Consider the following 138,600-nt stretch of genomic DNA (forward strand, 5'->3'; position numbering starts at 1 on the left):
GAATGTTATATTGCAAAACATGACATGATAAAGAAGAAAATCAACTTTCAAATCAGAAAATAACATTGCAAATACTTATTTGGTAGCATTCATCAGTAACTCCTAATAAATGTGTGTTGTTTGAAATACAATTTAAAAATTAACAGCTGTTTCATTAAAAAGTATTATTCACATGGCCAAAATGTAAACAACTCTGTGGAGGGATCTTTAAAAGCTTCTGGGACAGAGTCCTAAGGGATTTTGCTTAGTTTTTCTTTTGATAACTCGTCTACAGACCAAGACCTTTCTTTGGACACCTCTACCAAGTTTCTACGCCCGGCCGTTCTCTCAAATTAGTGGGGACAAAGTTTCCAATTAAATATTTAGATTCCCCCATGTTAATCTTATGGGAAAAACTCCAACTTTGATGGCCTGTGGGGCAAAGCCCGAGTATTTTTATTACAGGAATTGGTGAAAGGGGGCGTCTACACAAAAAATACTTTATTTTGACACGTCGTTTGTAAAAATCTGTCCATTATTAACGGAGTAGTGTTTCGTAGAAATCGCCTTCACGTATTATACACTAGTGCACCTGTTGCTCGAATTGGAGCAATTGCAAACCATTACAGGCGTTATTTCAAAACGAATAACAGTCATAATTTATGATGACTTAAAAGAGTCAACTCAAAGATAATGTAATCAATCACTCCACTCTAGTTATCGAAACTGAAAACAAACTCACTCTGATAGCTAAACGCTCTTGTGAGATCATGTGTTTACCATAAACAGCTGTAATTTACTCAAATGATTCTTCTGTTTAAGTAAACTTTTATTTTCTTCATAAGAAATACATTGGGATTTTGATGGCCTGAGAAGCAAAGCCCGAGGACTTTTATTACAGGAATTGGTAAAAGGGGGCTTCTACACAAAAAATACTTAATTTTGACACATCGTTAGTAAAAATCCTTCCATTATTATTAACGGAGGAGTAGTGTTTCGTAGAAATCGCCTTCACGTATTATATATAAGGATGGAAGTTGTATGTACACTGCTAAGCACTTCAATTTACCTACATCTTAAAGTAGCAAACATAGATAAGATAACGTTTTTAATTAAACTACAATCAGAAGTTATGCATGATTTATTTCTTCATCATAAATACTGGCCACAATTATTTTACTGTAGGTGTAAGGTAGAATAAAGAAAATGACATTTTCAAAACAAATTTTATTCCAACAATATTACTCTGGTTCAAGTACTTTCCTATTTGGATACAATCTTAAAATAAATACGGTAATCAAAGATTTGGGAAATCACAGATAAAATTAAAAACACAAGAAAATATACAAATTTACTTACATCTATAATTTATAACAAAGTAAAACAGGTAAAACTATCAGTTTAATTTGATACTGAATGTTTTAAAACAGTTATGTTGAAGAAACATTAAGAATATTAAAAATGTTATCCAATTCCACACTGTATGGATAGGTAAGAAAAGGAATGATAAAAAATTGGAAAATGTTATAAAGGTCTTAGTAACTTAAATACTGTATTAATACTGAACTCAATATTTAACATTAAAAAAACAGATATATTTTAATTTTTACAAATCTATGGTCATCATCTTGTTGAGCAATGGATATAAATTGAATTACAAAGGTTTTTTCAAATGAACTCTATCCCCTCATATTTTAGGTTAGCAACTTTCGTCTCTGGAAGAAGGATTTTTCCATCAATGTGGAAAACAGTCACGTAAGATGCACTAAAACACAAAATTTCAATAAACGTTAGTTGGGTCTGTTTTTGAACGCACTCACTAGAGGCTAACATACAACAAACATATAGATTACGGTAAGTCAGGGGTCTACAACCTTTTTTACTCAAAGGCAGCATCATCCATTTTTGAGGTAAAATGGTCCACACCGTTGGCATTTCAGTGCATAAATGTAGCCCACTCCAAATAACCCTCAACGAGGTAGTTTTCTATTTAAGAGATCAGTAGCAGGGGTGTCATGGTGCCGGGTCACCCCGGAATGCCGTTCCTGCACTGGTTTTGGACAGAAGTGGAAATTTAATAAAAACACTTATAAAAATTTAATTATTTAACTTCTTGATCAGCATCAACGTACGTGTTATTAAATTACTTGAAAGCACAAAAAATATGTCAAATAACATTTTTAATAATGCATTTACACTTATACTGTTTACTCATAAGACGGTAAATACATATAAAAGATGGCAAGTGGTGATTGATTTTGATAGGACACTCCAATGATTATAAGACCCAGGGTCGTGATCTCTCTCTATCTCTAAGCTGATTCTTTGTCTTAATCTCTTTCGCTCAGTCAGCTGACCTGGCCGCGCACTCACGATAGTAGTGCGCGGCCAAGTCAAATATTCCCAGACTGAATTTTAAACAAAGGCATTGCACTTCTTAAAGGGTTTGTATTAATTGTCATAACCCAGTAATGAGAATTTCATTTGTCTCCATTGAGCATAGATGAGCCAGAAAATATGCTCTGTTTGACATTTCTGGAATTACCTTTAGTTTTTAACTATATCCATTTATATTGGTTACATGGAATGACCTTTGGATTGTCTGAATTAACTAATTATTTGATAAAGGTTTAAATTACCTGGTTACTGTAAAAACGATTCTTGGTAGTTTACAACGACTACAGCTGTTTTGTGCAGTAAAAACAGAGCATATCTTAATATTCAAATGTCTTACTAATTATCTCACATTCAAACCTGAAGAATTACTTTATTTTTGACAGCAGAAAACAGCTGGGGTGGTTGTAAAATACCAAGGAACATTTTGACAGTGACTAGCAGGGTGTCTATTTTATTTCCATTATAAAATTATAGACTAACTAATGAACCTGTGCGGCTCAATGCCCCGCAAAATAATATATGAATTTAGAAAATAAATTCATCGTATTATATATTGACTCGACAACAAAAATTAAACAGTAATAATGAAGCCTTGGAAGGGAAGCAGTCCAGCAATTTTCTAGCTGTATGTGTATTATATTTAGTAAATTAATAAGTGTTCAAGTTCAAGTATGTTATAGGCAGCGAGCAATGTTATAGGGTAGTTATGTTTTTAAAGATTTTTAAAATACATTTAACAAAACATTTTATCATACCTATCAAACCAATAGGCCTATGTATATGTAGCATATTTTGAGGGTCATAAAAATGATGCTTGAAGAAAACACACTTTTAAAAATAAACACTAAAAACAATATTTTTATCACAAAAGCACTTCCATGAATACTACGATTTTAGCCTTAAAGTTACCTTCAGGAAGATTACCCGGTCAGGGTTTTCAGTAACAAATATGCGTATCCTATTAAAAGATTTAGCCTTAGGCCTACTTAAAACAACATATAGATTTATATAGAACAACATATACACACATATTTATATAGAACAACAATATAGTTGCTCATGACTGAAATTGGCCTGGGTAAGAACGGCGCTGCAAATGCCAAAGGTAACAGAAATTCGCATCTTTCTATTTTAAAAGGTAAGTTTGTTTCAGACGGGTAAATTTTTATCCTCGAAATCAAAATAAGTCCCCACTCACTTGTTCCAGTTAAGACTTTACATTCTATTAAGTTGTTAACCATTCTGATCACATGAAGCCTTGTGCCATTAATAAGGCCCTTTTTGATGTATTAGTATTCCTCATCAATAAAACCACTGCCCCCTTTTATTAGTCTAATCTGTGTTTTGGCAATCCACTGACCTCTATATTTAAAAACTCAGTTGGATTTTCTAGATGGGTGTCTCCGCCTTCGTCTATTTTCAAGGACCCACTCTTCTTCCCCTTCGCATACTGGCAATTAACCCTTAGAGTGCCAGGCGAGAAATAAAAGTAACGCTCAAAAAATGCCGATGATTTTTCCCGAAGGTCGCGCTAAAAATGCCGAGCGCGATCTGGCGATTTTTAGGTTAAAATTTCGTAAAAATAGAATTTTTGATATTTCGACCAACGAAAATTGATGTATCGCATCTAGTAACTTTCGACTCAATGTTAATATATGGGTTAAAAGAATCCGAGTATCCATTCGGTTGTTATGACAACTGTTCGATCATTACGAAACGTCCGGTCAGCCGGACATTGGCACTTTTGGCTCGTTCTAAAAACGTCCGGTCGGCCGGACGTCGGCACTTTTGGCTCGTTTTAAAAACGTCCGGTTCCCCGGACGTTGGCACTCAAAGGGGTTAATTACCTAACTTTTCAAGTTCATGTAGTAATTCATTAATATTGTTAGTTTATAAAGAAAATTAGATAAAAGTTACTTGGCTTGGTGCTTTCATAACTGCAAACTCAAAATACACCCACAAGTAAAATATAATAAAGATATTGGTTACCCTAAAAAAACTATGTTTGTGTAATAACATTATTCACATGAAGTAGATGATTTGTTTGATTTGTCGATCAGCTGTTTAGTTTCAAATGAATTAATAATGTCAAAGATTTGCGATTTAAATAAATAAATTATTATAGCAAAGTTTTCTAAATCATGGTAACTTACTCTCCACTAAATTTTACTATTCCCAGCATTAAAAAAAAGTAGTAAGATCCATTATGGGTAAATTTTAAGGTACACACAATCCTTGATTGAAATGTAGTAGGTATACATTAAGAGTCATTACAGTCATACACAGCAATTATTATGTAGTAGACTTTGACTATTTTCAAGTAACAAACATATGTTTCTGTAAATAAAAATTATCTCCTATGTTATCCTTATGGAGAAATACGAAACTTTAAAGGGCTCCAGGGCCCCAATCTCTCATTATTTCCCTAAAAAGAAAGTTTCCTACACAACTTGACGTTACCCTCTTTCCAATGACACCAAAAACATGTCAATCGGTTCAGTAGTTTCGGAGGAGTAATTGTCACAAAAAACCTGCTTGCATATTAAATAAGTATAGATTCCAGACTTTTCAAGACTAATTCCAGATTTTTCGAGACTAGTTTTTCCAACAATTAGTGGGTGTTGATACCAAAATGTATCGATTCTTGATTCTGGACACCAATACCAATTTTATACAAATTTTTATAGCTTAACCAAATTTTCTAAATAATACTACACCAACCCCTGTCTTTTTCTTAAAGTAGTATTATGATAATGTGGTGTTTTCAAGTAAAGAAATTATGCAGCAATAACAAAATTCTAAATTCCAAATTTGTTTTTTTTAAATCATGATATCTTCCGCGTACCGTACGTTTAGACATCATCATTGACGACAGCGGTTACAGAAACGTGATCGTCGTCGTCCGCGATCACAGCAAAATCATGAACATTTCCCGCGGCCTTGTAGACATCAATGACATCATCGTCGTCTCCCGCGGTCTCAGAAACGTCATCGTCATCTCCCGCGATCACGGCAAAATCATGAACATTTCCCGCAGCTGTTTAGACATCACCGTCATCTCCCGCGGTCACGGAAAAGTCATCGTCATCTCTCGCGGTCACGGAAACATCATCGTCATCTCCCGCGGTCACGAAAACGTCATTGTCGTCGTCTGCGATCGCGATAAAATCATGAACATTTCCTGTGGCCGAGCAGTTATCATCGTCGTCTCCCGCGGTCACGGAAACGTCATCGTCGTCCTCCGCGATCGTGGCAAAATCATGAGAACGTTTCCCTCGCCTGTGTAAAAATCAACGTCATCTCCCGCGGTCACGGAAATGTCATCGTCATCTCCCGCGGCCACGGAAACGTTATCGTCGTCTCTCGTGGTCAAACGTTATCGTCACCCCCGGCGGTCACGGAAAGGTCATCGTCGTCTCCCGCGGTTTCGGAAAATGTCATCGTCGTCGTCCACTATCGTGGCAAAATTGTGAACATTTCCTGAGGCCATGTATACATCATCATCATTGGCTTTCGCGGTTACGTAAACGCAAGACGACGATCGCGGCAAAATCACAAAAATTCCCGACTTTGAAATCAAATTGAAGACTAAATCCCGACTTTTCAAGACCATTTTGAAATTCAAAACTAATTCCCGACTTTCCCGATTTTCCCGACTACTAGACACCCTGGACCAGGTAATTCAAACCTATAATAGTTTATTTATTCTGGTGCCAACCGCTGATTATTCTGACTTTTTCTATTCAGACAAGGGCTAAACACTTATTTGATATTTTAGATTTATTACCTCTTCCCCCTATGCTCCTCAGACTTCAGTGCCACAATGATCGTGTCATCTGTACCAGGAAGGAACTTGAAGCTGGAGAAACCATGCGTCGGGATGATTTCTCCGATGTAAGTAACCTGACAAAATGAAAAAATCACAACTTATTAACTATGGAATTCTACATATTGTAGGCCTATAATCCAGATTCTCACTTACTCATACAACTTTGGAATTGGACCCCCAATTGATTCAAAGCGATGAGGTTTTGTGATTGGTGATCCAGAAGATTTAAGTCTGAATATGAGTTCTAAAGTATAAAACACAGCTTAAGCATTCAAACAAACTGGTCTCCAAAAGTTAATCGATTTGAAAAACAATTTTAAACAGTCATTTATCATTTGCAGATAATACAGGGTGGGGCAGGGAAGTATCCCTAATTTTGAAGGTACATTAAAAGACAACCAAAAATGTTAGAACCAAACTGTTTACTGAGATTAAAAGGTTACATCTGGGAGTTTATTTTAAGATAACTTTACTTGGTTTTAAACCGCATATTCTGCAAGTGGTGTCCCTAATCTTAAATGCATTGCTATATTCTGGTTCTGGAGCTCATAATAACTTTGTGAAGCATTTGTTGTGGAATGCGGCAAAATTCAAGGTGAATTGCATCCTTCAAGGCATCTAGGGTCTTCCCTTGAACTACCCTAGTCTTAGCATCACTCCAATAGAGCACATTCTGCTTATTTACCGCTCCAGAAATATGGAAGTGTGCCTTGTCACTAAACCAAACCCGAGCAGCATGAGGTAGTCCCGCAATTTAAGATTTCACATGCCTACATTTGTTTTACCAGTCCCGTTGTGTGAGTTCATGAGCAACTACCCTCTTGTATAGATGGAGGTGTAGGTCCCGATGGAGAATACAAGGCACAGTACGATTAGACAACGCCAGCTCGGATGCATGCTTACAAGCAGAACTTTGATGAGACTGCAAAATCGATCTTCTGACAAGGTCAATGTTTTCAGGACTCCGGACTGTTCTTTGAGCTCCAAATATCCTTCGCAATACACCACCACATACACGAAAGTAATTCACCCACACCAAATTGTAACAGCTTTGCGACAGGCCACCCGATAACAAGTTCGCAGCCAACGGTAGCTGCATAGCAACAATAGACAGATTTTTGAATAAAATACATCTCGAGTGCAGAAGCACATTGCTCACTCGAACAAGCCATGTCTACTACTGAAAGTTATATTCTTATAAATTCCCAAAACAAAAGGTTCATTTGAGCTTAACCCCATTCCTCCACCACACCCCCACTACTCACAGTGCCATCTTAAAAGTAGGGATATTTCCCTGCCCCACCCTGTATAACATCGGTGAGCTATTTATTAGACCTGCACTCTGGTGAAATGCTGATCTGTGCTGAGTAGAATGTTGGTGCTCATTCTCTCATCCGCCTCGTCGTTGAAACGCTCTTTACTGAGTCTTCGAGGCAAGAAAAACCACCGTTGGTGCACATCACTCCACACCCCAGCCTCGTGGATGATGTAACCTGAAGCAAGGAAAGTTTTCTGAACAGTCATTTAACTTATAGCCTATAATATAAACAAAATTACAGTTTTGTCTGTACATTGCACAGAATAATGAAGTTTTATAGTAATTTTTATGTTACGTCATAGCCAATAAAGCTGAAACAAGTCTTAGTCTGTCTATTTGTCATTTTGTTTGAGAAGCCAAATTGCCAATTTACGCAGCCTCCTGTATTTACCGGATTAGTGAGAATGTCTTTTTGGCTATTAAAACATGGCCTAACCACTTTTGTAAATAAATTATAAAATATTCTATAATGCACGTTTTTGTGTTTTGCATCACATTTTCTCCTAATGTTTACTATAAACAGCATTTATCAAATAGGCAACCAATCAACTGTTTAGAGAATAGGCTTACATCAATTATGAAATAACGAACAGTTGTTTGAATAAAGCTTCTTTTTTAAACTGTTAACGATTGATTGATTGATTCTGTAGGGGCGGACCTTGTCCTGTTGCACGTCAGCCAATGATGGGCTTTTTGCGCTCCCCACATGGTACTTCAGAGTCCGTCAAACCTGAGTTGCTTAATGAATTCCAGCATCCTGTCAATGAGCTCCTCCTGAGGAAGGTGTCTGCCCCTTGTCATTGCACCAAGAGTACTGTCCCTTGCCTCATTCAGAGCTGTGCAGTCGTAGAGTAGGTGATCAGCAGTCTCCTCTGATTGCCCACATTTCCTACACGCAGTGTCACCATTGTGGATCCTCAAGCGATGCAGGTGTAATTTCAGAAAGCCATGTCCAGTGACCATTCCTGTGATCTGTCTGAGTTGCCTCCTGTCCAAGCGTAGGGCATTGGAGGCGACCGTCTGGGAAGGGGAGAAGAGGGTGAGCTTACTTACCCTATGGTGCTGAAGCCTAACCCATCTTTTCCTGTGTTCCTCCTGAGCCCATGCCATGACTGAGTGACATGCATGCCCACGAGAGATTCCACAGAAAGGCTGTGGTCCCACGAAGTCTGAGGCTGACGCGACATTTGCTAGCCTGTCAGCCACCTCATTCCCTTCTATCCCTGAGTGCCCAGGAACCCAACAGAGTGTTACCTTGTTGCGCCTGCCCAGGTCACATACCGCAGAAAGGCAGTCCCAGACCACCTTAGAATTGAATTCATAGGAGTCAAGCGCTTTGAGCGCAGCCTGGCTGTCTGTAAAAATGGAAATGTTGATGTCCCTGAAGCCTAGCCTCAGGTTTTCCCTAGCACATACCATAATCGCAGTCATTTCGGCCTGGAACACAGTTGGGTGAGTGCCCATAGGAAGACAAATGTCCACCCCGTTCTGCACTTCATGAATTCCAGCCCCAGTCCCACTTCTTACCTTTGAACCATCAGTATACCATTCAAGGTCGCCTTGTGGAAGAGGATTCCCACCGGACATCCACTCATCCCTGGACGGAAGGAGGACAGTGAATGGTCTGGCAAAGAAGAATCGAGTCGGCATGTGATCCGAGGGCATGTCCATTACCTCCCCTCTTACCTGCTGAGTGATCCGAGAGTGACCTCGGGATCCTCCAACATCCAACCAAAGGTTTTCACACTGGAGTCTGTTGGCAGTCCTCCTCGCAGTGACCTTGACATGCAGGTCAATCGGAGTGAGGTTGAGAAGGCAGTCCAGTGAGGCTCCCGGACAGCTGCTCATTGCGCCCGTGATGATGAGACAGGCGAGTCTTTGGATGGCAGCCAGATCTCTCACCGCCGACACTGAGTCCATCTTGGGCCACCACACGAGTGAGCCGTATGTCATGGAGGGCCTTACCACGGAGACAAATAGCCAGTGCATGAGCACCGGCTTGAGCCCCCAGGTTCCTCCCACCATCCGTCTGCAGGCCATGAGTGACCACTTACCTCGATCAATGACCTTTTGGAGTTGTGGCCCCCATTGCAGCTTTCGGTCCAATACCACCCCCAGGTGCTTTACCTGATTCTGCATTTCAAGCACTGTGTCTTGTAGTCTCAGAGGTCCTATGCCATTTAGATCGCGCCTCCTCGTGAAGGGAATAACCGCCACTTTGGAGGGGTTGATAGAAAGGCCTACCTCTGTGCACCATTGTCCAACTGACCTCAAGGCTGTGTTCATGAGGTCGGAGACCGTGTTATTGAATTTACCCATAACTAGTATCACAATGTCGTCCGCGTATCCTTGAACGAATACACCACTATCACTGAGAGATCTAATTAAGTCGTCCACAACAAGGTTCCAGAGAAGAGGAGAAAGTACACCCCCCTGTGGACACCCTCGTGTGGTCCTGGCCTCCAGAACCTCATTGTGAAGAGAGAGTCTTACCTTCCTCCTCTTAAGTAAAGACTCTACCCACCTGCACACCACCTCATGGAATCCACGAGCTCTGGCAGCATTGATAACAGCCCGGGTTTCAGTGTTGTCAAAGGCGCCCTGGATGTCAAGGAACGCCCCAAGGGCAATCTCCTTGAACTCAAACGCCTTGTCGATTCTGCTTACCAGGTGATGTAGGGCAGAGTCACAGGATCTTCCTGGGGTATAGGCGTGCTGGTTTCTATGTAGGGGATTGACTCTGAGGACTGTGTCCCCCACATACCTCAGCACCAGTTTCTCTAGGGTCTTCAACAGGAATGAGGACAGAGAGATGGGACGGAAGGACTTGGGATCCGTGTAACTTGCCTTACCAGGTTTTGGGATGAAAACCACCCTTGAGATGCTCCAGGCCGGGGGAATGTGTCCCAGGGCCAAGCTGGCCCTGAAGAACTTACTCATTGCCGGAAGTAATATATCGATACCTTGCTGGAGACAGACAGGTCTTACCTCATCAGGTCCAGGTGATTTGTATGGGATGAGTGACCCTATGGCCCATCTCACACGACTGTGTGTCACAATGTGGCACGCAACCCTCCACCGAGTGTTGTTTGCCCTTGCAACAGCTTGTTCCTCATCCTCCGGCACCAATGGCTCGCTTGGGATGATGCAGCCAGGGAAGTGGGTGGCCGCCATGAGCTTTAGCACTTCCTTAGGTTCATACAGCATATCTTCCCCAGGCTCCTTGAGGGAGCCTAGCTTGGAGGAGTTGTCCTTTGTTAGGACAGTGTATATCCTAGATGTATCTCTAACACTTTCTAGCTTGCTACAGAAATGTTTCCAGGAGAGCCTTTTGGCCCTCCTTACAGCCATATTATATTGGGTTAGCAATCTATCTATCTATCTAACTGTTAACGATATAAACTGTTTAGTGTTTATAAATAGTAGTCAGATTTCGGTTAAAAAGGGCACAGTTAAAAGGAGTTTTAATGTACATGGAAGCAGTTCTGCCCTTGAAAACAACTTTGAATCATCCAATAGGCATTATGTCTGATGACCATGTAGGTTGTTAACACATTCACTACATGGTAACAAAGAGCTCTCATACAGAGGAGTGTCACGGCTGGTAGAAAATTTGTTGACATGTTTTTAAATTACCTTGTGTTATTGAAAAATATATCATTACCTGGGAACTCAACGCCCATGACACGACGCAATGTCTTGTACTGTTCCTCCCAGTTGATGTGGGATACTTGGCCGGAGATTGTGACGGTCTTGATCCACATAGGATTGTTGTTGACGAGTTCACCTCCACTGGTCGTCCACTCCTTGCCCATACTGCCCACGTACAGGCGGTGATCCTTCACTGTTGCCCACTCGCTTTTAAAGCCTACAATATGTACTCTCGATCACCATAGGAAGAGTATCATCTCTCAACAGATATACTTAAATAGTTTAAATGCCTTTCATTTAAATGGCGACCATACAAAGTAGGTATTTTAAGGCAAGTATGAATAGAAATGAGTGTAAAATGAGGGGCGCGATCGTGTAGTCTTGTTAGTGACTAGGGCCAACATGTTCCTTAGACACAGCTGTTAATTAATGGCCCATACTAATAGCAAATGGCAATTAGGGACCTACAGTTTATAGTGGAATCCGAACCGCATTTTTGCCTTGGTATTAACGAATTAGTGTAATTATCAGGATAGTACTGCGGATAGTCGTGGTACTCACTAGTGTGAATTAACCCACACCAGGGAGTATCGCATCCACAGTGCATGCCTATATATCCACAATTCGTGACCTCCTAGTAGCTGGATTACAGGACGTCGCCACCAGTTTTGTGTTTAGACCTAGGTGTTTTGTAGTGTTATGCTATGACTCAATGTTTTTTAAGAATCGACATGTTCGCAAAAACGAAGTGAACATGACAACGTCCACCTGAAGATGATCCCGTGATGATCGAAACCGGCCGCCTTTCAAGGCCACAAGAATCAGTTGACCGCAGGTAATTTCACCACTGCACATAATTTTTTTTACAATCAAAAGTAACAACAATGAGCCTTATCTTTGTCATATTGCTGATGTGTGTAACTCGTAAAATGCCTATTTTCATTTTATGGTTCAAATCAATGTCAGGGGGGGGGGGGGCAAATACCTCTTGGGCCCAAAGCGCATCACATACTAACCACGGGCTTGGAGGGAAACCCAGAAACTCCAGCCAAACTGAGATTTCAAACTTGATAAAGACTAATAACGTCTAGTAATTTTAAGCTTCTGAAAATAATATATACCTAGGCTATATATAATTAAGTAGCTTAAGCTAATATTTTAATAACTTGGTAACTAATAAATTAAATCTCACTTGTTAGCTGCGGAGAGCTACCTTCTGCCAATGAGTGTTGGTCCACTTACAGAACCAAGTGAGGGGGGCCCTAGACTAAGGTGTAATGTGATCCGGGCTGAGAGTCTCGTGGCACTGGGGCCTACATTTAGATATTCAAATTCATTTTCAGCAAATGTTGAAAAAACTTTTAACATCTTTGAATAAGTTAAGCTAGGTCTGTCAAAGGTTCAAATCGGGAAAAATGAATTGATCTATATTGCTGGCTGGACTTAAATAATTTACCGTCATTCCTACAATCATTCATATCATAGGCCTACCTAGCCTTATTTTCTTTGATTGGTTAAGAAGCAAATAACTTATATACACCTATATATATTAGTAGGCCAATATAAGTTAAGCCATTTATTATTATTAAATAAAGTGACGAGAAAAATAGGTCCTTAATAAGAATGTTCTCTAATTAGTAATAAATAATAATAATAATATAATAATAAATCTTTATTCCTCCACAAGTAATACAATAAAATTACAACGATCTAAGAAACAAATTATTTATAACTTACAATATATTCAAAACTTATTGTTAATTAATTAAAGAAAACCAGTTTGCTTTAACTTGCGAAGAAATGTACACACCCAGAAAGAAGATTAAAACTTCTGTGTGTGGGCAGGAGTCTCAATTAATACTTAACAACAAAATGTCTCTGAAAAGGGTAACAAAATGAATTATAAATTAAATTTACCTTTTAAAATTAAATTTGCACTCACCTTTAGTGGTCAAACCATTTCCATCCATCAGAAGTACCCAAGGAATTGCCGTATTAGTATCCAGGTTTATTTCATAAATTAATCCAGTACGATCATCAAATGAAATTAGCTTTCCATTAAAAACTAGTAGCTCTGATAATTCCATTCCTCTTCCACTGTGTCCAAAGGTTGACTTTAAAGTGACATGGTCTGTCCTATCCCAAATGATATCGACAAAATGAGTATTGGGATTCCAAATCAAATATCCTGTTTTTAAGTAACTTTCCCAAGTGTTTGATTCATCTTTGCTATTGGAATTTGTATCTAAATCGCTAATAATACCGATTCGATATTTCAGACCACTAGGCATGCTGACTGGAGGTGTTAAGGGGTATGTTGCATTGTAATATTCATCGCCTACTGCTAGATGTGTGATTTTCTCATATCTTTCTAATGGTGGGGCAATGTAACGTTGTCTATAAAGGTCACTATATGATACAAACTTTGGGGACCTTCTGGATGTTGTATACAATATAAACAAAATAATTAAACCTAATAAAGCTATGACAGTAACAAAGGTAGTTTGTATCCTTAATGTACTATTCCCAACCCTGTAAGTTGGGGGTGTCCGTAAAGCTTGCCTCCAGTCTCTTAATGACTTCATTTCCACGTCCAAATCACTGTATTTAACAGAAGGCATGTGTTTCTAGAAATTTAATTAGAGCTTGTTTGATATACCTAAACAATTCTTTTGACGTTTCATGTTGAATCATAGCAAGAGTGTTGTTTTTGTTAATGTAGCTAACCAAACATAACCTCACAAAAGAGATTCTATTAGATTGGATTTCACATAACTGCAAAACACAATTATATTGAACATTTAACTGAACTAATTTTCAGTTTAACACTTTTTTCTATTTATCACACATTCTTCCGATCGACAGAGAAAATAAAAATTGAACACTAAACTTTGTTTCTACATTTGACAACCTACGTGTAGGTTGTCTGCTACTGCTTGCTTGTCACTACAATCCAAAATCCAATCACAATCCAATCCGGTTTAGCTTCGCGGCTTCGCGTCAGATCAGATGGTATTGGTATGGTGGCTCTGCAGTGCTGGTTGGTAGATTGCTGCCATTGCTGGCCGCTTTTGAGTTGAGGGCTGACGATGACGTTGGCGTGTCTGATAGAGTAAAAGAGAAAAATATTTCTCCTAAGAAAAAACCTCTCATTGGAAGTTTGGAAGTACTATAAATGGTACTATATCTGACTGATACTTTATGTTTTACACCATGTATATAAAAGCTTTGACTATTAATACAACAATGGTAGTCTTCTGTATCCAATAGTCAATGATAAAAGATACCAAGATCCATAGTTTTTAACCCATGATTACTTCACTTGATAATCATATTAAAGAGATGTATATTTATCTATTTGATTCATTTGGATTTTATTCAATCCAACTGACAAACCTTTCGAAAGATAAAACCAAATACAAAAGGTGGCTAGACCAACAGTTCCAGTAGATACCACGTACTTAACTTGTTACTTTCAGCACATTAGCATGAACACAACTGACAACTGTATGAAAATAATAAGAAAAGATTCATTTAGTAATTTACGTAGGAAGGTATGGGGGTTTAGGGAGCAGGAGAATCTTTCGCGCCATTCTGGTCAAACCTCGCATGCGGGGTTGGTCCGGCAGATTAACCACACCTAAACTCCAACTCTCACTTGTTAGCTGCAGAGAGCTACCTTATGCCAACGGATAGTGGTCCACCTACAGAACCAAGTGAGGTGGGCCTAGACAAAGGTGTAATGCGATCCGTGCTGAGAGTCTCGTGGCACTGGGGGCCTAATATTCAGTGTCTTAACGGAGCCTTCTTTGAACCAGGGGGAACCCAGTCGTATTACCCTTACCTCTCTAATCGGGTCACTGTGGTGGTGGACCACCCGGTATTCGTGGAAACAACGTAGGTGATCTGACCCCAATGGAGGATGAAAGTTAACTGAAATCTGAAGATTACGACAAGCTCACGGACACCGGAAAGGAACGAAAAAATGACTTTCCAGGGGTGAATTTCGAAGACGGAGGATAGCGGATGTTTTAGCTAAAGGCGAAAAGGTGCTATCCTGAAATGAGAGGAGGCTAGCGTGGTCTGCCAAGCACCCAAACCCTGCTCCGTTCGAGGCCAGTTCCTCCGGGAACCAGGATGCTGGGAAAAAGCAGGGCGAGGGTTGCTCCCCCAAAGCAGACTCTAATAAGGCCTCCAGAAAGGTGGAAAGAGGGGGCGAGAGAACCTGACATATGAAGATGTCTGGGGCGAGAAAAAGAACACGAGGACGAGAGAGTTAGAGGGTGTTTCACAGAGAACACCGGCCCCCACCTATTTGGAGACCCTGTCTGTGGAGATATCAGCATTTGTTCCAACCTCAACGGTGGCAATGACCAAGAAGGGCTTGATCGAGGGCCTCAAGCAGAATGGCCTTGACACTGACCAATGGGTCGGGAGAAACTCAAACCCTGACACACATTTCCTGGCCATGATAATAGCAACATACAGTCAAAGAGAATGCTGCAGACACCTACCGGTGTGATAGCAGCAAATGCCTTTGGGCTGAATATGAAGACCCTGCGGGAGGTGGTTGGCTTCATCAGCGGCCACTGGGTATTCCGCGGACATTGTGCACAAGATGGGAATTTAAGTTAAAAGCTTCTTATGTGTAGGAAATGTGGTGAGGAGGATGAGACAGCCTTCCACGTGATATTTTTGCTTCCGCCCTACAAGGTCTGCATGTTGGATCCCTTGGCCTATTGACGGAAGATCAACGGGATGAACAGGTTACCATAGTCAAAAGGTTCTCATGGTTCATTAAGGACCTGGGATCTGACGGAGAATGAGGACCTGTTAATGAGGGTGCACATTAAGCTGTTCCAGCTGCGATGCAATCCCATGGTCACTTGTAAGCCTGGCCCTCTGATAAAAAACTAACCTTTTTGATTATTAAAAGAGAACGATTTTCAACATCTCTCAATCCGGTTACATTTGAGCGCACTCTTGTTTTTCTTCTTTCGGCGGACAAATTTTTAATTTGTGCGCTTTACTCTTTTGTTACAACATCTGAAGACAAATATTTGCTCAAAAATATTACTGTAATAAAATACATTTTTTGTTGAGAAGTCTACTAACCATATTCAACGGTCACATGAACATGGTGAAAACATGAACATTAATATAAACATGAACATTAATGTGTTGAAACAAACCCGTTTGTCGGAAGATTTTAAAAACTTGTTAAAATCACTGAATCTTTAATGTACTGTCTGGGTGCCGACTCGTGAGAACTCTTGTCTGGACAATGTTGCCACAGACCTTCCTCGTGAAGATTTTAAAGTAGGGGTGGTGAAACATGCCATAGGTGACCATGATGGCATTCAGTTTTATCCCTCTGTCCAAGAATAAAGATCCCTATATTGCTAGGACTTATCGACCGATTACTCTTGATAAAACATATCACTCTATAGTTACTCTCAGTTGATTGGAATATTCTACTTGCGGGTAATGCTAATGTTAATTTTAGTAATTTTTTAAGAACATTTATTTTGCTCTTTCAAGAATCTTTTCCTAAAAAAGTGTCTAAACCGAAGAATACAAAGCTCGGAATTTCAATATGTAAACATATATCATGTTATACACCATTTTAAAGGAATTTGATAGAAAAACATTTTGGCGAAAACAGAAATTCATTATCTTTTTCCGTTTCAAAATTGCGGCAGTCTTTTTTTGAAAAAATCAATATTTTTGAATACTCTGTGTTTCCTATACCAATGCACTTGGCCCTTCTCCGGTTGAATTTTTTATTTGTTATGGAATTAGCTTTACTCTGATATGCTACAAGTAAAAGTTTTTTGAAACGACAAAAATTTCAAAAAGAACTTATTTTTTAAATTATAAATGCACATTGTTCAATATTTTTTTAGAATTTTTGTCGTTTCAAAAATTGTTTACTTGTAGGAAATCAGAGTAAAGCTAATATATCATAACAAGTAGGAAAATTCAACCAAAGAAGGGCTAAGTCAAGGCCGCACTAGTGCGGCCTTAGTGCGGCCTTGGCTAAGTGCATTGGCATAGGAAACACAGAGTATTAAAAAATATTGATTTTTTTAAAAAAACTGCTGCCATTTTAAAATGGAAAAAGATAATTAATTTCTGTTTTCACCAAAATGTTTTTCTATTAAATACCGTTAAAATGGTGTATAATATAACGTTTACATTTGAAAATTCCTAGATTCAAACTGTGACCCTCAGTTTTTGGCACACTCTGTATCGGAAAAGGTTAAAAATATACGTTATTCCTTGGGATCGATTTAGTGGAAAATAATTTTTACCATGTCACGCATACTCTGTACAAAAATAAAAAATTAGTTTTAACGGCCGATAAAGTGACAATATTTTCGGATCAATTCACATTATCTTATCTTGGCAGAGTGATTCAATATAGTACCTTATCTTTGGGAGCTTAATCTAGAGGGCATGCTAGTTACTTCCATATATGGTCACGTTTGTTCTCATTGGTGGAAATTCCTTGTTGGGTGTGTAAGCTCGTGATTAAAGGCGGAGAAATTTCTTGGTTATTCATCCTTTACAGTGCCGGCATCAGGTAATTGGTGACTTCAATTTTCCTAATTCTTTTGCTTATTTTTAAAGCAATTTTCCTATTATTACGTAGATTTTGTTGAGTTCATTTGATTATCTAAGTTTTGCCAAATATTTTGTCCGTAGATGGGTATTATATGGCCAATACAACTTGTAACTTACTAACAATTTGGTTTTTATGGCTGGGCGTGTGTCTCCATTTTTAGCTAGTTACTCATTCCAACTTGTTATGATTTTAATGCTTTCCTAAAGCGACATTAGACAGGAATGGAATGAATTCGTAATGATTTTGTGTAAATTATTTTATTTTGACTTGGGTAACTTATTTATTATTGGTAACTTAAGTTAGCCTATTTTACTAGGCCTTATAACTACAGGCCCTCCAATTAATCATCAACATGTGCTGCAGGCCTATTCTAGCCTTATTTCTTTTGTCTACTTATTCTAACTTATTTTGTGAATTGTTGAGAGGATTTTGGTACAATCTAGGTTGTGCAGTTGTTTATGGCAAAATCAAACATTTTTAAGTAGACTTGTGTGAACCTGGCAATAACTCCAGCCATAAGTAGTTCGCGCGCCCTCAAAAATCTATTGCTGGCCGATTTGCGGCAAAATACGGCCGCGTAACATAATACCGATGATGTCACCAGATAGAGGACACTTTAACGGACACGACAGTATCAATATCATGTACCTGGGGGATAAGGAGGGGGGGGTAAAGTCAGCAATAAGTAGAGCGCGCGCCCGAAAAATCTATTGCTCGCCGATTTGCGGCAAAATACGGCCGCGTAACATAATACCGATGATGTCACCAGATAGAGGACACTTTAACGGACACGACAGTATCAATATCATGTACCTGGGGGATAAGGAAGGGGAGGCAAAGTCAGCAATAAGTAGAGCGCGTGCCCGAAAAATCTATTGCTCGCCGATTTGCGGCAAAATACGGCCGCGTAACATAATACCGATGATGTCACCAGATAGAGGACACTTTAACGGACACGACAGTATATATATCATGTACCTGGGGGATAAGGAAGGGGAGGTAAAGTCAGCAATAAGTAGAGCGCGCGCCCGAAAAATCTATTGCTCGCCGATTTGCGGCAAAATACGGCCGCGTAACATAATACCGATGATGTCACCAGATAGAGGACACTTTAACGGACACGACAGTATATATATCATGTACCTGGGGGATAAGGAAGGGGAGGTAAAGTCAGCAATAAGTAGAGCGCGCGCCCGAAAAATCTATTGCTCGCCGATTTGCGGCAAAATACGGCCGCGTAACATAATACCGATGATGTCACCAGATAGAGGACACTTTAACGGACACGACAGTATCAATATCATGTACCTGGGGGATAAGGAAGAGGAGGTAAAGTCAGCAATAAGTAGAGCGCGCGCCCGAAAAATCGATTGCTCGCCGATTTGCGGCAAAATACGGCCGCGTAACATAATACCGATGATGTCACCAGATAGAGGACACTTTAACGGACACGACAATATCAATATCATGTACCTGGGGGATAAGGAAGGGGGGTAAAGTCAGCAATAAGTAGAGCGCGCAACCGAAAAATCTATTGCTCGCCGATTTCCGGCAAAATACGGCCGCGTAACATAATACCGATGATGTCACCAGATAGAGGACACTTTAACGGACACTACAGTATCAATATCATGTACCTGGGGGATAAGGAAGGGGGGGTAAAGTCAGCAATAAGTAGAGCGCGCGCCCGAAAAATCTATTGCTCGCCGATTTGCGGCAAAAGACGGCCGCGTAACATAATACCGATGATGTCACCAGATAGAGGACACTTTAACGGACACGACAGTATCGATATCATGTACCTGGTGGATAAGGAAGGGGGTTAAGTCAGCAATAAGTAGAGCGCGCGCCCGAAAAATCTATTGCTGGCCGATTTGCGGCAAAATACGGCCGCGTAACATAATACCGATGATGTCACCAGATAGAGGACACTTTAACGGACACAACAGTATCAATATCATGTACCTGGGGGATAAGGAAGGGGGGTAAAGTCAGCAATAAGTAGAGCGCGCAACCGAAAAATCTATTGCTCGCCGATTTCCGGCAAAATACGGCCGCGTAACATAATACCGATGATGTCACCAGATAGAGGACACTTTAACGGACACTACAGTATCAATATCATGTACCTGGGGGATAAGGAAGGGGGGGTAAAGTCAGCAATAAGTAGAGCGCGCGCCCGAAAAATCTATTGCTCGCCGATTTGCGGCAAAAGACGGCCGCGTAACATAATACCGATTATGTCACTAGATAGAGGACACTTAAACGGACACGACAGTATCAATATCATGTACCTGGCGGATAAGAAAGAGGGGATAAAGTCAGCAATAAGTAGCGCGCGCGTTCTTATCCGCCAGGTACATGATATTGATACTGTCGTGTCCGTTAAAGTGTCCTCTATCTGGTGATATCATCGGTATTATGATACCCGGCCGTATTTGCTGCAAATCGGCCGGCAATATATTTTTGAGGGCGCGCGCACTACTTATTGCTGACTTTACCCCCCCCTTTCTTATCCCTCAGGTACATGATATTGATACTGAAGTGTCCGTTAAAGTGTCCTCTATCTGGTGACATCATTGGCATTATGTTACGCGGCCGTATTTATCCGCAAATCGGCGAGCAATAGATTTTTCGGGCGCGCGCTCTACTTATTGCTGATTTTACCTCCCCTTCCTTATCCCCCAGGTACATGATATATATACTGTCGTGTCCGTTAAAGTGTCCTCTATCTGGTGACATCATCGGTATTATGTTACGCGGCCGTATTTTGCCGCAAATCGGCCAGCAATAGATTTTTCGGGCGCGCGCTCTACTTATTGCTGACTTTACCTCCCCTTCCTTATCCCCCAGGTACATGATATTGATACTGTCGTGTCCGTTAAAGTGTCCTCTATATGGTGACATCATCGGTATTATGTTACGCGGCCGTATTTATCCGTAAATCGGCCAGCAATAGATTTTTTGGGCGCGCGCTCTACTTATTGCTGACTTTACCCCCCCTTCCTTATCCCTTAGGTACATGATATTGATACTGTCGTGTCCGTTAAAGTGTCCTCTATCTGGTGACATCATCGGTATTATGTTACGCGGCCGTATTTTGCCGCAAATCGGCGAGCAATAGATTTTTCGGGCGCGCGCTCTACTTATTGCTGACTTTACCTCCCCTTCCTTATCCCCCAGGTACATGATATTGATACTGTCGTGTCCGTTAAAGTGTCCTCTATCTGGTGACATCATCGGTATTATGTTACGCGGCCGTATTTTGCCGCAAATCGGCGAGCAATAGATTTTTCGGGCGCGCGCTCTACTTATTGCTGACTTTACCTCCTCTTCCTTATCCCCCAGGTACATGATATTGATACTGTCGTGTCCGTTAAAGTGTCCTCTATCTGGTGACATCATCGGTATTATGTTACGCGGCCGTATTTATCCGCAAATCGGCGAGCAATAGATTTTTCGGGCGCGCGCTCTACTTATTGCTGACTTTACCTCCCCTTCCTTATCCCCTAGGTACATGATATATATACTGTCGTGTCCGTTAAAGTGTCCTCTATCTGGTGACATCATCGGTATTATGTTACGCGGCCGTATTTTGCCGCAAATCGGCGAGCAATAGATTTTTCGGGCGCGCGCTCTACTTATTGCTGACTTTACCTCCTCTTCCTTATCCCCCAGGTACATGATATATATACTGTCGTGTCCGTTAAAGTGTCCTCTATCTGGTGACATCATCGGTATTATGTTACGCGGCCGTATTTTGCCGCAAATCGGCGAGCAATAGATTTTTCGGGCGCGCGCTCTACTTATTGCTGACTTTACCTCCCCTTCCTTATCCCCCAGGTACATGATATATATACTGTCGTGTCCGTTAAAGTGTCCTCTATCTGGTGACATCATCGGTATTATGTTACGCGGCCGTATTTTGCCGCAAATCGGCGAGCAATAGATTTTTCGGGCGCGCGCTCTACTTATTGCTGACTTTACCTCCCCTTCCTTATCCCCCAGGTACATGATATATATACTGTCGTGTCCGTTAAAGTGTCCTCTATCTGGTGACATCATCGGTATTATGTTACGCGGCCGTATTTTGCCGCAAATCGGCGAGCAATAGATTTTTCGGGGGCGCGCTCTACTTATTGCTGACTTTACCTCCTCTTCCTTATCCCCCAGGTACATGATATTGATACTGTCGTGTCCGTTAAAGTGTCCTCTATCTGGTGACATCATCGGTATTATGTTACGCGGCCGTATTTTGCCGCAAATCGGCGAGCAATAGAATTTTCGGGCGCGCGCTCTACTTATTGCTGACTTTACCTCCTCTTCCTTATCCCCCAGGTACATGATATTGATACTGTCGTGTCCGTTAAAGTGTCCTCTATCTGGTGACATAATCGGTATTATGTTACGCGGCCGTATTTTGCCGCAAATCGGCGAGCAATAGATTTTTCGGGCGCGCGCTCTACTTATTGCTGACTTTACCCCCCCTTCCTTATCCCCCAGGTACATGATATTGATACTGTCGTGTCCGTTAAAGTGTCCTCTATCTGGTGACATCATCGGTATGATGTTACGCGGCCGTATTTTGCCGCAAATCGGCCAGCAATAGATTTTTGAGGGCGCGCGAACTACTTATGGCTGGAGTTATTGCCAGGTTCACACCAATTTTAAGTAGGTAGACTTGGAGCACAATGGAATTTTTTTTTAAACACAAAAGGTACCCTCCTATAAAGGGTTACGGGTTTTAGTTCTTCCTTTTAATTGTTTTTTTGTTACTGTTGACACGTCTTACTCTTATTTCCAATACGTTATGTACCTAGGCCTATTTCTAAGGACGATTATCATTGTCCTGTCACATAACTTGGATAACTTGAGCAAGTTAAATTAGAAGCACTTGTAAAAAGCTAAACTTGTGTGAACCTGGCAATAACTAGTGCACGCGCCCGCTAAAATCTATTGCTGGCCGTTTTGAATTTAAAAAAATACAAGTCTTAGAATCAACTTTGGACAAAGGAGCTAACCGTTTACAAGAAGAATTCTAGTCAGAATCGTTAGCGTTATTTTCCCTTGCTCTCTTACCCCTCTTGGGTGCTCTCCAAAAGTGCTCCAACTTGTGAAAACAGCCTGGGTGCACTCCTGAGTTACATGCAGGGCACCAAAAATGACTCCTGGACTTTTTTTGTGAAGTGGAACACACAACACACATCCTGAGTTGTACTCCAGGCAATCTCGTCAAAACATGGGACGCAGAGGGTCCTGCATCTCCTCCAGGACCAACGTCTGGTATCTGAGCTCTTGGGTTAGGCACTGCAACATCACTTGATAAACTTTCAACGATGCTAACCATATAGTTGTATCGTGTCATAGGCTGGTCAGTATTTTTCAGGTACAAAATATAACTGTTTAGGAGAGCCATGTCCAAAAAATTTTCAAAGATCTTCTTCCAATATTTTTTTGTAGCTCTTGTACAGGTGCTGTGATATAGGCTATAGACTTATCTTTGCTGTCCACACCACCCATATGAAGGTTGTACTCATTTATTAGGGATGGTTTTATAGCCTCTATTCCACTTTTTTTACTTTTTACTACACGGTCATCTGCGGGGTATCCAGTTGTTATAAGGTAAACAGGCTTGCGTTTTTTCTTTTGTTTGTAGCCAACAAGCAGAACTCCTTGCTTTCTAAAATAGATTGATGTCTCAGGTTGTAATTTAGCATCTAAAACACTTTTGGAGAGTTCTTTTTAAGACCGCTTGTTGACGGTACCGGTAATGTAAGTTTCATGTTGAAGTAACTTTTTGGCAAGAGGTAATTTAGTGTAGTAATTATCTGTGTACAGATGATATCCTTTATTGAGTAAGTAGCATTTATTTAGTAGGTGTAAAACTACCTTTTCTGTAAATGCAATATCAGGATTTGTATTTTCAAGGAAGTCTTTACCACTGTACAGCTCAGAATGAAGTACGTACCCGGTGTCACTATCGCACACTTCAAATTTTTTTATACCGAAGCGGGCATGTCTTTTGTTAGGCATATATTTTATAAATGTACACCTATTCTTCATCCCTATCATAGACTCATCTAATGAAATGTTCTGGTTTGGAATAAAATGAACTTTAAAATATCCATTCATTAGCTCATAGAAATGTCGCACTTTGAACCATGGATCATGTCCGAGCTGTCCTTTTGGTATATACTGTAGAGAGCTAAGATGGAACATTGATCTCAGTGCCTGAAATCTTACTAGGCTCATATTATCAGGAAAAAAAGGTAATCTCTGAGATCTAACAGTTGACCAATAATTTTCAATGTTCTGTTTGTAATTCAGACCCATATTTATAAGAAGGGCCATAAAACGCTTCATTTCCTTGATAGAGGTTTCTTTCCACCTTCTTAGTCTACTGTTTGGCGTCAATGTACCTCCATTTATAGCTGATTCTATTTGTCTGCTTGCATAAGCATTTGTTTCCCTCACCATCATACCCCAGATAACATTAGTAAAGAAAAGATAGAAATATGTAATAGGGTTGCTATTCCGGGGAGGAAGATTTCGAGGACCTGGATTTCGTACCTGAAATTTTTCTGTGACGTCAAACATTTGTTCAGGTGGGTAAACCCTAACCCAGTGTACACCCGAGCTAATCCTAGGCCCTGGCAGAGTATAATTAGGTTGGTTCAAAGGGTTATTTACCTCAGGGATAGGAGGGTCATCTGGATCTGAGTGTTCTGGAGAACTTGGCAACGGCCTACGCAAGCCTACTTCATTAGGCCTAGGCCTAGGTCTTGGAAGATCAAAATCTGTAATAGATGTATCTGAGTTCTCATCTTCACTGTTTGGAAAGTATAATTCCCCACTCCCAGATGAAAAATCAGTCAAAGATATGTCAGAACCATACACATCTGAACCCACATCACTGTCATCAATTTCATTTTCATTTTCACTGAATACATAACTTTGTAGGTCAGATATTGGTTCAGCATCATTCAAACAGGCCCTAATTGCACTAGAATTACTTAGTTCACTCATTTTAAGTTAAAAACTCACCACAACTCACTAAAATATTCATTTTAAAGCATTCAAAGTAAAGGGTTAACAACAAAATGCGGCAGACTCGACGACGCAAGCGAACACAAACAATCATCTGAAATACAGGCTTGCCAACATTCCTTTTTTTCAACAAATGCAACTAAACATATGATGACTAGATTGCTCAGTGTTTGCTCTTTAATACTATATAAAATACATAGATATTAAACGTAAAATAACGGAGTAAATTGTGTTTTACATAACGCTTGCAAATGGGTCGCGATCGCGATCTTACCAGTAATCGCGTGACGTAATTGAGTCGCGATCGCGACTTATACCAGTTGGAGGGTTAACGGACACGACAGTATCAACATCATGTACCTGGGGAGTAAGTTAAGAGGGGTAAACTCAGCAATAAGTAGTGCGTGCGCCCGATAAAATCTATTGCCGGCCGTATTGCGGAAAAATACGTCCGCAAGCAATATTGACGATGATGCCAAAACATAGAGGACACTTCAACGGACACAAAAGTATCAACCTCATATACCTCGGGGGTAATATAGGGGGGGTTAAACCAGCAATAAGTTGTGCGCGCGCCCTTTAAAATCTATTGCTGGCCGTATTGCGGAAAAATACGTCCGCGAGCAATAATAACGACGATGCCAACAGATAGAGGACACTTCAACGGACACGACAGTATCAACATCATGTACCTGGGGAGTAATTTAGGGGGGGTAAAACCAGCAATAAGTTGTGCGCGCGCCCTTTCAAATCTATTGCTGGCCGTATTGGGGAAAAATACGTCCGCAAGCAATATTAACGATGATGTTAACAGATAGAGGACATTTCAACGGACACGACAGTATCAATATAATGTACCTGGTAAACATTTTTACCAGCAAGCACTTTTGAAAAAGTAATTTGAAGTGTTGAAGTGTTTGAGTTGTTAGTTTATGTTGCCTGCAGACTGTTTTTGTAAAATTAAAATCCTGAGAAAAACACTTCAAATTACTTTTTCAAAAATGCTTGCATTTTTTAAATAGGTAGAAATTTGAAGTTTTTTTTCAGGATTTTAATTTTACATAAACAGTCTGCAGACGACATAAACTAACAACTTGATACATTATAACCTAAACTTTAACTTACCTAATCTAACCTACCTTCAAAGGACTTAATGCAGTCACCAATTCACATAATGCATGACCTATCACCCTGACATGCCTTTTCTGTCATCAAAAGGAGTTTGCTTACACATTCTTGAGGTTTGGTTAGGTTAGGTTATGTTAGAATAGCACCATTTTATTGTGTAATTTCTAAACGACGAAATATAAATCAATAAATCATTAATAAGGATAAAATACTGGTAACAATAATACATTATTAACTTATTGGTCTTAGAAAGTGAAAAGTGTAACTTAATCAGGTGATTTTCATATTGCAGAATCAGAGTTAGCTAATTAAAGTTGTCACTTCCATTTGCTTGACTATGATTGAAAAGAATCAGCTAGTTGGTTTACTTAACCCATAGTTCATTCCACTTGTAAATGTCATCCATCCTACCTTATTTATTGTAATCTTACTAATATTATAAATGTGAAAGTTTGTGTGTTTGTTTGTTTGAAGTTCAATCACGCTTTAACTACTGGTCGGATTGGGCTGAAATTTGGTATGATTATAGCTCACATTCCCGATTAACATATAGACGTATTCGTATCTCAAAAATCCGTTCGGGCTCCACCCCAGTGGCTCTGGAGTTTCCCATGTTAATCTTATGAGTATTCATATTTAAAAGGGATTTTTGTCAGCTGTTAGTTTCAATTACACAAGTTATTCTATGATATTCAATATTATTAAAAGTTATAAGGTTCACCAACAGGGTGCAGCACTTATACATTTTTTTTCATCTATGACAACATAGCTAATTTGAAGCTGTGATGCACAATGAGAACTGTTAAAGTAGGATTGTTTACAGTTAAGCTTATGTTTTTAATTTACAACCGATGTTTTGATATTGTGCGAATATTCGATAATTTACTTTTTTATTGTTTGGGTGTAGTGGTAGAAAATTATTGCTATGGTATATGTGCTATACTATAGCTTCCGTAAATTAAAAGAACCAAATTATCTCAAACCGTGTCCTCCTCCATTGCAAACACAAAGCATTAGTATAACTGCAATAAGCATTTTGTACTTATACGCCAACCCCGTACGAAGGACGGGTATTCAGCTAGTGTTGTATATTATTACGGCGATATCTTGAGAAATATTCATCAGCTGTGAAAAATAATGGTATATTTGGATTCAGGAGGTAAAAAACTATAAAGTAAGATATCAAAATTAAAAATTCGTTTGGAGGCACCGATACGGAATAATTACCTTTATTTCTTTTAAACAGATAAACACCAAGGTAATTACAATTAAAGAAGGTGACCATGGTAACCATGGGATACCGGTATCACGAGAAACTAAGTAATTTAAGTTAGATATTTTACCTGAAAACAATGGTGTAAACATTTTCCTACTGTGACAAAAATTAGGCCTAGCCTATAGGTTCTAATCTTTTGAATTTTATTTAGTTTATTTTTTTGTCTGCTTGCCTCTGTATTGCCTTTACTTACTGTAGCCTAATTTGTAATTACTAACTAAGGAATAAGGATAGGCTAGATGGAGGAAAAGAAGAAGTAACCTAGGATAATATAAATGAAGCAGTTAAATAAAGAAATTTATAAGTGCGACTGATCATATATTATTGTAAACTAATCAGTTCCTATTTAGGCTTGTGAGGAAGGTAGGTCGGGCTCTATGCAGAGTTATGAAGTTGGGTCAAGTTTAAATTAGGAAAGTAAAGTTTAAAAAATGTTTGCATTTTTAAATTATTGTGTTTAAACCACTAGGAATTTCAAAAGTGCAAAAACATTTTGGAAGTACCGGTAACACAATTCAACAACTCGGTTCATTAGGCTATATTTAACTAACCTTGCCCGGCCTAATTTAACCTTCAATAAAAGGACTTAATACATTCATGAATCGGCATAATCAGTGGTGGATTACCCATTAGGCACAATAGGCAACTGCCTAGGGGCCGCAGACATAAAAATAAAAATAAAATTGTAAAAATAGTTTGAAAAAGCTTGTAAAACTAACAAATTTAAAGCCAGTTTCTTAAAATTTCCCCCGGACCCCCTGTCCCCCAGGTCCCCCGGTAGATCTTGCCATCTTGCCACCCGAGTTAAAAGTCTTAAATGACTTGAGTTAGGTAAGGTTAGATCAGTGTCAATGTGTAATGTTTCTATTTTACCAAAGAAGTTTGTCAATTTGTAATGTTTCTATTTTATCAAAGAAGTTTGGTCATAGATTAAACACATTGATTAATGATTGGCTAGTCTATGCTTTAGTTAAGAGTCCTTGGAGGCTGGCGGCCATCTTCGATAATTTCAAGTCAGCTGCTGAAGAGTTAATTGGGCCTATCACCTAAAAATGGTTTTTCAAACTTTCACCAAATTGATTAGGCTATAATTTAAATATCTAGTAAGCTATGAGATTAGAAATTTGTGTTCATGTTTTGATGAATTATTTCCAAGGGAGTACATGGAAGCCAATGGCCATCTTGAATTTGCCCACCATAAGAGCAATGTTAATTTAGTTATTTTGAAACAGCTGCTGAAAAATATTTTTTTCAATTACCAAAGTGATTGTAGTTTAAATATCTGGTAAACTATGAGAATATACATTTTTTAGCAGATTTTTAGTTGTTTTATTTTTAAGAACGTCTAGGCTCCAAGGACTCTTAAGTCTGCCAATACAGTACTTGATTATAAATGGGACATGTTACATGGTGAAAACCTAAGCATAAGCTATGCAGTGAAGTGAAGAGAAAACCAAACAAAATGTCTTCCTTCTTCAATCTTCCTAATCCAGTCCAGGAATGAAATCAAATAGGCTCTGTCCGACCAACAGATGTTTAAATGAATCTTAATTTTAATCAAATATTTCATATTGTTAAATTAACCTGTTTACCTGCAAGTGTGGGTTGCAAGTTACCTATATTTAGGCCTACTTTAAAATTAAATGCAATTATTGACGTGTTGGATAATGTTCCTGTAGGACAAAATATAAAAAAAATGAAATGACTGTAATTTGAGTAATTTTTGTCTCCGCAGAAAGATTTTTACACCATTTTTTCAGGAAACATTTGAGTTTCTAGTGATATTAATAACTAGCCTGCAGGTTCATCTTGTTATGAATAATAAAATAACCAAAACCAATTTTAAATCCCTTTAAATCTATGATCAACACTATTTATTCTACAGATAACAAACCAAAATGTGTGACGACGAAGTTGCTGCTCTTGTCATTGACAATGGATCCGGAATGTGCAAGGCCGGGTTCGCCGGAGACGATGCACCTCGTGCTGTCTTCCCCTCCATCGTGGGACGTCCTCGCCATCAGGGAGTCATGGTGGGGATGGGACAGAAGGACAGCTACGTCGGTGACGAGGCTCAGTCCAAGAGAGGTGCTTTTATGCAATAGTTTTACAATCCCTAAGATCATACTATTGTTTTATAAACCATTCTTTTACTTAAAGGGTTGTAGGCTATGTTATCCTTTCATTTTTCTACAATCTCATAAATATTTAAAAGCTAACAAGTAGCCTAACTTTTTTTATTAGTTCTATATGTGTTGGTCGTGTTGTCCAATGTCAAAATACTTACTTGCTTTCTTTTCGCAATTGATTAGTTTTGAACTAGAAGTGTAGTGCTTCAATAAGCTATACCTATATAACATTTAGGCTACCCATAGATAATAAAATCCAATATGAGTGACTTACAATGACGTTCATTTCTCAGGTATCCTTACCCTGAAGTACCCCATTGAGCACGGTATTGTCACCAACTGGGACGACATGGAGAAGATCTGGCATCACACATTCTACAACGAGTTGAGAGTTGCGCCTGAAGAACACCCTGTACTGTTGACCGAAGCCCCCCTCAACCCCAAGGCCAACAGAGAGAAGATGACACAGATCATGTTTGAAACCTTCAACACACCCGCCATGTACGTCGCCATCCAGGCCGTTCTCTCCCTGTACGCCTCTGGACGAACAACTGGTATTGTGTTGGACTCTGGTGACGGCGTCTCTCACACAGTCCCCATCTATGAAGGTACGGTAACACATCCAGACAGATACCCATTTGTTAATTTGTTCCACAAAACCATGCCAGTGAAATGTTGTTAAAGTAGGAAAGTAGTTTGAGTGGGCACGAGCGATTTTTCTTTGATTTTTTTTCTTCTAATGTCTACACAATAACATATATTTTTTGCAAGTATATTAGGTGTGGCAGGCCTATATCGAAAAGGTGTTGTTATCTAAAGAGTTTTTATTCTTAACCTCTACGTTTTCAGTTAAAACTTTTAAAAAACCTCAGAGGGTTATGTTGGATTTAACTTGCAGGCTATTTTTTCAATGATAAACTTATCATTACGAGTTCGTGCGTTTTACAGGATATGCGCTGCCACACGCCGTCCTCTGCTTATATTATTACAAGTATGTGTCTGTTGAAGGATACGCACTGCCACACGCCATCCTCCGTCTTGACCTGGCCGGCCGAGACCTCACAGACTACCTGATGAAGATTCTCACCGAGAGAGGATACAGCTTCACCACCACAGCAGAGAGAGAAATTGTCCGTGATATCAAGGAGAAGCTGTGTTACGTCGCGTTGGACTTTGAGCAGGAAATGGCAACGGCCGCCAGTTCCAGCTCTCTGGAGAAGAGTTACGAACTTCCTGACGGACAGGTGACTATTAATTATACCCAAGAAGTTTTTAGTAAGTTTTTACAAAAAATATTAAAAGAAAGGAAGCTATCCAAAAAACATAGATGCCGCTTTTATCAAAATGTAATCATCTTAAACAATGTGGTTCTTTTAGTGTAACATTTAAAGATTTTATGCGAGGAATGCAGTTCTAATTTTAATTTTGTCATAACCACTCAAAGATGCTGCTCTCTAGGAACTAAAGTTCTTTAATGAATGGGAGGAACTCACAGTTAGGCTATTTATATTTCAATGTAGGCTACTTGGATCTGTTTTTTGTCTTTAGGTATTTAGATTCATATCAACGTCAATTCCTGCTTACTTTATTATACCAGGCTGTGTACCTGTCATGGAAATCATTAAAGTCATGAAATGTTCACAGACCTGATATTTTTACTAGGGCGTGTCATGGAAGTCATAGAAAAGTAACAGATTTTCATCAGGTGTTTTAAAGTGCCCTTCCTCTCTCCTCAAAGTCACTTAAAAAGTATCATAAATTTAGTTTAATAAACTGGTAGGCACCCTGTATACTGTAACTTCCTGTTTTGGTCAAAGAACAACAGCAACTAGAAGTCAGTGTTTCTAAGTAGGGTTGGTTACACAATGTGTAAAAAGTATCATAAATTTAGTTTAATCAACTGGTAGGCACCCTGTATACTGTAACTTCCTGTTTTGGTCAAAGAACAACAGCCTTACTTTGATCTTGTACTTAAATTAACAACTTAAGAATATTTTATTAATCTAACCAAGTATTTGTTCAATCTTTCAGGTGATCACCATTGGAAATGAGCGATTCCGTTGCCCTGAAGCCATGTTCCAGCCTTCATTCCTGGGTATGGAAGCCGCTGGTATCCACGAGACCACCTACAACTCCATCATGAAATGTGACGTAGACATCCGTAAGGACCTGTACGCCAACACAGTCCTGTCTGGAGGTACCACCATGTACCCTGGTATTGCTGACAGGATGCAGAAGGAAATCACTGCCCTCGCTCCTTCCACCATGAAGATCAAGATCATCGCTCCCCCTGAGAGGAAATACTCCGTATGGATCGGAGGTAAGGTTCATTGGAGGTCCAGTCTCAAAAGTAGTTTCGTTAAAATTGTTTTATGTTTATCTAAGAATGCTACAAGATTTAGAAGTCCGGTAATAGGCTTTAAGAACAGGGTTTAAGGTTTTATTTAAGGTTTTTAAGTCATGCCTGAGTGATTTTCTCATCCGTTGAGAGTGCTTTAGTCTAAGCACATCAATTTGCATTTCCTCTCTGTGACATTGTCTCTGTGACAAAACCTCAAGTAGAACGATAATTTCCTTTTTGGATGTATGGAGTCGAGGAAACACGTGAACTTGACAGGTTTCTGTGGAATTGTTACATATCATTTAGTTAGGCCCTAGTCGTTTTTCTGTCTTAGTCTCTTATCATGTCTTTTGGGTTGATGATATTAGATTATCAACTTTCAAATATCTATCAGCAAGATGAATGATTTCTCACTTCAGTGGTTTGTCAACTTGTTTATCAGACCCACTTGAAAGTTATTGACTACCTAATGTTTATCAGCCCCACTTGTTATTGACTACCTAATGTTTATCAGCCTCACTTGTTATTGACTACCTAATATTTATCAGCCCGCTTAAAAACTATTGACTAATTTTTATCAGCCCCGCTTAAAAGTTATTGACCAACGTTGTCAGCGTCACTTACAGTTTACCAATGTTTTCAGTTCCTCTTGTGTTTTCTAATGTTTTTTTTTGTATTTTTCAGGTTCCATCCTCGCCTCCCTCTCCACCTTCCAACAGATGTGGATCTCCAAACAAGAGTACGACGAGTCTGGTCCCTCCATCGTCCACAGGAAGTGCTTCTAAATGTAACAACTCTACTAATGTAGCTCGGTCGCAACCAGTTTGTCATCGCTATCGAGTCAAAAAGTGTTTGAGATGGGCCACTAATATTTGTTCAATTTAGTATGCCCTTACTAAGTTTGTAACTTTTATAGGACTTGAAATATTTATTATATCAATATTTATCGTAATTCGGCGATGTGGCCTATGTAAAGATAATGAGGTTTTTTAAAAGACATTTTATAAGAAAATTGCAATTAGACATTCCACCAACAGTATTTATTTTTCATAACAATTTTATACTGCTTACGGCACAGTATTTTCTAGGGTAAGGCATATTTAAGGTATTTCCTCTCCTTTGTGCACATTCCTCCAGTATGCATTCCAAGGTTTATTGATGTTTATTAAGTATATTTTGGATTTGTGAACTGCATGCTTCTCCATCAATGTAGGTCTTGACAAGAATAAACACATTTCCATCAGATAGTGTTGTAATTGTATCCTAGTTGTTAGCCTTGTTGTATTTTGTTGGCTGATTCATTGTCATCAATCAGTTAAATAGTCTGGAAAATTGATTTACCTACAAATGTTGAGTGACAATCTCATTGAAGCGGTTCTTTGAATAAAAGTTGATTCAAGGGAGGGATTTAGTCATCACATGGCTTGACATGAGAGTGACACTTTATTCTAGAAAAATCAGTTTCGCTATTTTATGGATAGCGCTGCTGTCGCTGTAAACACTAGCACCACCTGGTACAGGCGAGTCCTATGTGAGCAACGCTGGTGTCAACAGCGGCAATAGCTCTGCTTTGCGAACGACAACAATAACGAGATTCAAAATAATTTGAAGTTTCAAAATACGCTCACAATGTGTCGCTCCTTGACCTACGATGGACGCTCCAATGCAGTAGAACCTTGATAACAATACCCTCGATAAAAAGTCACCCTTAATAACTAGTGTAATTTTCTAATCCCCTTGAATTTTATCTTACCCCTAATCACATGTTATTGTAAACCTGGATAAGAAGTGGACCTTGATAACAAGTCTTATTTAATAATCCCCATGAGAGTCTTGTTATCGAGGTTCCACTGTACATTAGTTTGCAATTGTTTTGCTCTTGTAGTGCCCCTCTTGTCGCTCAAGTAGGACCAGCCATAAGGGTTTTTTAATGAGTAACAAAATTGGTGTGTGAAACAATCTTTTCATGAGCATGGGTGTGTTCCTGTGTTGCCAGCACAGTGGTTAACATCTTCGACATGGGTGTGGGAGGGACAAATTTGATTCCAGCACATACAAGTTTTCACTAGGTACCAAACAAATACAAGTTTTCACACCTGGTGTAAACAAGAGTTCACCTTCACCATAATAGAGTCTTATAGGGTCTTGCTTATTAATATTACTGGAAACCGTATAGTCATTGGCATGTGGGGTGCATTATCTGTCCTGCTCTACCCTTTTGATTACAAAGAAATTTAAGACTTATTAACCAAAGGTTGGTATCTATATTCTAACGTCTGTAATATATATCGAAATCCAGCCAAGGATTTTCAATAATTTGGAATCGGGGACTTATGGGCACAGATTGACAACTAGTTTGAAAATTTAACATTGGCCTTATGGGTTGCTAAGTACCATAACTATGTTGGTTGAACAAAATAAAATAACAAGGTCAACAAGGAAAAATTAAGCAAAAGAGTTGTCAGATGTTTTTATAACAAGCTATCACAGTATACTAGCAAGTTACGAAACACAGTACCTACAAAGGGTTGTTCAAAGGATCAGTGTAACTATTGATCAAAGATTACACTGAAGATAACTGACTGGGACTGGGACGAGGGCGTCGTCCTGTAATCCTACTCCTATATTATAGGAGGTGAGGCCACGAATTGGATGCTATATACTCCCTGGTGTGTATAAACGTCCGCACTAATGAGTACTATGACATCCTGTAATAAGACCAATTTGTTAATACCAATGCAAGTACTGTGCAGTAATATTAATATTGTTACATGAACATAAACATGTTTAGTTCCGATCATTGAAGTATGTTGAGCAGGTCTGGCTTGGGATTTTTTCAAACAAGGTTTGAACAGATTGTAAAATAAATTCAGTTATAAAAAAATATAATATGGTCAGTGCAATTATGTATACATACTTATAACATTTTTTGGCACTATTGCATTTTCTCTAATACCTAAAATTCATGTTGAAAATGTCTTGTTTGTGTTTCTGTTTTATTATCCTGTTAAGAGGGATTCAACGCCCTTCAGAGTTGATTAATTTTCTCAGTGTTTAGATTGAGTTTTTTTTCTGTACTTCCAAACCTCTGTAGATAATTAATATTCAAGTACTTTTTTGATACGCTTGATCTATCAATCTGTTCTCAAGTATAGCTCACCATAGCTAATGCCATAGCTATACAAATGAATTTATCTATGCCATCACAATGTGATTTAAATGCGATATTTATTCAGTAAGTTTGTTTGAAAACGAATCTGTTGCTGCTTTATTTGTTGTCAAATGACAAGTTCAATTGATTCTCGATTGGCACTTAAACTCGATAGCCACAACAACCCCTCACCATAACAAGAGTTAGCTGTAGCCCAGATAGCAATTTTTTCCTGATTCAGTATTAAATCAAGGTTAAACTTTCAAAGATGCAAGCCTGAATTAATCTTAAAATATCAAGCCATCAAGCCTAATTCAGGGCTAATTCAAGGGTCCTACTGAACACTTGTGAAACCTGAATCAACCCTGAAAATTTTAGGTTGATTCAAGGTAAACGTTTCTGGCAGTAATGCATAATCAAGGCTGAATTGAGGTTGAATTAAGGTATAAGTATGTTTAAATTAAGGTAAAATCATGGTCAATTCAGGACTCATAACCTGAAAATTTAAGGTTAATTCAAGGTAAAGATTTTTGGCTGAAATCAAAATATATTGTTGAATTCGGGTTAAATAAAAGCATAATCATGATCAACTCAGTACATACAGTAACAAGTGATTGACTGACAAGGAATTTTGCTTGACTTACGGTCTTAAAGTAGTCCAATATTTTAATGTCCTAGTGGATAGCCTAGCTGTTTTGTCTTTGTGAACTCAAGAACTTTAATGATGCCTACTAAGCGCGGGGACAGCTATCTATTAGGATATCAAAATATTGGTTGCTTTATGGCAGCAAGTTAAGCCTTAAAATATTAAACGCAAGGTACATTACCTTAAGCTTTAATCTACGCAGAAAACTTTGGGTGGATACATAATTTGACCTTATAATCTATATTATAATACAGTTACCACTCACTCACTCATTGATCACTATTCCTCAAAAACTACCATGCATATGTACTCAGAACTTGGTGGCATGGAGGTTTCACTTAACCTCCATAATAGGTTTCACTTAATATGTACAAGAAGTAGCTTTGAGAGATTCCATCAGGGCTCTGGCTCACTGGCTTTAAAATTACAATGTTAACATATTTTTCTTTTGACAGAACTTTCGTTTAATTGTATTAGCTACCAAACCGCTGTTAGGAAAATTCTAAGCAAAACCAATGCAAAACAACTGTTTGTAGCAAAGAAAATTTTTCAATTCTGTTGTGAAGCCCAAGGGGAGGGGCAGCTAGAAACCTATAAATGATGCTATAACACTTTATTTAAATGTTGTATAGGATAACTGAGTTAGGTTAAAAATAATAAGCCTATTCTGCCAAGCTTGTGAGTGAAGGGTGAGAGCATTTAATTTTTAATAGGCCTCATCAAATTACATCAGACCCTGCTTTAGAAAAGACATCTCAGTGATCAACAAAAAGTTTAAAAGTTCAAAACAGTTCTTCAAACATAGCCAAAATATCACTATTTGTGGGGGTATAAATAAAATGTAGCAAGTGACATTGGTTATAGTAAATTTATTTTATGAAAATATAAAGTATAAAACAAACTTGAAAATTAGAACATGAGTTAAATTAAGTGACATTTTACTTATACATTATTTACTGTCGCATAACCTCAGCCTGATGTTCCTATTCTGTGCACCAATAACTCCTCTTTTCCTGCAACAAAAAAAATCATAAAGTATCGACTAAGGGAGTATGTTTTATCTAATTTTTTTTTAATTTTTTCTGTACATGTAATCTGCTTGAGTTAAAAATTTCAGCATGGTTTTCCAGTTCACTAAGTAATTTTTTACTTGAATTGTTTTGACTGTGATTAAAGCTGAAACTGTGAGCAAACATTTATTAATATAGTTATTTGTGTGACAAAACGGCACGGAGACGGCTGGACACTAAATCAAGTAAATAGGGGGCCCGGGATCGCTGAGCCCAGGGGCCCATGATGGCTCTCTCCGGCCCTGATTATCATTGACATTATCAATAGTCTAAAAAATTGGGGAGCGAGCAGGTCTAGTGGTTAGAGCGCGGTCATTCCGGTTCCTGGGGTCCAGGGTTAAAATCCCGCCAAATCACCAATGGATTTTAACTAAGTGATAATGCCGTAACCCCTAGGTCTAGCCTGAAGTAATGTGAAAAACAATCCCGGGCTCCAGCCTAGCGTAGGGTACGGGGACAAAAAGTCTAAAAAATTGTTGAAACACACAGCGAAATGTAGGTACATGTCAGCTACAGAGCTGCAAATTGTGTCATTCTGTTCACAAATGATACCAGCAAGTGGCGAGGAGCCTTGCTGCAGCGTACTTAAGCGAATTATGGATTTATACGCAGAAACTGGCTCTTACTTGAAAAACCACCCTTGTATGTTCCTTATACTAATAAACCAAATTAACATACCCGAGACTTGTTATTAGAATTCTAAAACCCGTTGTTGCAACAGTTTAAACGAGTAGGTAGTTTTATCGAATTGGCCAGGGTAGAGTACTCGTCTGTCCTACAGTTATTCTAAAAGTTAGGCAAAATTTGCAATAACATTTTAACAAAGGCGAGGATGATATTGCTCTCCTCCTGGGCGTCTGCAGGATCTTTTGAGCGCTTCTAGAGCTCTGAACCTTAGATTAAATTAAAATAATTAATCAGTCAAAACCGTGAATCCTTCTCAGCACCCCGGGGAAGAAATTTGAGCGTGGCTGGTACTAGGGGTAGGCTGCTCAGTAAATACAATCTTATTCGCCCCTCATAATTTACGTCACATGCTTTTTACACTTTGGATCTTAAAAAATATGTAAGTTAATGGGATATTTTAAGTAGGCTACCTATTGAGTTTTTCCATGCACGAAAACACTAAGAATGCTCTAGTTTTTAACCTTGGTGAACCCGTCATCGGCCACTGATGCCATGTCTTGTCATCACGGCCTGTGTCGAACTACAGGGAGTGTCGAACTATCGAGGTTCTACTGTAACAACAAAAGTAAACCTTATGAAATAAACAGTTCTATAACTAATATGCTCTACAAACCTTTTAGGTACTGGCCCTAAATTTGGCTTGTCACAGCCATGCATGGATGCAGTTTTTTTTTACTTTCAATTCAGTGGCTTCAGCCAACAGTCTCTTGGCTACAACTGAAACAGTTTAAGTGAAACGCCTCATAATAGATAACAATAACAACAGAATTTGTTATGCAAATCTATATAAAGCTCAAATACCACTGACTCATTCATTCACTCACTCATCACGAAATCTCAGAAACCATAAGACCTAGGAACCTGAATCTTGGCAGGCATCATCCTTTTGGGTAGTAGACGATCACTAAGAAAGGATTTTACCCTCCGACCTCTGGGCTCCGCCCCAGTGGCTCTGGAGTTTCCCATGTTAACCTTATGAGAAATGGAATTAATGAATCTTAACAGCTGTTTCAATTAAACAAGTTGGTTCTGTTCTATGATGTTTAATAGCATTAAAGTTACAAGGATTACCAACAGGGTGCAGCACTATTATTTCTTTTACATTTATGACAACAGCTAATTTGCAACCAAAAGGTGAGTGAGCGTAGCGAACGAACTTCAACCTGGAGGCGAGTTAGCGTAGCGAACAAGCTAACCTGAAGGCAAGTGAGCGCAGCGAACGAGCTCTAACCTAAAGGTGAGTGAGCGTAGCGAACAAGCTCCAATCTAAAGGTGAGTGAGCGTAGCGAACAAACTTCAACCAGGACGTGATTGGGCCATGCGAACGAGATCATCTTGAAAATTAAGAAGTTAAACGGGGCAAAGCCCGCGGGTTACAGCTAGTATTGGAAGAAAAATACAAAACAATCAGCTTTTAGAGAGAATATGCCATGTATTTGTATTTAACAAACTAGCTTTGACAATCTCACTTCTGTAGTAAAGTACAGAATAGACATAATTGGTCAGTGTGTGTTTTCAGGGGTGTACAGTGGGATTTACCAAATGAATCAAGTACAAAAAATTTAGTTTAGACTCGTTCAATGGTCTTGCCTCTCTGTTCAACCTGAAATTCTGGCTAAATTAAGCAAGATGGAAAAAGAAGTAAACCATAAGTCTGGCATAAATTTTTTTTTAAACAACTTTCTTCCAAGTGAATTTTTGTTTGACCAACAAATGAAAGTTTTAGTAAGTTTAACCTACTAACTTTCTTACTCTAAGGTTTTAATAATATTAAGTTATGATTTAGGCTATTAATATTTTTTGTTTTAAATTACAAATCATCAATAAAATTTAAAAACTATAGGCCTACAAATGGTAAGGTTTATTTAAAGCAGAAAATTTCAGAATTTTTCCAAAATTGTTAATACCGGTACCGTAAGTTAAATTGCAGCACACAGACCAAGTTATTCATAATAATATCTAAATTACAGTTCTAAATTCTGCAAATTTCGATGCAAAGCAAGATGGCAACTCATCTTGTAACGTTTGTTCAAACGGCAAGCCACTTGTTTTAAATCTGTGTTCGCTGAAGCTAATTAGTTAATTTGAAAAATAACACAGCAGCCTAGGTAACCTTGTTACAATAACTTTACAACTTACAGCATGGGCAATACACATCTTTAGTAACTTAAATAGGCACAAGTTACCAGGATATGATTTAAAGTTAACAGCTACATAAAACCAAAATGGCAGGTCTCCAGTCAAGTGACATTTTGTAGAAGGTTGTTTTAAATTAGTTCATTACGGTAGCCTACCTTTACTTAGTTTAATCAATGGGTATGGCGTACAAAACTTAAAATCTTTGAGAGATGCTAATCTTAACCCATCTAAACGTTTGCCGAAAAACCCTAGCATCAGGACATAGGACTAGGATAAGCCCTTAGACCTAGGCTACAGTACCAAGTCTATAACTTAAGACATAGGCCTAAGCTAAATTAAAATATTTTTCTATAGGCCTAGGTCTATTTATCCAATCCATCGAAAATCATTTCTTCATTCTTAAATTAAACTTCATAACTTCGGCCTATGATAACTTAAGACAATCTACGCTGATAAAAAACTGCATCATTAAGTTACATATTGGCTTGTGTGTTCATAATATTGTAGCCCACCGGATTTGGCAAAAATAAGTAACTAGGTCTTGAACAATTCCAGATACAATATTCCAACGGATCACAATACTTTCTAGGCCCACTATAAAACAATTCACCAGTCATGAGGCCTAGGGCAAGCACAGGCCTAGAATTATTCTGGATCCTAGTCCAAATTTGGCAGTTTATTGTTGTAAGATAATTTTCAGAGCATTTGTAACTTGAGGTTCTAATGTCAGTATGATTAGCATTCTAACACACATATCTTATCATAATGGAAAAAATATTATGAATACAATGAAAAGATTAGCTGACTCACCTTTATGTTTCGTTGGCTCACAAGCACTTTTGTTGCAGTTAGTCTTCTAAAATCGAACACTATGGAATTAACTATGAACAAAGAAATTTAAAATTGACAAAAACTAACTTCAATATGAATACTTTATGTCTAAAAACTCTGATATAGTAATAACGCGAGAAACAAACGTCGCAAAAAGACAAACTGACAAGACACACAAAGACAAAGACAAAGAGGTTAGGATTGTTTAGGGGTGGATCCTGGCGTCTGGCTGGCGTCGCTTGGTCGAACTGCATCATGGGAATTCGCGCTGTTGTTTTGTTGACTCTGTTTCAGGGCGGAATCTATGAACTCAAAAAGGGCAGTATTTTGTTGTCCTTGAATCCAGCCACAATGTTCCTAATATTTGCAACCTTGAATTGTGAATGCAAATTGTAGGGAAAAGTTTACCTTGAATCAAGGGTCCTTGCTATCTGGGAGTAGGTCCTTTTGGAGCGATCGATATGTGTAATCAAAAACTATAGTAGAGAGGACAAATAAGACGCAAATCTTCATTCACTTTTCAACCTTTTACCCATCATTCATCAAGCTTTGCCTTCGCACGATTAACGGGTTAACTTCACTATTAGGAACATTTTAACAATTGTTTAATTTGTTCACAGTAGCATACATTTTAAAGCTTTAAAATTACAGATACCCTCATAGCCTACTCTACCCCCTATCGAATCGACACTATTTTACATCCTTAGCAATATGGGAGTGCCCGTGCACAAATGCATTTTACCATAGATTTAAAGGAGTAGACCTTCTTTAATCTATGATGTCTACTCCATTAATCTATGATTTTACCTGCCGTTCAGGGGCACCTATATACTGCTTACTGTACAGTATAGCAAGTGAGTAAGGGAGTGTAAGTGTATGGTCAATTGTTAAATGAGAATGAGAAGTCTGCTCATGCTGTTCTCATGAACATTGTTATAGTTATAGTACATTGTGAAGATGTATACACGCAGTGGGAATTTCAAGTGGGAGGAGATTATCTCGGTAAGAGTGTTGTTGTCAGCACTGCACTGCAACCTGGCTTCGCTACTGCTATTGGCTATTTCTATTTGTGTATTACAAAGAACCAAGTGTTCCTATTCTACTGCTACTGTACTGTCTTTGCGTCTGCACAATCGGCAATCAGCTGTGTGTGTTACTTCGAAGCTGTGGGCGCTGTGGCTGTCACTTGGTAAGTGTGTGTTTACATCATTTTCACCCGGCGAAAGTAACTTATTTTGTTTAATTAGATTACATAATTTTCTTTAATAAATATTTTTTTTATGAATTAAGTACATGTTATTAATTTTGATGCAATGTGAGCAGAAATAGCCTCATAAAAATGAAAGTGCCTCACTGAAATAACGAGACCTTGGTAACAAGATTATTAATTCAGAATTCAGGTGAAGGTTAACTTGAGTTTGTATTTATTAAGTTATTCGGAGAAACGTTGCTCGATGACTTGGTAATAACGTTTATATTTTTTAACAGTATTTAGTTAATTTGAAATTAAAGCCTAATCACATTGTGGTGTTGTTTGAATGCATAGTGTATTACAATAACGTTACCGTATAGAGGTTGGGGAACCTTTGTGTAAGATAAACAATTGAGGGTGAAGTTACTCAAATCCTCAATGTGGGCCTAAACATTACATGGTGATTAAAACAAGTTCACTTTGTCACTTCGTTTAATTGGTCAAGCTGGGCTGTAAAACCCAGGAAAAACATTTGCTGTAGGCTACATAAAATTTACAAATTTTCGGACCTTTACTGTTATAACTTAACTAGTACTAGGTCTACTAATCTTATGTAATTAACATGATTACAACTTAACTCAACTTATGTATGTATTGACAAAGTTAATTGAACCCACAGTTTTAAGTTATGTCTTGATTCTAAACTAACCTACAGAGAAGCAAGATGTAGGCTACAGAGGATATCTAACTTATGCTTATGGGACAACCATGCACTTTAGCTCTTGGGGCAAAACGTACTTGAAATGAGCCAGGAATCGTCCAAACGGCGATGGCCACATAGTGTTGTTGTACAGTTGTTGTAGCGCACAAGGTCTTCCTGCAGCGTTAGTGCTCTACGTGATGGCGAGGTAGGGAAAAAGAGCGGGAGGGGATGACGAATAGAATTTGCTCTAGACACCAGCAACTGGTGCTAGACATCACTTAAGTGTACCTTTGAATGTATCCTCTGTTTCTTACCTCTCTGTGCTTAACCCAAAACAATCTAAAATAACATAAGCTTAATCCTGAACAGGATTTGTAGATAATTAGTTTTAAAATTTTAACCTAATAAAACAATTTGGTTGTCGTATAACGTAAAAGGTCCATGTTTTCAAAAAACAGTATGACTTGAGTTTAACTAAAGCCAGACAGGAACCTGAAGGAAAAAAATTTGGATATTAAGCTTATGTCAATCATTTTAGTTTATGTAAAATTCATACTGTATGAGTGTATGATTACGTAATTAAGACAAAATATTGTCATTAACAATAAAACCGACTGGTAGTATCAATATTTATTGCATTTGCTAGTTAGGCATGATGTGATTCGATAGGGTATACACAAAGTAGCCTAATTAAAAAAAAAAAACCTGAAAATATGTCATCCCAACCTAAGAAGCTCACCCTTAGTCTAAAAAATAATTAACTATCTTGGTTTGCCTTTTGAATCATTATCTAAAATCATTTTGACTCAACAGAATTTTGAATTACCCTAGGCCTACTCAAAATACAGTTTAGTTCTACAAATGGACTTGTAATTGACTTCTTTTTAACAAGTTTACATTTTAAGTTATCCTGTCATCTGTTGGCAGCTGAGGTCAGACTATAGAATGGGGGAGAAGAGATTGTCGAGGTGGTACTTCGGTGGACTGGCCTCAGCAGGTGCTGCTTGTTGTACCCATCCTCTCGATCTTCTTAAGGTAAATATTTTAAAATTTGAAGATCAATATAGTTAGAATTTATACGCTTGCAGAAAATTAGCTTGCATTAAATAGGCTTTTTTGACACTTTATCTTAGCCATCATTGAGACCTATAACATCCAAAGCTTTTCTCCAACTTTGGTTAAACATTTTATCCTTCAAGCATGACAAACTCTACTCCTGGACTTAGTTTAGTCATACTATTATAGAAATTATTGGTTCATTTTTACTTTTCTGATTGCTGGCACTCAAGCTAAAGCCGATAACTGGATGAAATCTCTTCTTTTATGGTGCGACAGACTGTTTTTATCTCTTTTCTATTCTTCTAAATCCCCGTTTTCTTGTGGCTGTTAGCATTACTAAGCCATAAGCCACTTTATTTTCCTCAGTTGACATCTGACAATGTACTTATTAAGATTGCCTAAATAATCTACAAACTTCAGGCCTACATCAGTAGATAATACAGTGTTCAAAAGAGGTGGTTTTATTTTAAGTCAATATTCAAATATTCAAATCAAAAGAAACTCCATAAGAGTGCAAGATAGTTTATACTTCCCCACTTGCCAATTGCAAAGTTTGGGTAAGGGAGATTGGAGCACCTTGTTAAACGTTATTGACAGTAATATGATGAAAACAAATTTCTTTGCCTATAAAATATAATTTATTTACATGCCCTAGTTATATTTTACAAGAACTATACATTCATGCAGTGACTCAACAAAATATCTTTTACTAACGGCTTTTGTCATAAAATCATAGTTTGTTTTTGGGTCTTAAATTAAAATTAGGTACTGTTATCGTTGGAAATCTCTTGTTTTAGAGAGTTTACAGTTTTTATTTTCAATTTCCATCCAAAATCTATGTTAAAGAGGTTTCTATTTCATTAGGATGCATCTGAAACATTACAACAAGATCTAGGTTAATGATTACAAATATTAATCTTAACCCTTCCCGGACTATAGCCGGATATATCCGCTATCATTCTGTGCATAGCGGAGGGTGGGCGGATATATCCGCCTATCTATTTGGCTCCGTGGACGGATATATCCACCGATTACTACGACATCTATTATTATAGATGATTATATATAACAACTCAATCTTTGTAAAAACAGTCTTTTATTCAACTATATCTTTAATCAATGTAAAAGGAATGTTGTTCTAAAAAAATAAAAAAAAATAACAAAAATATTTTGGACAAAAGTGCTGCATACATAAACTATTTAAAACATTCTATAAATTACAGATATAAAAATTTTTAGTAAAAAAAATAATTTTGCTGTCTACATATTATACGCTGTCCTGTACAATTTGGAGGGTTAGAGTTGGAATGCAGGTTAAACATTGCACCAAGCTTCAGGCTGATGATAGTGAGCAGAAAAAGAAGTGAATGACTTGAATGACTTTGAACATGGAGAAAGACAGTCAAGGTCACTGATAGCTTATCTTCTGTCAGATCCCTAATGTGGTGTATAGCTGCTTATTATATTGTTGTGAACTGTTTTCAACTTTGTTTAACTTTTGAAATATTAGTCCCCAGATTTAATTTACACTATATGAAAAGTATAAGTATGTAAAATACAACAATATTTTAGAATTGTTATTTGTGAAAGATTGTGAAATTATGGAGAAACTGAGTATTTTATCATGGTACTAACTTCCTGTGTGTTAAAAATACTTTCCTTGACAAAATACATCTAAAAATATTTAACGCTTTATAAGAAAAAACTGTAGGCTACTCAAAATATTTAGACCTATACAAAACAGCAATTACTGTCCTTTATATGGAAATTATTCATAAAAAAGCTTGATAAATAAAATAAAAACAAGACTTAAATAAGCAAATATTATGAAAAATATATTCCCACTATAGAGTTGTAAACTGTCCAATTAAAATGATTAGAATGCTTATGGGGAAAATACCATTACAATACTGATTCATCTAATTAAATCCAGTTGTCTTATTTAATTTGTTCCAAAAAAGTGGTCATTGATCTAATACTCTTATAATTTTCCGCTGAATGAAATTTCCCCTTTTTCGAAAAGTTTGTTAAACTCACAAAGGTAATCTTTCAAACTGTTGAATTTGTGTTGAACGTTTAAAACATGATGAGTGACAGAACAAACAGCCATTGTTCAATGTGTCTTTGTACCATGTTCGAACCAATTCACACATTACTGAACTGAAGCCAAGTTCCTGTACAAAACCTCAAGATGAAAATGACTGGTACAATTTTAAAATTCTTTTGGTCAACTGTTTATATAGCAAATAAACATTTAAGTAAGTAGAATTACAGGTAACTAGTTTCTTTAATGAACCCAGTACTTATTTATTAAGCAAAAACAAATTCGGCTCTATTTCTTGGAGGGGAGTTCTTATAATTTATTGGGTAGTCTGTGCAAACAGATGAATTGTCAGCTGTTTTTACACTTTGGCATCTCTAATCTCTGCCGGAGTGCCATTCAAATGATTGCGCCCATCTGTCTCATCAGTGCCATGAATTGTTGGCATCTGGCACGTTTTTTTGGCACAGACAGGAAATGGAATCAAACCTCTATAGCTAACTAGATGAAATATGATTTTAGCTCTACAATTTTAAAAATTAACCAGTTTTTTTAGTGCAAATGTGAAGTGTAGCTTTTGTAAAAAATATACAATTAAAATGTGAATATATTATTTGCAACAGGAACCAATTCCCTATTTAAATTACACTAGTTTGATCTTATATTAAATAGTTTTTTCACCAGAAGGTGTAATGAGATATAACATATTTCTTTCATGACAATTCTCTTAATTATATCTTCCAAACATTTTTCATTAATGTTGGCAAAACTAAACTAATAAAAGAAAACCAACAACAACAAAGTGCTCATGGGGAGTTATATAATATAATATATATATATATTTATATTGTGTCAAAACTGACCTTGTTGGTTTATCTTATTTTGAAAGTTCATTCAGCTTATCTGCCACTCAAATTACTGATAAAACTACTATTACTGATAACAGATTTTGCATACCAATATTGTTTTGCAACTGCTTTCATCTCTCAAATAAAACTTAAGACTTTTCCAACTTTTGTGTTTTGATTTATAGCTTCAAACAAAACAAGTTAGTTCAAACAAAGTAGTTGAAATCTGTATCTGTCCTACACTTGTATCTAGTGTGATACTGTATATTTCCGGTTTGATTTGATTAACTGAGCATCAGAGATACTTACAATTGCTCACTAATAAGTATATTTTTTATTTCCAAAGCAGCGTTTACACAAGTGTAGTTAGGAAGGCGGTATAACTGACTCAGGTAGCTTGAAATACACTTACTGAAGCAGGTTTTAATCTGTCTGTCTACTGGTCTCGTGTAAACGAGGCTTAAAGCTTGTAATCACAGACAGTGTAAACATTTACGAAGATAATAATATCTGTTTTAAGACAGAACTTCCTTATGAGTTTCCCTTACCATATACTGAGTTGATAATTTTGTTATCTAATAGATTTATTCCGTCTAAATAGTAGACTAGCTGTCATGTCCGTGCTTTGCATTGGGAAGAGGATACAGAAGAGAATAACGTGGTACTTTAGATCCTGCTGTACGAATTAGTTGCACATCCATATTCATTTTAGAAAAAAAACTTATCAAATATATGAATTATTTAAAAGGGCATTATTTAAAAGGGGTGTTAAAAGGGGGGGTTATGCACTATGTGCATATTTGAACCAAAATATGAGTGAAGGACGAGTGTAGTATGAGTGACCAGTGGCGGTTCTAGGACCTTGTTAAGGGGGGGGCTACCGGGGGGTTTGGGGGGTGTGGAGCACCCACAAATTAGGCAGGGGGGTCCGGGGGTCCTCCCCCGGGAAAATTTGGAATTTTCAAAGCCGTTTGGTGACTTTCTTAAGCCATTTTTAACACCTTAAACCATGCCCAACCGTCCAAAAACTCCCATTTCACCTGTTGTTTTTCATGAACAAATAGACATTAAAAAAATTAAACTATGACGATTGCATTCATGAACTTCAAAACGCACTGTAGACTACGGCCATATCACAGACAATGGAATAAATCTCCATACTTTAATGGAATAAATTAAAGTATTATATTGTCTGTGGCCATACTCCTAAAAGCCGTTGGGTGACTTTCTACAGCCAGTTTTAACGTCTAGAACTGTGTGCAAAAGCTTCCATTTCCCCATTTATTTGTCATGAATATGTACCGGTAGACATTTTTAAAACTAACTGACGATTGCATTCATATATCTCAAAACATATTGTGGGCTACGGCCATATCCTCCTAAAAGCTGTTTACTGATTTTCCAAAGGCATTATTTATGTCTATAATATCTGTGTACAACTGTCCATAAATCTCCCATTTCATCTGTCATTTGTCTTTGTCATAAGTAAGTGTAGACATTTTAAAAATCTAACTAGGCCTATGACGAACTTGCATTCATGAATTTCAAAACATAGGCCTACTGTAGACAACGAAGCCAAATCTCCTAAAACAGTTTGGTGACTTTATTAAGCCATTTATAACGGCTAAAACTGTACCCAATTGTCCTAAAACCTTCCATTTCTCCTGTTATATGTCATGCAAGCAAGTAGACACGTTTTTTAACCTTACGTTTTTCTCCATTTCATAGATCTGTCACAATATTATCGAATTCAGTAATAGTATTGACTATTTCAACTTTAACACTAGTGTTTACATATAGTCAATTGTAATTAATAGGCTACTGGTGCTACAGCCGATTGCTGATTGATGCCTGTGTAAAGTTAGTGGCTAGCAGACAATTTGACAACTGCTATGATGAAACATCAGGAAATCAGCCCTGTCCTCGCTTGCGCGCTCGGCGCTCGCTAGCCATTGCCCTAGCATGTCAACAGCTGACTGCTGTAACAATTGGATGATGCGTACAACTTTCCATAACTAGCGTTTATTCGATTGAGGTGCTATTGTCCACAAACTTTATCTATGTGGAACTTAATACTACTCCTGCCATCGCTTATTAAGTTTAATAAAATTTACATTGATGTCTGTTTTATGACATTGCGTGTTTTAAGGACGAAATATACGTTTAAATTTATTTTTCCAGGGTCCAAGGGGGGGGCTTTAGCCCCTATAGCCCCCCCCTTGGAACCGCCACTGTGAGTGACACAATCGTGTAGTCTTGTTAGTGACTAAGGCCGACATATTCCATAGACACAGCTGTTAATAACCCAAACAGCTAATGGCAATTAAAGCACCTACAGTTTATCGTGGAATCCGAACCACATTCTTGCCTTGGTATTAACGAATTAGTCTAATTATCAGGATAGTACTGCGGATAGTCGTAGTACCCACTAGTGCGGATGTTAATCCACACCACAGGGAGTATGACATCCAAAGTGCATCTCTATAAATATCCACAATTTGTGACCTCCTAGTAGCTGGATCTCAGGACGACGCCACCGTCCCGGATGACTAAGAGAAATTTTTGTTTATCTCACATATATTGTCTTTCCAAAATCTGAGGGCCTGTGCTTCACTACTCTAGTAGCATCTCTAAACAATACTATGGATATAATATTTATTTTGATGAAATGTCGCAGGTTCATCTGCAGACTCAGCAGGAAGGCAAGATCTCCATAGTGAGGCTGACGGGGACCATCGTTAGAGAGCAAGGTTTCCTGGCGTTATACAATGGCTTGTCAGCTTCATTATGTCGTCAGCTGTCGTACTCTACTACTAGGTTCGGCATATACGAGGTATGTTGGCTAGCCTTGTAATTATAAACATATAATTGTTAAATATAGCCTCAACTAACTGAAAGAAGTCCTTAAAAGATTTCTACTTATCTCTATTGTCTCCAAAGTTCACAAAAATAAACAAATTAATTTTAGATGTACCAAAGTTACTAATTTGTGTCATTACTGATTTAATAAATTAAGTAGACACAATTGTTCTATTTTTTTAAGTTAATTACCAAAATAGGTGTGAGTCATTTTTCCAGGTCGATTGCTTCCTAAACTTATTTTCATCCTACCTCTTTCTTGTGAGAGTTTGCAATTACTAGAGTTTGTTATTAATTCCAAAAAAATCAGATCAGCAGAAGAGATGATTACTGGTCTAATTTGGACCATCATTATCTGAAATGTTCTTTGTAAATTATCTCTCTCTACTTAACTATTGCTAAAATTAGTTTGATCACTTTTTTGTAATAATGGATCATCTAAAGCATGTTTCTACCCAAATATAAATAAACAATAAGTGTGAATAGATGTATTTTTAAAGAAACAATGCTTCTTTAACTAATAAAAATAAAAATAATATTTACTAAATTGTATTTGCCAATTTTGGAACGTGTCTACTAAAAATTTAACTAAACATTTTGGACTCGTAGCATTCTTTCACCCCCTAATTAATGCTTAAATAATAATTTATCTTCACTCTTTAGTATTGTCTTATTAAATAAATTTAATACAGTAATTAAGACAATTATTCATATTTCTCTTTGCATTTTAGTTTTTAGCCATGTTATTGTCATTTAAATTTACTTCATTATCAGTGTTGGGCAATTGCAAATAGCAGCAGACGACGGGTGATATGTTGATACAGTTGGGTCTGTGATGGTGAGAAATAAGTGCATCACATGTCAAGGTCGTCTCATGACCTTGGCTGCCCCCCATTGACCTTCATTGCGATTGTGATTATTATGTGTTGGAATCCATCGACTATAAGGTTTATACAAATCAACTAGGCAAAATCAAAAGACATACACAATTTAGAACCGTGAATTTGGGTAATTTTACTTTTACAATCTTATGCGTTTGAAGAGTTTCTCCTAAAATAATTGATATCTCTTGGTAAAATTCAAGTTTTACCATTTACTATTGGATACAGAAGTTGTGTTAATAGTCGAAGGTTTTACCCTATTAATGACCTAAAGTTTCATAATCATGTCCAATTATTTATAATCTACACAAAAACTATTATTTATAATCTTAAACAAGACTTTTTATTTGTTTTAAAAGAAAGTAAAACTGGGATGGATATCTACGGTGAATTATATATTACTACACAACACTGCTGCATGTTAGAAACTTAAGATTGTATAAAGCACCTGGACTTAATTTTAAGGGACTTAATTTTGGTCTAAATTTCCCTCCAGGGAAATGAATGTTTAAACTTTAACAGATTTAAAATAAATGTTTCCAAAAAGAATACTAGTTTTCAGTTCTGGTACCTTAAATTCAAGAATCGAGCACTGCAGTTCACTTTGACGGTTCTCGGTTAGACTAGATGAAAGCTGTTGGCACTTTCCATCTATTAATTTTTAATCATTAGGCACATATAAATTTCCCACAGACATGACGTCACCTTATGGGCATTTAATGTAAGAAAAAAATTATTGTATGAATATTTAAAGAAAATATTCAGTGTTTACATACCATACCTCCTTCAAATAATCCAATGATTAAAATTGTTCTGACGATTAATATTTTTCCTCTGGTTTACTTAAAAATTTAGTATTAACATAATATATTAAGATCTTCTAATCCATTCAATCCATATGATTAAGTGACGTCTTAAATTTGTCTAATGAAATGCACTTGTTGTGTTATAGATAGCCAAGCAGGCTGTAGCTCCTCATGGGGAGGCTATATCGTTCCCGGAGAGAGTGGGGATGGCTGCTGCGGCCGGTGCGGCGGGGGGAATTGTGGGAACTCCAGCGGACCTGGTGAACGTTAGAATGCAGAACGACATCAAACTCCCTGTGGACAAGAGAAGAAAGTGAGTACAGGTTAGATTTATTTCTACGACACCGACACCCAACGGATTGCACATTCAAAGTAATAAAGATTGTTAACTTGCCGTAAATCAAATCACAACTCATTTCCATAAAATATGTATTGTAAACTGTGTGCATGTCATAGTGAAAGAGCAGACCATATTCTAAACAGTGGTAAAAATAAAATTAATTACCTATTTTCTTGAATATACATACCAAATATTCTTGTAGTGGCTTCAATCAAGCTTTAATCATATCTGTCAGCTCATTGATGTACATCTTGTAATGTGGTAAGACAATTCCTGCACGAAAAATGCACAAAACAACACGCAAATAAAAAAAAGGCCTTAATGTAATACCAAAATCATCGGCTCATCAGAAACTTTCTGTTGCATTCGGTGAAACTCATGGCTACGGCTACAAGGACAACTCAAAGCTGTGAGAAAACAAAACAAACAGATCTGGAGGTCTATCACAGAGAGAAATCTGATTTCTCTTAGCCTAAAATATACAACCGAGTGTGCGTTACTGTCAGTAATGATACAAACAAAACAAACACATAACATTTGTTTATATGCTGTTCTAGTTACAAGCACGCCTTTGATGGACTGTTCCGAGTGTATCGAGAGGAAGGGTTCACTCGGTTGTTTGCTGGAGCCAGTACAGCCACGAGCCGAGCTGTGCTGATGACTGTGGGTCAACTGTCCTTCTACGACCAGGTCAAGCTGATGCTGCTGGCGTCTGGCTACTTCACTGACAATCCTGGCACTCACTTTCTCTCTAGTCTAACAGCTGTGAGTAGAACGTCATTTTGTAATAGCCTAGATTATTTTGTTATATGTCACTATGTAGCAGAAACCCTCTAAACTGTATCATGAACTTTTGGATAGTTAGATATCTTATCTATATGGAACAGCTGATTCAAATTGTTCATTTTAAAGAACACACCTCAGTTGGATGATCCACTCATAGAGCGCCTTAGCTGGTTTTCCAAAATTGTCTGTTTTTTTTGCCAATTTATTCATATGCATATTTTTGGTCATAACATTATTTAAAAAAATAAGTTAGAAAACAAAAATACTTTTTATTGCTTTCAACTCTCCTGTCGGCTGTGAGCCGCCATTGGCCGTTTTTTGTGTGCTTAATATACACGTTGCTGCTGGCTCAGCCTTTGAGCTATTATTTCAAAAGTAGGATCAAGTGAAGGGGATGGATTTCTTCCACTAAAACAGCGACTAAATTTTGTGAACGAAGTACCTATAGTAAATGATTCAATCATTTTGCCTATTACAATTGTGTTAAGCCTGCTACGGGCTTATTGTATCTTTTAATAAAATCGATTAAATTTGCCTTTTATTAGATTAAATGGTTATTAATGTAATTACTTGATTCCAATACGCTATTTAAAGTTTTTAACTCACATCTCAGGGTCTGATGCTGTACATGGTAATCAGGATAAATAAGTAGATGCAATTAAGAACAACGGGCATTTATTCAAACTAGTGAACCTGTGCGGCTCAATGCCCCGCAAAAACATATTATGAATTTAGAAAACAAATTCATTGTGTTATATATTGACTCGTCGAAAATTAAATACAGTAATAATAAAGCGATAGAATGGAAGCAATCCAGCCATTTTCTAGCTGTATGCCTATTATATTTAGTAAATTAATAAGTGTTCAAGTTCAAGTGTGTTACAGGGTAGTTATTTTTTTAAGAGATTTAAAAACACATTTAACAAAACATTTTATCATATCAAACCAATAGGCAGTGAATGTAGCATATACCTATGTAGCATATTTTGAGGGTCATAAAATGCTGCTTGAAGAAAACACTTTTAACAATATTTTTTCACAAAAGCACTTCCATAAATACTACGATTTAGTCTTAAAGTCACCTTCAGGAATATTACCCTGGTCAGAATTTTTCGTAATGAATATGCTTATCCTAATATTAAAAGATGTAGCTTTACTTAAAACAACATATACAGTACCGGTATATAGTTGCTCATGACTGAAATTGGTCTGGCTAAGAACATTGCTGCTCTTTAATTAAAGTGCTTGTGCTGCAAATGCCAAAGATAACAGAAATTAGCATCTTTCCATTTTAAAAGGTAACTGTGTTTCAGACGGGCAAATTTTTTATCCTCAAAATCAAAATATGGCCTTAATCCCTTGTTCCATGTTAGGACTTTACATTCTACTTTACATTGTTGTTAACCGTTCTGATCACATGAAGCCTTGTGCCATTAATGAGGCCCTTTTTGATGTATTAGTATCAATAAAACCACTGCATTCTTTTATTAGTATAATCTGTGTCTTGGCAATCCACTGACCTCTATATTTAAAAACTCAGTTGGATTTTTTAGATGGGTGCCTCTGCCTTCGACTGTTTTCGAGGACCCACTCTTCCCCTTGGCATACTGACAGTTAATTACCTAACTTGTAAAGTTCATGTAGTAATTCATTAATACTGTTAGTTTATAAAGAAAATTATATAAAATGTACTTGGCTTGGTGCTTTCATAACTACAAACTCAAAATACACCCAGAAGTAAAAAAGAATCAAGTTATTGGTTTAAAAAAAAAAACTATATTTGTGTAAAAACATTATTCACATGAAGTAGATGATTTGTTTGATTTCTCGATCAGCTGTTTCGTTTCTAATGAATTAATAATGTCAAAGATTTGTGATTTTAAATACATCAATTATATAGTTAAGTTTTCTAAATATGATAACTTATTCTGAACTAAATTTTACTATTCCCAACAGGAAAATAAAGTAGTGAGATCCATTATGAGTAAAGTTTAAGGCACACAATCCTTGATTGAAATGTAGTATACATTAACAGTCATAATACACAGCAATTATTATGTAGTAGACTTTGACTATTTTCAAGTAACAAACATATGTTTCTGTAAATAAAAATTATCTCCCTTGTTATCCTTATGGAGAAATACGAAACTTTAAAGGTCCCCAGGGCCTCACTCTCTAATTATTTCCTTAAAAAGAAGGTTTCCTGCACAACTTCACGTTACGCTCTTTCCAATGACACCAAAAACATGTCAATCGGTTCAGTAGTTTCGGAGGAGTAATTGTCACAAAAATCGTGCTTGCGTATTAAATAAGTATAGATAATATTAAAATCAATGTTTAGCATTCAAAATTCGAAATTGAAATTCTTTTTAATTTAATGATGTTTGATTTGGAAGTTTTAATTAAATTATGTGGATAGTTATAAGTAAATAAAATTTAAATTAATCTGGGATTATTTGTTGATGATCTTTTGATGCCTAATGCGTGAAGATCTGAGGCCACTCATTGTCATGTTGATTCCGAAGCTTATGCAGTTGGCAGCTCAGGTGACTTATCAACACTGATTCACACCTACTATACGTCTCGCCACGCTGTATATTGTAATTAAAACAAAGCCTCGTTAAACTTGTTATGTTTATCCACAGTTCCTTATAGCCTCTCCTTAATTCTACTTGGCAGTCTCGATTACTGATCAACAGTCAATTCACTTACTGACCACTTACTTAGTGATTACTGATCGATTCAGTCATACTACGATCGGGATTGACTGTGAATGGATCTCTCGGCAGTCTATAGCTCGAAGTTGAGACGCAGGCGCGTAACGTGTTATATTTGACCAAGGGTTTTACCACATGTGTACCACATGAGTGTACACCTACACTCTTACAACCCCGTTGTCTACATGACACTAGGAGCATTCACAACACCTCATAGGACATACAAACATTACCGGTGGATGCGAGGAATGGTACCACACGCGGTTGAAAGATATACACCCAGTGAGCTATCGGCCGAATACATTTGACTGACTACACCACCTTTACTGTTCTCACACGTGGTCTCTCCGTCCAGCTCTTTCATTGGCTGCCGAACGCACTCTCGGCTTCCGAACCGACCCAAAAACTCCTCATTTCACTTAACTGGCGCCAATATCTTGTCAGCCTGTCTCAACCTGAAATATTTTTTGATTCTTAAGTTTGATTTGACGTGTAGGCCAATTTTAAATCTGCATTCTTTTTCCTTTATAAATAATCATGTTTACTAAATTATACCACATAGGGACTAAAAAGAGAGAGTAAAAGAGATCCTTTAGTCCCGCAACATATATAGACTATTAAAACGGCATTTTTCGCTGCAGTATAACAAAAATGACATGTTCAATTTTGCTATATGTTGGTGGTGGGTAATCAAATTACCTAGGTTTCTGTTGGCTTGTAGTTAATACATTATTATTTTGGTTTTGTTTTGTATACTGAATTAGGCTATACATCCCATATGTGTGAACTGCAGCTACCTAGTTCATTAATTTTCTACATCAAGTAAACGTTAACGTACGTCAAGTTTGAAGTAAGTAAATATCTATTACATATCATCACTCAGTGGCACACTTTTGTCATGTTGGTATGACTGTTGCAGGGTGCCGTGGCCACTACTCTTACACAACCACTGGATGTTCTCAAGACAAGAGCAATGAACGCTAAGCCAGGAGAATTCAAGGTAAGGAGACTCACACTTAATCATAAGCAGAATAACATGACACAGTGTCCTATTATTGACAGTTACTTTGTTCTAGTGTTTCCCAAAAGAGATTACCAAAATGAAAACGTTTCTGCTTTGTCAATTGTTGGAAAAGTAACTAGGGTTGCTTTCAGAGAGGTGAAAGCCAGTTGAGCGGAACAAACGTGATTTGATATTTGTATAAGTAACTAAATGTAAAAAGGTCAATAGATTTATTTACTAATGCTGGTTTTAAAGATTAAAATTATAATATAATAATTCAAATTTACCTCTTCGAGAAGTGCATTATGGTAGTTTTGACCAGGAAAATATTACAGTAGTTGGAATCTGATATTAACATTCAAAAAGGGCATAAAAGTATAAAAAAGAGAACGGAAATTTAACATTCCAATTCAACTGTAGCCTACAACAAAAACGGTGGACTTCATTTTTCACCCTTACAATTGGTTAAAGTATTTAAGTATAAAAAACAGTACCTATTAAAAAACGAGTATTGTATAACAACAGGAGAGGAAATGTGACATTTAAATTCAACTGTGCAGCATAAACATCGGTTAAACTCAGCTTTCTTTGCTGGAAATAATTTATGATTGTTAATACCAAGTATTCTTGATGGAGGATATGATTGTAATGTAACTGGAATGTAGGTCTTCTGCCATTATTAGGACGATTTAGCGACGGCATTTTAATACTGGCCTTAATAATACCATTGGCCATTGAATACAGTAGATTTTGATGAAAATGCTGGCTACAAATTCAACATGGGGATGGAATGTCTAGTTGTATTGATAGTCAAAGATAAAACATAGGCCTACGAAAAATGTAGGGCTATTTTAATGTAAGACTCAAATGTAAAACGCCTTTAAAAGACTAAAATAAACTGAATTATCAGTCATGTATTTCAATGTGTAAAAACGTAAAAACTGCAAAAAGACTTACTTATTGAACAATAAAATAAGATGGCTGAAATGTAGGCATGAACATAAGTAATAAGTAAACATCGCATTCAGCTGATTTAAGCGAAAACAGAATAATATAATAAGTAGGGAAGACATGCCTTAAATATACAATGTAGATAATATAATTAGAAATTAGTAGCCTACTTCTGGACAGGCCTAGACCGTGGTTAAAAGTGTACTTCTATAAGCCCAGGTTTACTTATTACGGTTGTAACTGGACGTATGTATAGTCCGTGGCTTGGCAATCAAAAAACAGTATTTATATAGGATAGGCTACTGTTATCAACATTTGAAATGACTGAATTGTTACCAAATTACTGTTTCACAAAATACAGATTCCATTTTCAGCCAAGCCATTAAAATGAGGATTTGCCGAATAATTATTGATATTACAGAATAGTATATAATGATATACAACTTTTCACATTCCATAAATTATATGTTAGTTTTGCTATGGTCAAATGTCCAAATCCAAATGTTCTCTTTTCTTTTGGCCAGTATGTAATAATTTGCTAGAATCATTGACTTTATATAAAGTCAAAGCTAGAATACTGTAGATGGTTTGTTAAGTTAAGACCATATGCAAGCATTTTTGAAATCGTTTCCCCGTTTAACCTTAACCAACTATTCCATTCCAAAAGATAAAAATTATATGGTGCAACACAAATAAACAACCCTATCACCTACCTATAACCTACACTTTACCTTCCTAATCTAACCTTACTTCAAAACACTTAATGTAGTCACGAATACTCATAAACCCCGACCTAACTCCCCACATGCCTAAATTAGATCAGTGTTCAAACTGCGTTTTATCAACAAGTGTAATAACTTACTGTACCGTCGATGTAATTCAACATAATATAACCTATGAGGTATTATCGGATTAAATACCGATTTCGATGCGGTTCGATATATCGCTTATTAAATCCTGATTTCTAACATTGGCTGTTTCTAATCAGCTGGCAAGACAAATAGGTTCCCAAGAAAGTAGTCACCGGTCCGTATCCCTCCGCTCCTTGTTTATGCTCCGCGCATTGAGAAAGTAGTTCCGTATATTTTCTCGATATTCAGTGGATTTCGCGCCTAAAAAAAAATGTTTTAACGGCATTTTCTTGTTTATTAAAATCATAGGAATGGTTTAAAAACGTTTAAAAGAAAAGTATAGAAAGTTCAGAAATACCTTATGATTCTCTTGTTTACATTTTTCTTGTAAACAAAAAAACTGTCATAGCTACTTTAGTCCCATAAGCCTAATGTTAAAAATTTGAAATTTTAAGTTCGTTTTAAATTGCATTAGCATTATCTAATTGAAATTTGTTTGTTTACAAACCATCTCATTATTAGTCTAAGTAGTCTTGTTAAGTTTGGCTGAAATGTGTTCAGCCGTTATTGAGTGATGGTGTTATATTGTTTGCATTGAAGTTGATCCCAAAGAGCTTCGCTCGCTCCGCTCAATAATCTGTAAAAAGTAATATCGATTTATGTTTTACCACTCTTAAAAGAACCAAACGTTTATGAAATGTAAAAAAATAAATGAAAACGGTTATCACTATAGTTTCAAAAGCTGATATTTACTTTTTCCATACTTACAATTGAAACCAGTTGAGTAGGAAATCTCCATTAATAATTGCTCCTTAATAACCACAACTGAAGCTGGATCATTTCATAATTTTATATAAGAGATTTGTCTTTGTATGATTGACTCATTTAAGATTTCACAGACAAAAAGAAGCTCATCTTTCATTTGACATACATTTTAAGGTAAATTGATACTTTTTGCACCCAAATGTCAAATAGAAAAATGTATCTGCCCTACTATCCATCCAACATCATAGGTAGTAATAGGAAGTAAAAATCATGTATGGTATTGTGCAAACCTAAAGTAATACAGTAACACATTTTTATTGTTTGCAAGCCTCAAGTAGGAAGCTTATGAAGATAAGATTTATATAACGTCATTGTGTAAAAATTCCAAAACCAAGCCATAATTAACTTATAGTTGAAAAAGTCCCCGGTAAACGTCTTTTGGGAATTTCACTTAGTATTTTTTGTGTTAATACTTCTCTTGTTTTTCAGGGCATTTGGGACTTGGTCCTTTACACAGCTAAGCTTGGCCCCCTCGGCTTTTTTAAGGTGAGTTTTAATCTTCTTTTTAGAGCAAGAAGGTTATCCTAAATTAAGGTTTAATCTCCTGTCGCAATAGAGCAAGCTAGTTTGAATCTTATCTCTGATACTGTGTCATTTTCTTCCCTCACCACTATTTTAATTTGGCTCTACCTGCTTGTCAGCATGGAAAGCTATGAGAGCGGAGCGAAGATTGCGATTGAACCTTTCAGCATGAGAAGGCTGTGGATAGTAAGGGGAAGTAGTCACATGGCGGATTCCGTGCCCAAAGCACATTCTTTTGAACAGATGGGAAACAAACTGTGTTCCGTTGTCGGAAACAATGGTGGCGGGTATTCCAAAATGTTGGAAGAGGTGAGTTCGAAGTACCTGCACGGTGAGCTGTGCAGTGGCATTCCTTAAGGGAAAAAGCCAACAAAACTTGGAGAAGGCATCCACACAAACAAGTAGGAACTTATTTCCTGACTTGCTACGCGGGAGAGGCCCTACATAGTCAATGAAAACCTTCTCCAAAGGTCTTTCCGCCACCTCAGATGACAACAAACCAAACATAGAGTTTTGAGCGGGCTTGCTCAGTGAGCACGTTTGACAAGAACGCACCCTAGCAGCAAGATCCCAATCCATACCCTTCCAGATGAACATTTCCCTAACCTTCGCAATGGTCTTGTGGATACCTAGATGCCCACCCACAGGAGAAGAATGAAAATACTCAAAGACCATAGGGATTAGAAGACTAGGCAGCACAACTTTAGGTTTACCTCGCTGCCGAGCGCGACAGCAAAGGGCACCCTGGGACAGAAAATATGGGGGGTGGGCTCCCCCATTTTGAAGCTCACCAATGATCTTTGCCAGCTCAGGATCCTTCAGCTGATGGGGAATGAAATCAGAAAAGGCGAGTGGAAACTCCAAGAGCACGGCACAACCCGGTTGCTCTTGGTCAGAAGGAGGATCGTCGGGTGAATGGTACATCCTAGATAGTGTGTCAGCAATCACATTCTGAGTGCCTCGAACGTGTTGCACTTGGAACTTAAGGGACGATATTTGGACAACCCAACGACCAATTTTCCCAAGCTGGCGTGGATGTGCGAGAAGCCACGAGAGTGCCTGGTTGTCGGTTTCCAATAAAAACTCTTTGTGCTCCAAAAAGCGTCTGAATTTATTGACTCCAAACACGACAGCCAAACACTCGAGTTCATACACAGAAGAGCTTTTCTTTTCGCAGGGACTCAAAGTGCGTGAGGCGTACGCAATTGGCTGCCTAACACCATCCACCTCTTGTGACAACACAGCCGCAATTGCGACGGAGGAAGCATCTGTTTGCAAGACAAAGTTTTGATTGAAATCCGGCATCGCCAAAACAGGGGGCTGCATGATAGCCTCCTTGAGAAGATCAAAAGACGTCTGCTGCGCTTCACCCCAGACAAACTTGGCGCCCTTCTTCCGAAGCTCATTGAGAGGAGCCGCCAATTCAGCAACATTGGGTATGAAGCGTCGGTAAAAACCTACCATGCCGATGAACCTAGCAATACCCTTGACATCTCTGGGAGGAGGAAACTCCCTGATAGCCTGGGTTCTAGCGGGGTCGATGCAGACGCCTCTATGAGAGATAAGATGACCAAGGAACGAAATTTCCGGCTTTGCAAAACTAACCTTGTCAGGATTCACGGTAAGGCCAGCCCTATTCAATCTACTCATGACTTCTTCAAGATGAATCAGGTGATCTTCGAAGCTCTCACTGTACACCAAGAGATCGTCGAGGTAATTGAACACAAACTTGAACTTGACATCATGAAAGATGGAATCAAGGAGTCTGGTGAGAGTCTGGGCCCCCACAGCAAGACCCATCGGAACTCTTGTGAACTGATACAAATTCCACGGAACGCAGAAAGCAGTGAGAGGTCGAGACTCAGGTTTCAAAGGAATCTGATGATAGGCCTGATTCAGATCAAAAACAGAAAAATACTTGGCCTTACCGAACCAATCAAAAGCAGAATGCAAATCGGGGAGAGGCACAGAGGCGATTTCAATTTGCGCATTCAATTTGCGATAGTCCAAAACCATTCGGGACTTGCCATTGGGTTTTGGGACGAGAAAAGCTGGACTAGCGTAGCTCGAACGGGAAGGTTCAATGACACCATTTTCCAGAAGTTCGTCAATGATTTTTCTGAGAGTTTCCATTTTGGGTGGAGCTAATTTGTATGGGTGAGAGCGAACGGGACGGGTATCTGTTAGACGAATCTCGTACTCTAACAGGTTAGTGACTCCAAGCTTTGGCGTCAGCACATCTGGGAAACGAGAACACAAGGTTCTGATGGCTTCAGCCTCGCAAGTAGTCAGATGCCCTAACGGATCAATTGTTGGCTTGCTGGGTATCTCAGGCTCGACTACCGCAGCACCACCACCAATTTCATCAGCAAAAGATATTAATACCCGTCTCGCAAATCGGAAAAAACACTGACCTCTGCCTAAATCCAAAATTAGGCCAGTGTGCTTGATAAAATCCGCTCCCAAAATGACAGGGAAACAAAGGTCCTTAGCCACCCAAAAACTCCAAACCCAAGAAAAATGTTCAATTTTGAACTTGAAACGGGCTTCATAGATGATGGGAAGGGGTGAATTTGACGCAGTCCAGCAGATAGGGGTTTTTCGCTCAACTTGCTTGATAAGCCCAGACGATTCAAGTTTTTCAAAAAGGGACAAGGAAATGAGGCAACGGGCTGACCCAGAATCCACTAGGGCCTTCTGCACCGTGGAACCTATGAAGATGTTGAGACGTGGGCAAGTTGAGCGCGCCGCTTTCACGCCCATGGAAGCAAGGCCCGCAATCCCCCGCAGCAGAGGCTCGGTCACAGGCACAACACTCCCAGAAGGGGAGGCAACAGAAACATTAACTGACTTTAACTTAGAATTTGACTTACTTGAAAAAACTTTCAAATTATTGCCCTTTACATTATCACCAACAACCTCACAGGAAGGATTGGGCAAATTTTCCTCCTGTGAGCAAACTAGTTTTTTGGACCACGTCCAAAATTTCCACCTTGACGGCAATGCCGCCGAATGTGACCTGGTTGCCCACAACCAAAACAAACAACAGGTTGCCTCTGCCACTGCGGCGGTTCGGGTCCCAACCCCACGGGTGCTACGACAGCATGATGACCAGCTAGGGGAAGATGCCCCGCCGCTTGGTCTCTCTGAAAATCAGCGTCCTGGACAGATCTCGAAAGGATGGAAAGTCTGTCCAGATCCGCAAAAGATGAAGGCCGTGGTGCAAAAACCAGACGGGAGCGTTCCTCAGGCTTCAACCCCTGAAGCACAATGTCAATGAGCTCAAGCTCACTGATCCCCAAACGCAAGACCCTTTCCACCGTGCGAATGTCCCCCACGTACTGGCTGAGAGACTCGGCTGGCTGCTGAGGACGAAAAACTCTCTCAACTTTCAGCTTCTCCATGACCCGACGGGGCATGAAAAGCTCCAAAACTTCTTTATGGAAAACATCAAAGGTGACGCCTCTGCGCAAACAATCAAGCAATCTGTCCCCCAACGGTTTCAGACAGTATGGAGCAATGAGTTCCATCAAAGTTGCGTCTGACATGCCAGGGTATTCACGCATGCGCAAAACACTCTCCAGAAAAAAACAAAGACCATTCACATCTAACCCGTCCACCGGCCGGAAACCACTCAGGACAGAGGCAAGGGGATGGGGAAGTTTGCCAAAGGCGTTAGAGATGGAAGGGGAACTATGAACTTGAGAAGGAAAGGGAGATGGGGACTGGACATTCAGCGTAGCCGCAGCCAAGGTGGACGTGTGAGAGGGGGACGGTGTGACATTTGCATTTGACATTTGAACATTTGCAGGCAACTGGAGCAGTGTACTTGGCGTAGGCGGAGCCTGGGGGGTACCCACTGGAGTCACATCAACTGACCTTGGCACTTCGTTTGAAATTTCCGAAGAACGGTTGTCTTCAAAAATTTCAACTTTCTCTTTGACAGACTTTCCTGCCTTAATACTCTCCAAAATTCCTTCCAGCTCAAGAATTCTGGCTTCCACCCAGCTCTTGTCCTCATCTTGGATTTCAGGTTGCCCCAAAACCAAGAGTAGACGCTTACGCCAGTGCGTCAGCTGTGTGATAGCAGAACCCTTAGCTGAGCCCGTAGGCAAACTACTCCAACTATCAATTTCCCCACTTAGCTCTTCCATCCTCTCTTTACATGCCTCCAGTTCCTCATCCAAACTGAGAGACTCAACCCAAGCTTGAGGCATGCTAGCAATTTGTCTGAACTGTGTACGCAAAGTGCGTACATCAGTTCCAGGAGTCTCCCCCCGGGACCGCACCTCGTACACCAGCTCCGGCTTCCTCAAATATTCCGGCACAATTGACGCCATACCGAGTCCCAACCAGCACTTGACTCAAAATAACAGCCAACAAAATTTTTTCACAAAACAAACACAGAAATTTAATTCCTAAGGCTTCTGGACGTTGATGCCCACGCACCTGATGGGGCCCAAAAGAAGAACCTGCCCATTCATACCGCAAGTACCGCAAGAAAAAACAACAACAAATGACCCACGAACGTACACACACACAAACATACACCGATACATACACTAGACAACACCTAACACTTGTGTGATGGGGTGTACACACAAACCTTTTTTTTTTTTTTTTTTTTTTTTTTGACACATGACCATGCTTTTGACACTCTTGCTCCCGAAGGATGCAAGTCATTACCACCGATTCCACCCGGTGCCTCGGCCAAAGGGCGAGCTCCTAATAAAAAGTGTTTACGCCCCACCACAACACAACAAGGCCCTTTTCCAAAACTGCCAGGCCAGAACATTTCCAAGAAACCAATCCATCCACGGCTCTTAAAAAAAAACAGAACGTGGACAGTGATCGCATCTCTAAGTATCCGAGTCGTGAAACCAAATTTCACGACAAGGCACCCAGGACGCAACCAACTAACCACGCTCTGCTACCAGATGAACCATGCCCTCGAGCCTGCCCCCAGACTAACGAAATGGAAGCGTGATCCATGCGCAGGCCCGAGGAGCGGCTCACAAAACTTTACTTAACAAAATGAGAACCATGGATGGAGGTTCAAGAACAACACGCCATTTGAGAGAAACGAGCTGTAATTAACCATTTAAAAGAATAACACAACAATAATTAACAATAATACATGAATTAAATACTCTCAATTAAACTTTAAAAAATTTTGATACCACTCTGACCTACTAACTTACAAACATTAATTTAAGAAAAATTCAAAATAGGCTAATTTCAGTCAAAGTAAAATTTAATCAGTTTTAACCTTTAAATTAACAAATTACAACAATGAAATATCTAATGACTCTTTTAATAAATTCATTTCATGGTAACTATAGAAAATTTAGGGGCCCCAAAATTGAAATTTAATAAAATATGTAATAAATTATAAAATCTAAAAAAATCAACAAGTAGCCTAGGCTAAAGAATTTAAAATTTAAAAAGAATAACAATTAATAAATTTCTGTGCACAAATTAACAAATAACGAAATCTCCAAGTCCAGGACGGTGGTTATCAATAATTAATTAGGCCTAAAACTTGCGGTAGTTGCGGTTTTCCTTCATTCTATCCAGGTACAGGACACTGTTGAGCCGTTGAAGATGGACGGAGAGGGGCTGGCCAGAGTTCCAACAGAGGCCTCAAGGTGGTAACTTTCTCCGCCATTCTTCCGGTGTTACAGTTTCACCGCACACATGGGCCCCAAAAGGCGCGCGTAGCGCACTTGAACTACTCCATAACCTCGCAGACTAAGCACAAATTAAAAAACATAATTGACTTAGCATAAAACATGTGCCAAAAGGGCGATGTAAAACGATGGAAAGATGTCTGCGAGGTTAACTAGTTGATTGTCACGCAACCTCTGAAGTGCTTGGCGGTGGGAGTAATAAGAACAAAACCCACAGCCTTGTTCGGGGTCGTGGAGTGACAACGAAACACTGAACTAGCCTACTATAAAAAAAACACTTGAACCATTGATCATGAGTCGTGACATTCGCCCGGTGGAATTAGTCACGGCTCAAAGCTGACAAGTTAATATATTGTAAACATACTTAACTACCTTAAAAACATCTTCGTGTGCCCTAATGAGCTTACATTTAGTTACATAATCAGTCAGTTGAGTATAATAATTCAAATTGTCTTTTTCTTCTTTTTTTGTAGAGATTTATTGCACAAGATGTGAATATCAACCCGACCTACCATCATAACATATAGTGTTGACTGACCTCTGAGAAAATAAGCCCGGATGCATTTATTTCATTGTGCATGTTTTATGTTTTACAATGTACAGTTTTAGTAGAGCCCTATCAACAAAATAAAAATAAAAGCAAATTTCAGTTAAGTTAAACATGCTGTAACGAGTTAAGGAATCACTCAGTCACCTTGTTTATAATCTATTAGATTGGGTACTTTACACTAAAACAAAATGCCATTGCCTTTCTGTACTCTGTTGGTGCAGTTGTAAGCGGAACAAGACAATACCATTTAAAACACATACTTAGCGTACAATTAAAGATATTCATAAATTTTAATCATAGTTTTAAAAAACCGCACACTGTTGTTACATCAAACAAGTGTTGAAATGGGTGACAGCTAGCATGCACGTGAGGTACGCCGCCGCTATCTTGCCAGTAGAGAGTGGGGGAAGCGAGACCGAAAACAGCGCCCACTACGCCACTGAGAGCGCAATCCAGTAGTTATTTACATCGTTGAGTAGTTATTACGATGGGACAGAAAATCAAGCTCCCTCCAAGTAAGAATTGTGTTCTGTGATTAATTTTTTGTAAGGGATCAACCCCTATATTGAAACCCATTTTTTTCAGTTAGCAAATGTCTATACTGTAGAAAAGTGTATGCACATGAAAATAAGCAGTATGTGGACATAAACATGTGTGTAAGTGGTGGAGGAAGTTTGCCGAAGGCTGTACACAATAAATTTGCACAAGGCTGGCCATGAGCGTCACATTTTGGGCAAGACAGTGACAAAAGTTAAGGAAATTTGGCAGCCAAGAAGTACGAAGAAGATAACAGTTCTTTATAGTAACCTTAGCTAAAATATATCTTGAAGCATTTCCAATTCTTTCACTTGTAACGTCATGTATTAACAAACTTTTGCTTTCCACAAATGAATGGAAGATAGAAAATTCTGCTTGAAAGTCTGAGAGATGGAACACTCATAATTCATCAACTTAAACTTTTGTTTGCAGGGCTACGTTCCGGCTTTTGTTCGCCTTGCTCCTCACACCATCTTGACGTTTGTGTTCCTGGAGCAACTTAGGACCAATTTTGGTGTTGTCCAGAAATAACGGGTAAAAAGTGGGGTTATGGGACCAGATTTTAGTTGTTAACAAGCAGTAGGACAGCTTGTAGGCTGATCCGACTTATAGGCATGCTGATCACAGCGCAGATTTAAAGGAAAGATTTCTTAGAATCAAAACAAGTTTTCCACTAACTATCCCACACATTATGTTGTGGTGTAAAATAATAGTTACTATTCAGTGTGTTTTTGAAACATACACTGGTTCAGCTATTGTAAAATGCCGTTTTGAAAGACGATGACTTTTTTTCAACATCAGTGCAACATTTACCGATCAAAATAATATGTTGAGTAGGCCTAATAAATCTGCCAAATGCATATATTGAGTTTCAAATTAAACCAGATCTTGCTCACTGGGAACCACAGTTAAAATCATGAATGTACGGAACAATTTAATTCGCATGAATAGTGGAAAGTTAGGAAATCTTTCATTTGTCTTTCTTTTTTAAATTACTGTCATAGTATAACTATAACAGTAAAAGTTTACACAAAATAATGAACTAACTGAATTTTAAATTTACTTATTTCAATCATTGTTAACTTGTGATGAATTAATGCTGTTCATAACTTATCAAGTTCAAACCCCCCCCTTGAGAGATGGTTTTAATCTAGAAACATTAAATTTGTTTTTGGAAAAACCTTAGATACACATAAAATATGACACAAGAGCTGCAGTGTTTCTTTTTATTGTATAGAACATATAAAATATGTTGAAGATAGTAGGATAAAATAATTTAATAGTTATTTGGTTGTTGCCTAGTTGTAATTAATTTGTTTGTATATTACAAACATGCTAGATAGGGATGGCTTGGTTATAGTTAACTGTTGCAAATAATTTATGTTATTAAATAACGTGTTATATTGTTACAAATTGATTATTTTTTTAGTTAATTGAGAAATTTCTTTTAGAAATATTTTTGGTTCTCAAGCTGTTGTGTTGAGCTATATTTGAGCATTTGATGTTTCGTAACACATTCAAAGTATATAATTATAGTACAGTAGACTGTGATCATTGTTTGATAATATTTTGTTACCTTCATACAGCAAAGCTGTTAATGTTGATCTTTTCTTCATGTTTTTATTTAATTCTAAGTTTTTTATTCTTTTAATATTTAACAAAGTTATATATACATTTCACACTTTTATTTGTTTCCTTCCATGAAACCTTTGCGGTTACATTTATTTGTACTAATAAAGCATTCTGTCCAACACTGGACTAGGCTATGAACTGTTGAGTTATTCAGAAAACACCTATTTTATCACAGCTTTTATGAAAAAATTAATGAAATTCGATGGGTGAATGAGAACAAAACTGTGAAAGAAAACATGTTTATTAATTTAGGTTAGCAATATACATTTTTTACATTACTGTAGTGTATATACAAACCAATGGTAATAGTTTTCTTTAACAGACAAAGGAAAGTATAACCTAAATAATTTGTTTTATCCCAGCATTTCCATGAAGTAGTATGTTGAATCATTCCTGTATGTTACATGAAATATGAGTGTTCTTAACCAATATATGACAACTATGTTCTGCCTTATACAATAAAACTGATGACCAGTTAAAAATGTAACAAGTAATACTTTTCTCTCTGTAAGCAGACTCATTGAATTTAGTTGTTTGAGATGTTCACAAAGTATTTTATATATAATAATTAATCATTAAAACAAGAAACTACAGTGCATGAAACTAAAATGTGAAATACATTGCAGAGATTGTGGTTGACATAACAATTTAGGCAAAGATAAATAGTTGTTTGGTGAATGGCATTGTGAATTGTAAACAGCGTTACAACCACTTACATGTTAACCTCTTCAAAATGCATGGGGAAAATAGGATTTGAAGTGTTAACCTACAAGTTTGGGTGTAAAGGTTTAGTAGTGCTTATCTGTGATCTTATTACAATGCCCAGCTTCAATAACACTATAAGTGTGTGATAAGCCATTAGCTAAAAAAAATTAATGGCTAGAATATATTTTGATTGATTAATTAAGCAATATTTTTGTGTCACATAAGGCCTAACCTACAGAGAAGTAAGATACAGAGGAAATATTTCATGGTACACTTAAGTCGTGTCTAGTTAAAAAGCTTTTGGAAGTTCCTTTCCGCTCTCTTTTTCCTCACCATTACAGCGCTCACGCTATAGGAGCCTGTGCGCTACAACTGCTGTTGTAAACAATAGCCGTTTGGGCTCTTCCTTGCTCGGTACTAATATATTTCCGCCACACCATTCCAGAGCTAAAAGCGCACGGTTGTTCCATAAGCATGTTTTCTCTGTATACTTCTCTGTGCCTAACCTTAATGCTACCTCAAAACTCAGTTTTGATAAAACTTCATTTTAATGAAAGCAATATTTTGTATGCCTTTTTAATAAGTTAGACTTTTGAAATAATTTTAACTTACTGTATGATTCAAATGTTTTATCACCTAGCATTGCTTTCTTAATTTTAATATCTAAGCTATGAGCAACAAGAAAGTCAGGTTCAATTCTGTTTCGTACCCAGACTGCTGATTTGTTTTGTTTGGAACCTGAAAGGCTTGCCACTCTTACTATAGCTTGGAGACCTTACTGTTAGGTAAAACGAAAATAGAGAGTTACTGATAAAACTGTTACAGCGTTTCAAGGCTTTTATATATCTGTGTTCATTAAAATGTTGTACGTATTTTTGTCTATAAAGTTAATCAAGTAAAAATACAATTTTCATAGACAATATCGACTTAATCATGTTTCTAGCTGTTGTGAAATGCTGTTGTTGTATAAAAGATTTAGTTTTATAAAATAAAACTGGTTTTACCACTTGCAAGTGGTTTTATTATTGTTATTAAATTTTTTTACAAATCAGCCTATGGTCTCTTTCTTTTATTCCCGATCATATAAAAATGTTTAAGAGCATAGAGATTGTTCTGAATGAAAATAAAGAGAAAGGTGCTTGGGAATGTAATTTTCAGGATCAAGGTCGAGATGTAGATTAGGCTTACCTAACAGATATAAGATAACTAGGAAATTGAGAGTAGTGTAGACTCAATGATATTTGTGAAAGGCGCTTTTTATGTCCGAAATTTTATGTCATTGCTGACCACCCCTCTCTCCGAGTGGAGTTGCTTAAACATTGGTAGCCTTTACGCCTGTGATTTTTATGTTCTAAATTCCCACTAAATTAGTAACAGGCCTATAGGCCTATTTTAGATCAGACTTGAATCTAGTATGCCATAGTCGTACATTTCCGATTTGAAATAACTTCAATGACGTTAAATTTTGGTAGGTTTTGTCGTGGGGAGGATAAGCCGTCAGAAGGCCATGGCACTTTCCCGTTTCAAAACATTTTGAATGGAAATCATTTTTGCAAATTTTACAAACATTTGAAGTGTAAGTGATGACTAACAGATATATATTTAAGGTCAATTAATTTTCAATTTGAATAAGCTTGATTGTATTTATTCATAGCCTCCTCTAATATAAGGCCGTGGCTAGACAAAAGTGGCAATGCCACAGACCTGGCATACTGAAACAGCTGTTGAACTAATTTATAATGGAGCTTATAATGTTTATATTTACAAGTTTGTTATTCCTGTTAATGGAGACTATGCAACATTAGGCTATGCTATGTTTGGGGGGGCCCCAATAGCAACAAGTAATTCTCTTTAATATTCCAAATACAACTAAAACAGTGCGGTATTGTGGTATATCTAAACATTTCTGTTAATTTATTACGTTTAGTTAATTAAACATTGGCTTATTTGTATGTTGCAAAAAAATTTAACCCTCCAAGTGTCCATAGTTTAGGCCTTAATGTCCACCTATTTTTGGCGCATTTGCAAGGTTTTATTAAAACGGATCTGAGAAGTTTAAAACAATGTTAATTCTAATGTTCTATATACCATTTTGTTTGGAAAATCATGGGCTTCAATATTATATATAAAACATAAGGAACATTTTTTCAAAAAAAAAATTTTTTAGGTTAAAAAAATATAATTTCGAAAATTTTCAAAAAAAAAAATAAGTTCGCGCTCAATGAAATTGTATAAATTATAGGCCTATAAATATTTGAAAATAGCCACTTTGTTCTAAATTTTATGAGGATTACAAATATACAATAATATAAGGAAGTAGATTTGCAAATAAATAAGTTATGGGCAAAAAACTGATTTCAGTACATAGCGTTTAGCTAAGAATGCATAGCCTAACCATAGCTAGGAATCTGGCTGATAATTTACATCAATATCACTACCTACTTCTTCAGGATCATCAACCAGCACTTCAAAACCACTTAAATCTTCTTATAATGCACCACGTATATCACTACTTTTGATTTTTAACACTAAAACAATGATAAACGTAATAAAACACATCAGTCATCGGTCCGGGGGAACCTAGCTGTTTACAAATACACGCACGTCAGCTGTCTGCTACAATATTTTCGGAACTAAAATGAATAGCGCTTAGAGACAGACCTCTGGAGAAAACTTAGAATATTACGGAAAGAACGATACCTAACTCGATCCAGTTCAATCCGATTCAGTCAGTCATAGAGCCTTCGCCGTAAACGATGTCTGCGTGTCGAAAAATCGACAAGTAACACTACACAAAGTGTGCTGCTTGTCGAATTTTCGTCAAGTAACACTGGGAGGGTTAAATACTAACCGATTTGCGTGAAATTTGGTAACAAATTAACAGGGATTGTTCAAGGTATATTAATTGTTAGGTAGCCTACTGTACTTAAACCACAATGTTAAGGGCTATTATTTGTATTAATAACATTACCTACAGAAAATTGATTATCGCTAAAGGGCTCCCAAGACACCATTAGTAAACTCAGTAGGCTATTGAAGAGCATGCCACCTCTTTTGGTGAACAAAACCCGGCTTAGGACATGGACCCAACCCTTAGTTTAAAATAGGCTGACCAGAACCATAAAAGACTACCTGCACTATCTAAAAGGCTATAGGCTACCGGTACTTAATAATGTTTTACATGTTTTAAGACCAAATAGATATCAGCTACTTTTACTTAGGTTTAATCCCACCAACAATGATGATTCCTAGGTTCTGGAATAGATATAAGTTAGGCCTAGTCTTGGCTGTTGATGCTTTGTGGAAAAGTACTGGGCAAAGTAAAACTAGAAGTCGAAATATACTACCACATTCAGTGAAGAAAAAAACTCTAAATTCACACTTTGTGAATGACAAAGACTTCTTTAAGAAAATTAAAGCTGAGAATAGTAGCCTAATCTTAGTTCTCAAAACAATAGACATGTAGGCTATCAATAATATCTCTAAAAGGCTTAAAAAATATATAAGAGCTACAGCAAAACATTTTACACTGGCCTACAAAAAAATAAGTAAATCTTCTAATAGGCCTAATTATTTTAAATGTTTATGTAAAGAATGATGTTTTATTAGTTTAATTGATTAAAAATAGCCTAGGCCTTACACTCTATTTAAAAAAAAGTAGAAAGTAAATTAAACAAAACTGGTCTTGTCAGAACTAAATTTAGGCATAGACTAAGCAACACAAGGGAGGGCCCATGTTTTATCTATGGTTTAGGCCTAATGTAACAATAACCGGAGAAACCAAAATTCATTTTTGCCCCATTTAGTATGTTTTTTTTTTAAATATACTGGAAAATGTGAATACGATTTTATTTAAATTCTTGTTTTTAAAGGAAAACTATTAAAAATAGGGCCTAGTTTTAGAGCTTTACACAAAAGGGAAATTTAATAAGTCCTTTCTAATGGGTGCTCCAAGTAATAACCATGATGCCTAAAGATATCAGGACCATAGTTTGTAGAAACAATATCACCTGTAGAGGGAATTCCTTCAAGAAGATAGTTGATCTCTTGTTTAACAATTTTTTTATAAGCAGAACAGATTTTCATGGCATATTTCACTTCCGTCTCTCCATTGCGCAAGCCTAAACAGTATGACCTTGATGATCTCCCTAGGACTGCTGTCATTGCATATATTTTAACAGCTGCATCAGTTATTCTCATCAGTTCTATCTGCTGGTTAACTACTTCAGAACCATAACGTTCAAAGAGTACACTTACTGCAAATTGTAAACGGTGAACACAATACTCAAGCTCATTTGCTGCGATTGTCAAAGACGGATGTAACTGTTCAAATAATCCAAGTGTGAGCTTTGGTTCATCCTTTATTTGCAATCTGTTTTCGAAAAAGCGCTTAAAAACAAATCCTGCGTTATCATATGGAAATCTTGCTTTCTTGTTGGACTCATGCAACGTGATCCCAGTGTGCTGTAGGCCAAGCAGTGCTACCATCAGTTTAGCAATGTCTGTTGTCCCATCAAATACCTCCATTGTACGAAAGTCTTTAAAATATTTCTGAACAATCTCAGACTCAAGAAACGCTCTGCCTCCCATTAATTCCATAATAAGATCCAAAGCATATCGTCCTTCAGTAAAGCTAAATATTTTAATAATAGCAAGTTCGAGCAAACAATCAGCACTTTCATAGGTGTCTAGAATACCAGTTGTAAGGTAGGTCATACTCTCTAGTGTGTAAATACGAGTAGCTATTTCAACCACTTTATCCTGAATTCTTTCACAATCAATCAATTGTCTGTCAAACTGTCTTCTATCGATAACAAAGGAACAGGCTGTACTTAGTAGGTTTTTAAGTAAAGTAACTGTTATTGCACCTATGTTGTACCGTCCACTACTTAACACTTGAGTACACATTTCAAATCCCTGCATTTCATTCCCAATAAAGTTTTCTTTATGAACAGGAGTGTTGTTAAAGTGCACCTCACATATATTTGACGCTTTCAGACCAATGTGCTCCTTGGGTGGAGATACTGTAATCCCGGGATATTCTCGTTCAACTATCATTAACCGAACAAGAGGAACCATTTTCCCATGATGCGATTTGTAGTTGTATTTCACCAACACAATAAATAAATTAGCAATGCCTCCGTTAATAACCCATAGCTTCTTACCGTTGACAAGGTACATGTCTGGATTATCTTCATTGGGCTCAGCCGTTGTCAATAAAGATGCAAGATCAGAACTGCTGATGCTTTCTGACATACAAAATGCTGCTGTGAGCTCTCCTGTGGCCAATAAGGGTAGATACTTCTCTTTCTGCTGGGCAGTTCCATACATAAGTATACTTTGAGTAGCAAGGAAATTGTGGGAGTATAATGTCAAAGCAATGTCAATATCGTTACCAATGACCTCATTAATATAAGCTGTTTCTGTGGCTGTCTGATCAGAACCCCCATAGCTCTCTGGGATTGACTGTCCATAGAGTCCAAGTTGTTTCAAGCTCTCTCTGATTTCATTAGGGATAATCTTCAATGATGATAGAATTTCAGGATTAACATTACTTTTGAAATAACTTTTAACAGGTTCCATGCGCTTCTTTAGCTCTTGCAGTCTTGGTTTATCCAACTCAGGGTAAACTAACATGTCTTTATCATAAATTCCCAAGAAAACATTTTTCATGAATGGCGGCTTTGAAGGTTTCTTGTTGACTTTTAGGGATGTTCTTACATCCTTCTCGGCAACAAGTGAGTGGTTTGAAGATTGTCTTATAGCGTTAAAACAAATTGGTTGTGCCCTGGTACCGGTAATACATAGCGATCTTGAAATCTTGGCCGGGAACATGATTGGGAAAATGTTTACCATGTTGATGAGTCTAAATAATACTGCTCTAGGAAAACTTACATGAATTCCTTATATAGCCTAAAACAAAACATTGGGCAACATAGAACGCACAGTCTCTTGGTATAACTTTAATAACCTATAATAAAACCATTCTTCTGAAAGATAATTACACATAACAACACCGAAACGAAGGTGAAGGAACGAACGAAACGATAACAAAAAATGTCAGACAGTCAGACCTTTTTTACATTCACCTCCACAGCTGAGTAAAAGGCAGAACATAGGAAAATGCGGACAATCTTAATATCACCATAGATCACGGCCACCGGGCCACCTTTAACTCCGCTGCGACAAGTAATTTTGTAACAACGGTTTTGTTTGGGGGCACCGGGGCAGCCAATTAATTGTATTTGTATTTGTGTTTTTTAGAATACGAAAGCTTGGTTACCGCGTTACCATTGACTATATAAACACTAGTGTTTATACAGTAAATGCCGTTACCGGGATATGAAAATATTGACTCCATTAAAAATTTACAGAAATACATAGTGGCCGAAAAGTCCCTTTACACTTAAGGTAAATTCAATTGGTGTTGTTCAAAACCAGAATTTATATTAACCAGAAATTTATTATGGACTACACCAAGTGAACATAATTTTTAATCTAAAACATTGGCATATACCTCCATTGTCTCGGCTCCAAAGGTGGCCCTGTCATAGATAGACAATGCATGTTTGTGTATTATATCGTAGATTAAATTTAAAATACTCCGCCCTTACTATTCAAATTCAACAATTAAATGTTGACATAAAATAAAATTAATAACAGTTTAAATACACATAAAACCAGAGAGTAGCTACTGGTAAGTCCACGGTGGGAGGATAACCCAGACCAGGCTATGGAAGGGGTCACCGACTGGGAAACTTTGGTTTGTAACTTTAGAGAAGTATAACAAGTTCTTGAAACGTTATAACACTAAACTGTAAGCACATCTTTTGTCCCAAGAAGACTCAATGAAAATAAACAGTTGTGCAGGTACTTTAGCGGTTTAAACATATTGAATATTGAGTTTTGTCAAAATATTTATATCTATAGGCCAAAATTGTAAAATAAAGGTAAATAATAAACAGTGTTCATAGTTGCGTAAATAATAACCACTGTTGCGAATATTCTCCCATCCCATTGGTTCCACTCACATTACTCATGGTAATGGATTTTGACTTTAATTTTGTTACGGGTTTACTAAACCAATATTCAACATCCTGTTCACTAATTGGCGTAGTGCAATTAAACCAGAGAGTGATTTAAATGCCGATTCAATTAAGAGGGTTACAAAACAAACAAAAATAAACGGATGTTTCTTACGGATAATTATTATAGATTTAACAGCCTGTTACTTATACTCTTTTAACAAAAAAGTAAAAACTGAAAAATTCTAAAAAATATACTTATCTAAATGTTTATTTATATCAAAATATGCTTCCTTAAAATCTTTAAGGTTTTTAGAAGCATTTAACTGGGCCTTAATTTCAAATAAATTGACTAGATTCTTTTAACAGTAACTTACTTACGATAGGTAGCCTACATAAACATGCAAACATAACTTGGAGCATGAATCAATGCCCGGTAAAACATTTGAAGGCGCACACATTGTTCTTACATGTAGTATATTTTTTATGCAATCTATTATAATTATATTATTAATGTGATGCACTCACTTTTGTGGTAATCGTTTAAGGTCTTTACCAAATAAAAATATAGGCATATGACACATCAAAATGAAGCTAGTGTGTAGATTTGTAGATTTGTATTGGTATGGTATGAACGGAAAATACATAGGTGTGCTATCCATCGATCTCTATTATTAATAGAGATCGATGGTGCTATCACGTCACTGCTGACGTCACCAAGATTGCAAACGCTATTACACTATTAAAAAAAAACAAAAAAAAACAATAACAATCAAATCAAAACAAATATATACTTATATGGCAGTTACAATCAGGTGATTTTTTGTTTGCAATCTGGGTGACGTCAGCCAGATAGGATAGTCAGCATGATAGGAGTAGCACACCTGGTATGAACGAATACATTTTTCCAGGGCTCTGCTCCACAGGCCGATTTCTAAAGGGATACTTCTTGCATATGCACCCAAAAGAATGCTTTGATTTAATCAATTAAATGAAACAACTGGTCGATTCAATTAACTGGTGTTTGTTTATTTATTCAAAAAAGATGTTTGTGATGCTTTATTTGCATTGAAGAAATTTGTGTTATTTAGTGGTTAAAGAGAGGTTGTACGAGTTCTGTAGAATATTGATCACAATTTGTGTAAGCTACAGGTAAAGAGGCTTGACTAAAATTAAAGAATTACGGTAATAGTAGGTTATATTACGTTACTAGTCCTGAAAAAAGGTGTTTACTGGACGAGTGTGGTCGTTCCCATGCAAGACAAAGGCGAGTACAAAGGGGCGTCAAAATAATGTAGTGTGGCGTAATAGTATATTACGTTACTAGTCCTGAAAATAAGTGTTTACCGGACGAGTGTGGTCGTTCCCGTGCGAGACGAAGTCGAGTACGGGATTACCATACGAGTCCGGTACACACATTTTGAACGAGTTACGTACGATAGTTTACGGCACACTACTACATCCGTACAAATCCTTATATATTTCCACCAATTAAATTACTAAAAATCACTAGTCATAACCTCTAAGAGAGGTTATGTTTTTATTTATAGCCACTCACTGCCACCTAAATACAGTATAATCAGGTGATTGGTGTCCGGTAAAACTCATTGCAGTACAGTAGTACGCAATGAAACCCCATTTGAATAAGCTGGCGGCAAACAGCTGTTTTCTGGACTAAATCCTTGCGTGGGAAGTTTTTAAAAATAATGTAGTGTGGCGTAATATACTATTTCATGAAGCATCAATATTAAGTTATTGATGTTTTTGCTACATTAAGGTATTTAGATTCTTTTGGATCTATTGGACATCAAAATATAAGTAGAGGCTTGAAAGTAAGTAGGTATTCACTCTTAAATAAGTTTATCTTTTCAAATTAAAGAGTTACATTATTTTTTTAAACTCGTCAATCCAAATTATACACTGTAGGTAATAGCTGCCAAGAAAATTTAATGAAACATACATCACTCCCATACCTTTACGTTTCCAACACAAGTACAATTTGATTTTTTAAATTACAAACGTCTTTGCATGTAGTAACATTTAATGCTTTATGTAAATGTACTCCCGATATAATTAAACTGCAGATTGGCCAATCGAATGAAATTACATTGTTTAATTTGATCTGCAAATACATGCAAAGTAAACAGATACAACGTAATTAAAGTGAGAACGGGAAGCGTCACCAAATTTATTTTGACGTCAATTTTGATGTAGGTAGCTTTTTACGATAAGTGTTTTATCTAATGCCAATGGAGATTTCTAAACATAAAACGTTTACTAAACCTTTCGACTCCCTCATGGGGAGAAAGAGACCCATTTATATTTCCTCAAACATGTTGTTTAGATACAGTTGTATTGCACAAGTTGTAGGCTCCTGTTTGCTTGTCCTTTAATTCATTCAGATGACAAAATAAGAATTATATTATTCTTCAATCGCATGTATACTATACATACAATTCTGCTTTGAATTTTTGACTATAATTTAAAAAAAGAACGTGATTTATAAATTGGAACTGAAATGTAATTTCAGTTAGAGAGTTTTAGCAGGTAAAGTATATAACGTTGAAATGAAAGGAAAACACAGGGTGTAAGTAGAAAACGCTTGAAACGTGGAATTGTCTTATTAGCGATACTAATTCTCAATCTCCTCCCTCGTTCTCACTTATTTTTACGTACTTTACTCACAGCATCAGTAAAATAAAAATAATATTATTTCCAATCATACAAATTTTCCTCTACTCTCTATATTCATGTGATATAGAATGAATATATTAATAGGCAAGCATGTAATTTAAAACCTTTTTTCTCAGCTCGTGTGCATCGCAGGGAAAATCTACGCATAGGTCTACTGGAAAGATATTTTCCTGTACATGTACAGAATCCCTTCATAAATTAAAATAAGCTCAAAAATAAGAAAAAATTAAATTAAAATAAAAAAAATATCAGGGACCTTGGGGTTGTCATGTTGGTGACGAAATAAAAATGCAATATAAACAGCAAATCAAAACAAATGGAAGAAATTCCAATCACATGTTGTATTGAAGGTGTGCGATGAAAATAGAGAATTCTATTACTGTACATATTTTTGGTCGAGTTTTCGACCACTGGACGATATCTAGTACTTACTGCGTACACAATTCTCTCAATTCACTCTCATTTTCCGTCCTTACGTTACTTTCTGAATCACATCTGTATTTCTTCCTATAACTTTTCAGTGTTGATTTCATCTACCCGTTTTGCACTCGTTTTGCCTCATATTTTCCCTTCGTGTTCAATGTGTGTAACTCCTCTCATACTATCACAGAAAACGAGTGACTCCTTTGTTATTCTGTATTACTGCACCAGCAAAGTCCATTAGTTACCCATTTCTCAATTTCGGACTGTTCTTTTTCTCAAATTTACCCATTTATCAACGATCATGGGTATTTTTTTATATATTTATACAAAACTATAATAAAATATTTTTCCTACAGTTACCTGACAAAGTGGGTTCCCTTGCACTGATTATAGCACGCAAAGTAGTTAATTGCTGCCCCATTTAGGCCTACTTACTTTTGCCGCACTCACTCTTCTTTTGCCGCACTCCAGTATTCCAACCAAACAACACAAACCAGTGTACTTTTATTAGGCAAGTAATACGTGTACGCTTGAAAATAAGCTGGCAACACTTAATATACTACAACTACGATCAGCTGGTACAGCGTTTATACCCATTTCGTTCAACGCTTGTATTTAAAATAACCTAAAAAAGTGTTGTATAATATTTTGAAAGACTAATTATTTATAGCCTATGCTTTATAACTGTAGGAAAAATATAACGTGTAACACAAGCGCAAAGTGCCTTTGCTGCACTCGGGAAACTTTCCACACGCCACTTCGCACACTGGTTACACAAATAACTATTTCCGTTAAAATTGCAGATTTTACCATTGTGCAGTAACTATGTATTTTTCAATACATTTATTTTTACAATGTTATGACAGGTTTATTTTAAAAGCTATTCTTTTCATCGTTGTTATTTCATTTTGAATTTTGCCAGTAATTTTCAAAATAATACCAATAAATACCCACCACCATCACTGAAACGGCGAACAGATCAACAAATTATTCTAAGTTTACTTATTATCTTCTTACCAAGTATTTTTCCTGCCTCCCAAAAAAAAATGTAATGGAAGGTGTTACATCATGGTTATGTATTAGCTAAAATATTGAATATAGAGACATTGTAACATCAATGGTGCAGGAAGCCATTTGCATATTCAAAACCAAGATGCTTCATTTCAGTTGGGAACAAAAACAAGAATGCTATTGTCTTTGTGGGCCTTCTGTCTCTGCAAACAAAGAAAAATACAACGATATGCCCTATTGTTCTGTTTGCTAATTTAATTTTCATTCTTCAACAGTGTGAATGAAAGTTATATCTTACAATACCATATGAGTAAAATAAAAAATCTGTACGCTTAGTATACAAAATATTAAGGAAGAGGCTTTAACAGATTTAATAATATTTTTGATATTAATTAGCTGCCAGTTGCAGTCACACAACTGGATTAAATTTCTTTTTAACGCTCAAAACATCGCTCTGAATTTAAAGATGCAAAACACATAAAAAATAAACACACTTCTGTTTAGCTTGAACCAGTTTAAGGTTTGCCAACATATTGTAGGATTTCCTAGTATAATTTCCAAACAATTATCTGATTTTACGCTTTCCAGAGGTTTTTAATCGGTTTTTAATAGAAAAGAGTTCGATAGTTTAAAAAAATAAATTTTGATAATCGCCAAAGGTTTGGTGTTTGGCAGTGTCTTTTAACACCTCTATTATACCAAATTATTCCACACACTTAATTGTTCTATACTAAAATCTGTAAAATTTGTACAATATTTTTGCCATTAGTGCACATTTCAATTTGTTTGAAAAATTTGCACTCAATTGAAATGTTACAATTCCACACGATTTAGTAACATTTAAAACTGTTCTTCAACAGTCAGATACATTACAACTATGATTAAACTTTTCCACATAATATCATGGTAACATGTTGGATTTATTGCAGTTTGGTTATACAAAGCTATCTTAATCCCACGAAGATGCCTACAATAGAGGATCTGGTTAATATAATATGTCTAGCTTATAGAGGATTTGCTGCTACCCCTATAGTCCTATATTACAACTCTGTTTACCAACCAACAACAGATATTTGATCAACAGTCAATAGATTCTGGCTATTAACTACCCATCTACAAAATGTGTTACACCTACAACAAACAGTTCATGGCAAAACCCTTGTAAATTGAATTTTAGTGTGATATATTTATTATCAATGAAGCATTGCACATGGATTAATGCAATAGAGCAATGACTGTGAGTTATACCACCCTTAGTCCATAGTTATACGTATTCTTTAGACATGCGTATTTGCATTATAAAACACTTTGCGTATGAAAAAAAACATAAGTGTCGGTGGTTCAATTAAACCAAATTATAATATTTGAATATAAAACATGAACCCCCTCCCCCTTTAAACAAAGGAATAAAATGTTCATGACACGATAGCCTATTAAATAGTCAAAGCTATTATTATCATTGCAATTAAATACAATATTAACTTTACTAACAGTTAATCAACTTGGATTCAAACATCCCTGAAAATGTTTATATTTTCCAAACGAGTTTTTATTAATCACTAAAGAAGGTCTGAGATTCGAAATCATGATGTACTTCTGAGCTTCTATGATCATCAATGGAGTTGATGATTATAAACTAACTTTTAAAGGAATCATCAGTTTACAATACTCATTTGTGTTTGGCAATGTTTGTGTAGACAAAGCAATAGTCGAACCCCGTTCATTAACGTGGAAGATTCAGGTATTGCTGACGAGACAACCTTCCTCAGCTAACGTCAGCAGTTCTGTACTTACAGCATGTGCTGAGTTTAGGCTGATCTGGCGTCAGCAAAACTCATCGTTAACGTTTAACCGTCAGATTGCTGATTTTCATAGCGTATGAATTACTCCTCCAGTAGTATGAAGGCTGAAATACTCTGTGTACAACATGTGAGACTTTAACCAACCACTAACAGCCTCAAATAATCTTTCCTAATTGATGGGTTAACAACACGTAATCTTTTCTTTTGTTGGTTTTAGATATAAACGCCATCATACTAAAGATAACAAGGTGTAAATAATATACAGCTCAGGAAATAATGCATTTAGAAGGAGAGTTAGAGGGTTTCGCCTAGTTCCAGTAAGGCTACATTATTCATCTATCTATCTATCTATATATTAATAGGCAAGCATGTTTCTTTAAAACCTTTTTTCTCAGCTCGTGTGCATCGTAGGGAAAATCTACGCATACTGTTAGAAAGCTATTTTCCTGTAGGTGTGCAGAATCCCTTTATAAATTAAAATAGGCTCAAAAATAAGCACAAAAAATGAATTTAAAATTTTGAAAAATGTAACATGGATATTATGAGTTGCCATGCTGGTGACGAAATAACAACGAAATATAAACAGAAAATCAAAACAAATGGAAGAAACTCCAATCACATGTTCTATTCAAAGTGTGGAATGAAAATAAAGTCTGTAAATTAAATATTTTTGGTCGAGTTTCGACCACTGGACGACCTCTAGTACTTATTTAATACGCAAGCAGGATTTTTGTGACAATTACTCCTCCGAAACTACTGAACTGATTAAGATGTTTTTGGTGTCATTGGAAAGAGCATAACGTGAAGTATTGCAGGAAACTTTCTTTTCAGGGAAATAATTAGAGAGTGAGGCTCTGGGGCCCTTTAAAGTTTCGCATTTCTCCTTAAGATTAACATGGATAACTAACATTGTTTTGAAACTCCAGCTGTTGTCAGAAATTAAATATTAATAATTGGTCTCCATGGAAGCATGAGATAATTCACAATGTTAACATTTGCTTTGACATTTAAATGTAAACAACCAGAACTGTCAAATGCATATTTCACAATTTCAGACAGCTGATAAAAAAAACAAAAAAAACAAAAAAACAACTATGTGGTAGGTTTATTTAATCTTAAACTTTATGATAGATTAATTATTATGAATCTGTTTCAATGATTATGAAACAGATCTTTCCCGTTGCGAAGTAAAAATTAAAAGTGAGAAGAACATATGTTAATTGTAAACAGTCAATGTGTAAATTATCTACTACTAGTGGCTTGTAGGGACATAAGTCCCTAAAAAGCTGAAATGTAAAACAACATATTGCAATTCCGGTATTTAAACAAACTCAGAATAACATTATCTATGTGTCAGAATAGGCATCCCTACACCATATCTTTTGTGTAAAAACCAGTTTGTTGTTCTTCTTTGTTTGCTTTTGTTGATGTCATTTTCAATAAATAATTTGAATCACTCCAGTGGTTTAACATGAAAAGGCAGCAAACATATCATTGTTTGTGAATAAATACTGGTTTACTAAGGTAGCTTTGGTCTTGTGGTTAATGAGGATAAATAAAAGCTTCCCTGTTTGGAATTTTAAAAATTAATTTGAGGTTCGCCTTCAGATGAATTGAAGACGCCTGCAATTTCATCTGCAGTAGGCTTATTATACCTACGACGATCCATATTTATCCTGTCTACAAACCTAAGTTCTAATTCAAAACTGTCACCTTGTACAACCATTTCTTCCGAAGCTCTTTTGTAAATTTGTGCAAATGGATTTTCTAATAGAATTTCAGCTAGTTTTGACAATATTTCAGGTTTTAAGTCACTATTTTCTCGACGCCTTTGACGAATTTCTGTTGCTGTTGATGTGTCAATAATGTACAATTGGCCATACACGGGGCATCATGTTGAGGCAGCAAATCTGAGATTGAACGATAAATCTGTCCTTGAATTTTGAAACACTATGGTCCTTTTCCTGGAATATCTTTCTTACTGGCTGAAAAATAAGCAAAAGCCATCGCACTGTTGTATTGTCGAATGAATTTATACAGTTGTGGGCTTTCTTCAAACAAATGTTTAAGTTCTACATTAGTTTTTGGCTGAGGAAGGTTAATAAGTCCGTTATGGCAACATGTCATAAAATGATTATTCGTTAGTTCTTCTCTAAAATGAAGAGCACTACATTGAATGCACTCTTGGTCCAGTAATCCTGCATCATGGATATTTACATTTCTCTCGTCTACCATGGGTCTCCTAAAAAGGGGTTGTAACATATCTTGATTAAGTTCGTCATTATCTACTCTTGCTCTTCTACGCGCACTGTAATTCCTATGAACAGCTCCCCGCCTTTGTGGTCTTCCCCTGGCGTTCATATTAATTACAGTACTTATAATGAAAAGAATATATATCCAGCAGCCTACATACCAAAACATCTTGAATCTCTGGTGATTTTATAAAAGTATGATCGAATATGATTACTCTACGTTGTATATTCACTGCACTAAAAAAATATTTACTTACGAAGGAATGCAAATACACCATTTTAGAACCAATAACATTTGTAGGTTATTTTAGTTGTATATATTAACACAACCTTAACCTTAAAATGTGTAGAAATATAAAGAAAACAACATCATTTAAAATAAACTTGAACATATGATTTAAAAATAAAAACAAAACAGAAGTTAGATTTAATTTCGACTCTTTGATTATTTATACAGACTATTTATTCTATGTCGTTTATTCCTTTAACACGACAATAACGTAAAAGCATGAAAAAATGAAACTTGAGTATATGATTTAAATATAAACAAAGAATGCAGACGTTTTTCCGATTAATCTTCAAGATTTCAGTTTTATTATAGTATACATTTCATAGTTGACTGGCTAAAAGTAAACCAAATGCGTGTATTGATCACTGTTTTCAAGATATAGCACGATCAGCTGTATTGAAGTAAACAGAAATCAGCAGTATGACTTCTGTTTTAATTTCAAAAGATGTAAACAAATTAAACCCCATGTTGTTTCAATGGGAAAAGTTTTATTCTGTTGCGAATTTATGGTTAAAAAATTAGAAAAATGAATAGTTTTCCCTCAAAATTCACGTCAAGACCTTTAAAATTAGACCCCTCTCATCCTTCTACGGCCATCCAGTCACTCACAATTTCTTTATAAAAATTTGACTTACGGAATCTATATAAATAAAATTAGAGTTTTGTCTGTACATTGCTTAGAATAATGAACTTTTTGGTTATTTTTACATTTCATAGGTCAGAGAAACCGAATCAAACCTTATCTCAATTTCTGTCTGTCTGTCTGTCTGTCTGTCTGTCTGCCTATCTGTCATTCTCTTGGTAACGCTAAAATACGCACTTTATTACAACTACTCCTCAATAACTATAGCACTGTCCCGCCTGAAACTTATTTTCCAAATACTATACATATATGAGATGGTTTTAGACGTATTTCATCGAATATGAGACAGTTAGATATTTAACAGTAAACCCTTGAAAATCAAGTTTTTGTCGATTTTTGACGTGGAATTTCTGGAAGCCCATGTTAACCTTATGAGAAATGAAATTATTGAATCTTAACAGCTGTTTCAATTAAACAAGTTGGTTCTGTTCTGTGATGTTCAATAGCATTAAAGTTACAAGGATTACCAACAGGGTGCAGCACTAGCACTATTATTTCTTTTACATTTATGACAACAGCTAATTTGCAACCTGGAGGCGAGTGAGCGTAGCGAACGAGCTAACCTGAAGGCAAGTGAGCGTAGCGAACGAGCTAACCTGAAGGAAAGTGAGCGCAGCGAACGAGCTCCAACATACAGGTGAGTGAGCGTAGCGAACGAACTTCAACCAGGACGTGATTGAGCCATGCAAACGAGATCAGATAGTAAAAATAAAAGTAAGCCTACCGTTAATATTATAAGATCCCCGTGCGTAGAACGGGTACACAGCTAGTTATATATATAGATGTTGTATTACAAATGTGTATAGTTTTGGATGTTGGTTTGTGTTTAATGATATAAGTTATTAATTATTGAATTTTTATTTTAAGATTTTGGCATATGAGTATGCCTATGATAAATAACACAATTTCAGAGTTTTGCCAGTTTTTGCCTGTGTTCTGAAGAGTTTAAAGTAGCCCACACCTTATTGTCTACAAATTGGCTAAATAACTTAGGTACGGTACATTATAAAAGCTGACAGCCTTTTTACGTTGACTTAAATTGTAAGCTTACCCTTTCCCGTCCATGGGCAGTTTGATAGTTAAAAATTAACCCTGGAATAGGACTGTTATGTCAGTTGTGAGTATTTCCATCAGTTAATAATCTTTCAGTCGACTCTTTTAAAATCATCGGAAATTATGACTGTTATTAGTTTTTGAACAAGTCATTTGTTTATAAATAACTCCTACACTTCTTTGCAATTGCTCGATTTCGAGCAACATGTACACTAGTAATCTTAAAAGTAGCAATTCATCTATTTTGTAGGATTAGTTAACGCAGTGCACTTTATATAAATAATTTTCATTCTACAAAAGTTTTAAGAAAGTCCCACTGTTACTGAATTCAAGTTGACAATGGAAAATTATCACTCAGTAAAGATATAAAAAACTACACAAAGAAATAAAAAAAATTGTAATTTTTGCAACGTAATTTCCTGTTCTCCTCCTGGTGTCTGTGCATTGACACTATCGAGAAGTCAAGAGACGTCGAGTAACCAATAAGAGCCCTTATTGGATGAAGATCCCCTTGAAGTAAGGGTGAGTATCGATCGGCAGTGCATAGCGATGAGATAAGTCGAAACTTCCACGTAGTGAAAATTACACTTCAGAGCTAGTTTTAGTTTTATGGATTAAAATTTAAATAGTTTGAAAAGGAGTAATGGAACGTTTAAATTTCACTTAAATAAATAATAAGTTGAAATAATTGTTGGAAACAATTTCTCTATGAAACTTGAACCTTAAAAATTTTAAGAAAAAATACTCATAACATTCATATAATGAAAAATCAGTTGTTTGTGTAATATTTAAGGTTATAATATAATACAAAATATTTTTATATGGTATAGGTTACACGTTCAAGAATATCTCTTATATTATTATTGAAATAGAATATAATATGTTTTATACATCATCGGGTTTAATGATGAACATTCTAGACTCATAATTGTAATTTCCCCCCGTACAGTCGTCATATACAACTAGAATGGACCCAGGTATTTCACATAGGTATGTTTAATTAAAAATAATGCTCCACTCTATACCATAATGACATGCAGTGGTCAATGTAATTTTAAAAAGAGAACAAATTATCGCCTATAAATTTCAATAAGTATTTATGTTTTATCTATGGTATTAATTATACAACTTTTCATTGATATATTTAATTGATAAAATCTTAAAATAAACCTATAAAATTGAAATCTTTTAGAGACCATTGCTAATTTGTGATGGATAAATTTTAAGTTATAGTTGTTTTAGAGAATGTAAAAAAATTAAAAATTTCTCAATTTTAATTTCGTACCTGTTTAGTACAGTCGGTTAGTACAGATGAATTATTTTAATAAGTCGATATCGGAAATGAAAACCGTTCAGTGCTTAATTACACCATAAGCCTGAGTACTACATTGACAACGAAAACGCATAAATACTACAATGATATGTTATATTTTTGCCAGATTGGAGGAAGAGCAATGAGTCAGAGAGGTGGCTGTGGTCAGATTCATTCAAAATCCCTGTTGAATACAGTCTGTTGTGGAAAGTTGAGTTAAATCCTTCACTGGATATATGAACCGTATTCACTATATTGTCGCCTAATCCCTAGGTAAGCGTATGCAGATTCTATGGAGCCTTGGTGTTACTAAACCAGTGTGAAACATAAAATATATTACAGAAAAAACATTGTGTAAGCTTAATTCAGTGGACATTCGGTTTAATTTAAGTTAAAAATAAACCAACACAATGGTTTAAAATATTGTACTGTATTTGTAACTTTGACAAAAGTTGAAGCAGGATGGTGACCAAGTTTAGCTAAAAACTGATGAAACACTCTTAAAATAATTTTAGAGTTCATTTATCTATGCAGTTTAGTTTGCAGTCCTCTCTGAACCTTAATGTCTTAATCAAAATCTATAATCTACAATAGTTTATGTTTGCATTAGCTTTAAAGACCAGCCTAACTTTACCCCGCATATGAGCGGCTTTTCAATTGGTGTATAAAATATTTATTTGGGTAACTAGTGGGCAAAGTGGCACGTTTCTCGAGTGCAGCAAAGGCAGTTTGCACTCGCGTTACACATTATATTTTTTCTTCAGTTACTACAAAGCATATAAATAATTAGTCTTTCAAACACTGTACAACACGTTTTTAGGTTAAATCCAAAAATTGAACTAAATGAGAAACGCTGCACCAGCTGATCGTAGTTGTAATTGTTGTTGTTGTAATTTAATTTGTAATTGTCCGTTGCCAAATTATTTTCAGGCATACACGTATTACGTGCCTAATAAAAGCACGCTGTTTTGTGTTGTTTTGTTGGAATACTGGTGTGCAGGAAAAAAGGGAAAAAGTGTGCGGTAAAAGTAAGTAGATGCAGCATTTAGCAACTTTCTGTGCTGTAATCAGTGCAAGGACGGCCACTTTGTTAGGTGACTAGGAAAGATGTTTTTTAATGCAGCTATAGTTTGTCTAGGGGTGACCATACGTTTTGGGAGCTGGGCTATTTATTGCCTAAAACAAGACTCCTCCCATAAACAAAAATGAACTTCAAACAGAGGGACATTATAGCTGTAATTTCAAAATGTAAACAGCTGATTTTACATTAATCAAGCAATAATATGTCAAAAAAAGTCAAATATATTCAACATCGTAGACATTGACAACAAGAAATGTGAAGCACAAGAATTCATACAAAGGTGTGCAAACACTTGCTTGCCACTCTCCTGGCGGCTTGTTTAGTTAATTAACCATTGTTGTTGTCAGCCAATCAGAAGTTGGGTAATTAACCATTGTTGATGTAAGTCAATCATATTGTAGGTGATTATCTGTTGTTTACATCGACCAATCAGAATCCATTATTGGTCCTCTGTGTTTGACATTACTCTGTGTATCACGTGATTACTATACTCGTGTTATGTCATTACAATAATACGAGACAACATATTAGGTCCTATACACGGTTTTATTTTATGTGATGAAAGCCATTAGCGTTTTAAAAATCTTTTTACCTACGACCGTTTTTTAAAAGTAGCCATTTCAGCCCAGTTCTTAGAATTGAAAAGTTTCACTTTACAGCTGTTTACTTTCATATCCGCATAGTTTCATTTCATATCCGCATAGTTTTCTCATATCCACACAGGTAACGGACCAATGAGGTTCAAGTATGAGAGAAAAGAATTAAAATTGTAATGCTTCGAACGACAACTAATCAGCTGATCAGCTGATCAGTTGACCAATTTAATTGTTGACTTGTTCATGTTGATACTCACGTATTCTTAATTAGGTTGGTGGAAGTCCAAAAATAGATTAAATATTTGCCGAATTGTACCTGATACAATATTATTTATGGTAAGAATGCTGCTAGCAATGTAATATTTAACGAAGTTTAACAAACACGTAATTACAGGAAATCAGCTGATTATACAACAAGTCGTTGCATCACTTTCAGTGGCAATGACAATACACGAAAACATAACCTCTCTAAAAAGTTATCAGTAGTGATTGTTAGTAATTAAATCCAGATTGATAGTAATTAAAAAACGGTCGTAGGTAAAGTAGTGTACGCAACTCGCGTTAATAGTCTTTATGGCACTCGTAGAAGTTTTTAAGGCACTCGCCAAGGCTCGTGCCTTAAATTTTCTACTCGTGTCGTAAAGACTCACTTAACGCAATCGTTGCGTAAACTACTATTGTAGGTGAACAAATCCTGAATAACTCATAACTCATTTATTGAACCAAAATAATAAATAAAAAATTTGCATTGGTCATGTCAATTAATAGCTTAGAGCTAAAATTAAAATAAACAATAGACAATAGTGCTGCAATACAACTATACCAATTATACTTCTTTCAACAAAAAACTAACTAACTAAACCCATCAGCGACACAATCTCGAACACTGTAGTAACCCCTGGCCAAGAGTATTTTTTTGATTTGATTTTTAAAGCTGTTCAAGTCCTACTCCAGCTGAAGGGAGGGAGGGAGGAGATTAAAAAGTTTAATGCCATTGTAATTAAAGTGTCTCTTGATGAAATGTAGTGGAATGAGATGGCAATTTAAGATGACAATTGTTACGTAGTGAATAGGAATGCATAAGTGAAGATTGATATTGGTGTAAGTTTTTTTTTAATGAGAATCAAAGTTTCCAAAATGTATATTGAGGGAAATGTTAAAATTTGCGATGAAATAAAGTATTTCCTGCAAGATGTTCTTCTTTTCAAACCAAAGACTGCCCTAACTGCCCTCTTCTGGAGTCGGAAAAGGAAAGACGTTTTCCCAAACTCACACCCCCACACCGGCACTGCGTATATCAGGTGTGGGAACATCACTCCATAATATGCTGTAATTAGAACATCACATTTTGCAAACTTAGAAAGTTGGCGGAGAAGAAAGATTCCCGAAGAAATCCTTCTACACACAGTGTCAATATGGGAATGAAAGCGCAATACTATCTAACGTCGACCTTTGGACCATATTCTTTGAACGACTTCCAAGATGGGTTTTCTAATAGCTTAAGTTAGGTATAAGCTGTGAAAACTTTAATATGGTGTGTCGTTACCCGCATAATATATAGCGGCAGTCAAATTACGGTAAAACGTCTTCGAAGTTTGGTTAGCTCGCTTTGAGAATAATTTATAGATAACCTAAGATTCATAGGTAGAAGGTTCTAAGATAGAATTTTGATTTATATATCAAACGTACAGCATAAGGAGGAGTATCCATAAGCATAAGTTAGATCCATTTTTTAGTATAGGCTATGTATTTCTATATGCACTTACTCTGTTGATGGACAAAAAGTTCCTTGTTATAAAATAAGCAATGCAGTTCACACAATCTAAAACACTCAACAAAACAAACAGGAGTAAACAAATGATAAAACAAATACATAACATCCCCCTGTATACGTGTCCAAGGTCGTTATTGTCCATTAAGGTCAGCTGATAACAGGTGACCGTCCCGACTGTTAATGGCTCTGCACGTCATCACCACTGTTATTACCCCATATCTTGAGTGTTAAGTGGTACCTACCTTTTTAATATTCAATTTTCATAGTAGTATACGCAACGATTGCGTAAAGATAGTGTTAGATACGAGTAGAAAATTTTAGGTACGAGCCTTGTCGAGTGCCTTTAAACTTCTACGAGCGTCGTTATTGTATGATTGCTCTAGTCTTTGCATTTTTTTAAACCTACAGTATTTTATTTTTAAGATGACTGTGATATACTTTGCATGTATTACACTGCACTTGTAGTATTAAGTTTGCTCTTATGTTGCCTGTAAACTTAAGGCTACTGGTTTAATGACGTGCATCCAATGCCTGAAATGTACATAGCGATTATGATGAATAAAAATTCTTGATTCTTGGTAAAAATATTTACTTGAGTACACTAATTTACCTACGACAGTGTTTTAATAAAAAAAATCACCAATCATAAATTCTAAGAGAGGTCATGTTTTCGTTTATAAACTCCCATTGCCACTGACAGTGATGCAACGAAACATTGTACCATTCAACAATTAAATTGGTCTGAACAGCTGATTAGTTGAATTTCGAATCGTTACAATTTTACTTCTTTTCTCTCAATTCTTGAACCTGAATGGTCTGTTACCCGTGTTGTTAAGTAAAACTATCCTGTTTTGAAAGTAAACAATGCTGTTAATGTTAAACTTGTCAATCGTAGGAAAAAATGTTTGCATAATTTTATTGATGCTATGTTTTGTTAGCTTATTACATAGCTACACTAATAAATTTACATCTACAATAAACATATCTGAGGATTAATATATAAACTGAAAAATGCGTCATCATATTTAATTGTATCGTTTAACCTTATTCGCTCCTTTATACATAAACATTTTAATCAGGCTTGAGTCAATCTAAGTATTGTTAAGCTGACTTTAAAAAAAACTGCATTGTCGACGCCACCAATACCCGGTTATAAAAGCGCCTCTTTTCTCTCAGTTCCCACAGAGCACAGACGCTAACGAGCATTGACTGACTGTTAGAGGCTCCAATTAACCTGTTTATTGTGGAAACCTGGAGCTTGTCAAAACCTTCGCAATTTTGGCTTCATATTTTGTTCAATTGTTCACAAGTATATTTTTTAAATAAATTACCTTAAAGTCTACGTACGTGTTATTAAGAAAACTTGTATGTATTTAATACATCTTCACAAACAACTTTGAAATATTATCAAAAAAATTAGAAAAACGATCACAGTATTACTGAATTAAAGTATTAACTTTTGTATACTGAAGATTTTAGGCTATGAAAATTATATGGATGCTCCAAGTATTTATTTGTTATTAACAAATAAATACTTGGAGCATCCATATAATTTTCATAGCCTAAAATCATAAATCATTAATTTAAGATAAAATGTACACCAGTATGTCAGGAACGTGGTCAGTAAAATCTTTTTAGATTTGATGTTAGAAATATATGTTATGAGCAATAAATTATAGCAATATAACTATATTAATACTAGCTGTTGTACCCGTGCTTTGCAACGGGAAGAGGACACAAAATAGAAACATTTTAATCTTTACATCTGTTGCCATAATAGTTACACATCCGCCAACGCTTTTAGAAACAAAATTCAACTTTTATGGCCAGCTAATAGAAATGTTTAAGTTATGACTTTAATCTGGTAAGCAGTGGATACCACCATTTCATCTTCCTTAGTAACATATCTTTTTATTTATTATTGACATTTTAAATTTCAATTTTGAAGTTACTACTAATTATTAAATTTATATGAACATTGTTTTAAATGTCACTCTTCTTTACCCTATATTAAATCACAAATCCTTCCATCTTCAGTTTCTTCACTCACAATAAATCATTAGCACAAACTAAGTCAGCTGTTATAAACTTTAGAAATATTGCTATGCCTTTTCAATACAGTCTTTTAAATATTAAAGAAACTATATCTATATTTTCAGGAATCGGATGAAATGTAACCGGTCCAGGAACTAAATGTCTTCATCACGAGAAATATCTTTTTTTAGCGATCTAAACTACAAACGAACATAATCAAATTTATTACTTGGCCAGCCCTAAGTTATGTAGTTTAATTTAAAAAATGTATAAATTGTAAATGAAAAATAACACAGAAACATTATTTGAAATGCAATTTGTACATCTCCACAAACAGTTTTTTTAAAACTTAAACTTAATTTAATTATTTGTCAGCCCTCATTTAATAAGAACTATCCACAGGAAACTGACTTTAATCATGCTTGATTAACGAACTTTTCTCCTCGATCACGTGGAATGAAAGAAATCAGTAAAAGTTTTAATGACAGTGAGAACCTAAAACTCCAGATTTCAACGGTCGCTATAACTTTTTGCAAATAATCTCAGACGAAATTACGTTTAAAAAATTTATATTCACCCGTTTAAACTGAACACAGCCCTCTTTACCTAAAATTATTTCACTCTAATCTTACAAAGATGTTATGTTATGTTTTAGATTTTGGCTTAAGATATAGATAGCGAAATTTTGTCAGAAAGTAAAACACAATGTATGGTAATATAAACAAAGAGGTCGATTCAAAATTATCTTTGGTAACCATTTACTTTTCAAATACTCATTTCTAATAAAAGCTGTTAACCAATCGATATGTTTGTATGGTTGATCAGCACCATCAAAACAAACTAACTTTACGAATATTCGCCTATTGATCGTCTAGACACTCCCTGTTTTAGTAGTTTCTACTATAAGCAATGCATACAATGCAATACAATACAATACAACAATGTTCTGTATTCATTGCTATAAGGTGCTATACCACAATCTATGTGCTATATTGTAGTTATATATATTCACATAAATATTTACATAAAGTGTTCTTGTTATAAAAACCTAAAGTGACGTGTTATGACAGGTAAAACCTCATTTTCTTGTTAAATTAATAACAACAATGTGAATCTTTTTAATCCCCAAATCCACTGCTTAGTCAATTTGATTTATTAAAGCGCCATTTATTATTCCTTTTACTTACCAAGAGCTGTTAGAGGGAGGATACATGTTTTATATTGCAACATTATATTTTTCTTTTAAAAATAGTAGGATACTTATTAGGAAACAATTACGAAGTTTCAGTTCATCCAGTGCATAGTTTGGATTTTTGTTAATATTTTAAAGTTTATTTCAGATCGATAAACACTTTAATAATGGAGGTTCTTCTTTGTAGTATGTTTACGTGGTAAACAGCCAGTGGGTGGAACCCTCTTAAACCAAATGATGCGTATATTCCCCCCTTAAACCATGGAGGTAAACTGCAATACGATTATTTTTGTGTACAGACTGCAGACTGTTTAAATAAACTGATTAGCTTTGAAATAACGGTGGCGCACGGTTTTGAATGGGATTTGACCCTTTTGACAACAGTTTGCACTCAAAGCTATTTAGTTTGTGAACCCATCCTCGTCGTGCTGTGATAACTAAATTCCATTTATCAGTTAGTTAATTAGTTCTTCCAGCTGGTAAAAGTATTTATGAGGATGCAAATGCAACCACTGATAGATTATTTGTTGGTGTCAAATTGGTATTTTCTCAGATATTATTAAGGATATTTTGTTTCGTTATTCATCCAACCGATAACTGTTGGGCATGTAGGAATACGTAAATTGCAATAAATCAAAGCATTGTTACAATTAATATGCTCCTATATATTGGATAAAATTTATTGTATATGCCGATATTAGGAGTGATGCTACCCTAGTGGTTAGCGTCACGGACTTTGCTGCGGGAGGGACGGGTTCAATTCCCGGCACATCCACGAAACTTTAATGAGTTTTGACCGCTTTACCATAAAATTGTTTGAATTTACTTCATTAAAAATAATACCACTGGTGTGAACACGTCCTACTCTAAATACAAAGTGACTCGTGTAACACGGTATGTCACGGGGGTAAACTGCTGCCAACACATTGTGATTGAATATTTCAGATTATCTGTTGATAATAACCACACACACACACACACACACAAACTGCGCTGTATACGATGTGACACACTCAATACATATTATGGATGGTGGGTTCTGCGCTAAATACAAGGTGATACACTGCAATACAAAATATTTGTGGCCAATCTGCTCCTGGCACATCGTAACTCAATGTTGATGGAAATATGCACACTGTAAAATACCGGGTGACAGTACAATACACATTATGTCAAGTACCTATTTACTATAATGATTAATTTTCTAATAATTATAGTGTTTCATTTTTTTAAAATTATTTTATACAGAATGGTTAGTTGTTTTTGAGATACAGTGATCAGTGAGTCAGTGAGTGGTATTTGACTTTTATAAGTACTGTATAGGTATGGCTATGTACTTGTACATAGATATAGGAATGTCACAATTATTCCAGCGGATGTTGTATAGCCAGTTCTCTGCACGTTATTAAACGTAAAATTTCGGTATTACGTTCGGTTCTCTGTTGTACTAATGCCATCACTCCACTTTTAACTATTCATTACTGAATGGTTATTGGTGATGAGTTTCTAAATATTGTAGGAAAATGTATCTGATTCTATTCTTCTATAGGAGGAATGAGATAATATAAATACAAAAGTTTAGTTTAACCAGTAGGTTAGGCTACATTGATGGACTTATGAATTGTCCACATTGGAGTTTTTTTTAACGTTTATTAAATGTACATTATCTTTTTAAACTCATGTCAACCCCTTTGTGTATGTACATACAATTTTTCATTATAGCAGCCGTTTTTGGTTCTTTAAATAGTCCGCAAATTTATCGAATTTTTGTAACTTTAAATGGGGAACAGAGAAAAAACATATGGTAAATTTTTCGGTTCGTTGATCTCAAAAACGTTCAGTGCATTATGAGCTGCTCATCACACCACTTATGTTTGTAAACAACAGAAATGTAAACATTGATGACGACTTTGTATAACCTGAAATTGAGGTCTAATTGTGTAATGATTAGAAGGTTATTTCCACAGTATTATGAAAATAGTAGTTCATCACACGGAGCGAAAGTATCTTTTTGGTACTTAATCGTATTTCCCAATTCGTTAAACACGATTGCGGACCAAAAAGCTCCTATTGATTGTGGACTTGACTGTGGATTGTGGACTTTCGCTCCTAGTGATGCAAGCTAGTATTTAGCTATGATAAGGTATAGCGTATGAGAAAGGAAACCGATTACATAAAAGTCAATTTTTAAGGTATTTTAACCGGTATCACTACATTTGAATTTCAACAATACAGTAGACCACAGTATTTGTAAAATACAATACACTGGATTGATTTGTCTGTACAATGTTGGCTAGACTGTTTCCCCAGGGACCAAGTGATATTGCTCACTTCCGGGTCCGCTTTTCGCCCTTTGTCTGCTACATTATGCATAAAAGGACCTCTTTGCACGATTGGATGCCGTTGTTTTACTGTTGAGACGTAGATACGCTTTGGTTACAGATCAGTTTCTAGTCCAGTTTATTTAGTCTTGTTGTATAGTACTGTTAACAGTTAAACGTGAGTATATTCTTTAAGATTTTCATTTCCAAACTGTAAGTTACAACTCGATGAGAACTAAATCACTAAGGTAGGCCTGTAATTTGCATAGTGTTGGCATTGTCGTTATTATGACCAAACAACGGGAAATATGGAGGTTCCGAACATATTTAAAGTACCGTATATAAACTTCATTTTACTAACTTATAGCAAAATATCGAATTAATTTCATTTCCTGCAAAAAAAACATGTCTTCAAAGTTCTTAACTGCCAAAAAATGTGATCGGTGGGGTGTAGGGGGTTCAATTCCCATATCGTATCGTTGTACGTTTATTCATAGATCTTCGATTGTGATACAAATTAAATTGTCATGTTAGCTTTTTCACAAAAATATTTTAAGCAGGTATGTTTACTGTTTGTCTTTTATACCACACACTATTTAATTAGAGGAAATTCTAGACTCGTATTGGTCTGTGTATTCAATAAAGTAATAGGATAGAACGCACAAGTGCTTTTACACTTTGACATCAAGTTGTTGCAATAACTTAATTAATTTGACAACTTTCCTTTAGGCTAAGGTCATGTGAGATGTATATAAACGTCCATTCAGAATCTCAGGTGAATACAGTGTGTTGTGGATTGTTGAGTTAAATCCTCAGTGGATATATGAACAGTATCCACTATGTTGTCACCTAATCCCGAGGTAAGCGTATGGAGATTCTATGGAGCCTTGGTGTTACTAAACCAGTGCGAAATATCAAACATATTCCTGAAACACTCATCACGGGAAGAGTGCATTGTGTAAACCTTTCTTACGTGATTGATTGAAAATTTCATTTTATTTGTGTCAAAATTAACAAAAGCTATCAAACTATTCGTTATCATTCTAACAAGATAACAGACAACAACAAGATTGTATTCTGGAAGAAAACAGCTGTTTTAGTTTTAGAAAATGAGCCTACAACCAAGGCCACACTAAATAACCCAACATAAGGTAAGACTCGAACCAAAAGGTCACGATGTTCACATAGAAAACGATCAGTGCTATATTTGACCTCAGGTACTTAATCAATGGAATTGTTTGAATACGAATAAGAAAATAATTAAAGATTAAGCGAATCAAAGAGTTTTAGGTATAAAGTCCGTTTTCTCAGCGTACAATAAGATAACAAAATTAATAGTAGGCCTAGTCATTGCTCTAGTTTGGAAAAGGACACAAACATATTACCTCCAAATTATTAAAATACAATTTAATAGTATAGATTGTACTAAATTGTAGGTTTTAGTGTTAGGTTTTAAGTTTTAGGATTTATCTTTGGTCTTTTCTATACACATCTAGGATATAGGATATTATTATTATACAAGAGGTTTTATCCGCAAATTCAAGGGTGTACAATTCAGAAGCCACAATTAAATTAATTTTAGATTTTCTATTTAATTTAAGAGCCCAAGTTCAAGAAATTCTCATCAGAAGGAATGTTAAAAAGCAGTGGGGCCTTCCTACCTTACGTCTTACGTCCTGAGATGGCCGAGGTGGGTCTAAACTCGCCGCTCTCTTGCACGACGTCCTGTTAAAGATCGGTGACAACCTCTTGGACGACCAACAGACATGTTTTTAAATCTCATATGAATCGTCTTTCAAACACCTTAAAGCGCTCAATTGCAGTGCTTATTTACCTCGCCTCTTTGAACATAAAAAACAAAAATGTAAATAAACAAACTATTGTCAATTTCATTGACCAGCTGTTTTTGACAAATTAATCGAATAATGTTAACTTCTAAATCGTGTAAGGCGTAGCCCTTTGGAAATTGGCCTATCACATAAAATTGTTGCATAAGACTATGTAAATGTGTATAAATTTTTTGATAGCTATGGTAGATTCCTTGTCCAATTCAAATTTATATGTTTAACATACTGCATGATAGACGAACTGTAAATGTTTTGTCGATAATCTTTACAACAATCAACAATCTTCCACCACAGTCGTATTGTGATTACATTAACAAATGGCACAACGCCGACACAAATCCAATAAACGTATACAAGTGATTAGTTATTCTGTCAGATATGATACATTTGTGAAAATGCATTAACTAATTTGCCAATGAAAATATTGTTGGGCGAAGTCAGTAACTGTTAAAGGTTTGCAAGTTTTTCTCCTTACTTAAGTTAAGTTAGGTTAAAAAGACTTAAGTAATTGTTTATATTATTTCCAATTTATGATACAGTTTGATTATTTTCATTATTGCTTTATAGATCACACAGAATGCAAGAAATGAGAAACATCGATAATAATGGAAAAAATATCATTAATGGTAAAAACATCGCATGTCACAGGAAGACGATGATTATTTGGACAAGACCCGTGCCAGCTGAGTTTTGTCTCTAGCTTTTTCTCTTTTCCTGTAGTGGTTAAACTTTTGCTAGACTTCTTTATAGAAATTTGGGTAAAACAATGGTTGGGTAAGTGTTGTAATTATTCGGTACCGTATTATTAGTGACATTTAATTGAACCCATCAGATGTCACTAGCAATAATCCCTTCACATAACTGTGAAACACAAATTGCATAGCTTGTGTTAATTTGAGTATGTTCAGTACAAAAAAAATGTAGCAAACTGTGTCTAATTAAAGTGGTAGGCTATTTTAATGTCATCGTTGTTTCCATTTTAAAACTTTTAACTATGGATAGTTCACTAATAACAATATCCAAACTAAATATTTAAAAAAAAGCTGACATTGTTTGTATCCATTCGCATTTATACAATTCCTTTGTGTATCTATATTGCTATTACACAGGTTACATCTCTGCAATGATAACATTGGCACAACCAATGATTGAATAATTTGTAATACGAGAAAAAATAGCTTACAGAAGCAATCGGATGTAAGCCAATGGAATGTTAAATCTATACAGGGAGATCCTATAAAGACAGTTTAATTTATGTATTTATTTATTCGGCTAATTTAAACATGCTCGTAGAGATTTAAGCCAGTTAAATATATGTCTGTAATTTTTTACATGGTACCTAAATGGAAACAAAGATAATAGTATCAAATAACACTTTAAGGTATACAACTATAATTTAACAATAGTGTGAGAGGCTTTAGCATAAAAAATGGTTGATAGTTTAATTACCTGTATTTAACCTAGATTTCTCGTCCTTATGGAACAGCTGAAGCCAATTTTAATGTTAGTTCTGTCCGGTGCACTGTAGAGGTCGTGTTTTGTTTACGTGTTTCCATGTGTTTTCGTGTTTCTTGTTATTCCAGTAATTTAAAACCTCATTTAACCAAATAAAATGAGCTAATCATAAACAATAATTCGTCCCCTAGTTATATAACCAAGCAGTAAAACACAAATCGCAAATTAACACGTAAATAGTAGAAACAAAATTTCTTAGACACTAGCGAAAATTGTCACCTGACATGAACTAGACGAAAAATTAGCTTCAAAATTTACAGTGGGATGAGAAGTCTACTGTATTGGTTAGTCTATGAACAGAAGATTTAGAAAACCGCATTCTCTTGAATTCTCTCCCCGTTGCGAAGCACGGATCTGACGGATACCTTAAGCATATAGTCTATAACACGATTATGACTTAGTGGCACTTGTGGCACTTCAATAATTAAAGACTAAAGGACTTTGACAGCATTTTTTGCTAAAATAATCAATTTTCGTATACTGTAGTTCAATTTACCGTTCTTGAGGTCTAAATACCATCCTTGTACATTAAATACATAATTTAAAACTGTTAAAATATCACGAAATTAACTATTGAGGTGTCTTACTGAGCATATTTAAACATATCAAGTAGGAAGAGCATTAATCTATCTTCTATCTGTAATACCTTAAACAACAAGGGATTTTTGTGTTACATCCCTTTTCCAGCCGTCCTACTTAACAGGTTATTACGAAGTGTCATTTTAAAGCTTGTTATCTAGCGCACCAACGAATGTTAATTAAAGGCAATTCCTTTAGGGCTTCGCCCTCCACGTTTATATTTTTCCTATTGTCCATTTTAAAATACAAAGATATGCTGACCAACTTTCTGAATACAATTTCAAATGCGAATTGCAATTCAACAGCTGTTCTTTCAGTTGAATGTTTAACCACAGTCAGATTGTAAACAAGAGACTAAATAGTTTATGAAAATGTATTTAGTAAAGGCTACTTTTTGACAACTATGACATTGTGGTAAGTAAATCACTCTTTATAGTGTATAACTGTAATCAACATATAGTAAATTAGTAGTTCTGTTCATAGAGCACCTAATAACTGTTCTAAGCAAACATAATCTTGGCAAGGTAAATGGGTAGTGCAATGGATTCATTTTGCCTCGAAAACAATTTTTGGGCCCTGCGTGATTCGAGCACGGGGTATTATATTTACTTGAATAAATTCGGAAGTTAACAATAAGTAAGTGTTCATTTGATTTTGCCAGATTCTACTTTGATGTTCTACTGTATGCTACTAAGATCAACTCGTTAATCTGACGACATGCTCTAATGAGCCAACGAAATTCCTAAAATGACAAAATACAAGTCACAATAAATAACTATACACACGTGCTGAATTAATTATTTCAGTATAAAAGGATATATTTTTCAGTAAAAACCCCATACAATACTTTTATTTTAATTTTAAATTATATTTCACTATCAACTTAGTGTATTATACAATCGCCACAAACCTCTAAAGGCATTGTCAACGCCACCAATACCCGGTTATAAAAGCGCCTCTTTTCTCTCAGTTCCCACAGAGCACAGACGCTAACGAGCATTGACTGACTGTTAGAGGCTCCAATTAACCTGTTTATTGTGGAAACCTGGAGCTTGTCAAAACCTTCACAATTTTGGCGTTTGATTTTTTAAATTTAGTTTACACAATGGAGTTTCGTTCTCCATGGATGAATGAAATCTGTATTATTTTTAGAGTTATTTAGTCGAATTTATGTTAAATCGATTTTTATATTAGAACACACACCTCTTCAAACAGGGGACAAACTTAAATGAAGTTTCTATTCAGTGCAAAATTGATTTTTAGACTTTATAAAAACGTTTCTATTTTGTCAGAAATAAAATGATAATTGCAATATGTACTTTTAAAATCTTCATGTGATTTTTTGGTGTGGGTACAAAAAATATGGACACAAATTAGAACAGCACCTGACTCTACTAGACGTGGAAAACAATGTAGACTATGTGCTTTGAATAACATTAATTTCGTAACAGATACACATTTCGATTCCTATGGTTAAGTTATCAAAACCAGTCGTAAACTCCCGAAGCAATGATGAGATTTAAAACTAAATCAGATTAAAATGTGTTACTAATTTAAAAGTCGATAACTAAAACGCTAAGTAAACTGCTATGTTTGATAAATATTTATTTTCAGAGAACTAAAAGTCTATTTTTTGTCAAGACACAAGTTTAAGCCATTTCCAGTTATAGTGACGTTTCCAATTTAATTAAGAAACTTTTTGTAAAGTAAATTCACATGAATTAACATGAATGTTACTCAATCTTGTTGACATACTCGGCAACAAAACCCGCTTGACTGCTTCTCTCATGTTCAATTTTCACTTGAATTATTTTCAGCCTTTAGTAAATAACATGGCTTGTTAGAAATTCTTTGATACAAACTACGCTATTTAACATACTGTAATGACAAACGATGCTGGAAATAATAATATACCTGCTTCGTGGAAATTTGTATGAGGCACATCAACAAAACACATACGGTAGCTTTAGTATAGTCTTGCTCCAATATACAACGCAGACCTTATCCGGTAATTCACTACCACTTCCATTAATTTACTACCACTGGTTAGGACTATGTCTATGGACCTTCTCCGTTGACATTATCCTAAACTAACCTAACCTAATATACCTAACCTAATCAGTGGTAGTGAATTGACTGAAAAGGTCCTACAACGTTGTTGTACAAGTTATTAAATAACAGCTCATAGAGGAAATCAATTTCATTCAAATGAAAACACGATATTAGCTAATAATTTACAAAGTACGCTGCATACTTGAATTAGCTACTCTCAAAACAAGTATAGGTTAATTGCGCATTGTTGGCCAATCAGAATCAAGGCGATTATCCATTGTTGATTACAGCCAATCACAGTGTAGGAGGTTATCTCTTGTTTACACTGGCCAATCAGAAATTGTTATGTACTCTATCCATGTTTGACATCAGCCAAGATGTCAAGTAATTGATTAACTTCTGATAACCATCTATATAATTAAGAACACTTTAAACTGTACTATTTTAGTTTTAGTAATCCTGGAGTTAAACATTTACATTGTTGGTATCAGCTAATTCAAACTAAACTACTCATGTTAAATCTTACGTTAAATTTGGAAGTTTTATTGACGGGCTATGTGAAAGCTCCGGTCTTCATAACTGCAGTAATCTATTACATGTAACAATGTTAAAATCTACATTTATTTGACGGAGGATGACACGAAAATCATCTTAAGGAAGTTGTGGAAAATCTCCAGACTTTGATTATGATAAAGTATTAAGACTATTGTATGGTAAATGTTGATACAAACAATTTGGAAAATCGTTGTCACAAACAGAACAGTGACCCAGTGAAAACAAATTAACACAAATATATTCAGCTGAATTAGTCAGTTCTTATCAACAATGTGAAAACACTAGGGATGAGTATACCTTAGGGATAGTTATAGTAGTAACCTTGGCAAAATGATCGTCAACATTAATTTTTAGGATAAGTACCAATTTCAAATACCGAAAAATTATTTTGGTCAGGAACCAGTACCGGTTCAGTTTTGGCGATGACACATGACCAAAAAATCCACAGAATGAAGTTGGAAAAATACGGTTTATTTTTTTCAAATAGATCCCTTATTATAATGTTTGAAGTAGTAAGGTCATACTAAAAAATGTTTGCTTGTTTATGATATGTAGCATTTGTGATCTACATAACACGTCTGCGAAGTGGACAGCTGGTCAGGACATTGTTTATGTCCCAGCTGACGTCATATGCAGGGCTGCCATCATGTACAATTATCATCTAACAGTTGTACCACTATACAAACATGTATGTTTGAACGTATTCTCCGGACATGATTAAATGCCATTTGAACCAAAGTGCAGTTGCAGAGACGCAATCAGAATCGCCACTGCACAACTTTTATACGAATACCAATTCGAAATAATAGTTATGTTTGTTAAATAATGTGGGATCTTAAAATTATTCAAAATATAAACCCAGCATAAAGGTACTACGAGTGTAAAATTATTGGGTCAAAGATAAAATGAATTAACTCACTGTGATGTATTTACAAATACGACGTAGCCCCCAATGCAATTAAATAGAGAATTTACAATTCAAAGAATAATTCTTCACTGTACTTATCTCACTTATATGAACGTATATGAACTGAAAAATAATTACTTTCATACTTAGAGAAGAAAAATCAAATAAACAGTTAAAGTTAGAAAAAATACAGGGTACTGTTTGTAATGAGATTTGAGCCTTTCTACAACAGTTTCCACTCAAAACCATTTAATCAACTACGTCCTTTTATGAAAAATTCATTCCTACTGTGGTAGCTATTTATTGGTTCGTTGTTTTTCTGATAACAAAAATAACCTGTGTGAAAAACATATTTTCGAAGAATTCCGCTCCATTTTCTCAATGCAAGGATATTTTCCTCAGAGAAATAATTTAAACCAGTATAATTCATGCTCATGGGAACGAACCCAGATAATAGGATAGTATGTTTTTTTGTATTTAAATTAATTTTCCCTATACCATAAAATATTTTAGAAGTATGCAGGGGTTTTAAGAATATTTCATCTAAATTTTATGATCCCTTAAATTAAATCAATTTATTTTAATAACAAAAGTGTATAAAACAATAAATAAATTTAAACACTTTTTAAACATGGTTTTTAAAATATCCCTTGGAACATTTTTAAACAGATATTTCTTATAGGTTACATTTAATGGCTTTGTGGAATTTAAACTAGTTTTGGAATAGCGGAAAGATGACCGAAAATAAGGTATCCGGAAAGAGATTATTGAGATCCCGTTACAATTCCAAGTATCCGTCGAAGACTTTATAGGGTCGATATCTTGTGGACATGGCGTTCTCTCGAAATACGCTAATACTACTTCTGCTTTAATTATCAATGGAGGAGCATCATACCAAATACAAATGAGTAATATATTTTGCAAACTAATTTATTGAATTTTACCTTCAGTATTCAATAGTCAATGATTTTATTGTGCGGATACTTTACTGCATAGAATAGATAACCCTTTTCAAAGGCATCTTGAAAGGGAAGACGTTTTACATGGGTACATCAAGTTAACTCTTATATGGCTTGGTCGCCGTGGGGTATCATTATTCTACTGAACTTTTTGCCAAGAGAAATCTCTATATTGAATCTCTATTGAATTTCGAACTCTATTGAATTTCGAACTCTATTGAACTTTTTAATATCAAGGTGTGCCTAAATTTTAGATAGGTTAACAAACTTAAACAATTTTGTTTGAACTCAGTTGCAGGACTGAAGGTCTTGTAAGTTGTTGAACTACTCAATGCGCATTTTGTAGTTTTTCTTACACCAATTTTCTTACACTATACTGTACATATTTACATTGTACATCAGACTTATAATGTAAATATGAACAGTATAGTACCTATAAGAAATTAAGTCCAGTGTTAGAAATTCAAGAAAAACACCATGAAGATGCCGCACTGAGTACTTGAACATCCTACAAGACCTTTAGGCAAAATGGATAAATAAACTATTTCGTGAACTTAAACTATTATGCTTTCCTACAGTAACCCATCGAATTATATAACACAACATTGTGTTATATAATTCGATGCAGTAACCCAACAAAGTGGGCTTCCTTGCACAGAGTAGTACAGAAAGCCTTACTTTGGCGCACACCAGTATTCCAACGAAACAACACAAAACAGCCCGCTTCTCTTGTGCAATTCGTGCACGCTTGAAAATAAGTTAGCAGCACTTGAAGATATTACGACTACAATCAGCCCGTTTCCCATTCCGTTCAATGTTTGGATTTTACCTAACCTAAAAACGTGTTGTACAGTGTTTGAAAAACTAATTATTTATTATGCTTTATAGTAATTGAAGGAAAAATATAATACGTTACTGCCTTCGCTGCACTCGAGAAACAACCCACACTCGCCTACTGCTCATGCGTAAACATTTCCTATGTGTGCAGCAAAGTGCCCACTATTTACACAAATAACTATTTCATTTTCAAAGGCTGTAAAAACCATGTTCTAAATGTACATCGTTTATCATATATAGGTTCTTTTTTTAATTTTCAATGTAATACAAGGATTTTTAAGCACTGTAAATTGGCCTTATTATGTGTTACAGGAGAAAAATACGTTGGTTAAAGCGATCGGTAAAACGCTTTAATACTAGATTATTACATGTTCACGCATTTACAACCACAAGATTTATGATTATCTGAGATTAAAATATTCATCCAAGTGTGTAGTGACTAACACTTATAATGACACTAGCATTTGCAGAGTTTTACGATCGTCAGTTGCGAGGCAAATATTGATATTCCAATTTGGCGCTTAATCCCAGACTTCATTTGTTGGTATTACCAAAGCCACTAAAACCCGTGAGTGGGAACTGTTCGATGTTGAAAACTGTGGTTAATAAGGTTTGTCAAAAGCTTATGTTGTCATTTCATTATGATGGTAACTTTTGCAAATCAAAGATAATTTTAAAGTTTGTAATTTACAATACAGTTACATTGAAGTGTTAAAGTAGTTTACGTAACGATCGCTAAAGACTATTTATGCTAGTTAGTTGACTACTTAACCTACGAATGTTTTAAATGACTAACAATCCCTATTAATAAAAGAAATGTTATGTTTACGTTTTTATAACCTCTTATTACCAAAAGTGATGCAACGACTCATTGTACCAATCTATATATTAATTTGAAACTGTTTATCTTTGTGACAGCTATTTTAAGAGAACGGCTGGGCGTAGAAACTCGGTAGAGGTGTCTAAAGAAAGGTCCTGGTCTGTAGATGAGCCATCAAAAGAGAAACATGGAGAATTCCCTCGGGGCTCTGCCCCAGTGGCCTTTAAATTCCCATCCCATGTTATTCTTATGGAGGAAAACGAGGTTTTTGTCACAGCTAATTTGAGAGAACGGCTGGGCGTAGAAACTTGGTAGGGGTGTCTAAAGAAAGGTATTGGTCTGTAGACGTAACCACTCACACACCAATACCTACCTCAAAAGCTACCTCAAAAGAGAAACGATGTAAATTTCCTTGGGGCTCTGCCCCAGAGGCCTTTAAAGTTCACTCTGCAATATTGTTTACATTTCGACCATATGGATAATTTTACACTACTTTTAATGAACCAGCTGTTAATATTAAAATTGTATTCAAAGGTCTACTGAAACTGTCAAAATTAAATGTTTACATTATTATTTATGATTTTCAATGGATTCTCCACTGCATGGCAAGTTTTTTATAGTTTCAACAAAATGATGAATTTATGATACGTTTGAAATGTTTTGTTCAAAAATCTATGCTTTATTGCTCTTAGAAAATTTTAAATTATGAAATAAGTGTAACTTATCAATTTCAAAGGAACATATAACTATTCCTTATTGGGTTAGCTTATACATATTGTGAGGTTGGCACTTGCCTTTTTTTCCTACTTTCAATCACCATTTATTTTTAAATTCATGAAAGAACACCTGAGATTCATTTATTGGTATAACAGTTTTTGATAATCAAATTGAAAATTGTGTCATAGATGAGTACGTTGAGGATGAGAGCTGTGTTCAAGTTTTGGAATAGACTAACTACGGAGTCTATGGTTTTGGTAAAGTAGGTGAACTAATGCCAATTCAGGTATTTAAAAAAAATGTGTACACAGTTTTTACTTTGATGTACACATGCTAGGTTGAACAACGCATCTAAACCTCACTACATACAAAACATTCGGAAACACAACAGTGTCATCACATCTCATCGCATTTGCATAATTTGTTACCAATGTTGGACTAGGCTATGGATTTGGTTCCGCAAATGTTCAAGATTTGTGATAAAATTTCCTACAATTATGGTTCATTCCAATCCACGAAATACATGCACAGCTTTATGTGATCTATATGGCCAAGGCAAAGCTACCCCATAAGTTAATGAATTATCAAGTAAGAACAGGATGATTAAATACATGGGTCGATGTGGCAAGAGAAGGATTTAAAATTGCTGGGATCGAAGTAAGAATGTTACTGCTTTCTGGAGAATCAGATATTTTTATAAAAAAATAAAAGATGAAGATTTACTTATAAATCCGGATACAATCTGAATGATTTTCCTAAAGCAGATGGAATTAGTGGTTAGTAATAAATATTGACTCTTTCCGTAACATGATAGACTAATTATATGAACTCATTCTCCCATATAGTGAAAGTGGCTTTGGTATGAAACAACCTCATGAACAAACAATTATAAGACTCCTAAAAAACCTTTTGGGCAACCTAAAGCCGATAAAAAGAAAGGTAGGAAATATTGTGTTAAACGAATTCATCAATCACGTTTTTTAGGGAACACAATCGTCATACTTATTATTGCTTATCCTCCCTTCATATAACTAAGATTTTAATGACTTCACTCTATCCAACGCAGTTAGCTGAATTTACATAAAACCTCAAGATTAACCGTCGATTTCGACGGGGTTCAACTAGTTTATATATTAATTTGAAACTGTTTTTCTTTGTGACAGCTATTTTGAGAGCACGGCTGGGCGTAGAAACTCGGTAGAGGTGTCTAAAGAAAGGTCCTGGTCTGTAGATGAGCCATCAAAAGAGAAACGTGGAGAATTCCCTCAGGGCTCTGCCCCAGTAGCCTTTAAATTCACATCCCATGTTATTCTTATGGAGGAAAACGAGGTTTTTGTCACAGCTAATTCGAGAGAACGGCTGGGCGTAGAAACTTGCTAGGGGTGTCTAAAGAAAGGTATTGGTCTGTAGGTGAGCCCTCAAAAATTTCCTTGGGGCTCTGCCCCAGAGGCCTTTAAAGTTCACTCTGCAATGTTGTTTACATTTCGACCATATGGATAATTTTGAACCAGCTGTTAATATTAAAATTGTATTCTAAGGTCTACTGAAACTGTCAAAATTAAATGTTTACATTATTATTTATGATTTTAAATGGATTCTCCACCACATGGCAAGTTTTTTATAGGTTCAACAAAATGATGAATTTATGATACGTTTTAAATGTTTTGTTAAAAAATCTATGCTTTATTTCTTTTAGAAAATTTTAAATTATGAAATAAGTGTGACATATCAATTTCAAAGGAACATATAACTATTCCTTATCGGGTTAGCTTATATTATATTGTAAGTTTGGCACTTGCCTTTTTTCCCTACTTTCAATCACCATTAATTTTTAAATTCAAGAAGAACACCTGAGATTCATTTATTAGTATAAAAGTTTTTGATAATCGGGTTGAAAATTGTAGTAAAGTACGCGAAAAGTACGTTGAGGATGAGAGATGTCTTCAAGTTTTGGAATAGACTAACTACGCAGTCTATGGTTTTGGTAAAATAGGTGAACTAATGAACAATTCAGGTATTTAAAAAAAAATGTGTACACAGTTTTAACTTTGATGTACACATGTAGCTAGGTCGAACAACGCATCTAAACCTCACTACATACAAAACATTCGGAAAAACAACAGTGTCATCACATCTCATCGCATTTGCATAATTTGTTACCAAGGCTGGACTAGGTTATGGATTTGGTTCCGCAAATGTTCAACATTTGTGATAAAATTTCCTACAATTATGGTTCATTCCAATCCACGAAATACATGCACAGCTTTATGTGATCTATATGGCCAAGGCAAAACTATCCCATAAGTTAATTAATTATCAAGTAAGAACAGGAGGATTAAATACATGGGCCGATGTGGCAAGAGAAGTATTTAAAATTGCTGAGATCGAAGTTAGAATGTTACTCAGATATTTTTATAAAAAAAAGATGAAGATTTACATCTTTTAAGATAAATCCGGATACAATCTGTATGATTTTCCTAAAGCAGATGGAATTAGTGGTTAGTAATAAATATTGACTCTTTCCGTAAAATGATAGACTAATTATATTAACTCATTCTCCCATATAGTGAAACTGGCTTTGGTATGAAACAAACTCATGAACAAACAATTATAAGACTCCTAAAAAACCTTTTGGGCAACCTAAAGCCGATAAAAAGAAAGGTAGGAAATATATTGTGTTAAACGAATTCATCAATCACGTTTTTTAGGGAACACAATCGTCATAGGCCTACTTATTATTGCTTTTCCTCCCTTCATATAACTAAGATTTTAATGACTTCACTCTAACGCAGTTAGCTGAATTTACATAAATCCTCAAGATTAACCGTCGATTTCGACGGGGTTCCACTAGTCACTTATTAACTTGTCTTAACAGCTGATAAGTTGGCGTTCGAAGCATTACAATTTACTTCTTTTCTCTCAATCCTTGAACCACATTTGGTCCATTAATAGTGTTGCAAAGAGATAAAAAGCAGTGATGTAAAGTAAGTAAACAATGCTGTAAAGTGAATCTTTTCGATCTTAAGAACTGAATTGAAAGAGGCTAGTTTTATTAACGGTCGTGGCTAAATTTATTTCAGCATTTCAAAGCACACTTTTTACTAGATGAGTAGATAAATCACACGACAGCACTGTTGATAAGTAAATAACTAAATATATTGATAATTACCAAGTATAAAATGTATGTTGACAAAAAGTAAATATGACTGTTCATTATGAACGTGGTTAAGTTTACTTTTATCAGGAAGAAAAAGAAATTAATGTCAAAAGTTAAGGAATTTCAAAATGTAATGCATTCCTAATGAAAAAAATAGGACAAGTGTCTCATAAAAAATGTATTTTATTTCGTTTATGTTAAAACCTCCATCCGTTGGCTTTGAAGAGTAAAATAGTTTGTTAGCAGGTTATAAAACTAAAGGACGAGCATAATCAAGTTCATAGTGCTAGTGCATGGTTAGTAAGTTTGCATAATTTTCAGTAAGTTCATACTTAGTTTCAATTTAGTCCAATTAGTATTTTTAGTTAAAATCAAATGGTAAGCAAATAACGCTTCCCATCACAAGAACCGGACGAAACTAACAGTAAAATTGACATCATCCAGGTAAGGATGATGGATTATTTTACACTAGAACATATTTATTCCATACACAGCTGAGTGTGTAATTGCCAATTCTCCGCAATAGCGTCTCTAAACGGTCGATATTGGGATTAAAATCGTTTGTCCGCTGTAATTCGATTACGCCACTTTACTCACTATTCGTTGCTAGGCGTAAAAAAAACCAACTCATCTAATTATTTTCCTAATTTCTACTACTTGTCGTTTAGTAGTAACACATCCAATGGTTTAATTGATTTTAATTGAAAACAATGCACTATCTGAAAAGTACAAATATTTACCAGAGAGGATATTTGTGTTCGTAAAAATGTGTCCTGGAAATATTGAGTGTCTGACATTACTCAAACAAATCAATCACTATTTACGATAAAATAGTTCAAATTAAAATTATGCTGGGAATTTTTAAAATCCATACTGCAATATAAAATAAGTACAAAAGGTCGAAGAAAAGTAGTCTCTATGAAATATCAGAAATAATTTTAACATATTCTACTAATAATAAATCATATGCATACATGGTCTCATTCCAATGTATGTAATTAAAATTTAGTCTTTCAAATTATGATTTTTTTTTTAGAAGAAAATGTAAAACGTTTAAAAAGAATTTGCATCAATACACCAGATTATTACTTCGTGGTAATACCATCGACATACTCTGAGGTTGACGCCTTAAAACGATCGATGCAAAACAGATACACCACTTAGATTGCATATAAAACTACTGCAGGCGTTCATAAATAACAGTCAGTTCTGTAGAGACGTCAGTATACTCATTGAATATTATCAATGACTATATATAATATTATATACTCGTATAGTATGTATACTTCAATTAGTAATTTAAAAATAGCATATAAAACTGAATATATTCAGTACATAATAATGCCTTCTACAGAAGAAATGTGGTATAATTTCTTTGATTCATGTCATTTGCAAATCTGTGTATATGTATATGTTTTATTTACTATTTCCAAACAAGTGTGAAAAATGCCACTAGTTTTTTACACCGTGCTAAATTCTCAAAATATTAAAATGGTCATTTTAGTTTTACAAGTTTTAACAATTAAATAGATTGAAAAATTGTTTCCTACTCGACGCAGAAAATAATATTAAATAGTTATTTGTGTAACTAGTGGGCTAACTGGCATTTTGCTGCACACGAGAGAAATGTTTACACAGGAGCCGTAGGCGAGTGTGGAAAGTTTCTAGAGTGCATCCAACCTATTTTTAAGCGTACACGGATTACGTTTATAGTAAAAGCACGCTGTTTTGTGTTGTTTGGTTATAATACTGAGGTGTGCGGCAAAGTATGTAAATGCAGCAATTAGCAGCTTCCTGTACTATAATTAATTAGTGCAAGGAAACCCACTGTGTCGGGTGACTGCAGGAAAAATAAATTAAACCCCTTAGAAACTATAGATAACCAGATTGGAAATAGTGCGTGGAACAAGCAACATATTACCTAGTAATCTTTCACTTCCGGAGACCAGCACCATACTTTGGGAATCTACTAAATACATGTAAAAGAGTGAAAATCAGCCGGGAGGCAAGCTTTAAAATAATTAGGTCACGGGCAGTGACGTCATCAAAATGGCCGCTCAGCCAATAATAATAATGTCGCATATCTCGGCAACCACTTAACCGATTTTGACGTATGACATCTTATTTGAAAGGTCTAATCATTATCTACAAAAAAGGTTATTACACCTATAGCGGTTAAACCAACGGCTTCTTTGTATTTTAGAAAATATTAATATTTTACGCCCCACAAAATGGGTTTTAGCATTTATCATTCAGAAAAATTAAAATGATCAAAATTTACTTTCCACCGTTGAATCCAGCATTAAAAGATGAACAATTTAGTATTTAGAATCATCACTCTATGTATATTGGTTACCGAGATATTGAAAGTAGTAAACACAGAACACTCTGTCCCCCATGTTATCCTTATGGGGAAAATAACATTCTATATCTCAGTTATTTTTTAACGTATCTTAATACAACTTGGTATGTGGTTTCACCTAGTTGAGCTACTTGATAATGACTATAAAATATTTATATTTTACATATACATGGCAGCAAACCTACATACTCATTTCGTTTTCAGCTGCAAACTGAATGTTTTCAGCTGCAAACTAAGTATTTATATTTGCAAGCAGAAATTTTGCAGTTGCGAGCTGAATGTTTTCAACTGCAAACTAAATGTTTTCAGTTGCCAGCTCAATGTTTTCAGCTGCAAACTGAATGTTTTCAGTTGTAAGCTGAATTTACAACGGAAAACATTCAGTTTGCAGCTGAAAACATTGAGCTGGCAACTGAAAACATTTAGTTTGCAGTTGAAAACATTCAGCTTGCATCCGAAAACATTCAGTTTACAGCTGAAAACATTCAGCTTGCAACTGAAAATTGTCAGCTTGCAACTGAAAACATTCAGTTTCAGACAGCAGGTAATTTCACCAGTACACGTTTTTGATCAGTGATTCGGAGTCTTAACTCAAACAAAATTGTCACAATTGTTGAATAAGAAACGTGATAAAATCCTTATTAACGTGTTGTTTTTGTTTCTTTTGAGTTTACATTTTTCTAGTAATTTTCATCTAGGGTTTGACGTCTTTTGTGCTTCTTAAAACATAGTTATTGATCGTTTAGATTTTTAAAGTGGTTACCTGAAGAATATAATATTCATAGTAATTTTATTTTTGGGTAAAAATCTTTTGGGCTTTTCAAAACATAGTTATGGATTGTTTTTTTTTTTGTGGCTACCATTCATACCTGAAGAATAGTATGCATTTCAGGCTTTAGACAGTGGATTCCTCACTTAAACATATTATTACATAGCATTAGGCTGTTTATTTAATCTTTGTATTTAACTGAAGAATAGTATGCGAAATACGGTTTGGCGTCTCTGTTATTTCCCTTTAACAAATTAAAAAAAAATATTATATATATATTGTATATAATACGTGAAGTAGTTTTTGTTAACACTACTCCTCCCTTATTTGTGGGCCAATTTCAACGTTTGAGGTGTCAAAAGATCCGTCTCAAATCCAAGAAAAAAAACCACGCCTTGATATTATATGCTTGGATGAGAATCTCCCCCAGACAAATTCCGAAAATAATTCAGACGGGGGCACGAACTATTTCAAGACAAGATTAAGTTGCTCTCATTTTGATATAAAATCCACCTACAAAATACTAAAAACTTGCATACTCAGGAAATTTCAAATACTTCGATAATTAATTAAAATTACGCTTAACGTCAAGTTTTGACAGCATATGTTGTATTGAAGTGTTTAAGAAGGCCAAGGTTGGGTAATGTAATATGGGCTAAAACACCAAAGCACCGAGGAATGGTGCTCAGTGACCCGAGGGAAAAGTACTGAGGGAAAGTTATTAGGGAAAAGTGCCCAGGACTTTCGGCCGGGGGCGAATACTGGGTACTTACCCCCACTCTCCAAGCATCTTACGAGTTACAGCCCTATAAGGAGCATTCTTGGGGGATTTCGACATGTTGGGCCTCCGGGTCCGACCCCGTCGGTAGGCGCCACCGGTGGGGTATGCACTAGAAGCGTGTTGAGCCCCGGCACCCCCGCACTAGAGGCGTGCTGAGCCCGGTACACCCCAGTACTAGAGGCGTGCTGAACCCCGGCACCCCCGCACTAGAGGCGTGCTGAGCCCGGTACACCCCAGTACTAGAGGCGTGCTGAGCCCGGTACACCCTGCACTAGAGGCGTCTTGAGTCCCGGCATCCGTTTTATTTCAGTTGATGTCCCCGGTGGCCAAAAAAGCTGTCTCCCGGGACCATGGATCCGTCTGGAGGGGAATGAAGAGGCCCACCTCCACTATTTAAGAAGAGAAAGAGTTGTCTGGGAGAGACGGCAGTCTGCATCTGCCAACGGAACGGGCAACACCGACGGTAGCTGCTGCGTTTGGGATAGTAATCCGCTCAGCATTTTCCGAGACAGTGCCAGTTGGAGGACTGCAGGAGCCGTGTCGATAGGACTTCTGTGAGCCGCTACGACGGGACAGCGTCAGGAAGGAGAACCAACGTGGGGAACCCAGGACAGCAAAACGGGACAGAGGGGTCTCGAGCCGATCGACCAAGACGTCAAGGGACCGCCTAATAGATTGCCCTGGTCTGTGGGGTTTCGAAGTAGAAGTTATTTGTCAATAGTTTTTGTAATCAGTTCTGAGAGTAATAAATGTATCATAATTCCTACAAGTGTTCAGTCAATCTGAGTCCTGAAAACTCCCGAAAAGGTCTAAAGCTGTAAAGTAAGGAAAAGCTGAGAAAGTACAGTACAATGATCATAAATAATCATGCATAAATATTCACCATATGAATAATATGGGAAATGAGTATGTAGGTTTGCTGCTATGTAAATGTAAAATATAAATATTTTATAGTCATTATCAAGTAGCTAAACTAGGTGAAACCACATACCAAGTTGTATTAAGATACGTTAAAAAATAACTGAGATATAGAATGTTATTTTCCCCATAAGGATAACATGGGGGACAGAGTGTTCTGTGTTTACTACTTTCAATATCTCGGTAACCAATATACATAGAGTGATGATTCAAAATACTAAATTGTTCATCTTTTAAAGCTGGATTCAACGGTGGAAAGTAAATTTAGATTATTTTAATTTTTCCAAATGATAAATCTAAATACCCATTTTGTGGGGTGTAAAAAATTAATATTTTCTAAAATACAAAGAAACCGTTGGTTTAACCGCTATAGGTGTAATAACCTTTTTTGTAGATAATGATTAGACCTTTCAAATAAGATGTCATACGTCAAAATCGGTTTAGTGGTTCCCGAGATATGCGACATTATTATTATTGGCTGAGCGGCCATTTTGATGACGTCACTGCCCGTGACCTAATTATTTTAAAGCTTGCCTCCCGGCGGATTTTCACTCTTTTACATGTATTTAGTCGATTCCCAAAGTATGGTGCTGGTCTCCGGAAGTGAAAGATTTTTACACTTGTTCCACGCACTAAAAGGGCAGTTTGAATACCTACGTTAATATTAGGCCTATAGCTGTTCTAGGATGGAATAATCCTGGATTTACTTTGTTAAAAAAGTAAGCCTAATTACTATTAGTTTTAACACATATTATACTCATAGAAGTTGCTTTGCAGAATTTTCAGTGTGATGAAATGTTTGAGTAAGGATGAGTGTTATGAGGTTGCTTAAGGAAAGTGTTTGATCAACAAATTAGGTACTGTTTTGTACTGAGTTTACTTGCCCTGGTTTACAAATTAGGTCGGGTGTGGCGAAACTAAAAAAAGCCTTCTTCAGCGAGGGGTTGAAACATCACTAAGAAAGAAAATGACTATTTTTTTGTATAGCATTTTGTAAAATTTTAGTTGCTTCTATATCTTAAAAAAATAATTCAAAGATCTCTATAATATGTCTATTTTATTTCATTTATGCAACAGAAATCCTTTTTATCTATTAAACTCATTGAAAACCTTATGATGATTAGTAATGGATCAAACGTAAAATTATATGTAGAATTGAATATACTCTACAGTATGGAAGCAATAATAAATCCAAGTTTTATCGGGTTAGTAATCTTGGTCTTGTAAGATAAGTTATTCCTGTACTATAAAAGTATACTTACGACATTTATACTACTAGCCTACAGTACAACATATGGTCGTCATATATGTATATGTAATGCCAACATATATGTATAACAAATGGTCGTCCAGTAATCGAAAACTCGGCCAAAAATATGTAATGTTCAGGCTTCTCTATTGTCACCCTACGCTCTAAATGTGTTGTGGAGATGACATTTCATTTTAATATTTAGACAGTTGAAACGACGAGAAACAGGGAATTCATTTACATTATGATTTACCTAACCAAGCGACGTTAATGCTTCAAATACTATTAAAATAATGGTTTACATCTTCTTAATGTGCTGCAAGTTCAACTGTATGAGTTTTTATGCAAAGTTCGTCAAAAGAAAAATGTTACAAAGTATCAAAGATTTCCGCGTAAGGGTGGTTTTAGCTCTATATTTCAATGTGTTTTACCCCTCTGGTAAAATACTTGGGGAAAGTACAAAGAGGGGAGAAATAAAAACAGGGGAGCGAACATTGATGGCAGAAAAAACTCTCTCAGAAAAAACTTTTTAAAGGAAAAAATATTTTGATAACAATATAAATAATTATTCTGACTGTGTCTGCAAACTGGGATATCCTTTATTATGCCATCATTGAAGTATTTGTAGTAGGCCCATAATAAAACCAGGTAAAAATACGATTAACTTGAGTAAAACATTAAAATTGTCAATCTAATTCTATTGGAATTACCCTTATACATTTTACTATCGATAATAGATGTAAAACTAGAAAGTTTATATTTTGGAAATAAATGGCCAATATATGTCGGGATTAACAAATTGATATACGAATTGAGAATTATAACTTTAATTAGATTTTAGAATTTTGTAAAAAATGAAGACAATATACAAAAATGGTTTAATGTACCAAGGGACTATATTTCTTGAACCCATTATATTTCTGCGAGTAAATGAAACGCACTTATTATATTCAGTGCATATTGCATACCATCATGAATTAAATTTTTTATAATTAAAACTCATAAGCAAAATACAAGATCAATTCAAGAGTTATAAATATAAATAAACTATCTACTCAAAATATATAAACTTTTATAAAAACATCCAAAATATTTTGGATTGTGAGCAAAAGCTTGGGGATTTTTTGATAAAACGCGTATGGCTCCATATAATTCACTAATTGAAAGTTGAGTTTATAAACAATGTTGGCTAGACTGTTTCCACAGGGCCTTAGTAATACTGTTTACTTCCGTGTCCACTTCTTGTCATTTGCTACATTATGCTAGAAAGGTTGATCTTACACAATTGGATATTACATAATTGGTTTTACTGTTGAGACGCATTGGTTACAAAACATCGATATTTCACTGTTTATGGGTGCAGGCTGTACCCAAACGAGCCCTTTAATGACAAAAAAGCTTCCATACCTGGATGCCCTATAGGTACTCAACAAATTGATGAACCTTTCATCGACATGTTTGTGTAAAAGCAACTTTAATCATACCTAGAGGCCCTAGAGGCAGTGTTCATAAAATACATGTTTGTGTAGTGGTACAACTGTTTGATGATAGTTGTTGGCAGCCCTGCACATGACATCAGCTGGGACTGGGACATAAACATAAACAATGTCCAGTTCACTTGAATAATTCTCCAATAATTAATATTCTGTGGATAACGTATGAGAGAAAAGTTTCACTTTTGTACAAATGCCACTTATGTAACAAAATTCAATAATTGTTTTTGTTGTATAAAATGCCCAAGTTTATTATGTCCTAAGAGGTTCCATTATACGGTTAGTTATTAGGTGATTGACATTTTAATTGAGAATCTTCTATCAATTTATTGAATTTATCCATTAATCGTTTTGTCTACAGTCTATTTGTGGTGGATATAGTATCAGCGTGGATTAATTCTCATTCTGTAACAAAATATGATTTTATACTGTGAGTGAACATAATTGCCTTCTTTACTTTTATAAAGGGGCTTTAACTATGCATTTGTCACGAGTTTGTTTTAATGACCAGACATACTGTACACACAATATTTTATCAAAAGAGATGAAATACTAATGGCACTATTTGGTCAACCTAACGTGCTTATTCTGAAAAAATAAGCTAATTTTTACGCACATACAGGCTACTATTTCACCGCATAGCTTAAGTTGGAGTTAAAAAAAGGCTTAGACACATCACTTTATTGCGCTTCCATTGAAGTATCTCGGAAACCAATGAAAGTAATATAATAATTATGTAACTAAAAGAGAGATTTTGTTTTAAGCTTAAATGGTGCAGGTTTGAAAGGGAGTTTTTCAAAAGAGTTTTTTTATAGCCGGAGTCATCTGGAAAACCTTCTTAAAAAAACGGAGTCGCTTTTAAAGTAAGTTTAGATTGTTTACCGAATTCGACAATTCTTGACGAGACCCAACGTGTTTCTACTCATACAGTCACACACATAACACTCATACAGTCAGGTCCAATACAAGATCAATACATACAAGACTTCGAATTTGGAATATATGTAAATGCATACGGAGCCTTAAATGAAAATACACTTAATGTAACTACTGAATTTCAAATCTACCATTTTACCGAATCACGATCCTTAATGTTTTATTTGTACTTAAAATTTTACCATGATTTTACTATAGTTATGCATTAAATTATATCACACGTCACTAATAATGAAAAAGAGCTTATCAGTTCATGTAAGAAACAAATAACTTTTCGCGGTTAATTGGATCATGTTTGAAGGTAATTCAGGTGAAAGTCAACTCCAGAACACGGCCGACCACGTTTTGTCGCTTTTAACACGTCGCTAGGTTTGACAACTCAGAGTTATCTCTGGTAATATCTCAATTTATCTGAGTGTGAAATTGTTGAGCTCAAAATTTCACAATTATGTCTAAAATTCTCTCAGGTCATTGTTAAGAGTTAGGCTTAAATACATACACGGTTGTATCGTTGGTTTTAGTATTAGGGAGGAATGTGAAAATAAATTGCTAGCTTTATTAATCACAAATTACTTTTAATTTGTAGAATTGAAGAAGAAGCTTTGTTTATATGGTAATGTATTGATGAATATCAATAACATGACTAGGATAGCAGAAGTTAAATATTTCAAGTGTACGCCATTTTTAGTCACCGAGCTAAAAAGTAATTAATTTCCCCATTTAAAAAGACCTTGATAGTTTATAAATATATAATCATCGTCATCATCATCATAATTAAAACGTGACAGGGGTTTTTTATTTCACAATTCTGAATCAACCACTTGACGGATTTTCATGATTTTTGTGTTGAAGGAATGATCATTTTGAGAAATAGGGAATGTCGAAGGGTTAGTTTAGGGTTTAGGTTTTTTAAACTTTAGGTTTTAAATTTTTTTTTAAGTCTATCAGCCGACGCTAACATTCTTGACTAGCTTAACGTAACAGCTGTAAACATTCACAGTTTGTGACACTTATTCAGCATTTGGATAAAAATTAAATGCCATACCATACTCGACTTAATTGTACTTAGTTTAATGCTATACTCATTGATACGTTTATTTATTCGGTAAGAGGATGACAGATTATTTAAATTTACAGTAAAATGCTAGATGTTCTGATATATAGTTTTGGAACAGTCTTTAAAATCTTGCTTGGGTTTGTTAATTTGTTTGAACCAACAGCTGGATAAGTATAAAAATATTCCATAGAACAATGAGGTTCTTATATTAAGTCTATGATTCTGCTATTAAAATAAGTAAAATTAGTTTAGATATTAGTAATTTCTACGTAACATTAATACTTGCTACGTAAGTAAGATCATTGGGACGTAAGTAAGAAGTAAATTCAAATATTCAAATCGAGGTTCTAGCCACGAGTCTTCAAAGAAAATCCTATGCAAATTGAGAAAAGAGAAGGAAAATTTTTACATGTTTTAATTCGTCTTGGCAACTTTTTGTTTGCAATAAACGTTTGGATGCTTAAACTTTGTTTGGTAAAGGACTTTAAATATTGATGTCAAACAAGGAGATCAAGGAGGATCAAGAATCACGATTTAAAATTAAATTTAGTCCAAGTGCTGAGGGGGGTTGAGCATGAATAAGAGAGTAACGACATTTGAGTTTTGATTTACCCTAAAAATATTAAATGTATAAAATATAGGAGTTTTAAAATTCATTATGACGTTAGTTCTGAAATGTATGTTACATAAAACACAAATGTTATATAAACAACAATCAACCTAGTATCCACTTTTTTAACAGTATACCCTCTGCGTTTTTCTCGTAGGGTGTCATCAGTATCTTTGAGCAATACTGTGGATAAATAATACCTTATCAAGTAAGTATTAATGCTGCTACGTAGAAATTACTAATATCTACCAATTATCGACAAAATCAATACAATATATCGTTAAAAAAATTAAAGTGGGAAAACATAATTATTTAACAAAAACACTGCATTGCAGGTAACACTAGATGTTCAAGGTTGTTATCTTTCTAGAGTCGGACCAAACAAATAGATTTGGATAAAATAAGGTAAAATCGCTCTACTTGAGTGTAAAGCCATTGACAACAGACTCGCATTTCTAACCAAATCCAATGGTTTTTGGCTTACCGTTCTGGAATGAATCCATTCCGAAGTAAATTCTAACACCAGATCCGTGATGGGATTGCTTAAAACCTTAAAATCAAAATTCAGCCAAGGCTAACATTTGTCTCATAGACGTTGGAGTACAGTATAAACAAAGTATGATTAAACCATTGTGAAATTTACTATATAAAGATTTAGTTTAATATATAAATAAAAAAAATACTAATTGTTCTATTTTCGTATTCAATAAAAAGATTCATACTAGTATAGCATTTAGACATTATTAATTCACCGTAATTAATAAAAGTTGCAAGTTTGACAAATATTTCCAGCTTAGGAAAATTTATAAATTTTGTATGAGTACAAGGACATTTTTATTCAATTCATACCTATATATGATTTGTATGTAACAATACACAAATTTGTTATCTATGTCTTGGTACTAACATAGCCTAACCTAACCTAATTCAACTTAAAAGAAGCTAATTCTAACAGGATTCGTGGATAATTACTCAACCTGAAAAATAAACTGCTTAGCAGTAGTAAATAAGTGGCAATAAATCGTGTTACAATTAACTAAGGTGCACTTACTTACACAGTAAGTGTGTGTACTTACTCAGTTACTTACTAGGCACACTTATTGTACTAAGTGACTTCCTATTAAGTCACCAATCAGCTATAATTTCGAGTTTTTTTCACATCTTTGTTTATGTATGCAATCGAATGTATAACTATGTACTCAGAAGGAATATACTAATTATTCTACTACTAATCTTTTTATGCTTTGATTGTAGATCTTCCCGTAGATCTTAGAAATGTATAGAAATTTATAGATAACATTTTACTAATATACAACCATGTCGACAATAGAAAAAAATACTTTTGGGTGGTATTTCATTTGTTTAGGTTTCCTAAATGACTCAAAATCATATAATTAATGATTGCATCTATAATGAATGCTAATACGTAGGCTACTTAAAATATGCTGTTAATGATTATGGGGGTTTTCTATGATGGAATAGAGTTATAACTCCCAATATGTTAGGAAAGTTACTCTTCCTCTGATAAAAAACAACCATTCTACTTCTACATATAGCATTGATTTTGTCGAAGCATAAGAAAATCTATGCAACCCAACAGATTTATCCAGAACGTAAATAAGCTTTATTATTTACAAAATGTATACACATATAAACCACCAGCAGAGTTTTCTAAAGGAACAAAAGAACCGACGAAGAGACAAAAAGACATTGAAATGTTTCTCGCGCAGAATTCCGAATAATCAATATCGTCCTAAAATCCGGGATTTCGGATTTTATATTTTATTTTTGCTTTACTTTTTCAAGGTAACGAGCTCCATACTTTCTCATTAAACACAATTACATTCACACTCTTTACTTTAAACTAAAATAGACTGAACTAGAACGGAACATTTATTTTTGTCATAGTCTATATAATTGAAGATATTTTGCGACTGTTGTATAAATGAATGAGGTATAAATTTAATTTAGTATAAGCACAAATAACGTTAAAACTAATTTTATTGTCTTCAATGGATAAAGTGTAACAGAAATACTCTTACAGAATATGATATTGAGTACTGTATCTCATTGTTGGAAAGAATGTATCCTACATTATGAATCCAAACAGTCTTCTAGCTAGACAGTCAAGCACGTTTCTTATAAATAATTCATGTTCCATCGTTCCTAGTAGACTATTATTGTTTCTGAATATACATTTTCGATTAACAAAATAAAACAGTCATGTTAAATCAATTTGCATTACTAGAAATAATTTTTCGATAGTTTTCAGTAAATATTTTTTAACAGCATACTCTAAAATTATCCCAATTCTATAGCGTAGCCACAACTGATTAGTTATTCATTTAGTTAGCGCAAATAAATGTTTTTTCCAAAAATTGTTTTCGCTAAATGTTATTTAATAATAACTAAAAATTAGAATAAATTAATATTTAAACATATACTAGTCTTCATTTATAACTAAATGTATATAATCTATAATATTTCAAGTGAACCATCCCTAACCTACAGCCTATTATTGTAACAGGTGCTGTGACGTCACCGAGACGTCAGCTGATAACAGACAACAGCTGTTAATGCAGCTGATTGACAGTGACGACCTGCGAGACTGATTATGATCCCCAGGTAAATATATGCGTAATAGAAATAAAGAAAATAAACTGTACTGAATACCTATATATTTTAAAACTCCTTACACATTTACGAATGAAAGCCATTTTTATTGAATATACTTGTTTTACGTAAATTCCAAGTGTGGAACGCCTAGTACTTTAGCATCATAAACTATCATAACGCCTAGTACTATAGCATCATAAAGCATAATAATGCCTAGTACTATAGCATCATAACGCCTAGCACTACAACATCATAAAGAATGCAATAATTCTTTTCAGAACCGTCCAATTCTATTGTTGCTGTAAAATACCTTGGTTATCTTCTATTAAAACATAAAAATTTTTGTTAAGACATTATTGATTGCAGTTGGACTGGTTTAGATCAAATTAATTTCTTAATTTATGTACTTCAATATTGATTTATAATGTAGCTTAGCTAAGCCATCATGTACGCCTATGTAGCTATACGGCGAATAAACTTCAATGCTAATTATAGCACTCACGCAACATAATATACGAGTTTTTTTTTACAAATTAATTGTTATAAAACTGGGACAGTAACTACGTGATGTCTAAGGTCATGTCAAACAGGGTCTGAACCAATAGCGGTTTCTGATTGGTCTATGTTTAACAACAGATAATCTCCTGCTCTGTGATTGGCTGAGTTGCCTACAACAGCTGAGCCAACAACAATGGTTAATTTTCCCTTGGAATTAAAGAAGGTAAGGTTATATAATAGTATAGTTTATAAATATGGCCAACGGGGACTCTTTTTGACAAGAACTCAATAGTGACTGAGAAAATCATCCAGGCTAGAAATTACACTTGTGGCGTATGCAATGAACTATATTCTATTGTTAATTATGTGTTTAATTTTCTCCATACTGCAATATTATTTAAGGCACCGATTCACAAACAAACATTCTTTCTATTGTTTTGATTTATGTATATGAGTTAACTTAAATAATTGCTTTCACCTTGTTAGCGAATTTCCTTATAGGAAGTAGCTATTACCGTTATTGGCACGTTAAGATCCTGGCCCGGGACATATTTACTTTTTTTATGTCTCCAGAGGCAAAAAGCACCATTTGTTCAAATTTTTATATAGGCTATGTATAAAAAACAAATAATTCAGTATATCAAAGTGTTTTAATACGGTTATTACTTACGGAGAAAATTTTGAAAATCGTAATTTTGTTATTCTTATGGAGAATATTGTAAAATGTTGTAGTTTGCTTGTTTATGGATATATAGTGATCAAACTTGGCAATTTTACTTATTTTATACTAAGCTATTGATATTTTACTAAAAAACACACTTTATTAGTTTCCCTGTAGCAGCAAACCTAGGGACTCATTAAACCTAATGTTATTTAAATAGATTTAATTGAAAATCAATTCAGGCAAAGGGAAATTCGCCAAGACGGAAGGGTTTTGCTGCGAACGGGGGTATTTTACTATTATAAACGAACAGATGTAACCAAGTTATTCAACTGTATCACTTCGCCAATGTTAAAATGAATTAAAATATACATTATAAACATACACTTTTAGTTTAATGATAGGAGGATATTTTTTTAATAGGAACTATTTTCTTCGAAAGAATCAGTGGATGTACGACTGATGTCCTAGAATCCACCTGATTAATTTACTCAGGCAATGCATTTATTGAAAACTACAGTTTTTACTGCATATAAGGAAAATATCAGTGAAGTTTAGGCCAGAAAGAAAAACCGCTCTAATAACAGAATACCCAGCCCTTATCTCAGAATATGATACAAATTATACAGTAATTTATTTTTACTATTTTACATAAATTCATAGAAATTTATGGCATCAAATACATCCCTAAATTAAATATACACAAAGTGATAATAATATCAACAAGACTATGAGAGGTATTAACGTCTTAACAGTAACAAATAACAATGAATAACTTTGACTATCCATAAATAAAATATGAGTTTTAACAATTAAGTTTCAAGCTGAAATAAGATTAACAATAGAAAAACAAGAAATGGTACAGCGCAATAAAATATAAATGCCAGACCACATTGACAAACAGGATACAATTATAGCATACAAAATACAACGACGACAACTAAAATAGAAAACAAAAATATAATAAATGGCTAGCTTGTGACTAGAAGGGACATAAGAAGATTTGGTCAAACAAGGAGACAGCTGATCTTCAACATGAAGACGTGAGTTGGAAAACCAAAAAGTCGACATTAGTTGAATTCTCACTCCACAGCTGGTGTAGACTAGATAAAAGTATAATACCCCCGCCGCAGCAAACCTGCAGACTAAGCGAATTTCCATTTGACTGATTGGATTTACACTGAAATTCTACTAAAAATATAACATTTATTCCCGATTTAAATAGAATTAGTTTTAACAAGTACTTAGGTTTGCTGCATCAGGGAGGGTAAAACTGTTTTTTTTTGTAAAATGTTAATAGTTAGTAAGAAATTAAAACATTTTCCAAATTTGATCAAAATATGTTCATAAACAAGCAAACTACAACAGTTTACTTATTCTCCATAAGAATAACATGGGAATTTTAAATTTACAATTTTTTGGAATTTTCTCCGTAACCATTAGGCGCATAATAACGCTTCAATATACTAAATTATTTGTTTTTTTAAGCTCTACAAAATGGTTTGGAAAGAAATTGCTAAATTTTATGTTTTTTGTGTCAAAAGTGGGAAAAACCTATTTTTACCCCATAAAACCCCCCGTAAACCCCCGTTCCCATGGTCCGATCATGCTGGATCGCGAACTCGTTCGAATAAACGTACGTTTACACGTTTGTACCAAATTTCATCAAAATCGGATCATTTTTGCTCGAGTTATCGTGCTGACGGACACACATATATATATATATATATATATATATATATATAAATATCTAAATATATAAATATATATAAATAAAGAATAAACATTAATAAACTTAGTACCCAAGTAAAATTATTTATTAAAATATTTACTTACTATAGTTTCGGCTCTAAGGCCATTTTCAAAGTAAACAAAAATCAAAATAAGATATGTAAATAAATAAATAACATATGATATTATAACACTTTTCTAACTTGTAACATAATTTTGTCTTCATTGATTAATTTATATACTATCTGATGTGTTGTACTTATTTTCATTAATATTTTCTCAATTTTGCAATTGTTTCATATATTGGATTATTCAATTTTGGAATCATTGTATTTAAAATATTTGATTTGTTATTTTTGTAGTTCATATAAATATTAATTTCTTCTTTTACATTCAATTTTTCTCTGTCTTTTTCAATTTCTAATATTGTTAAGTTTTCTTCGATCTTATTAAACTTATGTTTGGATTTTAGTAAATGATCTGCAAAATTTGATTTCATTGATGTTTTGTTCTTCGATTTATATGCCTGTATATGTTCGTTGAATCTAACTTTAAAATTTCGATAGGTTTGACCAATGTAGTAGTTGTCACAGTCAGAACATTTAATTTTGTAGATACCAGATGCATTGTATATGTTTGCTGTATTGTTTGTTATAGGATTGTTGGTTTTATTGTGTATGATTTTAAAGATGTTATTTTTTGTTCTGTAGCTTAATTTTACTGGGGTATGTTTGAATGTTTTCCTGATTGCTTTGTTAAAATTGTTGTTGTATGGGACGCACATGAATTTCTTTTATTCTTTGTGTTTCGAATTGTTTTCTAAGTTTGATTTTAATTCATTTCTTTTCTTAATTTTCTTCTTGATCATATTGTCAATCATTTTGCTTCTATATCCATTTTTTTCAGCTAGATATTTTATAGTGTCGACTTCTTTCTTGTAATTTTCTTTATATAAAGGAACGTTGACTAATCTGTTTATTAATGAATGAAAAGTTGCAATTTTGTGTGTCCATGGATGATTCGAATTTTTTGCAATTATTATGTCTGTAGTTGTGGGTTTTCTGAATATGTTAAAAGAATGTTTGTTGTTTTGGATGGAAATTGTTAGATCTAGGAAATTGATTTCTTTTTGTTGGGTTTCTTTGGTGAATTTAATTTTCTTATTAATATTGTTGAGATACGTTAATAATTGCTCAGATTCATTGTCATTTCCTTTAAATAAGCATAAAATGTCGTCTACATATCTGTACCAATAAACAATGTTGTTTATGAATGGATTTGTTTCATTAATAATTTTGGATTTTTCCATTTCCGTCATAAAGATTTCTGATAAAAGTCCTGAAAGGGGAGATCCCATTGGTAGACCATCTTCTTGAAGATAGAAAGACGAATCATAACTAAAGTAATTTTGCTTAACAGTTACCTCTGTAAGTTTGATAATATCATTTATTTCATTTATTTTCAATTTGTTGTGGTTTATTAAGTTTCTTTTCAATATAGATAATGTTTCTTTGGTTGGAATATTCGTATACATATTGTTTACATCGAAAGATAAGAGTAAAACATCGCTAGGAATATCTATATCTTTAATTTTGTTGATAAGATCTTGGATGTTTTTCAAAGAAGAATCAGATTCTAAATTTACATTATTTTTGATTTTGTTGTTCAAGTATTTTGATAGTTTGTATGAAGGTGAATTTATGAAGTTTACTACAGGTCGAATTGGTATGTCTTTTTTGTGGGTTTTTGGCTGTCCTCTTAAATTTGGTGCTTTTGAATTTGTTGCTTTTAATAGGATTTTATCTTTCTTATTGATACTTTTGCATTTCGTTATAGTATCATTTATTGCTTCTGAAAATTCATCCGTTGGGTCTTTCGTTAAAATTTTATATTCATTGTTTTCAATGAAAGTTTTAACTTTGTTGTTGTATTCATTTTTAGATATGATAACAACTGAATTGCTTTTATCAGCTTTAGTTATGATTGAATTATTTTCTTTCAATTTGTCTGTTATGGATTCAATTAGTGTTATGTTTTCTCTTGTTTCTGATTTTGTTGTTTTGTTAATAGTGTTGTTACCTAATTTATCAAATTCGTGAATGAAATTAAATCTCATTGGATCTTGAACATCATCGTTTTGTTTTTTAATTGCTATTTCCATATCTATTAGATCTCTTTCAATTGTTTTAATTTTGTAATCTAAATTTAGATTTGTTTTTAAAGACTTACCTAACAGTTCATTTTCTTCATTGGTAAATTCAATATTTGTTAAATATTGTACTGGTTGACTGAATTGTTTCTCTATGCCATTTTTCTTTAAAATTTTATGTTTTTGTGTTTCAATTAGGTTTTCAATTTTCTTTTTGTGCGTTTCCCTCTTTTTTGTTATTATTGGTGCAATCCATTCTTGTATATATTCAAACATTTCTTCAATCGTATCTTCATGAAATATGGTTTTTGCTTCTTCATGTAGTGTATTTAATCTTGTTTTAATTAAGTGTAGTTTTTGGTATAAACTTTTGATTTCTTCTTTGATCCAAATTTGTTTTGCTGTTCTTAATGTTCTTTGAGCTGCTTGAGTTTTTGAATTTGTTTTTAACTGTACATAATTTGGAATTAAATTGTTTAAGATGCAGGTTTTGTTAAATTTGATGTCTTCATTAATCTTCTCTGTTTTGAGGGTCAAATACTTGATTTGATGTATAATATTCTGGTCATTAGCCATATATAAATATGAAAAATAGAAAAATAGGGCTACCATATATAAATAAAGAATGAACATTAATAAACTTAGTACCCAAGTAAAATTATTTATTAAAATATTTACTGACTATAGTTTCGGCTCTAAGGCCATTTTCAAAGTAAACAAAAATCAAAGTAAGATATGTAAATAAATAAATAACATATGATATTATAACACTTTTCTAACTTGTAACATAATTTTGTCTTCATTGATTAATTTATATACTATATGATGTGTTGTACTTATTTTCATTAATATTTTCTCAATTTTGCAATTGTTTCATATATTGGATTATTCAATTTTGGAATCATTGTATTTAAAATATTTGATTTGTTATTTTTGTAGTTCATATAAATATTATGAATTTTTCGATTTTTCATATTTATATATGGCTTACGACCAGAATATTATACATCAAATCAAGTATTTGACCCTCAAAACAGAGAAGATTAATGAAGACATCAAATTTAACAAAACCTGCATCTTAAACAATTTAATTCCAAATTATGTACAGTTAAAAACAAATTCAAAAACTCAAGCAGCTCAAAGAACATTAAGAACAGCAAAACAAATTTGGATATATATATATATATGGATTTGAACGGATGGTGTTTTTGGCCTCTAGGGACCTCAAAAAAAAAAAAAAAAAAAAAAAAATCGGTCCCGCGTCCAGGTCTTACCATGAGTACTACGGTAATAGCTTATTCCCTATATGGGAAATTCGCTAAAAGGTGGGACTTATAGAACACAGCAATAACAAATGATTAGCAAAGCAGAAAGCTGTTCGAATCACCATATAACCGTTTTCTAAATTATTAAAAATGTTGATCATATTGTTTTAAGGAACATTTAGATCTATATAAATAAAATTACAGTTTTGTCTGTACATTGCTTAGAATCATGCAGTTTTTGGTTATTTTTACGTTTCATAGCCTAAGAAAGCCGAAACGGGTCTTATCTCAATTTCTGTCTGTATGTATGTTTGTATGTCCATTCTGTGATTCCGTCTGACGCCAAAATGTCATTTTACGCGGCCTACTCCTAGAAAACTAGAGTACCGATCAAGGTTCTAATCATTTTTCTGTATTAACTGGATTGGCGAGAGTGTCTTTGGCTATAAAAACATGACCTTGCTTCTTTGAAAACAAAATAACGAACCATCAAAAACCCAATTTTGTTCGATTTTTTTCAAATTTTCTCCCAATGTTTACTATTACATTTTATGAAATAACGATCAGCTGTTTGGATTAGTTCTCTCTTCTAGCTGTCACTGATATGTTTACATTTAAAGTTGTTTACAAATACCGCAACCATTTCCGATCAAGTTTTGTTAGTACATCCAAACCAAGTGAGATTAAAAACGTTGTGCCTTAATTAACCGATTTAATTAATCGCAATTGCAACGATTGTTCTTGAGTTTTTTTTTTATTTTATTTTATTTTATTTTCATGCTCCAATACAGTATACACCATTTACATTGAAGCAGTTCATGCACTTATAATAATTTCTTCAGTGGGTTTCTTCTTGTCCATTCACTTCAATCTAACTTACACTTTCATACAATGCAATAACAACATAAAAAATAAAATTTTCAATAACTATAACAACAATATAAATAAGTTTTGATAACCGGGGAAAATAAGGTGAATCAGTGTTGTATTAGTGCTGGGAAACTTACATTTTTTTATCATCGTCACCAATAGCTTACAAAAAAGGTTTCCACTTATTGACGGCGCTTCAAGGACAGTTGTGTAAAGTGCAAACTAAAAAATCACAACTGCAGTGTGTGATCGTGGATGTTGCTGTGATCTTGAAAGATCTTTCTGATTTCACTGTGATCGTAACAGAGGTTTAACTTACATATGTAGCTAAACTCGCTTTTCCAATGTGTCACTTTTGGTTTCTACTTACTTACATTTCGACAACGATATTGGTACCTTTCCTACTTAGGAAGTAAAACTACAAACGTCCAAAACCCCAGATTTGTGCGTTTTTTGTCACATTTCCTCCGAATGTTTGGTAGATAGGTATGTGTACCGATTATCGTTTAGAGATTACGTAATATTTTAAATAAGAAACCTTTGTTTGGATAAAGGTGGTTTCTTGAAACTGTCATTAATATGTTAACATTAAAACTTGCTAACAAATAATCATATTAATGGGAAATAACTTTGATTTTCGAAAACTTAAAAACCAAGGAAGATTAGTAACTTCGGTACTGCACCACATCAAGTGAAAGTTTTTTTGAGCAAACCATAGTGAGTTTTAAAGCTTTACGTGGTTAACGTTACATGTTACATGTTTTGTGACCTGTGTATTTATTTATTTATATATTTGCCAACGTATTAACACCTATAATACAGTTTGATTAGAAGGACAGTTTGAATTGGTCGTAAGTACTATATAGTTCTATTCTTCAATGTAAACGTTGGTTTTTGGTACTGCTACTTTTCCTTAGAGCCGGTGGTAGCAGTAAGAATTATTTTTACGTACAAACACATCACTATTTACAACTATAGTTATCGTTAGTGCTTCACCTTATTTCTTATTAAATTGATGTCTTACTGTATAATTTTTGTGTTTTCTGTCTGGACTCCAAAATGTTGGTTTATGCTATGAAAATGATAAAACATTAGTGAACGATTTGTTTAGTTAATTAAGTTAATATTAAGTTAACTAGTTAACTTAATTGGAGAGTTGTTGGAAAGCTTGGCATTGTTAACGTATAAATGGTTTGTGGACCGTGTATTTATTTACTTATTTATATATTTGCCAATGGATTTACGCAAATTTTACAGTTTCATTAGGCCTAAAAATGATTATCATAATATTTGATGACACTATAAAAACTTTCAAACAATTATTTTGTTTGTATATTGGTTTGGTTAAAGCGTAGCAAATCCCCTAATTCAATTCTGTATTTGTGTGTGTATGTATGTTGTTAACGCATTAATGTCCTTATTTCTCAGTGTTTCGTGGAGGAAAAGACAAGAGCACCTTTGTTAATGAAAATTTCAACCCGAATAAAGTGTGCAGTAGTTAGGTTGAGGTAGTATTTTAACTACTTTTTACCGGTGTGAAAAGTAACTTTCAATCACAGGCCTACCTTAGGGCTATGCCTCATAGATCTATAAAGCAATTTCTTTTATCATTAGATATAAAATATGGACTAACACGATTTGGTGACATTTAATTGCGAAGCATTCGCTTTGGCTTTGAAACTGTCAGATATTGTATTTGCGAAGGTTTATTTGTATTCCTATACAGCAATAGTTTTGCCAGCATATCTGGAAAAATGCACACTAAATATGCAAACCAACTCCTGTTCTGAATATAAGGTTTCAACTTACTACAATATTCCCGTACGTAGAATGGGCAAACAGCTAGTTCCAAATAAAAAGGCAAATACATTTTTTTTCTTTTATTAAAACAACAACATAATAACATGACAATAACAACTACACAATTTTATTATCTTTTCCATACCTTCGTTAAAGGTGGCAGAGACGTCTCCTTTTTTTCTTGGTTTTCATAAGTTTTTCTTGTTTTTCTGGTTTTACTTGCCTTGCCTTAAAAACTATTGGCGGCAATGACGTGGGCAATAGGCAATTGTTTGTTTTCTTACCGTTTGCCTTAATTGGCACTTTTGCCAAAGGTGGCAATGTATTTTTACTATTTTTAATTTTCTTCAGATGAAGTTGTACATTGCAATTTTCAGTCTTCAGAGATGTGTTATTACTCCTATTGGGGGAGAACAAAGTTTTGGAGATGGCAGGGTTCTTTTGATTCCACAAACGGAATTCCTGTACTTGTTTCCTCTGCAAGGAAGATCTGTTTGGAAGTATCGGCACAGGAATTTTAGTTTTAGCATGACTTTTGTACATTATAAATGTATTGGAAAGTAGCATTTTTTGCGGTTTATTCCTGTTGGGAAATTAGAATGATATGACTTTTGTTGTCATAGATTCAACTTTTAATTCATTGTTCATAATATATTCTTACTTTTGTACTTTGTTTACTCAACCTCCTGCTGCTTTGTACACACCCCTAACCCTTAGTGGTGTGGGGTTGAAGTAAGGAGTTGGAGGATACCTTATTTTCATACATAGGAATTCAAAGCTATATTCTAAATCCATCATAGCAGTGCCCTACACAGGGTCGCTTAAAAATAGAATAGAGCATATAAATATACCTTATGTGATGTTGTAGAAATAGCAGAGTTGAGCTGCAGCGGTAATTACTCTGATTATATAAAATAATTTAGACAGTTAGTTAACATGGAACTAATTTAATTGGGTATAAGATAGAATACTGAATGTAAACAGGTCAACTATAAACAAACTCATAACTATATGGAAATATAACATAAACCATATGTTATAACAAATTAGGCAGGCAATGTGACTATGTAAGTTAGACATTACAACATCCTCCCAACTTGCATATTTCTTGCTCCTTGGTACATTTCATGAGCTTGTATTTGTCTTGTGTTATCGTCAGAGAATTTACACTTGTTTTCTTTGAACTTTTTCTTAAGAGCATCTTTCCTTTTTAACAGTTTAATGCTTGTTGATCAAGAAAATCTTCTTGCTTTTCCTATCCCGGGTTATTCTTAATCCCAGAATAAATTTTGCTGTCCCCATATCTTTAATTTTGAATTCTTTTATTAGTCGTGTCTTAAGGATTTCTTTGATATATTTATCATTGTGAAAAACTACTAAATTGTCCTCCCAGGCTGTAACGATTAACATCCTCCCATTTTTCAACATGTGATAAACACTGGAATCAAAGATTGACTGAGCCAGTCCTACTCTAATGAAACATAAGTGTAGTTTCTGCTTCCACTTATGAGAGGCTTTTTCATGTTTAGGTTGATTCATGCATATTTCTTCTGTGGGTTCTTCTGGAGGAAATGCAGAGACAATTCGGTCTATTTCTAGGTCCTTTTCAGCAGCTAATGCCATTAAATGGCGTACAGAGCTGTAACGGTTGAGTTAAAGGTTTAGCACAATCATCATCACTTGCAGCATAAAAAGTTACATAATCCTCAAGAGATTTGGGAGGCTGACGGACTCTCTGAGGTTGATCACTGGATACTGGCGACGGATGATTTTCTTTAAGTTCAGAACTTTCATTGACTTCAAAGTCAGAATCTGCTGAGTCATATTCAGATTGTTCGGGTGCTGCTATAGGAAAATCTAAATCTTCTGGAGGAATGTAAAACATGTAATCCTCTTGATCTTGGGCATTTTTCATCAAAGTACTACCTTTTTCACATTCAGAAAATGTCACCTCTCTTGAAATTAGTACTGTTTTTGTCCTCGGATTGTAGAGACGGTAGCCTTTTGTTGTAGAGCAATATCCTACTAAAATACACGGTGTCGATCTTGCATCCAGTTTCTTACGATTTGGTGCTGGAATATGTGCATAAGCTTTGCAACCAAATGTCTTCACGTGAGAGAGGGTTGGCTTTTGGCCTGACCATAATTCTTCAGGAGTCGAAGATATTGTCCTACTTGGTGAGCGATTTAACAGGTAAGTAACAGTGTTAACTGCTTCAGCCCAAAAACATTTAGGCAGCTCGGAGTCAAGCAATAAACATCGGGCACGATCCATTAGTGTGCGGTTCAATCGCTCAGCTTTACCATTTTGTTGTGGCGTATAACTGCAGCTTGTCTGATGCACAATACCTGTCTTCTCATAGAACTCAGAAAACTTCTTGCTACAATACTCACCACCTCCATCTGTCCTCAGAGTTTTGATTTTCTTCCCAGTTTGATTTTATACCAGATGTTTAAAAGATTTAAATGTTTCATAAACTTGATCCTTTGTCTTTAAGAAATAAACAAATGTTTTATGGCTAAAATCATCTAGGAAAGTAAGAATATACAGTACTTAGAACCAGCAAGAGAATTTACTTCCATTGGTCTTTTACTGCTACTTGGTTGGAAAGGTAGTCGGTGGCTTTTGCCAAGTACACATGATTCACAAGGAATATCAGGCTTTTTATCAGAAAGATTGATTCCATGCACCAAGCCATTTGACAATTTTGTCACTTGTCAGATCATCAAAGGTCAGGTGAGCCATGCGTTTATGTCAGAGAATTTGATCATTGCATTTTGCAGTCATGGCTGTGCCTGAAGAGGATTGAACATCTAATTTAAACAAGTTGTTGACCTTAGAAGCTGTGGCAATTACTTCATTTTCACTATTGAAAATCTGAGCTCCTTCGTTGTCAAAAATTACAGTGTTCCCTTTGCTCACAATTTGACTGACAGAAAGTAAATTTACATTCAACAGAGGAACATAATATACATTTTGAACTTTAACATCTGATGAAGTACCTGAAATATTTACAGAAAGGTTTGTATCTCCAATTGTGTCAGTTACCATAGTGGATTTATTAGTGGTGGTAATACTCAACTGTGGAGATTTCCTTTTATTTTCAAGTATCACACTGTCAACACATAAATGAGCACTAGCGCCTGAATCTAGATACCAATCATTACTTACATCTGTTTGCATTGAGAAGGCAGCAAAGAGTAAATTGTCCTGTTTAGACTTACAACTGTCTCTTTCATTTCTCGTGCTGATGTTCCTGGATTTGTCACAGTTTCTTGATATGTGACCATAACCATTGGAAACATTGAGGACCCTTGTAACCTTTGCTATCTTGATGTTTCTTGTCATCAGTGGGTTTCTTTTGGCTTGAAGTGTTGTGTCTTTGGCTGTTCTGAAAACTTGGTTTTGAATTTTCTCTTCGACCATAACCGTACATCGCAATGCATTTGGGAGATTCATTTTCCACGGATACATCTTGAAGTAGTTTAGTTTTGATTGAATCATCCGTTATCTTGACACCAGAGCTTTCAATACCCATAACCATTGGTTGGAATTGATCCGGTAGTCCAGCAAGTAAAATTGTTCCTACCCACTCATCATCCACTTTCAGTCCAATGTTGGTTGGCTTGTGGGCCGTTGACACGATTTGATTAATATAATCTTCTATGGACTTACAATTTTCTAGCCTTGTAGTTGTTAACAATCGCAACAAACCAACTCTTCGGGTCAAACCCCTGTCAGAAAATGCCTTTTCTAAATTTTCCCAGGCTTCCTTGGCTGTTTCTGCTGATTGAACATGGACATAGTTGACTGAATCAATTAGCAAGATAATTTTGGATTTACATTTTGTCACTTTCCTTCTATCTTCTTCAGTTCCCAAAATACAGTCCCAGAGCTCACAATCTTCCAAATATGCTTGAACGGCAACTTTCCATGTATCATAGTTTTCACGGCCTTTCAATTTCTTTATTGAAGGTGGATGATGCATTTTCAAAGTTGGTGAACTTGGAAAAAATAATCAGAGAAATTAAAATTCAGCAAACAGGAGGCCCATAACCTCCTGCTGCTTTGTACACACCCCTAACCCTTAGTGGTGTGGGGTTGAAGTAAGGAGTTGGATGATACCTTATTTTCATACATAGGAATTCAAAGCTATATTCTAAATCCATCATAGCAGTGCCCTACACAGGGTCGCTTAAAAATAGAATAGAGCATATAAATATACCTTATGTGATGTTGTAGAAATAGCAGAGTTGAGCTGCAGCGGTAATTACTCTGATTATATAAAATAATTTAGACAGTTAGTTAACATGGAACTAATTTAATTGGGTATAAGATAGAATACTGAATGTAAACAGGTCAACTATAAACAAACTCATAACAATATAGAAATATAACATAAACCATATGTTATAACAAATTAGGCAGGCAATGTGAATATGTAAGTTAGACATTACAAAATTATGAACTGTGGTCAGGTTTTAATAAATGATAATACTCTCTGTTTCTTTCTGGGAAAAATACATACAATGTAGTACAACTACCTTAAAAATAATAAATTGTATTCATTATTTTGAAATTAACCCTGCAAACTGCAGAAAAATGCAGTAGCATTTTGGATTACTGTATATGATTAGCAGTTCAAGGGTTAACTAAAGGCCAAAAAGAAAAGTATCCATCCAGTTTAACCCACTGCATGAGATTTGCTATATTTGGCATTTTACAAGTGGTATATATCGATGGGGGCAACAGAACATCCGCTTTGCTAAATTCAGCACCAGACGAAATCCTACAACTAACTGAGTCCTGACAGTCGCCGGTGGAACGTAGTCACGGCTCCATAAGGAGCAGGCAATTTCAAAAGTATTTTTGTAATGTTTTGTACAGGAACTAGACCTACCGATGTCAATAAAATTTGGATTTAAAGTAATTCTTATTAACCACAGATATTTCGAGATGAAAACACCATATTTATGATGGGCAGTTTGGTTCATGTTAGCAGTTAATGTTTATTATAACATCACACAGCCTCTAAAAAAATCTAAAATAAGTGTATCATGTCTAATCTGCTTCTACAAAAGATAGGTTTGTAAAATAACGTTTTCCTACAGTTACCTAACAACGTACATGTTCTCTCACTGATTTGAGAAAGCAAAGTGGCCAATTCGCTCATCGGTGAGACAATGTTAACATTGTCTCACTCTAATTACTTTGTCTCACTCCAGATTTGCAACGTGAAGGCATGAAATAGTGAGCGTGTAACATGCAGGCAACGTCGTATGCGCGCGAAATACGTTGGCAGCACTGGCTGTAAATCAGCTGGCCAGCTGTTGTACTGTTGTATTTGTCACTTCACATTAAATGTTATATTAAAAGTTCACTTCTGTGTAAAAATAGGTTATTTCTTCACAAATTTATTTGTTTTATGGTAACTGTAGGAATAGTATAATGTGCAACTCGAGTTCAAAGTACAATTGCCTCACTCGAGAAACCATTCCTCACTCGCCTACGGCGAGTGAGTAAGGATTTCTCTCGAGTGAGTCAATTGCTCACTTTTCTCACGAGTTGCACAAATAACTATTGCCTGTAGTTACCCGACAAAGTGGGTTTCCTTTCACTAATTAATGATAGTACAGAAAGCTGCTAATTGCTGCATTTACATACTTTGCCGCGCACTTTTTACTTTGTCGCACCTCAGTATTCCAACCAAACAATACAAAACAGCGTGCTTTTACTATGCACGTAATCCGTGTACGATTAAAAATAGGTTGACAACACTTAAAGCTACGACTACGATCAGCTGTTGCAGTGTTTCCCATTTCGTTCAACGCTTGGATTTAACCTAACCTAAAACGTGTTTTTTAGTGTTTTAAAGACTAATTATTTCTATGCTTTAAAATAACTGTAGGAAAAATATAATGCGTAACAGGAGTGCAAATTTCCTTTGCTGTACTCGAGAAACTTTTCACACTCACCTACGGCTCGTGCGTAAACATTTCTCTCGTGTGCAGCAAAGAGCCACTTCCCCCACTAGTTACACAAATAACTATTTCTTATCATTTTCTGCGTCGAGTAGGAAAACATGTTTTAATCTATTTAATTGCTAAAACTTCTAAAACTAAAAAGACAATTTTTAATATTTTGAGAATTTTACCACATACACGGTGTCTAGTAAAAGTCCACGTATTCACTCAATACACAGGAGGGAATAACATCTGAAACAACCTACAGCGCTGTTAAACGTACAGGGCGAGTTATTAGAGCCTAAGTTATTGTCCATCAAGGTCACTGATAAGGGCAGTTTCCCGTTATCATCTGTTCACACCGCTTCTGGTGACGCTGCGTCGTTTTATCGTTCTTTTCATTCCTCTGTTTCCCCTCTCTATTAACACAGTGCTGAAAGATCTTTGACTTCTCACTCCTATGTTAGTTTGTCGCCAGTTTGCTAAACATCATCGTGGTTTAATTGAGTTACTGGCACTGGCAGGGAGATTTGAATTATTCGAATATGCCTACTTTTGACCAAGCTAAACTTAAACCACTTATTGCAAACTATAGAATCTTTGTTTATTTACATCAACTATCTTATACCCCCACTGCAGCAAATCTGCAGACTAAGTGTATTTCCTACTACATTGGATTTTCACATAAATATGTCCTTAAACATGTCACATTTATTTTACACCAGCTGTACCCGCGGGCTTTGCCCCGTTTTACTTCATAAGTGAGCTCGTCCGCATGTCTCAATCACGTCCTGGTTAAAGTTCGTTCGCTACGCTCACTCTGGAGCTCGTTCGCTAAGCTAACTCACCTCCAGGTTGAAGTTCGTTCGCTGTGCTCACTCAGCTGTACCCGCGGGCTTTGCCCCGTTTTACTTCATAAGTGAGCTCGTTCGCATGGCTCAATCACGTCCTGGTTGAAGTTCGTTCGCTACGCTCACTCACCTTTAGGTTGGAGCTCGTTCGCTGCGCTCACTTGCCTTCAGGTTAGCTCGTTCGCTACGCTAACTCGCCTCCAGGTTGAAGTTCGTTCGCTACGCTCACTCACCTTTTGGTTGCAAATTAGCTGTTGTCGTAAATGTAAAAGAAATAATAGTGCTGCACCCTGTTGGTAATCCTTGTAACTTTAATGCTATTGAACATCATAGAACAGAACCAACTTGTTTAATTGAAACAGCTGTTAAGATTCAATAATTCCATTTCTCATAAGGTTAACATGGGAAACTCCAGAGCCACTGGGGCGGAGCCCGAAAGGATTTTTGAAATAAGAATATGCCTATTTGTTAATCGGGAATGTGAGCTATCATCATGCCAAATTTCAGCCCAATCCGACCAGTATTTTTCGAGTTTACTTTTCCCATACACACATACAGCAACCACCTCTTTTTTATAATAGTATAGAAGATAGATAGATATAGAACTTCTGAATAATCCAAACAATTAAAAATGTGTATCAATTAACTTCAATTTATATTGAGCCTATAACGATGTTAGAAAAAAGATAATTTTAACTGAGAGTAAAAAGAATTAAGTATCTTACCATAGTTTTTATAAGAAATTATATAATTTTATTAAAATAATTAGTTGGGTTTGAAAAGTATTTTTTACTGCCCGAGTCCTATACTTTATACAAGCAGAATTTA

At 35.4% G+C, this 138,600-nt stretch overlaps 4 protein-coding genes and 1 long non-coding RNA gene across 7 annotated transcripts; 2 read left to right on the forward strand and 3 right to left on the reverse strand.

Moving 5' to 3' along the window:
• Nucleotides 1-1,301: 1,301 nt before the first annotated feature.
• On the reverse strand, nucleotides 1,302-14,099 carry LOC128999733 (soluble calcium-activated nucleotidase 1-like). The gene is made up of 5 exons (XM_054426385.1): nucleotides 13,117-14,099; nucleotides 11,188-11,391; nucleotides 7,541-7,698; nucleotides 6,164-6,279; nucleotides 1,302-1,744 (listed from the first exon to the last, which is right to left on the reverse strand). The coding sequence occupies exons 1-5, from the start codon at nucleotides 13,793-13,795 to the stop codon at nucleotides 1,648-1,650; spliced, it is 1,254 nt and encodes a 417-aa protein (XP_054282360.1). The 5' UTR covers nucleotides 13,796-14,099; the 3' UTR covers nucleotides 1,302-1,647.
• A 3,532-nt stretch (nucleotides 14,100-17,631) lies between these two features.
• On the forward strand, nucleotides 17,632-32,966 carry LOC128999347 (actin-5C-like). Its single transcript, XM_054425802.1, has 6 exons — nucleotides 17,632-17,760; nucleotides 29,139-29,341; nucleotides 29,676-29,990; nucleotides 30,391-30,626; nucleotides 31,414-31,702; nucleotides 32,408-32,966. The coding sequence occupies exons 2-6, from the start codon at nucleotides 29,152-29,154 to the stop codon at nucleotides 32,506-32,508; spliced, it is 1,131 nt and encodes a 376-aa protein (XP_054281777.1). The 5' UTR covers nucleotides 17,632-17,760; nucleotides 29,139-29,151; the 3' UTR covers nucleotides 32,509-32,966.
• A 3,368-nt stretch (nucleotides 32,967-36,334) lies between these two features.
• Nucleotides 36,335-40,661, reverse strand: LOC129000911 (uncharacterized). The gene is made up of 3 exons (XR_008491370.1): nucleotides 40,227-40,661; nucleotides 37,688-37,828; nucleotides 36,335-36,533 (listed from the first exon to the last, which is right to left on the reverse strand). It is a non-coding gene; the product is annotated as an uncharacterized LOC129000911 (long non-coding RNA).
• Nucleotides 40,662-41,330: 669 nt separating this feature from the next.
• LOC129001745 (mitochondrial dicarboxylate carrier-like) lies at nucleotides 41,331-68,796 on the forward strand. Of its 3 annotated transcripts, none has more exons than XM_054429166.1 (8): nucleotides 41,331-41,436; nucleotides 43,070-43,177; nucleotides 48,768-48,923; nucleotides 50,783-50,949; nucleotides 51,534-51,741; nucleotides 55,399-55,479; nucleotides 58,539-58,595; nucleotides 65,841-68,796. In XM_054429166.1, the coding sequence occupies exons 2-8, from the start codon at nucleotides 43,088-43,090 to the stop codon at nucleotides 65,937-65,939; spliced, it is 858 nt and encodes a 285-aa protein (XP_054285141.1). In that variant the 5' UTR covers nucleotides 41,331-41,436; nucleotides 43,070-43,087; the 3' UTR covers nucleotides 65,940-68,796. The 3 variants fall into 3 exon arrangements, with proteins under 3 accessions (XP_054285141.1, XP_054285140.1, XP_054285143.1); XM_054429165.1 differs by lacking the exon at nucleotides 41,331-41,436 and adding an exon at nucleotides 41,499-41,647; XM_054429168.1 differs by lacking the exon at nucleotides 41,331-41,436 and adding an exon at nucleotides 41,689-41,709.
• LOC129001744 (complex I assembly factor ACAD9, mitochondrial-like) lies at nucleotides 67,266-73,746 on the reverse strand. Its single transcript, XM_054429164.1, has one exon. The coding sequence runs from the start codon at nucleotides 73,599-73,601 to the stop codon at nucleotides 71,670-71,672; it is 1,932 nt and encodes a 643-aa protein (XP_054285139.1). The 5' UTR covers nucleotides 73,602-73,746; the 3' UTR covers nucleotides 67,266-71,669.
• Nucleotides 73,747-138,600: the final 64,854 nt, after the last annotated feature.

This window comes from Macrosteles quadrilineatus, unplaced genomic scaffold (genome assembly GCF_028750875.1).
Source record: "Macrosteles quadrilineatus isolate MER2022 unplaced genomic scaffold, UCM_ALF_1.0 Scaffold_8__2_contigs__length_117827958, whole genome shotgun sequence".
In the NCBI taxonomy this organism is placed as follows: Eukaryota; Metazoa; Arthropoda; class Insecta; order Hemiptera; family Cicadellidae; genus Macrosteles; species Macrosteles quadrilineatus.

What these genes read in the sequence shown, in the direction of transcription:
- LOC129001745 (XM_054429166.1), top strand. Translation starts at nt 43,088, where the DNA reads ATGGGGGAGAAGAGATTGTCGAGGTGGTACTTCGGTGGACTGGCCTCA. An exon ending in TTCTCTCTAGTCTAACAGCT is followed by an intron (nt 51,742 to 55,398) that starts GTGAGTAGAACG and finishes TGACTGTTGCAG; the next exon opens with GGTGCCGTGGCCACTACTCT. An exon ending in GCCCCCTCGGCTTTTTTAAG is followed by an intron (nt 58,596 to 65,840) that starts GTGAGTTTTAAT and finishes TTTTGTTTGCAG; the next exon opens with GGCTACGTTCCGGCTTTTGT.
- LOC129001744 (XM_054429164.1), bottom strand. Translation starts at nt 73,601, where the DNA reads ATGGTAAACATTTTCCCAATCATGTTCCCGGCCAAGATTTCAAGATCG.
- LOC128999347 (XM_054425802.1), top strand. Translation starts at nt 29,152, where the DNA reads ATGTGTGACGACGAAGTTGCTGCTCTTGTCATTGACAATGGATCCGGA. An exon ending in ACGAACTTCCTGACGGACAG is followed by an intron (nt 30,627 to 31,413) that starts GTGACTATTAAT and finishes TCAATCTTTCAG; the next exon opens with GTGATCACCATTGGAAATGA. An exon ending in ATACTCCGTATGGATCGGAG is followed by an intron (nt 31,703 to 32,407) that starts GTAAGGTTCATT and finishes TGTATTTTTCAG; the next exon opens with GTTCCATCCTCGCCTCCCTC.
- LOC128999733 (XM_054426385.1), bottom strand. Translation starts at nt 13,795, where the DNA reads ATGCCTTCTGTTAAATACAGTGATTTGGACGTGGAAATGAAGTCATTA. An exon ending in AGCATTTCACCAGAGTGCAG is followed by an intron (nt 6,280 to 7,540) that starts GTCTAATAAATA and finishes TCATTTTGTCAG; the next exon opens with GTTACTTACATCGGAGAAAT. An exon ending in GAGGAGCATAGGGGGAAGAG is followed by an intron (nt 1,745 to 6,163) that starts GTAATAAATCTA and finishes TTTGTGTTTTAG; the next exon opens with TGCATCTTACGTGACTGTTT.